This window comes from Coffea arabica, chromosome 3c (genome assembly GCF_036785885.1).
Source record: "Coffea arabica cultivar ET-39 chromosome 3c, Coffea Arabica ET-39 HiFi, whole genome shotgun sequence".
Taxonomy (NCBI): Eukaryota; Viridiplantae; Streptophyta; class Magnoliopsida; order Gentianales; family Rubiaceae; genus Coffea; species Coffea arabica.
This window is the reverse complement of record NC_092314.1, coordinates 43,558,778-43,702,956: the sequence shown is the minus strand read 5'-3', so window position 1 is coordinate 43,702,956 and position 144,179 is coordinate 43,558,778. Positions and strand designations below refer to the sequence as shown.

General features: G+C 36.6%; 10 protein-coding genes and 1 pseudogene across 13 annotated transcripts in view; 7 read left to right on the top strand and 4 right to left on the bottom strand.

Moving 5' to 3' along the window:
• Window positions 1-36,902: 36,902 nt before the first annotated feature.
• Window positions 36,903-37,409, bottom strand: LOC113736038 (chaperone protein dnaJ 20, chloroplastic-like). Its single transcript, XM_027262992.1, has one exon. It carries the CDS (start codon window positions 37,407-37,409, stop codon window positions 36,903-36,905), a length of 507 nt encoding a protein of 168 aa, XP_027118793.1.
• A 19,000-nt stretch (window positions 37,410-56,409) lies between these two features.
• Window positions 56,410-56,916, bottom strand: LOC113736037 (chaperone protein dnaJ 20, chloroplastic-like). Its single transcript, XM_027262991.1, has one exon. The coding sequence runs from the start codon at window positions 56,914-56,916 to the stop codon at window positions 56,410-56,412; it is 507 nt and encodes a 168-aa protein (XP_027118792.1).
• A 1,333-nt stretch (window positions 56,917-58,249) lies between these two features.
• On the top strand, window positions 58,250-60,040 carry LOC113736036 (putative disease resistance protein RGA3). Its single transcript, XM_027262990.1, has one exon. It carries the CDS (start codon window positions 58,250-58,252, stop codon window positions 60,038-60,040), a length of 1,791 nt encoding a protein of 596 aa, XP_027118791.1.
• Window positions 60,041-60,062: 22 nt separating this feature from the next.
• Window positions 60,063-60,938, top strand: LOC113736035 (uncharacterized). The gene has a single exon (XM_027262989.1). The coding sequence runs from the start codon at window positions 60,063-60,065 to the stop codon at window positions 60,936-60,938; it is 876 nt and encodes a 291-aa protein (XP_027118790.1).
• Window positions 60,939-77,916: 16,978 nt separating this feature from the next.
• On the top strand, window positions 77,917-81,053 carry LOC113735177 (disease resistance protein RGA2-like). Of its 2 annotated transcripts, none has more exons than XM_072082819.1 (2): window positions 77,917-80,118; window positions 80,951-81,053. In XM_072082819.1, exon 1 carries the CDS (start codon window positions 78,045-78,047, stop codon window positions 80,061-80,063), a length of 2,019 nt encoding a protein of 672 aa, XP_071938920.1. In that variant the 5' UTR covers window positions 77,917-78,044; the 3' UTR covers window positions 80,064-80,118; window positions 80,951-81,053. The 2 variants fall into 2 exon arrangements, with proteins under 2 accessions (XP_071938920.1, XP_027117955.2); XM_027262154.2 differs by having other exon boundaries at window positions 80,945-80,974.
• Window positions 81,054-87,060: 6,007 nt separating this feature from the next.
• LOC113735179 (2-alkenal reductase (NADP(+)-dependent)-like) lies at window positions 87,061-91,143 on the top strand (annotated as a pseudogene).
• A 1,504-nt stretch (window positions 91,144-92,647) lies between these two features.
• On the bottom strand, window positions 92,648-93,657 carry LOC113736032 (blue-light photoreceptor PHR2-like). Its single transcript, XM_027262987.1, has 2 exons — window positions 93,555-93,657; window positions 92,648-93,333 (listed from the first exon to the last, which is right to left on the bottom strand). The coding sequence occupies exons 1-2, from the start codon at window positions 93,655-93,657 to the stop codon at window positions 92,663-92,665; spliced, it is 774 nt and encodes a 257-aa protein (XP_027118788.1). The 3' UTR covers window positions 92,648-92,662.
• Window positions 93,658-96,764: 3,107 nt separating this feature from the next.
• On the top strand, window positions 96,765-101,464 carry LOC113735175 (putative disease resistance protein RGA4). Of its 2 annotated transcripts, none has more exons than XM_027262152.2 (2): window positions 96,765-100,361; window positions 101,175-101,464. In XM_027262152.2, exon 1 carries the CDS (start codon window positions 96,908-96,910, stop codon window positions 100,304-100,306), a length of 3,399 nt encoding a protein of 1,132 aa, XP_027117953.1. In that variant the 5' UTR covers window positions 96,765-96,907; the 3' UTR covers window positions 100,307-100,361; window positions 101,175-101,464. The 2 variants fall into 2 exon arrangements, with proteins under 2 accessions (XP_027117953.1, XP_071938919.1); XM_072082818.1 differs by having other exon boundaries at window positions 101,181-101,298.
• Window positions 101,465-102,820: 1,356 nt separating this feature from the next.
• Window positions 102,821-106,871, top strand: LOC113735176 (2-alkenal reductase (NADP(+)-dependent)-like). The gene is made up of 5 exons (XM_027262153.2): window positions 102,821-103,164; window positions 104,312-104,489; window positions 105,135-105,301; window positions 105,978-106,060; window positions 106,381-106,871. Exons 1-5 carry the CDS (start codon window positions 102,928-102,930, stop codon window positions 106,757-106,759), a joined length of 1,044 nt encoding a protein of 347 aa, XP_027117954.1. The 5' UTR covers window positions 102,821-102,927; the 3' UTR covers window positions 106,760-106,871.
• A 2,308-nt stretch (window positions 106,872-109,179) lies between these two features.
• LOC113736031 (uncharacterized) lies at window positions 109,180-110,187 on the bottom strand. Its single transcript, XM_027262986.1, has one exon. It carries the CDS (start codon window positions 110,185-110,187, stop codon window positions 109,180-109,182), a length of 1,008 nt encoding a protein of 335 aa, XP_027118787.1.
• A 29,773-nt stretch (window positions 110,188-139,960) lies between these two features.
• Window positions 139,961-144,179, top strand: part of LOC113735173 (2-alkenal reductase (NADP(+)-dependent)-like) — a 5,148-nt gene continuing 929 nt past the window's right edge. The window contains exons 1-4 of one of the 2 annotated variants that reach the window (XM_072082817.1): window positions 139,961-140,415; window positions 142,234-142,411; window positions 143,302-143,519; window positions 144,081-144,163. In XM_072082817.1, coding sequence (XP_071938918.1) covers window positions 140,182-140,415; window positions 142,234-142,411; window positions 143,302-143,519; window positions 144,081-144,163 — 713 coding nt within the window. In that variant the 5' untranslated portion in view covers window positions 139,961-140,181. The remainder of the gene's footprint in view (window positions 140,416-142,233; window positions 142,412-143,301; window positions 143,520-144,080; window positions 144,164-144,179) is intronic. The other variant, XM_027262151.2, reaches the window with a different exon arrangement.

Sequence of the window (144,179 nt, the reverse complement as noted above, 5' to 3'; positions counted from 1 at the left end):
TTACTATCTCAATGGAGGTAAGTGTAATTTTTTAAACCTGAGAGGAGCTGAGTGAAATTGTCAGTTTATCCCTTTTTTTATTCATCCCAAATTATAATTAACCTTTTAATTAAAAAATGTAATTAACCTTTTGCTTCTATTAAATACCTTAGAAACTAGACTAACATCCTTAGGAAAGAAGATCTCTGGTTTTTGGAGAATAAAATAAGTTTAAATTTTTAAAAAATTTCTTGGGACTCTTTAGGTACGTGATTCAACTTTGAAATTTTTTTAATGAATGAAATTTATTAAACTGGTTTAATTTTTTTATTCATCAAAAGAATTTAATTGGCAATAAGTGGCTTTTAGAAGCAAGATTAGAATGCAAAGTTTCTAGCTGTTAATTGTTAAAAACAAAAGATAATCATACTCTATCCAATTATGTTTTACTTAATCAATAATAACTTTAAATTAGCTACTAGCCTCTAATTTCCGTAGAAACTATTGATTGGTGGTACTTAGCTACTTAGATCAGCTTTGACACTGTAATTAGTTACTAGCCTCTAATTTCCATAGAAAATATTAATTTTTGAAATCTGAACCATCTGGGCTGCTTTAGAAATTCTGGAAGCTGCAAAAAAGCTGTGGTTATTTCACAAATTTGCTACAGCACGTGCTACTTATTTTAACTAACCATTAACACTTCAAAACTCATTGTTCACCTTTAAGAGTGCTAAATCTCTCAAATTGCCCTCTGTAGACAAAAAGTCAAACAAGTGGATTTGGTTTTTAATGTACGAGATGTGTGAAAAGATATTCAAGCCCTCGCATACATAATACTTTGATATTTTCATCATTAGGGAATGGTGTTATTATATGTTTTTTAAAAAAAGAATATTTTTGTGAGTAGAAAATTGTGATACAATTGTAGCTGTATATAATAATAGTAATTACATAATTCTTTATTAAGTAAAAATTTATAGTTATGATAATATATACAATTTAAATATATTTTGTAAGAAAATACTAATATATACTTAAACATTAAAAGGACTTTATTAATAGAGAAAAAGAAATAAAAATGAAAGGAAATGTTTTTCATATATATTTAATCTCCATTTTTTTAAAAAGAAATCAATACAAAAATTGGAATGCTTTTTTGTCAAAAATAAAAAAAAATATTTGATCATTGAATTATTCCAGTGATTTAATATATATATATATATATATATATTTCACTTTCATTTTCTTTCTTTTGAAGCAAAATATATATAAGTAGAACATTTTGTCAATAGTTAAATATAGATTGGTATTTTTTTTTGGATAAAATAGATAAATATATGTAGAACATTGGTATTTGATTGACTTTCAAAAAAATGGATGATGCAAAAATACAAGCATCAATTCGAGCCATAATTTGTACTTTTTGATTTAATTTTTTTGTTTTTGGTTCTAGTTAGTTATCGTTTGATTTGTAGTAGGTTTAGTGAATAAAATGACCAACTTTTGTGTTAACTCTTGAGCTTAATGGGCCTTTGATAATTAGCTTAGTTTGTTTAGTAAGAATAAATGATGTAATCCCTATCCTGTTTGGATTTGGGATCGAATAGGGTTTTCTATGTTTTCTATTTAAACCGCGAGTCTCTATATTGTAAAGACTTTTTGGCTATCTAATTAATGGAAATTGAGAATTTTCTCATTTTCGTTCTTGTTACAAGTTGATTGTGTCTTCTTATTAAGAGTTATGGCTTATCAATTCAAAAGATTATGTTTGAATTATGGTGCCGTTCTATCCTTTCTATTTCGAGGTTCACACTATGTGTTAGATATTGGATTGCAATTGTATCAAGGAAGCATCAATAGATTCGCAACTATGGGGATTTGTAAGGTCATGAGATCATATCGCCTCTCAAATTTGATTCCATAGGACGTAGATTTAGGGTTGGATCACATACGGTTTCATCTATTGATGGATTCATATCACTGGACATGGTTAACACCATCGAGAGATGCTTTTTTTTTTTTTTTTTTTTAACTTAACATGGTAATAATTTCTTATCACAAAAAATGAAAAATAATACTTATAAAAAATATTTCACTTTCACTTTTACTTGATTGTCCTTATTAATCACTCCTTTTGATGTTTAAATATGTTGGTATTTTCTTTAAAAAATATATAAATATCACTTGTTATCATAAAATCCTGTCGAATTTATATTGTAAAAATACTTATAATAATTTCTATAATTAACCACCGCTAGACTCAAGAAATACTGGACTGGTGTACAAGTTTTAGAGCCTAATTTTCCACGTTGCTCTTAAAGGTGTTTTGGGCCTTATATTCCTTACTACGTTCTAGAAGAATATCCACCTATCTGTCAGTGATTTACCACAAAAACATTCAATTCAAAAATTCTCTGATTTTAACATCTAAATATCAATTATAATCTCTAAATATCATTTTGTTTCCGTTTGTTTGTTTATTTTCAATGTTCAAATACTATAAGCTGAGTTGAACTTGTTTCGGCTCATCGGAACAGTCGACTGGCTGCGTCATTGAGGCCATTTTGCAATGATCTAAAAGCAAAAGAACCTCCATCGGAAAGGAAGAGGATAAACAAATTTAAACTCAGCCCTCTACCTCTACCTTTACAACAGGAAATCCCGCTTGCTGCCAAATTGAAATTGTGCCTCTGTTGCCATCTTACAAAGTTTATCCATATCCTTGTGGGGGTAAATTTATGGTGGAGTCGCATTGCGAATTAGAGGATTTAAAAAAAATAAAATGAAAAAGGAATCATTCAAAACGTCCCTAACATTTTGCAAATTGACTTTTTTCGTCTCTCACTTTTAAAAGTGTAATTTTATGTCCCTTACAAGTTCACATTGGTCAAATTTGGTCCCTATTTAGGTTTTCGACTAGTTTTTGACCGGAATCCACCACGTGCCTTGCACATGATCATTTTTTAGGAAAAAATTATCAAATCAAATTTCACATAATTCAATTTTTTCATCCCTAACATTTTACAAAATGAATTTTTTCGTCCCTCACATTTCAAAAAATAAATTTTTTCATCCCTCACATTTCACAAAATGAATTTTTTCATCTCTTATTGATCATTTGTATGAATAGTTTCTTTTTTTTTTTTAAACCCATGTATATATCTATTTGATTTCACCTGAACAATACAAATAGCATGTAATATATCTACATTTGATTTTATCTACAACTATATATATATGAGTTTTCGAAAGGAAAAATTGTTCAAAACATCCCTCACGTTTTGTAAAATAACTTTTTTGGTTCCTTATTTTTAAAAGTATAATGTTACATCTTTTACAAATTCATATTGGTTAAATTTGGTCCCTATCTAGATTTTCGACTAGTTTTTTATCGGAATTTATGACATGTCTTGTACATAATCATTTTTGAGGGGTAAAATTGTCAAACACATTTCACATAATCTGATCCATAGTCTGTCACATTTCACAAAATGAATTTTTTTCGTCTCTCATATTTCACAAAATAAATTTTGTCAAACGCATTTTTTCTTTGCTACCAGCAGCGCTTATACTAAAAAAATATTATAACACATGTAAAACAAAAAATAAATATTTATATGGTATGCGCAAATACCAAATATAACCTCTAAAATTAGACAATACACCTCTAAATTGAGATCGAGATAAATATAAAAATATGCAATTCAAACGGATTCTAATAAAAAACCACTGTATACCAGTTCATGCAATTGCATGTGCAACGCTTGTATTTAATACAAGTGTTTCAAATGCATTATGTAACTTATTCGTTTTTCATTTTACATGTATTGTAATTGTTTATATATTTGTTACATTAATACAAGTGTTACACAAGCAATTACAAAAGTTATTTGTTTCTATAATTGCATGTGCAACACTTGTAGGTAATTGTAACATGTGTAAGGGGTGTAGACACCAAATTTTTGGTGTAATTTCTTTTACTTTTTATTCTTATTTGTCGTGGTCGTTTTTTAGTTTTAGTTTTAGTTTCTAGTTTTTATTTTATTTTTAAGTTTTAGCATAGAAAATCATGCAAAAGAAAGAAAAGAGGAATGAAAATAAAAAAAAGGAGGAAAAATTGGGTTTTACACTTTGTTGTTTCTAGTTTATTTGTTTTATCCAAGGTTAATTAAATTATTTTTGCTATTTATTTTTGTTTTTATCGATATTGTTTTGATTAATTTAAAAAAAAAAAAAAGGTCACCCATGCCAAAAGCTGCGTGTTGCCGCAGCTTGCAAGAAGAAATTGCAGGGAGTCCTTGGGGGGTAAATTTGGCTACAAAGGCCAGGTGTCTAGGACACCTGGCAGGGGGGATGAATCTAGAGGGGGAGAGGAGACGGCATAGAGAGGAGAGAGGGAAGATTAACGGCAAAAAAAAAACGGAGAAAAGTTACGGGGGTTTTGAGGGAGAACCGAGAAGGAGTAAGGATCTGGTGGCTGGGTGAAGAAACGGCTAGGGCAGAACAAAAAAAAAAAAAAAAAAAAAAAAAAAAGAAAAACCAGAAAAGATAGAGGAGGTATTGACGGGGCCGCAAAAAAAAGGGAAAGAAAAAAAACAAAGAGAGGAAGTGGCGGCTAGGAGTTTCGACCGAGAGGAGGTCGGTGATGACAGCTAGGGGTTGTGGGAAGAAATATAGAATAGGGGACCGAGAGAGAGGATTTGGGACTAGCAGCGAAAGAAAAAGAAAAGGAAGAAGGAAAGGGTTTTAGCCGTGAGGATCTTGTGAGGAAAAATGAAGCAAGGGAAAGCAAAAGAGGGGAACTTTGGAAGGAGGAAGATCTGAAACTAACAAAAAAAGAGAGATTTTGAGGGAGTAAGCGAGAGAGACGGTGAAGGAAGGAAAGAGCTTCACCAGCCATTGAAGTCGAGAGTCCATTGTCATCATTGCAGCCTTCTATTTGCTTTCAGCAGATCTGCACCAAGCATACAGCAATAAATTGGCCAAGCTACACTTGCCTCCGTTGGTATGTGTTCCGTTTCCTCTTTGACTACCTTCATGTCTATGTCCCTGTCTTTTTATTCTCCTAGCTGGTGTTTGATTGCGTTAAAGCTTATCAGTTGGTGGATGGTGGTTTCATTATGATCAGATTCTAGTTTAAGGACAGAAAAATGTTTGAGCCGCACCTTTGTTTTGATGTTATGAAGACCATCGCTGCATTTCTTTTCTTCTTCATTCTTTTGGATGTTTACTTTTTATCCTTGATGATCGGCTTCATTTCTTTGGTTTTAATCCTGCAATAAAGTAACATACCCAGTCAATGATGGATAAGTGGATTTCTGTTATTTGATAAGCCTGTTTGCATAATGTAACGGATAAAGTCAGCTGGAAAATTGCTGCAGGCTTGGAAAGGAACCATGCAGCAGGCCTGTATTTTCGATTGTTGAAGCTTCGGTTGATTGAAATTTGTGGTTCTATCGATATGCCATGTACATGATCACAATGAGTTTCCTACTCTTGCTGCATTTTTTTTTTCTCCACACATGAATATCTAAAAATGTTTTGCTCAAGCTTAGTCGAAGGCTGCTGAAGTTCCCAAAGTTTCGGTTGGTTTTTGAAGACTTCTTATTGTTGCAGAAATTCCTTGCCAAAAGCTTGCACCTTTAGATGATTGAACCTCTGTGATTTTGTTGTTTAAGATCAAAACTCTGATGTTTGGCTGAGATTTTAGCTATGTTCAGATGAAAAATTGCATTTGAATGAACACCACATTGGCAAACAAGCACAGCTGGAAAAATTGCCGCGAGTTTCGGTTTTGTTTTTTTTTTGCTGCTCTTTCTTTTTCACGCAAGCAGCCCATGAAGCTGGGTGTTCATTACCTTGTTTGCACCTCAATCTTGTTTCAATGGAGGTTATAGAAGAATGGATGCAGTGTGAGCTGTGTTCAAACCTTGGCCATTGGCTGATTTGATAAAGAAGTTTGAAACAGAAGCAACTTCGGTTTTGTCAAAAATTTTTCGCAAAAATGCATGAGTTTCTTCGTTATTTTTGCATCAATTTCTGGCCAAGTTTCACTTGTTTGGATGCTGAAGTTGTATGTTGTTTGTTTAATTCAAGTTTATACATTAGTTTGAGAGAGTTTGTTTGAGGTTTGTGTTGTTTCTTTTGAAATCTATGGTTAAAAATGAAGCTGCAGCGCACATTCATGTTGTTTATATAAGGTTTCGATTGCAGAATCATTCTTTACGTTGCTGTGCATGAATTTTACATGAAAACCTTTCAAAGTATTTGCATTCAACCCCTCAAGTCCTCCTTTATTCTACTATGACCCAACCAATTGAATAATCTCCTCAATTTGGTCCCTGGCAGCTTTAGTTTTTGCAATTTCATTGATTGCTTTGCTTCAATTAACTACCATGCTTTGTCAATTGCACTTAAGCCATGACTTTAGAGGCTTTACGATCAAGTGAGCTTGTGTTTGCCTATTTTTCTTTAATTTCCCTAAATAAATTGGTTGTTTGACCTTTTCTTGGCTCTTGGGACCTTTAGAGTGCTTAAATGTTTCGATTGAATTCGAATGGTTGACTAAGGTTTGCAATTGGGTCTTTAGTTGGTAATTGGGTCCTTGGTGGGTCCTTTTCTTGAAACTTATGCATTATTTGATTTCATTTAAATTGCAATTAGGAGAGATTTGGTGACTTTGTTATACTTTACTATTTGAGGTACCTTGACCTTTTTATTATTTTGAAGCCATTTTTCTTTCATTTGGACACCATTCAAAGGGGCGGTATAATTTCTTTTATCCCTTTTGTGTCTCTGCTATGTGACTCAACGTGCTAAGTGAATTGCATGTCTACTTTGGTTTTCTAGTTTTTCTTTAATTCCTTTTACTTATGTCATTTACTTTTTGTTTTCATTAAGTTATTCTTTTAATGGGGTATGTGTACACCTCTTGGCTTGTAATAGATAGGGCTGTGGCGAGCAATTTGGTCCATTTTCCCTTTACCCTTTTTGTTTTAGTTAGTGAATGTAATAGGTTCATTAGCTTGGTTGCATGCCTACGTGTTAAGTGTTAATTTGCTTTATTAGGATTTTGCATCTAGTCAAGCATGCTAAGTGTTATGTGCTACGTGTTTATAAGTGATTCGCATGTCTACTCGCTTTTTATAGTGTGGATGAATGGAATGAATGAATGTACGTCACCACACTAGTCCAACGCTAGTTGTGGCTTCTTTTATCGTTTCCACTAGTCCAACGCTAGTCGGAATTCATAGGAGGGGCTAGTCCAATGCTAGACCCAATAGGTTTTTTTCCTTTTTCATGAAGTGCATGATCACCACATATCACGCATTTTTCCTTAGTTTATCATTTGGTATGTTCCTCAAACCCCTTTCCCTTCACTTTAGGACTTGCATCTCATGCTAGTTAGGGTTCATTTGCGTGAAAATTCCCTTCCGATAAGGGAAACGAGCGAGTGTGGCTACTCGATAGCCTTAGCACGCTAGTTTCGCCTTCTAATCCGAGAGAAAATCAAAGTCGAAGAATTAGGCGTCATCCCCATACCCAATTTGTTGCATTCCCTTAGGGACATATTTTCATTTTTTCTCACTTCCATGCTCTTTTAATCACCTTTTTTTTTCCACATTTCTCAATCCATATTTTTCACTATGTTTTACTCATCTTACTCCACAAGTAGAATTCAAATTTCACATATATATTTATAATCCTATCTTCATTCATTTGCACACACTAATACTTTGATTTTTCATCCAAATTCACACGTGCACTTTCTTTACACACTCACACACTAATACTTTGATCTTTCATCCAAATTCACACGTGCACTTTCTTTACACACTCACACACTAATACTTTGATTTTTCATCCAAATTCACACGTGAACTTTCTTTACACATGCGCACACAAACACTTTGTTTTTACACCATTTCATACATGAATCTTTTCATACACTTGCACACTTGCACTTGAGTCACCATTTGCATCAATCGACCTCTATGAGGTTTCCCTTTATTGGCCGCCACAATTCATGTGGTCTGGGACCAAAAACCTCACGAGAGACATCGTAGAATTTAGGATTGCATCCTTTCCGTTTTGCATTCATATAGGCATAATCCAACGTGCGATACATACATTGGGTAGAAGATTAGGAAAGGTAAGGTTAAGTCACGCAACTAGCCTTGGCTAGGTCAAAGGGGTGCCTTGGAGTCTATCCTTGCCTTCCCCTTTGTCAAACGTGACTCCCGAACCTTTTTCTTTGTTTTACGTAGACTAGGAGTCGTTTTAAAAAGGGTTTATTACTACTTGACTTTAAAACTCATTTTTAGGTGACTTGGTACACCTTAAATCATTACCAAGTGGCGACTCCAAATTTTTCATTTCAAAACCCTTTTTAAAACTATTTTTTGGGTCAAATCGTCGCTTTCCAAGTCCCATTGAGACCCATATCTTTTTCAAGTCACAAAAACCATTTTTTAATCAAAATTGAATCAAAAACATCTTTCTCAAACCATTTATCTTTCTTATCAAACATCTTTATTTATTTATTCAAAAAAATGGGGCGCGACAGTTGGCGACTCCACTGGGGACTTGCTAAGTGGGTCCAAGCATTTTTGACTTAACCATTTGTTTCCTTTTTCTACCCTTTCTATGCATGGCATGTGGATATTAGGATTGCATTTTTCATTTTTTAGGACCTTTTGTCTTATATACGTAATCAAACCAATCCCTCGACTCACGAATGTATGTTTGAATGAATGTTTATTTGTTATCTCGCGCTTGCATTGCATTTTGGGAGGTATGGGTCACCCTAGAGCCTCGCGTTGGTTCTTGACCCTTCCCCTCCAAACGAGCACTAGCATACGAGCATACGCTTTACTTCTCTTATCCCTTTTATTTTTCTTTAGTGGCTTGTCACGCCACTCCACCCTATTAGGATTAGGTGACTCACTTGGACATGTGATCACGACACGATGTGTGTGTAGCATGTTCCAATGGGTCACTCAATCTTCCGCTTAAAGCTATTGGTTGATAGCCTTTAGCTTTTGGTCGAAGATTGAGGTTTTGATAGATTCACTCAAACACGTAGCCGTGACACGATGTGTGCGTAGCGGTGTTTGGGGAATCGCTCGAGCCACCAACAAAGAACCTTGGGATTGATGACCCTTGGTTTCTAAGTCTGAAGGCTCGGGGGCCTATGACCTATCGAGTCAAGATGCATTAGTAAGCCAAGCCTCATGCATCCATATTAGAATTGCCTAGGGTAAAGTCAGCCTTATCCTGAACTAGGGACACTATTCACGAGGGGAGGGGTCCCAACCCTCTTTCCTTATTTATCTTTATTGCCTTTTATATTATCTAATTGTCCAAATGTGTTATATGTTATGTGTTGAACTTGCGTTTCCTTGTCTCTTGTCTTTTGCATTCACAAACATTAGGAAATAAGAGGTCTGGCATGACTTTCTTTTAGAACCTACCCTTGTAGATAGGCTATTGCACGTTTAAAGATTTTTGTATATTGCATTCATAGATTAATGATTGCATATCATTCTAGGCCTACCCTGGCAGATAAAAGATTCCTTAGGTCACGTTTCATTTCGAATTGCATTTTTTCCTGCTTTAATAACTGGCATCAAGCATAAACCCTAGAAAGGGAATGCCACTTAGGGGATCCCGTGTTAGGAATAAGCCACCTTGTGTCTCGGATACTTAATCCAACGAGACTTGCACGTTTACATTTTGTACCATCCAAAGGGGTAGTGCACAAGGTAAGGTAGGATCCAATCATTTTCGTAGAGTGATCTTTGGAATATGAGCATCTAATAATCACTTTTTGGCCATTTTATCAAAAATTGGTAAAAATCCCTTGCGTAAAGGACATTAATTTGAAGAAATTCACAAATGATTCCTCCTATTGAGACGATAAATAAATTGAGGCCAAATAGTGATTTTAGAAGGCTCATAGACTAATTTTCTGAAACCACTAATGGCCGGCCGATTCAATCGATCCATTTTGTCAATTCATAATCAATTTTGAATAAACCATTCATTTGACCAATTTACCCTTTTTAGGGTCATCCGGTCAATTTGGAATAAATCGTCAATTCATTTGACCAATTTACCCTTTTTAGGGTCATCCGGTCAATTTGGAATAAATCGTCAATTCATTTGACCAATTTACCCTTTTTAGGGTCATTTGACCAATTTACCCTTTTTAGGGTCACCTGGTCGATTTTGAATAAATCGTCAATTCATTTGACCAATTTACCCTTTTTAGGGTCATTCGGCCAATTTTTGAATAAATCACTAATTCAATTTCATTCATTTGATCAATTTACCCTTTTAGAGCGATCTGGTCAATTTTGAATAAATTCTCAATTTCATTCAATTCATTTGACCAAGTTTTTTTTAGGACGATCCGGTCAATTTTGAATAAAATTCTCAATTTCATTTAGTTCATCCGATCAAGTTCCTTTTTTAGGATGATTCGGTCAATTTTGAGTAAGTTTTAAATTTCACTCAATTCATTTGACCCGTTTCCCTTTTTAGGGTAATCCGGTCGATTTTTAATAAATTGTCAATTTCATTTGACCAATTAGGGTTTCAATGTCGGATTTCGAATTGAGAAACCTAATCAATTTTGAGAAAAACATCCATTGCATCCAGCTATTTGATCAGTTGGAATTTTGATCCGCGCTTCATTGAGAAAATTTGTCAGCGAATTCCAATCTCTTCGATAGGAAGTTCGTCAAGGTCAAACACGTGCGTTTTTGCAAAATCTTGTATCGATCAAAAGTGATCAATCCGTTCGAACGTTGACCTCATTTTTAACAAATGACTCTTGCCATTCCAATTGATCGAATTTTTCAAAATTGTTTTTCACTCAAGGAATTGATCAGATCCATCAGGTATTGTATAGTGCCTACTCTAGCGGATTGCATTTTCATGCTAGGCCTACCCTTGGCACAAAAAGGGTTCCCCCATAGGACATGCATCCGAATTTCTTGGATATCTACTAACTCTTGCCTTTTTCTCTTTCTTTTCTTTATTTTTATTGTAATAACTAAGCAAGGGTTAAATCTAAAGGCAATCATTTCAAAAATTCTCAGGTAATATTTAAACATAGCTTCTCGTCGAAGCCCCATCATAACACGATCCCGTAGTCAAGCTCAGAGGAGTCGTGTAAACATGAGTTCACAACCGGAACAAGCAGATAGGTCTACTACTACCGCTCAACCCGAGACTGCGAGTTTGGGGGTTCAGTTGACTGAGATGCTTACTAAGTTTGGTGAAATGGCATCTGAAATGGCCTCGCAAAAGAAGTTAATCGACGAGCTCGTTAGTAGCGGAGTGCAGCCCGAACTTGCGCCCATCAAACAATCGGAATCTGAACCATTTGTCATCCCTCCGACTCAAACCACCGTTACTCCACCTTTCCTTATTCCACCCGAAGGAACTTTCACATATCCCACCATACATTTGCCATACACTTACCCTCCTGATCCTTCATTCTTCCCTACTTACGTGCAAGGCTCACAACCCCAACTCACTTCGAATATACCCCCTAAGTCGCATGCCTTTTATCATGATACAGCTGAGCCTTGCTTACCAGACCATATTGTTCAAACCAAGCCAGAAATGGGGGAATCTTCCGCTCCCGTTGATATAAAGCTGCTCAAACGCCTTGACCGTTTTGATGAGTTTATAAGGAAGAATCAGGGGTTCAACAAGCAAAGAGTCCTGGATTACGATGAACTTTGCCTTTTCCCGAATGTGCAATTACCTGAGGGGTTCAAAACCCCGAAGTTTAACAAATACGATGGCACGGGCAATCCCAAGACGCACCTCCGATTGTTCGCCAACAAGTTGGGTAGGCCAACAGATGATGAAAATCTGCCTTTGAGGCTATTTCCAGAAAGTCTGGAGGGGGATGCACTCGACTGGTATTCCAAGCTGAAACCCGAAGAGGCAAAGACCTGGCTTGACTTGTCCAACGCTTTTGTAAAGCAGTACGAGTATAATTGCGAGTTGGCTCCGACGCGAACCACGTTGGAAGGAACAAAAAGAAAACCCTCTGAGGACCACAAGACATATGCCAAAAGGTGGAGGAAAATAGCTGCAAAAGTCGAGCCACCAATGACTGAGGACGAAATCATACAAACTTTCATTAAGGCACATGATCCGCCATATTTTGAAGAAATTTTCCGCATGACTGGATGCTCATTTGCCGCAATTGTTAATAAGCTTGAGGAATTTGATGATTTCGTGAAGGCTGGAAAGATTGTTAATGTGTCTGCCCTCAAATCGCAGTTGGATGCTTTGCAAAGCCAAGGTAGTAATGGGAAGAAGCAACAATTCCAAAAGAAAGAGGGGAAAACTGCTTTTGTCTGGAATCGAAACCCTGTTCCAATACCCAGATCTCGACAATACCCTACCTACTCAAACCTTTACCCTTACTATTCAAACCCTCATCCTGTTTATCAAATTAATACCCCTCATCCTCGACCTCGACCAAGTTACCCAAACACACCTACAACACCATTTCATATTTCTCCACATAGTTTTCAAACTAGACCTCGCTCTCCTTATCATCCAAGACCCACATTACCCGTCAACCATAATTACAACTATCAACAAATCGCTGGCACCCAAGACCCGGCCCGATATAGAACTTTTACCAATTTAGGTCGGCCCTTGGATCAATTATATGAGCAGCTCAAGGCCGCAGGGAAAATTGGTACAATACCTCCTAAAGCCTATGCTAAAGGATTTCCTCTTGATTATAATCCTCAATCTTTTTGTGCCTATCATTCCGGAGCTCCTGGACATTCTACTGCCAATTGTCGGGTACTTAAACACAAAATCCAAGACATGATTGAGGCCGGAGACATAATTTTGAGGGGGAGAGAAGAACAAGGACCAAGTATAAGTACAAACCCCTTTCCCAGACACAAGGACACCTTTGAGGCATCTACCTCCAATGACGAGATTTGAAAATCCTGAAGGAGCTCTGCACAATTCAGATGGCTGATTATCCTCCCTCTCGAAGGAAATTTTTGATGAATCTAGGGGTTGTCATTTACTAAAATTCACGAAAACTTTTTCTTGCATATGTAAATAGCTTAACGAAATATTTTTTGCAATTGAGTTTTGTCTTGTTTATGCTTTAATTTGGAGTTTCATGAAATGCATGATTTGTTTATTTAATTATTTTTTGAGATGGCCAAAGATGAAATTATTTGACCCTTTGAATATCATTGTTCTGGAATCCGATGATCCCTTCATTGAAAATTCCTTCATTGAAAAATCCCTTCATTTGAAAATCCCTTTACTTGAAAAATCCCTTTACTTGAGAAATTCCTTCATTTAAGAAAATCCCTTTCCGACCAAGTTGAAAACTGATTGGTTAAAGCAGTGTCATCAACGATTGATTCTGATTGATGAAAACAGTTGAATGCTATGTACCATGGCCAATATTGTCAAAACACATGGCCTGAGATTCATAACAAAAGAGTCCACCGCCGATCTTCTGAAGAAGGGAACAAAGTGCTAAAGTAATGAAAGATGAAGTCGAAGGCAAATTTGCTTCAAATTGGCAAAACTCATTGGGTGTTCAAAAGGTATTACCTGGCGGGGCATTCATGGATAGACAGATATTCTCTCAACCTATCAATTCAGACATGTGTAAGAAATTCTTTATTTGATTATGCAAATTCTTTCTAAGAAATCATGCAAGAGACGAGGCAAAAGTCAGGCCATCTCCCTTTCCAATCAAAATATTTCATCCCTAGTCGTCCCTTTTGAGCTATCAGAACAATAATTTTTTCGTTTGGCAGCCCCTGAAGATTGCAAACCCCACACTGGGGCAAATTCATTTTGAAAAGAGATGATTAGAAAGGGAAAGCCCTACACTGGGGCAAATTTATTTTTGAAAAAAAAAAAAAGAAGAAAGAAAAATGGAAAAGAAGGAACCCCACATTGGGGCAAATTTAGTTTTGAAGAAAAATGCAAAAAGTGAGAAATATGCAATGAAAATGCAAATAAAGAAAAATCCAATTAGACTGGGGCAAATTTCCTCGGTTTTGTTCAGAAATTGAAGATAATTGCAAAATGATGCAATCTCAGGTTATTTCACCTCTTATAAGCACAAATTGCTTTCAAGCCTCAACTTTTCTTGAAAAACACCCCACCTAACCTCATTACAGAAGCCCAAAAGTCCTGGCTTTCGTCACTTGCTGCATTTCTATTAGGGATTTTGCTAATCAACTGGCACGTGATGTCCATAATGCCTTCGTTAAGTCTATAAGGGAAGCGCATTTTTACTGATGCCAGCAATCTTCAACTTACATTCCTGAGTCGACTATGGTTGAGCTCTTCCATTATTTCATTAGGTGAAAACCCACAAGGGCACCTCAAGAGAGAAAAAAAAGAGAAGAAGAAAAAAGAAAAAGAAAAAAAAGAAAAACCAACAAAAAGGGTGGGGGGCAACCTTGGTGAAAACCCGAATGGGCGCCAAGGTAGGTTTCTGCAATGAGCAAGCACAAAGAGGAACAACTGGTGGTTTGGTCCATTTAGATTTCTTCTCATTTTTGTCATACCTCTGGCAACATTGAATTCCGGATCTAAGATATCCAGAGATTTGAATATGACATCTGTTGGCCAAAAGCTGTGTCATTTTGTAAAACATTCTTTTGCAAATACATTCTTAGGAAACTCATTTTTTCCAAATTACTTGCATTCATTGCATTTTTGTAGGATTTAAGCACAACTGTTAGGTGTGCATTCTTGTGCATATTCATTTTTACATGACATGTGAATTTTCTTGCATGCCTCATTTTTTTATCATTGAATTGTGGAGAATGACAATCCCCGTGGTTTATTGCAAAAAGCATGCTTGGATTCAGTCATTTTTTGGGAACAGTTAAAATTCAGCCAAGCCAGCTACACAGATTTCACAATATAGCAAAGCACATACCTGGTCAGTTTGAAAATTGGAAAAGCTTAGGGTGAGAAATCCAACTCAATCGGCTGCCGCAGCAAAAGTTGATAAAGGCGTTGAAAGACTCATGTTTACACGATTCTCGAAGGAAAACGGATCAAATGGTGGTGGCAATTTCTTTGTTTTTTCTCTTTCACAGGAAAAATTGCATGCACAGATGAAAGTAATCATACCTCGCACTGGAATTGATGTCGGGAAGAGTCCTCCGGTGAACAAGGGTAGATTTGAAAATGTTGCAAGCGAATTTGATCAAAAGATGCAACAACATAGCGATACAGAATCAACTATGGGCTCAATTTGCAAAAATTCATCACACTCGGGGCAAAATTAATTTTTTGGAAAGATTCTCAAAAGTCAAAAATAAAAGCAAAAAGAAAAAAAATCAAATCAAAAATAAAAAATCATCATCAGAAAAGTCAAAAATCAAATCAAGTTCACCTCGGCAGGCTCGGGTATTATCCCACTGACCGCTTTTATTTTCGTTGGGCATGGGTTTTATCCCTCCGACCTCGGCAGGCTCGGGTTTTATCCCACTGACCGCTTTTATTTCCGTTGGGCATGGGTTTTATCCCTCCGACCTCGGCAGGCTCGGGTTTTATCCCACTGACCGCTTTTATTTTCGTTAGGGCATGGGTTTTATCCCTCCGACCTCGGCAGGCTCGGGTTTTATCCCACTGACCGCTTTTCTTTTCGTTGGGCATGGGTTTTATCCCTCCGACCTCGGCAGGCTTGGGTTTTATCCCACTGACCGCTTTTATTTACGTTGGAACTGGGTTTTATCCCGCCAACCTCGGCAGGCTCGGGTTTTATCCCGCTGACCGCTTTTCTTTTCGTTGGGCATGGGTTTTATCCCTCCGGCCTTGGCAGGCTCGGGTTTGATCCCACTGTCCGATTGACAAGACATTTCATTTTCATTGCTATTGGAGTTGGGTTTGTCCCGCCAGTAAGCATTTCATTTTACATCGCTATTGGAGTTGGGTTTGTCCCGCCAGTAAGCATTTCATTTTCATAGCCACTGGAGCGTGGGGTGAGTCCCGCCAGTGCGCATTTCATTTTGTTCCGCCACTAGCTGTGGGTCAGTCCCACTAGTGCGCATTTCATTTGCATCCGCCACTAGCCGTGGGTCAGTCCCACTAGTGCGCATTTCATTTTGTTCAACCACTAGCCGTGGGTCAGTCCCACTAGTGTGCATTTCATTTTGTACCGCCACTAGCCGTGGGTCAGTCCCACTAGTGTGCCTTTCATTTGCATCCGCCACTAGCCGTGGGTCAGTCCTACTAGTGAGCATTTCATTTTACCCTGCCACTAGCCGTGGGTCAGTCCCACTAGTGAGTATTTCATTTGCATCTCATTTTCATAGCCACTGGAACGTGGGTCAGTCCCGCCAGTGAACATTTCATTTTCACAGCCACTGGAACGTGGATCAGTCCCATTAACACTTCATTTCGCTTCTTTCATTTGCATCACCAATAAACATCGGTCAACCCCACCAACACTCCATCTCATTTCAATTCATCTGATTTTAAATTTCTGTTCGGGTCAGTCCCGTTTTAATTTCTGTTCGGGTCAGTCCCGTTTAAATTTTGGTCAAGTCAGTCCCGTTTAATTTCTGTTCGGGTCAGTCCCGTTTTAAATTTCTTGTTCGGGTCAGTCCCGTTTTAAATTTCTTGTTCAGGTCAGTCCCGTTTTCATTTTCGTGTCTGGGTCAGTCCCATTTTAAAATTTTGTCATCAAAAAGGGTCCGTCCCCATTTCTAAAGCATTCATCGTTCAAGACGTTCACTGCCTAATAACACAGGTAAGTATTTGGTGTCTACTTCTTTGTCTCAAGTTTTTCCAAAACTCAGACAAAGAGGGGCAAACTGTAGACACCAAATTTTTGGTGTAATTTCTTTTATTTTTTATTCTTATTTGTCGTGGTCGGTTTTTAGTTTTAGTTTTAGTTTTAGTTTCTATTTTATTTTTAAGTTTTAGCATAGAAAATCATGCAAAAGAAAGAAAAGAGGAATGAAAATAAAAAAAAGGAGGAAAAATTGGATTTTACACTTTGTTGTTTCTAGTTTATTTGTTTTATCCAAGGTTAATTAAATTATTTTTGCTATTTATTTTTGTTTTTATCGATATTGTTTTGATTAATTTAAAAAAAAAAAAAAGGTCACCCATGCCAAAAGCTGCGTGTTGCCGCAGCTTGCAAGAAGAAATTGCAGGGAGTCCTTGGGGGGTAAATTTGGCTACAAAGGCCAGGTGTCTAGGACACCTGGCAGGGGGGATGAATCTAGAGGGGGAGAGGAGACGGCATAGAGAGGAGAGAGGGAAGATTAACGGCAAAAAAAAAACGGAGAAAAGTTACGGGGGTTTTGAGGGAGAACCGAGAAGGAGTAAGGATCTGGTGGCTGGGTGAAGAAACGGCTAGGGCAGAACAAAAAAAAAAAAAAAAAAGAAGAAAAACCAGAAAAGATAGAGGAGGTATTGACGGGGCCGCAAAGAAAAGGGAAAGAAAAAAAACAAAGAGAGGAAGTGGCGGCTAGGAGTTTCGACCGAGAGGAGGTCGGTGATGACAGCTAGGGGTTGTGGGAAGAAATATAGAATAGGGGGCCGAGAGAGAGGATTTGGGACTAGCAGCGAAAGAAAAAGAAAAGGAAGAAGGAAAGGGTTTTAGCCGTGAGGATCTTGTGAGGAAAAATGAAGCAAGGGAAAGCAAAAGAGGGGAACTTTGGAAGGAGGAAGATCTGAAACTAACAAAAAAAGAGAGATTTTGAGGGAGTAAGCGAGAGAGACGGTGAAGGAAGGAAAGAGCTTCACCAGCCATTGAAGTCGAGAGTCCATTGTCATCATTGCAGCCTTCTATTTGCTTTCAGCAGATCTGCACCAAGCATACAGCAATAAATTGGCCAAGCTACACTTGCCTCCGTTGGTATGTGTTCCGTTTCCTCTTTGACTACCTTCATGTCTATGTCCCTGTCTTTTTATTCTCCTAGCTGGTGTTTGATTGCGTTAAAGCTTATCAGTTGGTGGATGGTGGTTTCATTATGATCAGATTCTAGTTTAAGGACAGAAAAATGTTTGAGCCGCACCTTTGTTTTGATGTTATGAAGACCATCGCTGCATTTCTTTTCTTCTTCATTCTTTTGGATGTTTACTTTTTATCCTTGATGATCGGCTTCATTTCTTTGTTTTAATCCTGCAATAAAGTAACATACCCAGTCAATGATGGATAAGTGGATTTCTGTTATTTGATAAGCCTGTTTGCATAATGTAACGGATAAAGTCAGCTGGAAAATTGCTGCAGGCTTGGAAAGGAACCATGCAGCAGGCCTGTATTTTCGATTGTTGAAGCTTCGGTTGATTGAAATTTGTGGTTCTATCGATATGCCATGTACATGATCACAATGAGTTTCCTACTCTTGCTGCATTTTTTTTTTTCTCCACACATGAATATCTAAAAATGTTTTGCTCAAGCTTAGTCGAAGGCTGCTGAAGTTCCCAAAGTTTCGGTTGGTTTTTGAAGACTTCTTATTGTTGCAGAAATTCCTTGCCAAAAGCTTGCACCTTTAGATGATTGAACCTCTGTGATTTTGTTGTTTAAGATCAAAACTCTGATGTTTGGCTGAGATTTTAGCTATGTTCAGATGAAAAATTGCATTTGAATGAACACCACATTGGCAAACAAGCACAGCTGGAAAAATTGCCGCGAGTTTCGGTTTTGTTTTTTTTTTGCTGCTCTTTCTTTTTCACGCAAGCAGCCCATGAAGCTGGGTGTTCATTACCTTGTTTGCACCTCAATCTTGTTTCAATGGAGGTTATAGAAGAATGGATGCAGTGTGAGCTGTGTTCAAACCTTGGCCATTGGCTGATTTGATAAAGAAGTTTGAAACAGAAGCAACTTCGGTTTTGTCAAAAATTTTTCGCAAAAATGCATGAGTTTCTTCGTTATTTTTGCATCAATTTCTGGCCAAGTTTCACTTGTTTGGATGCTGAAGTTGTATGTTGTTTGTTTAATTCAAGTTTATACATTAGTTTGAGAGAGTTTGTTTGAGGTTTGTGTTGTTTCTTTTGAAATCTATGGTTAAAAATGAAGCTGCAGCGCACATTCATGTTGTTTATATAAGGTTTCGATTGCAGAATCATTCTTTACGTTGCTGTGCATGAATTTTGCATGAAAACCTTTCAAAGTATTTGCATTCAACCCCTCAAGTCCTCCTTTATTCTACTATGACCCAACCAATTGAATAATCTCCTCAATTTGGTCCCTGGCAGCTTTAGTTTTTGCAATTTCATTGATTGCTTTGCTTCAATTAACTACCATGCTTTGTCAATTGCACTTAAGCCATGACTTTAGAGGCTTTACGATCAAGTGAGCTTGTGTTTGCCTATTTTTCTTTAATTTCCCTAAATAAATTGGTTGTTTGACCTTTTCTTGGCTCTTAGGACCTTTAGAGTGCTTAAATGTTTCGATTGAATTCGAATGGTTGACTAAGGTTTGCAATTGGGTCTTTAGTTGGTAATTGGGTCCTTGGTGGGTCCTTTTCTTGAAACTTATGCATTATTTGATTTCATTTAAATTGCAATTAGGAGAGATTTGGTGACTTTGTTATACTTTACTATTTGAGGTACCTTGACCTTTTTATTATTTTGAAGCCATTTTTCTTTCATTTGGACACCATTCAAAGGGGCGGTATAATTTCTTTTATCCCTTTTGTGTCTCTCCTATGTAACTCAACGTGCTAAGTGAATTGCATGTCTACTTTGGTTTCCTAGTTTTTCTTTAATTCCTTTTATTTATGTCATTTACTTTTTGTTTTCATTAAGTTATTCTTTTAATGGGGTATGTGTACACCTCTTGGCTTGTAATAGATAGGGCTGTGGCGAGCAATTTGGTCCATTTTCCCTTTACCCTTTTTGTTTTAGTTAGTGAATGTAATAGGTTCATTAGCTTGGTTGCATGCCTACGTGTTAAGTGTTAATTTGCTTTATTAGGATTTTGCATCTAGTCAAGCATGCTAAGTGTTATGTGCTACGTGTTTATAAGTGATTCGCATGTCTACTCGCTTTTTATAGTGTGGATGAATGGAATGAATGAATGTACGTCACCACACTAGTCCAACGCTAGTTGTGGCTTCTTTTATCGTTTCCACTAGTCCAACACTAGTCGGAATTCATAGGAGGGGCTAGTCCAATGCTAGACCCAATAGGTTTTTTTCCTTTTTCATGAAGTGCATGATCACCACATATCACGCATTTTTCCTTAGTTTATCATTTGGTATGTTCCTCAAACCCCTTCCCCTTCACTTTAGGACTTGCATCTCATGCTAGTTAGGGTTCATTTGCGTGAAAATCCCCTTCCGATAAGGGAAACGAGCGAGTGTGGCTACTCGATAGCCTTAGCACGCTAGTTTCGCCTTCTAATCCGAGAGAAAATCAAAGTCGAAGAATTAGGCGTCATCCCCATACCCAATTTGTTGCATTCCCTTAGGGACATATTTTCATTTTTTCTCACTTCCATGCTCTTTTAATCACCTTTTTTTTCCACATTTCTCAATCCATATTTTTCACTATGTTTTACTCATCTTACTCCACAAGTAGAATTCAAATTTCACATATATATTTATAATCCTATCTTCATTCATTTGCACACACTAATACTTTGATTTTTCATCCAAATTCACACGTGCACTTTCTTTACACACTCACACACTAATACTTTGATCTTTCATCCAAATTCACACGTGCACTTTCTTTACACACTCACACACTAATACTTTGATTTTTCATCCAAATTCACACGTGAACTTTCTTTACACATGCGCACACAAACACTTTATTTTTACACCATTTCATACATGAATCTTTTCATACACTTGCACACTTGCACTTGAGTCACCATTTGCATCAATCGACCTCTATGAGGTTTCCCTTTATTGGCCGCCACAATTCATGTGGTCTGGGACCAAAAACCTCACGAGAGACATCGTAGAATTTAGGATTGCATCCTTTCCGTTTTGCATTCATATAGGCATAATCCAACGTGCGATACATACATTGGGTAGAAGATTAGGAAAGGTAAGGTTAAGTCACGCAACTAGCCTTGGCTAGGTCAAAGGGGTGCCTTGGAGTCTATCCTTGCCTTCCCCTTTGTCAAACGTGACTCCCGAACCTTTTTCTTTGTTTTACGTAGACTAGGAGTCGTTTTAAAAAGAGTTTATTACTACTTGACTTTAAAACTCATTTTTAGGTGACTTGGTACACCTTAAATCATTACCAAGTGGCGACTCCAAACTTTTCATTTCAAAACCCTTTTTAAAACTATTTTTTGGGTCAAATCGTCGCTTTCCAAGTCCCATTGAGACCCATATCTTTTTCAAGTCACAAAAACCATTTTTTAATCAAAATTGAATCAAAAACATCTTTCTCAAACCATTTATCTTTCTTATCAAACATCTTTATTTATTTATTCAAAAAAATGGGGCGCGACAAGGGGAGAGGGATAGGTTGGGTTGTACAAAGAAAGGGGGAAGAGAGTGTAAATAAGTGGTATCGGATTTGAAACTCGAAACCTCCCACTTACACTAAAAAAAATCATAAGACATGTAAAACAAAAAACAAATATTTATATGGTATGTGCAAATATCAATTATAACCTCTAAATTCGGACAATACACCATCCACACCTTAAATACATAGAGTATTCTACTACATTTTTTTTAGCACAATAGACTCTAACAAAAAACTGCACTATATACAAAACAATGAGCTTGTGTAATTGCATATGCAACACTTGTATCAAAGTAACAAATGTATAAACAATTACAATATGTGTAAAAACAAAAGAGAAAATCATTCAAAACGTCCCTCACATTTTATAACTTTTTTCATCCCTCACTTTTAAAAGTATAATTTTACGCCCCTTATAAATTCACGTTGGTTAAATCGGTTCTTATCTACGTTTCCGACTAGTTTTTTTACTGGAATCCACTACTTGTCTTACACGTGATCATTTTTAAGGGCAAAATTGTCAAATCAAATTTTACATAATTCGATCCATAGTCCCTCACATTTCACAAAATAAATTTTTTCATCTCTCACACTTCTAAAAATGAATTTTTTCTTCCCTCACATTTTACAAAATAAAAATTTTCATCCCTCACAGTTTAAAAAATGAAAATTTTCATCCTTCATTGATCATGTGCACGAATAGCTTTTTTTTTTTTTTTTAAACTCATCTATATATTTATTTGATTTCACTTGAACAGTATGAATAGCATGTAATATAGCTCTATTTGATTTCACCAAAACATACTGTTCAGGTGAAATCAAATAGATATATACGTGGGTTAAAAAAATTGTTAGTTTTTCACTAATATTCATTTCCTTTTACTCGAAAATTGAAAACAAAAAAGAAATTTAATCCTAAACATTATTGAGTGTTTATATTGAATAAATTTGGACAAAAAAATAAACAAAGGAAAAGTATGACAAAAAGAAGTAAGTGATTAATACTTTCAAATTTTAAATCAATCATAAGACAAGTAGTTCAACCGTTGGTCTTTAAGGTGGCAAGTAGAAACTTCATATTTAAACTACAATCTGTTAGCATGATTATAAAATTTGAATTAGGATCTATTAATTAGATGACCTTATTATACAACTCAATAAATGAATTATTACTAACAGAGAAAAGGTCACAAATTTTAAATAGACTCACTTGGTAAAATCAAATAGATATATACAAGGGTTTAAAACAAAATTGTTGGTTGTGAACCCACGTATATATCTATTGATAGCATATATACAACTACAATTAGCCTATTCAGGTAAAATCAAATAGAGATATATTACATGCTATTCGTACTGTTTAGGTGAAATCAAATAGATATGTACATAGGTTAAAAAATTATTCATACACATGGTCAATAAAGGATCAAAAAATTCATTTTATGAAATGTGAGGGATGAAAAAATTCATTTTATGAAATGTGAGGGACTATGGATCGGATTATGTAAAATTTGATTTGATAATTTTGCCTCTAAAAAATGATCACATGCAAGGTACTGGTGAATTCCGATTAAAAACTAATTAAAAAGTTAGATAGGGACCAAATTTAACCAATGTGAATTTGTAGGGTATATAAAATTATACTTTTAAAAGTGATTAATGATAAAAGTCATTTTACAAAATGTGAGAGATGTTTTGAACGATTTTCCCAAAACAAAAATAAATATTTACATTTTAAGCATAAATATCAATTATAGCATCTAAATTCAGATAGTACATGCTTTTTACACAATTGTAATATCAATTATAACATCTAAATATCAGTTATAACCTCTAAATATCATTTTATGCATATTTACAATCTTCCCGTGCTTTATTTGTTCTATGTTATGCAGTCCAAAATTTAGTAGAGAACTATCATAAAAGAAGTGTGAAAAGAATATTAACTAGTGGATAAACAAATTTAAACTCTGCCCTCTGCCTCAACCTTTATAACAGGAAATCCTGCTTGCTTCCAAATTGAAATTGTGCCTTTGTTGCCATTTTATAAATTTTACCCATCCTTGTGGGGTAAATTTACGGTGGGATTGCATTGTGGATAAAAGTATTTCTTTTCAAAAGTAAAATGAAAAACCTAATTCTTTTCTTATAATGAAATGCATATTTGCATTACAATCTTCAAGTGCTTTATTTACAATATGTGTAAAAATAAAAATTAATATTTATAGTTTATGCATAAATATTAATTATGACCTCTAAATTTATAACCTCTAAGTATCATTTTATGCTTATTTACAATCTTCAAGTGCTTTATTTGTTTTATGCTGGGCAGTCCATAATTTAGTAGAGAACTGTTATAAAAGAAGTGTGAAAAGAACATTAATTGGTGGATAAACACATTTAAACTCAGCCCCTTGCTTGTACCTTTATAACCAACTACTTGCTGCCAAATTGAAATTGTGCCTGTGTTTCCATTTTACAAAATTAAAATTTACCCATCTCTATAGGGTAAATTTTTGGTAGGATTGCATTACGAATTAAAGGATTTAAAAAAAAAATAAAATGCAATCTAATTATTTTCTGAGAGGTGAAATGTGTATTTGCATTTCCATTAAATGTGATGGGATAATGTATGCTGTGGTTGCTGATGAAGTTCAAAATTGAGATTGAGATAAATATAGAAAAATGCAATTCAAACGGATCATAATAAAAAACCATGGTATACCCAAAATTATGAGTTTCTGCAATTGCATGTGTAACACTTGTATCAAAATAACACTTGTATTTAATACAAGGGTTTCGCATGCAAATACATAACTTATTCATTTTTGGTTTTACATGTATTGTAATGTTTATATATTTCTTACTTTAATACAAGTGTCGTACATGCAATTACAGAGGTTATTTGTTTCTATAATTGCATGTGCAACACTTGTAGGTAATTATAACATATGTAGGGGGAGAGGGATAAGTTGGGTGGTGCCAGGGGAGGGGAGAGTGTAAATAAGTGGTCTCGGGTTAGAGACTTGAGACCTCTCACTTATACTAAAAAAAATTTTAAGACATGTAAAACAAGAAATAAATATTTATTTGGTATGCACAAATACCAATTATATCCTCTAAATTCAGACAATACACCATCCACACCTTAAATATATACAGTATACTACTCCATTTGTTTAGCACAATAGATTCTAACAAAAAATTGTGGTATGTCCAAAACTATGAACTTGTATAATTGAAGATTGATAAGTAAATATTTCACATGTGTTTCATATGGTTACATGCAAGCTTTTGGCATGTTTTTAGGGGTTCATAGTCATTTTTAAGCCTTTTTTTTGATGAAAGTTTCCTCAAGTGTCGCTTAGTGAACTAAATGTGCAAATTGTGTTGATTAATGAATAAATGTGTGGAGCTTGTAGGTTGTTGATGCATGAAACACTCGTTTGAGTTGAAGAAGATGCAATGTATTTCTTGGAGGATAATGCATAAGTGAATCGAGAAGAGAAAGTCATGCAGAAAAGAAAGAAAATTGAAACTGAAAACAACGGAGCTGAATCCGAGTTCAGATCCATCCCACTACTCTTATATCCAAGACCTTATCTGAGATGCCGGAGGAATAGATTCAAGGGCAAGGGATCCGAGCTCGGATCCCTATGAGAGAGGCCCCGGATCCTGCTATGTAGTGAAAATAAAAAATGAAGAAAATGAGATCCGAGGGACCTCTTGACTGATCTGAACTCAAATCGTGTCCGCGAATCCCAATTTCAGCTATGCAACTTGCAGAGCAGCTTGTGGACATTTCATAGTTGCTTTTTGATCAACTTTTCTGCAAGAAATCCAGCTAGAAATGAGCAAGCAATATAGAGAATTCGAGAAACAACTTTTGGTGATTCCAAGATGCATTTCACATCAACTTTAACAACTCACCTTGAATTTGAATTCCTCTATAAATAGAAGTCTTGGAGGACATTTTAGAGAGCTTAAGGAGTACAAGAATACACCACAAAAATGTAGCTCCTACACTTTCTTAGTTTTAGGTTAGTATAGCATAAAATAGTTTTGGTAGTTATGTGTGTTATTTACTCTTGTTTATTGGCTAGATTAGGATGAAGATGGCTGATAAGAATATATTTTACGTATTTTTTAGTGTATTTTATTAGTTAATTTTGGTTTGATTATTTAGTTTTATAATTAAAATAACTAAGGTTTTGGTAAAAAACTACATTTTATGTTAAAATGGCTAAATATTGCATTTTATGGATTTTTATGGTAAAAACTTCATATTTTGTAGGTTTAATGATTCAATCATCAAATGAAGTGCATTGAGAAGATATTTGGATAATTGAAGATGGATTAAAGTGGTGAAAATAAAATATGAAGTGTAAAAAGGAAAAATGCAATTTGAATCAAGAAAAGTCAGGTTTGACAACTCTGACATGTTTTGGTATTTTGACTATATCTGGAGCTACACTGATCGGATCAAGGTTATCTTGGTACCATTTTGAAGCTAAGAGATATATCTACATTTGGTATGAAGACATCAAAGTCCAATTCAGCCGTTTTCATAGTCCAAAAGTTGAAATACCGAAATTCAACTCAGCTGTCCAAAGTGGAAAACAGAGTTCCGACCAGTGTTTAGTATTTTGATGATATCTCAGTCTAAAAAGCTCCGATTTGGATGATTCTTGAAGCATTGGAAAGCTAACTCAAAGGGCTACAACTTTGGTGTTTTGCACAAAAGCCAGTTCAGCCTTTATGATAGAGAAAATCGCAGTTGAAGTAAGGAAAAAGTGAATACGCGAGTACACAAAACGTGACTTGTAACCGCGTTTTGTATAGGCGCGTTTTATGGCCGCGATTCTGCAATTTGCTCAGTCAATTCTCTTATGTTCAAACTACTTTCCAACTACAATCTGCAAGAGAATTCGGTGCACATGCTTCAGAAGACAAAAGGGCAATAAAGGTGGCTTATTTTCAAGTCAAAAACAATGGTTTTTGACTATCTTAACAAAAGGAGATTTGAAGAATCATAGCAGCAAAATTTGACTGGAGAAGAGCTCTTCATCAGTTTATATGCAGAGACATTTGGGTGGTCTGACATTCATTCAGAATCAGATACGGGAGGAGCTTGAAGAGTGCAGAAATGTAGTTCTTTCATTTCCTTAGTGTAGGATAGTGTAGTAAGTGTAGTTCATCCATTCTTGTATAATGGCTAGATTAGGATGAAAATGGAGATGAAGAAAGAGAAGTTGAAGCTCAAGTGACATGGGTTATCTCTTCTCCCACTCTTTATCTTTTGTATTGGATTCTTAAATATAGTTAATATGCAAGTTCTGGAATTTATGTCTATTATGTGTCTCTAAAGTTTATGCCTTGGGTTTGGTTGAACTTTCTATGATTGTTAGTGTTTATCATTTGGCTATTTGACTGCTATGATTTGAGCAAGTTATTTAGCACTTTAGCTCTTTAAATCATGAATAATCTGGTACCATTAATTGTGATTATCTAAGGTGTTATTTCTGCAATGAAAATTGAGATTTAACACTAGTTCAAGAAGTGCTAAACATAGGGAGTACACTCACGAAAGTAGAGGTGCACCTATGTGGTTTTTAGTGATTCATTTCATGTAATTTCACTGAAAAAATGAACTTGTAACTAATTTCATAACCATGAGAATAGGTATGGATTAGTTATAAGTATAATTGATTCACTACGAAAGTAGGATTCAAATGCATAAGGAAATTACACCATAATTAGCCTAGATGTAGTAATTAATGATCCAAATATAGCACTTGCATGAGTAGTTAGGGATACCATAACCTAAGGAGCTTTTATTTGTTATTTTGTATAATTTCAGTAGGTTAAATTTGTTATAATTCATTGATAGTCTAAATAATAGAGAAGCTTTAGTAATACCGGTAATTGTTCACTCTTCCCTGTGGGATCGACCCGATATATACCCTAAACTACTAGTTGATCTGTATACTTGCAGTGAACGGGTGTAATTCGGTATTTTTTAGCTTGCACGTATGTAAAATACCCGTCAATGGCGATAAAGAAGGAGGGGATGAAACTCATGTGAAAAGGGTTCTTTCTTCTCCAACTCTTTATCTTTTGTATTGGAGTCTTAAATATGGTTAATATGCAAGTATTGGATTTTATGTTTATTATATGTTTCTAAAGTTTATACTTTGGGTTTTGGTTGAACTTTTTATGATTATATTGTGTTGATTTCTTAGCGATTTGATGCTATTATCTTGAGCAAGTTATTTAGCACTTTTGCTTCTTTAAATCATGATTAACTTGGTACCATTAATTGTAATCATCTAAAGGTGTTGTTTCTTCAATGAAAATTAGGATTTAACACTAGTTCAAGAAGTGCTAAACCTAGGAAGCACACTTACGAGAGTAGAGGTGTACTTTTGTGACTTTAGTGATTCATTTCATATAATTTCATAGAGGTAATTAACTTGCAGCTAATTTCATAACCATGAGAGTGGGTATAAATTAGTTATAAGTATAGTTGATTCACTACGAGAGTATGTTTCATACGCATGAGGAAATTACTCCATAACTAACCAACATAATGGTACTCAATGATCCAAGAATTGCATTGCATGAATAGTTAGGGATATCATTGCCTAAGAAACTTTCATTTGCTATTTTCTTGCATAGTTTAGCATAAGTCTTATTTCCTTTAATTTGTTGATCATTTAAATAATAGAGAAGATTTAGTAGTGCTGGTAATTGTCCATTTTTCCCTGTGGATTCAACCCTTAATACCTATACTCGCTTTCAACTCGTAACTTGCAAAAAATCGCATGTGGGGTATTTAGAAATTTATAAATATAAAACTTGAATGTGGATGACCTTAATCATTAAATGTATACCTGCGCTCACCAAATATGCAACACTTGTGTTAAAGTAACAAATGTGTAAGCAATTACAATATGTGTAAAAACAAAAATAAATATTTATTATTTATGCATAAATATCAATTATAACCCCTAAATTCAGATAATACACATTTGTTACACATTTGTAATGTCAATTATAACTTCTAAATGTCATTTTATGCATATTTACAATGTTCAAGTGCTTTATTTGTTCTATGTTGGGCAGTCCATAATTTAGTAGAGAACTGTTATAAAAGAAGTGTGAAAAGAATATTAATCTGTGGATAAACATATTTAAACTCAGCCCTCTGCCTCTGCCTATACCTCTATAACAGGGAATCTTACTTGCTGCCAAACTGAAATTGTGCTTGTGTTGCCATTTTACAAAATTTACCCATCTTTGTGGGGTAAATTTTTGATGTGATTGCATAGCAGATTAAAGTATTTTTTTTTAAAAAAAATAAAATGCAAACTAATTCTTTTCTGGGAAGTGAAATGTATATTTGCATTTTCATTAAATGTGATTGGATAATGTATGCAGTGGTTGCTGATGAAGTTCAAAACTGAGATCGGGATAAATATAAAAAATGCAATTCAAATGGATTCTAATAAAAAACCATGGTATATCCCAAATTATGAGCTGCTGCAATTGCACGTGCAACACTTGTATTTAACGCAAAATACAAGTGTTTCACAAACAAGCACATAACTTATTCATTTTTGGTTTTACATGTATTGTAATTTTTTATATATTTGTTCCAAGTGTTCCACATGCAATAACTTCTATATTTGCATGTGCAACACTTGTAGGTAACTATAGCACGTGTAGAGGATGGGATAGGTTGGGTGATGTTGGGAAGGAGGAGAAAGAGTGTAAGTAAGTGGTCTCGGATTAAAGACTCGAGACCTCCTACTTATAATTAAAAAAAATTATAAGACCTGTAAAACAAAAGCAAATATTTATATGGTATACACAAATAACAATTATAACCTCTAAATTCAGACAATATACCATCCATTGCTTAAATATATATAGTATTTTACTCCACTTTTTTAGCACAATAGATTCTAACAAAAAACTGGAGTATATCCAAAATTGTGAGCTTGTGTAATTTCATATGCAATACTTGTGTTTAAGTAAGAAATGTATAAATAATTATACTATGTGTAAAAACAAAAATAAATATGTACATTTTATGCATAAATATCAATTATAGCATCTAAATTCAAATAATACACCATGCACACCTTTTGTGATGCCCTTCCCACCTAAAAGGCCAAAGTTAGGGAGGATAAGGAGCAACATAATATTTAGATAGGTTTGGTCTACAAATCTACTTCTAGACTATGTAAGTATATTCAAAAGTACGTAAAGAATGATTTCATAATTTTTCATTTTAAGAAACTTCTATTTTTTCGATGTGTTAAAAGCTAATCCTACAAGAAATAAATGCAATAAATTATGGAAGCACCATAGAGATTACGGATTAGTCTATCTAAGCAGAAAAACAAAAAAGTTTTAAGTAAGTAATTATGATTAAAAAAGAATAGGATGTTGATGGTTGATTAAGGAAAACTCCCCAGTTCCTCCTCACTATCAACTTGTCATCGAAAACTCCCTAGTCCCTCTTCACTATCAACTTATCATCGAAAACTCCCCTGTCCCTCCTCACTGTCAACTTATCAAATAGTGAAAAAAAGAATCACATAAGAAAGAACAAGACTAAATGAACATGGATGACGTTCCTCGTCCTGTTCTCAAAAAGACTAAAATCAGGAAAACAAGCGGAGCAGGAGAAGAAGAAGAAGAAGACCGAGAGGAAACCACAAGAAAAGAGCAAGAGGAAGCTCTCGTCTATCTGATCGAGCACCGTACTAAAGAAGTAGAATTCCTCCGCCACCGCATCACCTATTATGCAACTTAGGTTTCCATATTTTTTCTCATAATTTCTTCCCTTTTTTGAATCACTTAGCCTTTGAAATTTTATGAATTTCTATGAAATTTGGATTGTTTTGTGCTGTACCAATCAAAAAGAAGGAAAATGGCAGTGGTCGGAAGCTTCAGAAATGGTGGAGTAGGAAGCTTGTTTTGGTCTAACCCTTTTACTTTTTTTTGTTTATTATCAGGTTTTTATATTCAAGTTGTCGTTTGTTCAAGTGAAAAATCTGACTCTGGCGAAGCTATAAGTATGATAAAAGATCCATTTTCATGATTGGAGTGTTGAAATGTAAGGTTGGACCTTCTTTTTGGATGTTTTTCTATTAGGCGTTTGAGTTAGCAATGAGCGTTAATGAAGAGAGTGATTCGGAGGCACTAATTAATGCAGTGATTATTTTTGGGTGATGTAGACGGAAGAAATCGAGGACTCATGATGTGTAGTAACCTTAACTTCATCCTGTGATTTTATGAAAAATTGCATAGATAATGTGTCTTTGCATGAACTTGGCTGTTCATTCAAGTCGAGGGAAAGCTTTCTTGGTAACAGTTGTTGTAAGAGTTGAATTGCATCTTTTCTTGTACGCTGGTCTCATATTTTATTAGACATGATTCAAGATGATGTTCTTGTGTGGACTTCATGTTGGGCAATTTCATACTTTGCTGGAAGTAATGCTTTGCTGTTCCTTTGGGTGACAACTGCAGCTTGATCAAGCGGAGAACAGATTAGAAGAATGAAAGATTCAATTGGCTTGCATTCGTGGTCACGACAGTCCAACGACAACCAAAGCTTTTCTTGGGAATGAGCAGGATGCAGCAAGTCCCTCTGGTCTCTCTAAATACTCTTCAAAAAATCAACCGAAGCTTGTAATTCCTAGCATTCCTGCAAGCAGCCTTAGAGCTTCTCAACTTGTGAAGACAAAAGAATCTGGATCAAAAGTCGCAAGCAGTTCTAGTTCACAGCAGAATGCAATTACCCCAACTAATGGCAATACATGTCTCAAAGTAAGAGAGGACAGACCTTACAAGATATCTCCTGATCCAGAAGTTAGTGCAAGCCAAACTAAAGCGGCAAAGAGTATAATAGGTAAAGAAAATGATTTCCTAGTTGCTTATATTGTCTATTTACATGCTTTATGGTTCCAAATGAATTGGATGACATGCAGTATTTGGTTTCCATACATTTGATGAGTTGATGATAAAAGGGGTAGAGTTGATGCTTGTTTTGCTTTTAATTACAGACTTGAAAGAACATAAACAATTGATTCCGCTTGTACGAAGCAGCTCTTCACCAATCATGATTCGTTACCACACTGCCTCAGTTATATGTAGTCAACACAGAAGAAAGTTGAGAAGTCTTACGTGTGTCCTACAAATGATCAGCTATTTGCGACCAGGTAGTTACAACTCCTCTAGCTATAGCTGTCAAGGTCAGGATAGATGCTAATATGGTTCTTTTAGAAATTTTATGTATGCTGATATTAGCCTATTCAAATCCGTGACGCATGATATCGACCTATATATCGGAGTCAATTCGGAGTCGATTCGGATTTTTTTTTTCAGGTTGTGCCTTTTTTGAAAATTTTTAATTTTAGTAATTTTTTCAGATTTTTCTTTTTGAAAATTTCTATGTGTTATAATGTACGTATCACCCAATATTCAAATAATATGCCGCGATGGAAGTGGAACAATTATAACCACAACACGACCGCGACAGCAAACGATGATAGATGCTGATATGGTTCTTTTAGAAATTTTAACCCCTAAGACTTTAGTTTGATTTTATTTAAAAGTAAGAAAGCTCTGGCATCTCTCAACTGTTCCCTTCGTAGGAAAGACTAAAAAGCATGTGGGTTCTAACTTTTGGAATTTCAGCTATAAATCGTTTAGAAGAAAACTAGCATGTGTTTATGTGATTTTCTCTCTTTCAACAAATGATTGTACAAGTATTATTCAGTTGTAGGCCATACAGATTCAAAATTGAATTCTATCTTTTTCCCCTCTTTCCCTCACACTGACATGCACTTCATTCTTCTGTAACACATGCAAGATTTTAACTACCATGGAAATTACACTTTGTCAAGAGGTGAATGTAAATACCACTGTTTCACATGGGATTCATAGTAAGAAAAGGTCCCTGTGTGATGCTTTTGTTGTTTTTTGCAATCAAACTGGTTCTGGAGTCAAGATACCATGTCATTCCTTTTAAAGAACCTAATAAAACCGCAGATCTATGCTCTTCAAGATGACCTATATTCAGTTTTGTTTGTTTTTGTTTTTTTTTTTTAACAGCTTTTCCAAAAGATACTTTTAATCCTGCTTCCTTTTTTTTTTTACGATTCCTTTCTGTAAACTTTATAGTAATTCTAGAAAATTCTCTCAATGAATACATCTAAATAGACTTCAAATCATTTGATAATTTTTTCCAATTCTGTGGAACTATCAGTGCCACTTGGATCCAGGTTCTTAATTCTTTAGGGCTTCAAAACGCCATATTTCCCTTAACACCATAGTTTTCGAGTGTTATGAGGATTTGGAATCTGAAACTTTTGCTTGATTTATAGCATATACCTGCTTAGATAGTAATAGAGTAATTGTATGATGCAAATGTTGCTAACCACTTTATTTTAGATTTCTGATATGAGGCAAGTATTTCAATTAAATTATTTTAAGATTTCTGATATGGGTTAAAAGTGTAAAATGCTCATGAATAGTTGTTTCTTTTTCTTCAACAATTGTGGTACAAGATTTCAGTTTATTGTCATTAATATTTGTAACTCAATGTTAAAGCTTTCTAGAGATGAAAGAAGAGTGGTGAACTTGCATGGTGGCAATCTAACAATAGATTTATATAGGGTCATGTTTCCCTGTATGATGGAGCTAACAACATATCATAAAGGTTATGATATTTACAGATTTAGAAGTCATAAGATTCATGGAACTTTAATTTGTGTTAAAAGCTTTTGTTTTAGTTTTCCAGTCCTTTAGTACACTTTCACTCTCTCATTGTCCAGTGCTTTGGATATTATGTTCATTAAATTTTGTTAAAAAATAATTATGTTCCATCATTGCTTCTGAAACCTAATGTCCTTGTATGTTAATGTTTTGCAGTGCTTTGGATGGGGTCATCAACTTGTGGCAGGTTCAGGGTAAAGGGTATGTAGTTCATTAAATCTTATATCTTCCCTCAGGATCTTGTTTTAAAAGTTTTGCATGTATGGTTCTCTAGATCAATCATGTTAATTAATATCATTGTCTTTAAATCTTTTGCTTCTTGTTATCGTGATATATGTTCTAAGTTTGGGTTGCTTGCTTTCTTTATGGAAAACGAAGATCGAGCGCCTATCTTTTAAGTACAACTGATTGTGCTTCCGCCAAGCAGAGGAGATGGCCAGAAGATATAGCTTGACATCCTCAGGGAGATAGCCTCTTTTCGGTTTACAGTGCCGATAATGGGGATACTCAAATATCAATCTTGAATTTGAACAAAACAAAAGAGGTGAGTAGGAACCATTTTTGTCTGAACATTGCTTCACATCAGTTCGTATTGGTCCTGTTGGAGATGCAGAGATGCAGAACACATGTTTTTTAAGCTTGCATGTTTTGTATGCGTACCAATGCTATACAATGACCATCCTATTCTAGATTTGTAGTTTTGATATTTAGAACATGAATAAAAAATCACCTGTAGTCTCTCCTTTTTTTTTTTTTTGCCCCCTTATTCTTTTTCTTTCCTTCTTTCTTTTGCCTGTAGACTTAATGGATTTAAGCTTCATAGTTTTGGTACTAAGTTATGGAGTTTCATCAACACTTACCAGAAATTAAGTTGATTGAATCTCATTGACCACTACATTAAATGGTACACTCCATAATGATGGAAATTCAGATGTAATCTCCATAGCGAAGCCTTGTAAAATTTGGGTTTATACATCATTTTGGGTGCACCAGAATACGGCATAATTTGGGCTGGAGATTGGTAAAACCACTTTGGTAAAAGTTGCCTGGGAGATTCTTATTCATGGCACATGACAAACAGCTATGTAAAACTGTGTTCAAGGATCCAATGTAGTCTGAGGTGTTTGTTTTATTCCCTGTGTCAATGTGTATATCATTATTCAGGCCTATGCTCTGGATTTCTATTTCCCATCAAAATCTAGCAGTTAGGGTGGACAATGCTATCCACTAGTTTTAGCAATCTAGTACATTAGAGTCATAATGTGTAATAGAATCTACATGTTTCGGCTTTCTTGATTGCATTGTCCTAATACTTGACTGATGATATATATCTTAAACAGGAAACTCGAGCAAGTTTCTTAGAAAAGAAGCCTCATGTTAAAGGCATCATCAACAGCATAACATTCATGCCATGGAAGGATACCTGTTTTGTTACTGGTGGCAGTGATCATACTGTTTTCCTCTGGACTGAGAAGGATGGGGAGAATCCATGGGAGCCTAAAGTGTTGCACCGAAGTATGCATTCTTCTGCTGTAATGGGGGAGTATCTGGGCTGCAGCAGAAGACAACCGTTTTGTCTGAATTACTATAAAACAAGGCAAAAAAGATACGCATCTATTTTCATGAATGTACTTCTTAGGTTTAACATTTTCTTGAACTAGTGTTAAATCCTAATTCTCATTCCAAACTTAACACTTGAGATTATCACAATTAATGGCTAATTAATCATGATTATAAAAGTAAAAGTACTAAATAGCTTGCTCAAGATAATAGCATCAAATAATCCAAAAAATATATCAAACAATCTATAAATGATCAACTAAAACCCAAGGCATGAAACTTAGAAATACATAAAGTAAATGAAAACAAAATCCAATCTTATATTATAGTCAAACATTAGAATCCAAATATAATAAATGAAGAGTTAAAGAGAACCCTTGTCACATAGACCTCCAAGCTCTCCCTCCTTCATCCTCAAATGATCCACGTTGGCTAAACACAAGATTGGATGAACTAACTAACTCCTCCTATGCTAATCTAGCCTAAACTTAAGATTTAGGAAGTTCTAGTATAAGATCTATATTTTGTTGGTATTTTTCTCCCCTTTTTCCTCTCTAAAAGCTGCCTAGTCCGTCCATGGAGTCCCTTTATATGGGGAAGAAAGAAAAGGCTAAAAAACAAACAAATTGCGCTAGTGGTCAAGTTACATCTGACACAAAATCACTGCATGGATTGTCTTGAAACCCTGGGAGAACTGTCAATCCATGCATGATTTGTTGCCATGGTTTGTGTTGCCCAGTTTTTGCTTCTCAAAGGTAAACTTCTACCAACAAACAGCGAATAGATTCCTTTCATATAATCAGAATCCGTGAGTGGATTCGCCTTACCTTGCTCAGATCCTATTTTAATTCTGCCACTAATTTGATGTGTAAATATCTATATGAAAATTGTTAAATCAACTCTTGTGCAAAACAAGAAAGTTGTAACTAATCGAGTTAACCTTTCAAGATTCAACAATCAAGTCATTTGAAGGTCTAGATGCTGAGTTATGATTTAAAAAAAAAAACTCCACATCGGTATTCGATTAGCTTTCCAAAGGCTGGACAAGGTTAACACGATAAAGAGATGCTTTTTAAATTTAACATGGTAATAATTTCTTATCATAAAAAATGAAAAATAATACTTATAAAACATATTTTACTTTCATTTTTCCTTGTTTGCCCTTATTAATAACTCTTTTTGATGTTTAAATATGTTGGTGTTTTCTTATAAAATATCACAAATCATCATAAAAAATTATCAAATTATTTAGTAAAAATACTTTTGTAATTTCTATAATTACGTGTAACACTATTTCTTAGACACCATAGTGCTTTAACTAAAATTATATAATAATATCATTGTCTCGGATAGAACTGTCATAGCATTATTTATCCAATGAAGGATATGAATATCTTTCCATACTCTCATTCACACAAAATCACCCTACATATTTGACTATTGTTTGCAAGGGGCAATCCATATGCTTTATAATTACGGGGGGCATTTTGCTACTCAACCTGCATTACCGGGGAGCAACTTGCTATTAATCCTTTATTTTATCACAACATATGAACTGTACGAGGAGATAAACACAAGTCAAAAATTAAAGAATTCACATTATCAAGTATAAAAGGCAATTTTCCAAGTTTGCAATCAAATAATACTATTAAGCACTTAATAAGTACTAAATGCTCTTAAATATGTCACCCCAAACCCACTTCAAAACCTTGGGTTTCATATTCACTTTGATTTATTTATGGCTTTGAAAATGACGAATCATGATCAATTAGGAAGTTGGACTGTGGTACTTAAAACTATTTGCATTACAATTACTCATTTCAAATTTCCAATTAGCATAGGTTCACAAACTGCTCAAGTCAAATTAAAACACGCCATAATGTAAAATCCGACTAGATAAGCATAGTATATGAAAATTCATGTGAAACATATTGAACTACAGGGACTTCCCATAACATTTCTGCCTCAAACACAAGAGGAAAAACCATTTCTGGGAAGAATTTAAGCCCTATAATAAAGTTCACTAAACTTTCTTGCTATATTACAGTCAGGATAGCCATATTTAGAAGTTGGTGGCAGTTTTCTTAATTATACATTCCCATTTTCTTTCTCTTCTCCATCTTTTGCCTTGATCGCTCATTCAGTTCAGCGATTTGCCTCTCCCACACCTTATTTCCCATGGAACAACTCATCCCATGTCTTGTTCTTCCATCCGCTTCAGCCAAACTAAGCTCAAGATCGTACAATTCTCGCGAAATTGGATCGGATAATGTCTCGTATGCCATTCTCAGCTCAAGAAATCGCCTCGTGGACTCTTCTTTTTCAGTTGGAGGACAAGCATCAGGATGGAACTTGAGCGCTTTGCATCTATAGGCTTTCTTGATTTCGTCAAGACCTACAGATTTGGAGCAATCAAGAGAAAGTACCTCATAAAAGTTGGCTGCTCTTCCATTTTGCATGGTTCTATCAGCCTGACATCTGATCATAGTTCTGTGCTGAAGAAACTTCTCCTTACAGCTTCCTTTCTGATTGAATTGAACCATTTTTCCAGAGAGAGTACTAATCTTACTAATTTGCAAGGATGCTTCCATGCTATAGATTTGAGTCTGAAAAGTAAATGAAGAAATGTCTTCTTTAATTTTCACTAGAACCGAGAGATAGAGGCAACCTAGCATGCATTATATACACTGCACGGAGGAGGGTAACATACGAGCAACTAAATAACGCTTTAGTGGACTTTTTAAAATGACTTTGGCTTAAAAAAAAAAAAGTCTCCTTCTCGTACCGCCAATCTTTCCTAGGCACAGCTACGTGGTATTCATTTGCTGGGCGTTGGCCACCATCGTTTTCGCAGACTTAGATTTTTAAAGTAAATTGTCTTACGTTAGGGAGTTTGACTTGCTGAAACTAGTATATATATATATATATATATATATATATATATATATATATATATATATATATATATATATATATATATTAAATTTTGAAAACTTTAATCTAAGCGAATCTCAAGTTTTAGAATCTCCTTCCCCAATTATTCCACTTCCATGATTTTGTATTCACCTACATAATTCTCTTATGATTTTATGGAAAGTGATTAGACTTTTATTCAATTTAATGTTTAAATAAGGATATTTTTAATATTCCAGTTGACGATTCTACAAAGATTATCTTCCATCAAATTTTCATATTACATAAAATTACAGGAAATTATGTGAACATTTTCAAATCTTAAGGAGTTATGTCCCATCATGCAAAAGTACAAGAGGTTATATGTACTTTAGCCTTTTAATATGACTTTGGATTAAGGTATTGTCTTTAGCTTCTTGTATTGTCCGCTTTTCCTGCACCCAAGCTGATTTTTCGAAGCAGCTTACATGTCTAGGTATTGGAGATAGGCCATACGTGTACGATGTTTTGCAGAAGTCTTTGGTCCTTATCTCTTATTGTTGTTCCAGCTTAGGGTCCAGAGAGCGCATCCGATCCTCAGCCTCTCTAAGGAGCGCCTTATCGGATCTCACTCTAAAAATTTGACTTTTATAATAAATTAAACATTTGCAAACAAATTTTTTTTTCATAATAGGACTAGTGATTTTTTAGAAATCCAAGTCAAGTAAATCACAATTATTTGAAAGTGATTTTCTGGAATTTCAAATCAATGAAAGATATTCAAATTTAAAAAAAGGTTTAAAGAGTGAAGGAAAACATTAGATGTTGAGAGGATTGAGTATAATTCTGATTATCGATTTAAGGTTTATAGATTTGTTTGATGTGATATTTTGTTGGTTGGATCATTGATGCATTGGCTGGGTATTGTAATATTCAAGTGGAGGGAATAGCCAAATAAGTTTTGGAACAGAATTAGGTTAATGAAATCACATGAATTGTTACATGCGTCAAATTTTTAGAAGAGACCCCATAAAAGGGCTCCTTAAGGGGGCTGAGGATCGGATGCGCCTAGAGAGAGGTTCTTTAGGTTAAAGGTTAGATTAAATCCTATATAAGTTGCCTAAAAAAGAAGAAAAAAATAAAATCCTAACCTAAGTGCATAGAAGTCATTCAAAGATTCAGTTCAATTGGTAGAGACATTTATCAGTTGATAATGAATTCATTAATTTTAACTCTGAATTTCTCCCTTTCTCTTCTGTCCTTTATAAGACTTATAATCTCTCACGAACCAATTAAAGAAGAAAAAAAGCTACAAAAATAAGTGTACGGACAAGTTGGCACAAGATGATGATTGAATAAGAGAGGAGGAAAAAAATGTTAAAGCTGTGGTCCGCATTTAAGGCTACTTTTTGGAATTTTGTCAATAATCACCGCGGCAATAATTGAAGGAAGTCAAAATAAGGCAGTTTTTTGTTTGCATACCAAATCGACGCATTTCGGGTTTAGATTTAACACTTCGTACGCGTTATTCTATTTCGTTTTTATCCAATCAATATGTGTTTTTTTTAAGGATAAATTAATCATAATTCCTGTGATTCTACATAATGTCAGATGATCCTCTAAGATTTCAGAACAGCCACATAATCCGCCTATGAATTTATGTAAAGTAAAAAGGGATATACGGAATGCAAAATCAATTATGATATTTATAGTGATAAAATCTTAAATTTCATGTAATCCCCTTTTGATTTGCATAAATATCCGCTTTATCGTTCTGTGATTTTTGCATTTATCTATATAAATCCTCCTATGTTTTATAGAAGGTAATTAAGCCATCGATTGATTTAGCATTTTAAGGTAAAAATGCTATTCGTATTTCAATTAACGAGTTACATAGGTTATTTTCTATCAAATTTTTACTTTACATTAAACCCTAAAGAGATGATGTGAAAATTTTCAAATATTAGGAGGATCATGTGGCAATAAACGAAATCATAGGGAGGTTATATGTAATTTACCATTTTTAAGGTAAAAAAAAGATAGGAATTATTAAGGTCACCTGTCCCTTCGGGGACATCCGATAAAAAGGTCACCTAATTCTTCGTAGGAGGAATTTAAATAGAAGAATATGAAGTAGGACATGATGCCAAAAAGTACAGCAAGTAGCCTTGGTAACAAAAAATAGAATATCTTAATTAATTAAATAAATCTGAATTGCATAAGCAAAACTTACTCCAAGAAATACTTGATAAGCTATTCATTTATCAGTTAATACAAAATGTAGTCAAATGTTAGAATTTCAATATTTAAAATTCAATGATTATTGAATTCAGATTGCAGATTTCAGTTTTATCAGATGCACCCTAAACTTTCTCCCTATTAATGGATATTTTTTAATTGTGTTACAGTTGTGAAAGTAGTTAGTTGGATGTATTTTCTGGGGAAAATTCTAAAATTGTGATGGAAAAAATAAGTTATTCTACAAGGGGGGCAATTTTTTAGTTTGGTTCTAGCATTAGGGTCTTCGCATTTGTGAAATGCGAGTTCACTGAAATGATGTGCGGAAAAGAAAACAGCCAACACAAAGCTCTCATTTGACAAATGCGAGGTACCTTACCTCGCATTTCACCAATGCGAGGTGAGGTACCTCGCATTCGACAAATGCGAGATACTCAGTCTTGTTCTTCCCAATTCAAATGTCTCGTAGCCGGCAGAAATTGGAGGTCACTTTCTCGTCTCCTTTGCTGAGGTAGTCAGTGCTCCAAGCATCTCAGTTCTCCGCCATTGCCATTGTAGACGAAATCGCTCACATCTCGGCAGACGAAATCCCTCACATCTTTGTCGTCGGAAGCTGTCCGCTGAAACCAAGCTGTCCCATTTCTGCCAAGCTGTCTGGAATCCGTGCATCTCCCCCCCTCCCTCCCAATTTTCCATAAGAGGTATGAATTTATGTTTTTTTTGTTTGTCAGTTTGTTTGTTGTTTCAACAGGATTTTTGGTTTTGCTGAATTGAGCTGGCTGTTCTGTTTTGGCAATTTATTAATCGTTCTTGTTCTTTCGGTTTGGCTCGCATTAGCTTGCCATGCTTAGTCTGACAATTAGTTTGGAAAAGGGACAAAAAGTTTGGAAAATCGCAGTTTCTGCAATTAGTACAGAGGAAGAAAGATCCGAGGTCGGATCGAAATCAATCCAGACGAATCCGACCCCGGATCCATAAGATACGAGCTCGGATTCAAGTAAACCCGGCTAGATCCGAGGGATCGTCTGTGTTCCTGGTGAGATGGATCCGAGGCTTGTCGGATCCGAGGACTATTGGGAACCGATCCGTGCTCGGATCGGTTCGCAATATGTCTGAAACCGAGGGCTCGGTTCCTCAGTTTCCAGATTTCCTCTTCCCTCTTCTCACCGAAACCCTAATTTTCCATTTCATCCATAAAACTTCCAATTTTTCACAATAAAAACCTTCCCTAAGCTCTTGTGAGCATTAAAAAAAGTAATTAGACTTTTAAGGGGAGATTCTATCAAATTTTTTTTAAAAAAAAGTAATGACAATGTGTATTTGTTAATCATAATAAATATATATATTTTTCAAAATATATATAATAAAAAGTAATTTTTTCAAAATATATATATCTATTATGAATAATAAATTACAATAAACAAATAAAATTTGGAAATGATTATTATGCTGGATCTTTATTTTTGCATTTATCGCAAATTATATCTTGTACTCTATAAGAAAAATAATCACGAAATAATTGTTTGATAAAGGGTTAAATGCAAAAAACCCCTATAAACTATTTACCCAGTTACAGTTTATCCCCTAAACTATAATGATAGGCATTTTGCCCTCTTGAATGATATGTTTGGAAAAATTTACCCCTTTTAATGTATCATATTTGTTAATTTTCTTTTTAAATTCTTCCTTTTTTTCTTTAAACAATTGTGTAAATAAGTAGACTAGATTAGTCAAAATTTGTTTATATCTTAATTTCGTAGGTCAATATTTTATACAAAAAAAATGTATGTGAGTAAAAGATTATTTTCCCAAATGTTGAATTCAATGTCATTTAAGAAATTTAACTTTTCAAATATATAATAACAAAATAGAGAAATTGATTAATCAATTATTAGTAGTATCAATAACAAAAAAAAATAAACTACTATTGTTGTTCATTCTTATTTTGTATTTCACTACAAATAATAATTGTTAACTTTTCTTTCTTATGTGGTATATAATATGTTGGTTTTATTATAAGTAGTTGAGTAACTACGAATTCTTAATTAGTTTATAGGTACTTAAATTATTGAATTACTAGATTAATACATTTTACAAAAATTGTTGACTTACTACATTAATACACTTTACATAGTTTTGTACTACTAATGATATTTTATTTTTTCCAACATAGGAATTGTTTTCTTTGATATGTCTATAGAAAGACCTCTGCGAGTATCTCTTTATTGGGGAGGTAAAATACACTATGAAGATGGGTCAATTTGTTATTTGCCTCGTAACTCCAACCGTACATTCTCATTACGGCATAGAATTGGATATGATGAGCTGGTGGATAGAATTTATCAATACATGGGGGTCGATAGGGGGCTGTTCAAGTTGAATTTATTTCTCCGTCAACCTTGTGGCCGTTCTTCTTATAATGTCTCTCCAGTGGTGGATGATGAAACTCTGGAGATAATGTATGATGTCTGGAACGAAATTGTCCCATACATCGCTGAACTTTATATCGAGAAGGAGGAAATAATCCAAAATCCTCGAGTCAGTAGCACATTCATTCCACCAACTACCAATATTGGTTCGATGATGTCGCTTGTCCATGCATGCATGGATCCAACTAGGCATCGATCATACTCTAGTACAGTGGTACCAGAGACAGCATCGGTATCACAACGACCACATGAGGATTGTGTTAGGGACTTGGTAGAGCCACGATTCACGTCAGGCTTAAGGACGGATGTTGAATATGTTCAAGGCCTTGACTCGATTGAAAGTTTTAGAGACTCCGTATCGCCGAATCATGTGCCTTCTTATGGCTTCGATTCGACTGCCGGTCCAAGTCATTGTAACACATTGGTAGATGATGATTTGGAAAATGATGTAGAAGATGTGGAAGAATCTGAGTCGGTAGATGTGTCAGACAGTGACTCAGATAGCGAAAATGAAAGACGTGGAGTTCACCAGGATCTTGGGAACCAACAGGCCTTTGCTGCATCTGCCAACCTTTCGTATGTTCCACGAGGATTCGAATTCTTCTCTAACCTTGGAAACATAGATGATGACGACCAACTCACTGATGAAAGTGAGTTGGAGCGTATTGTGACATTTAGTGAGGATAATAATCACATATGTTTACATATGAGATTTGAGAGCAAACAACAGCTGAGCAGGGCTATTAGAATGTGGTCTATCAATCATAATAGGGAGTTTAGGGTTGTTGAGAGTAAGAGTAATACTTGGGTTGCCAAATGTAAATCTGCATTTGAAAGGAGCACCACCACTGCGGCCGACGTATCGTATCCTCCATGCGACTGGTGTGTCCGAGCAGTGAAAAAAAAACTCATGGATTGTGGCAAATAACCAAATGGGTCAACGACCATAATTGTGTTGGTGATTTGATGAGTAATAGCAATGCTAGTCTTACATCTTCGGTTATTGCTAGACACATAGTTCGTAGCATTGAAGATGATCCTGGGTTTAAAGTAAAGAATATAGTAAGCCATGTTAAGGAAGTTTTGAAGGTGGATGTCTCTTATAAAAAGGCTTGGTACGGTAGACGCAAAGCTATTGAACTTATATTCGGTTCTTGGGATGCCAATTTTGCTGAACTACCGAAATATCTTGATGCACTTATGCAGTCAAATCAGGGATCTGTGATCAGGTGGTTGCACCATTCTGATAGTACGGATCGCGTGAAGACATTTAAGTATGTCTTCTGGGCTTTTGGACCAGCTATTGATGCATTTCACATGTGTCGACCGGTTATATGTGTTGATGGCACTCATTTGCGGGGCGAATATAAAGGCAAACTACTTGTTGCAGTTACGCAAGATGCCAACAACCAGATTATTCCGCTAGCCTATGCCATTGTCGACGAAAAAACTATTTCTAGTTGGTTTTGGTTCATGGAGCAACTAAGATACAATGTGGCCCGTGATCGGTATCCTATTTGTGTCATTTCGGATCGGCATCATGGTATCATCCATGCCATGACACATTATGATTATTAGCAAGAACCTTTGGCTGTTCATAGATTTTGTCTACGACACGTTAGGAGTAACCTAATGACTCACTTCAAAGGCTTGCACCTTAGAAAGTTATGTTGGGCAATGGGAAAAGCCAGACAATTGCGCAAGTGGCAGGCATTCAGACGAGAATTGAAGAACATGTTTCCAGATGCATGGACATAACTGTCTAACATTGGAGCTGAGAAGTGGTGTCTAACACATGACGGTGAGAACCGTTGGGGTATTCTTACAACCAACATTTCCGAAAGTTATAATAATGTACTTAGAGGAGCACGTCATTTGCCTATCCGGGCTTGTATTGATATGACATTTCATCGGGCAGTTGAGTTGTTTAAAACAAGAAGAGAGGATGCTAGACATTGCCGTAATCCATTTCCTCCAAAGATATGGCGGCGGTTTAAGAATTCGGACCTGAAAGCGGGAATTCATAGGGTTGTTGAGTTCGATGGCTCATCGGAGGTGTATAAAGTTGTGACTGGCAGACGTGTGGATGGCAAAGGAGGTAATACACAAACGGTCAAGTATTTTGATAAAACATGCTCTTGTGGTAAGTGACAGTGCTACAGACTTCCCTGTTCACACGTGATGGCCGTGTGCAGGCACCGAGGTGACAATCCTGGAGCACTTGTAGATCCCCAATTTACAAAAAGGCGGTGGACAGTGCAGTATTCAGGAAAGTTTAGCCCTTTGCCACATCCGAATACTTGGCTCCAACCAGATTGGGAGCTACGGGCAGATAGTAGTAAATATGTTGCACGTCGGGCTGGAAGGGTAAGAGTTAGAAGAATTTGGAATGAGATGGATGAGAGAGACCTAGAGGAGCCAAGAAGATGTACAAATTGTCAGCAATCGGGTCATAATAGAAGAAATTGTCCAAATTTTAGAACTTGATGTCATCCGTTTTAGGGATAGGAACCAGTGTACTATGATATCTGTAATTTTGTGATTGTATGTGAATTAATATTATTTATGAGATACATGTTGTTGATCAATGTTTTACTCATTATATTTTTTCAAGTATTTTTAGCAGCTCTGTATTTAAAGTGTTGCATTAGTTTTAGAAACTCATATTCCACTATTCAAATGTGTATAGGCTTATATGTTACATAATGTATTTGCAGCTATTGTTGTCAGTGGTATGGCCGACATTCCTACGGGGGCAGCCCTGCATCCGGGCCCATTTGTGTATGATATTATCTCAGCAGGCACTGCACACCGGGCACGTTCTATATTTGACGGGCACATTCTAGGTGATCAGCTTGATGTCAGACGATGTGATAGGCATTTTTGGGATCATACACCTATCCCTGAGACTGTTCGGCATTATATTCGATTGGCTGGCTTTGAAGGGGTGCTTGACTGTGGATATATGATGCTCGATCATGCTTTGATCACTAGTTTAGTGGAGCGATGGCGGCCCGACACTCATACATTTCATCTTCCCGTTGGAGAGACTACAGTTACCTTACAGGATGTAGAGGTTCTGTGGGGTCTACCCATAGATGGTCCTCCAGTTATTGGAATAGATACATCTCATACTGTTCAGGAGTGGATGAATTTATGTGACGAGTTGCTTGGTTTTTCTCCAACGATGTCAGATTTTGATGGGCAACGGCTCAAATTGGGATGTTTATCTAGAATATTAGATGCAGGGTTGGCACCCGGTGCTTCGGATGTCCAATGTAGACAGCGGGCCCGTGTATACCTGCTCCTGATATTAGGCGGTCATTTATTATCAGATAAATCCGGTAATAAAGTCCCGTTGTTGTATATGCCATTACTACGAGATTTGGAAACTGTTGGGCAATATAGCTGGGGTAGTACGATATTAGCAACTCTGTATCGATCATTGTGTAGCGCCACATCTCCCTCTAGATCGTCCATTGCGGGACCATTAATGTTACTTCAGGTACATTTGTCTCATTCAACGTGTCTACATTTAACTATAGAATTATTACATGGTCAATTAATATATTCAAATACAATTTAATTACAGCTATGGGCGTGGGAACGTATACCAACAATGCGCCCGGATCGAGTGCACCCGTTAGAGCACTATTCTGGTCCATATGGAGCTCGGTATGTATATGAAATATACGTCTACAATACTAATACAAATCAATTGACGCCTTTATGACACAGGCTCAAATTCGTTCCCGCAGGTGGAATGTTCAATTTGATATACACAGAGTGGCAAGACATGTTGTATCTATTTTCCGAGATCAGTTGACGGGCTTACGTGCCCGAGAGGTACACTAACATCCTTTGATGCTTTTGTGATTGGACTTTGCCGTTATATCTGAGTATTTTTCCATTAAAATTAGGGTCATATGTTAGTTGAAGGTTATGTCATTGAATAATTATTGGTCTTGCAGTTCATATGGCAGCCATACTCGGATGATATTCTCGCTTCTCTGCCTGCATATTGTACTGCAGGACGCCGCATTTGGAGATCTGTTACGTATCTCATATGTTGGGAAGTTGTCGAGCCACATCTTCCGAATCGGGTAATGAGACAGTTCGGATATCATCAGCCCGTGCCTGATCTAAGATTGACCGAAAATCAACAGGCACTGCATTCTCTTGATCGTCGTGGCAAGGGGAACCAAGACTGGATAACTTCACATGGAGCATATGTTGAGGTGTGGACTGATCGTCATTCACATGTGGAAGATGGTGTTGTAGCTGACGATCCTACATATCCATCCGATGAGTATCGTCAGTGGTATCGCTAGCGGACAGTGCTATATATTTCAAATCCTACTAGGCAGCTCATTTTTCCGGAGGGCTTTCAGGGTGATAGCGCCAGAACCCAATATCTGGTAAGTTTTCCTTACATCTAGTGAAATAGATTTTCGGACAAGTTGTCGATATAGATTTAACCCTATTAATCAATATTTACCCAATATTTGCACTCCAGATGGATGTTATGACTCAGGTGTATTACATGGCAGAGACCTCTATAACACAGAGTGACGAACAGCACACGAATTATTTTAATGCAATGAAGGATTTTGCATCAATGACATTGGAAACTGTAGGGGAGTCCTCCCGACTCGCATTTCGCCCTCCACGAGTGCCACAGCAAATTCCACAGCCAGCCGACCCCCGTCGCGTTGAAAGAGCTCCTAGGAATGTTCACGGAGGTCAGCATGGCGGTGGACGCCGTCGTAGATTCCGATCACCAGAACCTACCGTCCAAACTGGATTTGATGGAAGGTCACAGGCTACTGAGCACCAGGGCACCTCAACGGGACCTATTGGTCATCCCAGGTCCCCAGTACTTATGGAGGAGTTTACGCCCAATACAGACGAGTATCATGGCAGTGGTGAACAACATGTGGGAGGTACAGATACAGGCCAAAGTACCCAAGCACTTGATCAAAGACTTGAGTCACAAATTACGCAAGTCGATATAGTGATGCCAACCCAGCCACGTCGCACACAAAGAGTACACAAACCCAGAGGATGTGGTACTCATGGAAAACTTGGACATCATTGATGTTCAAAACTCTAATTGTGTGCTCGTGTTATGAATATTATTCTAAGTGTAGGAGAGAAAAATGTGTGGGACTTGTAGTAGTTTTATGTTCTGTATTTGGACATCTGATCGGAAATATTGTTTAGATTAAATGTTGTCTATTTTGGATTTGCTGGCAGGGAGTTTAGTCCACATTTAAGGGGAGATTCTGTCAAATTTTTTCCAAAATATAGTACATGTATATATATAAACATATATATCCATATATATATATATATTTATGGAGGAGCATATACAATGTGCATTTCATGAATGTTCAAGTGAGTTTCAGTGATAACATGTTTATAATTGCTCATGGACTCATTCAATGTGCATACGGGACCTAAAGGTGTCATTTTGGTGTAAATGCGTAAAAATGATCAAAGAACGTCACCCCTTGATTTGCAATGTGGATATGTTTGATGTGTTTTGATAGGTTGGACATTGTGTTTTTGGTATATTACACTTGCGTGGGGGGTTAGATTTGATGAACAGGTTGTCAATTGTGTATTTCGGAATTTGGGGATAATGCATGAAAAAGTTTGCAAAAAATTGCAGTTTCTGCAAATGATGCAGAAACGAAACGATCCGAGCTCGGATCACAAAACCCAAAAAGGATCCGCGCTCGGATCTTTGGAACCCATGGCTGAAAATTGTGAATACGACCTCGGATCAACAAAACTGGGATAGATCCGAGGGCTCGTTTGAACTACCGGAATAGATGATCCGAGCCCCTTCGGATCCGAGGGATGATATTACAGATCCGACCCCGGATCTGTCGAACTCAAAATCTGAACATTGTGAATACGACCTCGGATCCAACAAAACTGGGATAGATCCAAGGGCTCGTCTGAACTACCGGAATACATGATCCGAGCCCCTTCGGATCCGAGGGATGATATAACAGATCCGACCTCGGATCTGTCGAACTCAAAATTTGAACATTGTGAATACGGCCTCGGATCCAAAAAAACTGGGATAGATCCGAGGGCTCGTCTGAACTACCGGAATACATGATCCGAGCCCTTTCGGATCCGAGGGATAATATAACAGATCCGACCTCGGATTGTGCGAACTCATTAGCTGAAAATTGTCAATCCGACCTCGGATCCAACAAAACTCAGTTAGATCCGTCCTCGGATTTGTTCGCGATATGAATCCACCCGCGGGCTCGGTTCCTCATTTTTCCAGTTTTCTCTCATCTCTCTCACCGAAACCCTTCCCCACCATCACCAATCTTCCATTTCGACCAATTATCATCTGCTCTTTCATCATAAAACCATCTATCAACCTCTTTTGAGCTTAAACCCTAAGTTTTCTAGAATCAAAAACATAAATTTGAGGTGTTTTGATCTTCAACAAATACTTAGGGCCTCGGATCCATTTCTTCAATTTGGGGACTAATTTGGGTTGTTTATGTTTCCCTTTTTGCATCTTTATCATCTTCCTCAATCATTGAACACAGTTGAGGTAACAATTTGCAACTTTATTTGCAGTTTAAGAACTACCAGTTTTCATTATTTTTTAATTTTTGTGAATTTTTTGGTAATTGTTTAATTGTTGCAATTTTTATTTAGAATTGTGCTACATTATGCTTAAATAGATTGTTACAACTATTTTAATCCTTGATTTTTTGGATTTGTGGATTTGGTATAATATGTGTAGCTTTTCCTTCTTAATTTTTAGCTTTATGCACATGTACTCTTAAATGCATGAACTTACTTCTCTATGTCAACTACTTGTAAGCTTAAAATTTTCCAAAATTGTTATTATAGTCATCAGTTTGTTTATTTTTCTAAAATTTTAAGCTTAAGCATGTGAAATTTTTTATGAACATTCCTCGTTCTTAGAGATAATTGGCACTCATAAAGAAGAATGCTAGCTCATTAGTTATTAATTTGGTATTAATTAATAGGCCATACTCACTTGGAGATTATACTCTATTGTTGAAATATGCATCAATTCTCATGAGATTGGACTTTTAAATGAGCTTCTAATTGAAAGATGAGGTTCACAAATTCGGAAAGTGGATTGTTCAAACCATGTGTTGACAATGGGGATTCAAATTCATATTATACATGCCCACCACTGTATGTAAAATGATTTAAGCAGGTTCTGTGCTTGTTTTTGGGTTTTGCTGGCAGGAAGTTTAGCCCTTTTTCAAGGGGAAACTCTGCCGAAATTTTCTTAACTCATTAAGACAATTATGTTTGTTATGTTTTGTATTGCTTCTAATTTGTGTTGAGTAAATGTTTGTAATCCAGGCATCATGGCTCGCACACGAAGGGCAGTGATTCGCACTCCTACACCTTCATCGAGTGAGGAACATACACCCTCTTTACAAGAGGGGTCGCCTGAAGAGGAATCTCCTTCTCCTCAGTCCCCACCTCGTTCTAGGCGTAAGACGACATCTACCAGTCGTAACGAGCCACCTCCGGACTACGATACCACACGTTTCACATCAATCGAGAATCAGCAGTGGTACGAAGCCGGTTTAGACAAAGAAATAATAGTTGAGAAGCACTTGGCGCCGGAGGTGGATGACCATTACAAGATCTCCACGGCCTTCAAGCGACTTGGTTGGGAGGACATACTCAATTTGCCCAAGCATTACTATCCTAACCTGATTCGAGAGTTTTATGCCAATGTGGAAGACAAACAGAGCCATAGTGGCAATCTGATCGAATCCTGGGTCCGAGGCAAACGAGTGGCTCTCACTCGAGACAAAGTTGCCAGGTGGGCCAATCTCAAAGACTCAGGAGAAGATATCAAATTGACTAAGGAGTTCACGGCACGTGACCCATGGCAAGTGGGAGAAGCTGTGGCACGTCTTAAGGGTCAATGCCGTGAGCGAGGAAGTTCGAAAAAACTCACCGTATATGCCGATTCCTTCAAGCATAGGTACCACCTGATTTTTTATCTTTTTGCCTTCAATGTGGTACCAAAACGGAGTGGAAAACGGGAGCTCCGCAATAGTGACCTATACTTCCTCGACAAAATGATGCATGGTATAGGTAATCATATGACTGGAATTCCTCTGCCCAGCATCATTATCAATTACATGAGGACCACAGCTCGCATGAGGGCCGGTGATACATGTTTCGGGTTCCCCCGTCTCCTCTCCCTTATTTTTGAGAAACTCAAGGTTCCTCTTGGAACCGAACGAGCAGTGGTGACTCGGTCTGCTGAAGAGGTCAATGCCTCTATACTCAAGGCTTTAGGCATTCCTACGGATTTTGGAGCTGCTCTAGTTCGGCACACAGGACAAGCTTCGACCTCCACTCAGCCTCCACCTCACACTGAACCACAAGAGCAAGCTCAACAGACGGAGGCACAGCAGACCCTTCCTCCTCCCACTCCACGGCCACCGCCTCCGCCGCGATCCAAGTTGCAAGACATCCTCAATGCCATCTGCTGCATGGAGACACGTGTCATGGAGCGCATTGACCAGACCGAACGGATGATGACTGAGCGACTAGACAGGCAGGATCGTCGTGTTCGAGCGATGGAAGATCATTTCCACATTCACCGCTCACCTACTCCTACCCCTCATCAAGAGGAGGGGCCTAGTGGTACATCTCAGGGAGCTGAGGAGGCAGTGGACCCTCGTTCTGCGCAGTCATGAAGACCTTTCGAGGATTCCATCTTTTATTGCTTTATTTTTCTTTTATTGTGTTCGGTTCAAACTTTGTAGTTTTCTTATTGGATTTTCTTGTACTACTTACACTGTTTAGTACCCTTGATGTTTCAAGCATGACAGAATTTGGATGGTCGTGAGGATTAAGGCCTTCAAACTGCATCACCACTTACCAAGTGGGAAGTTTTGTTTACTTGTACCTTCCTCTACAATGAGGACATTGTAGATTTTAAGTGTGGGGGAGGGATTACTTTATTGTGTTCTGATTGTGTCTTGAAATGCATGAATTTGATTGTCTATGGCTTAAACTTTTATTTGGAAATATTGTCTTGAGGTTGTTGGCAAGGAGTTTTGTCCATTTTTATGGGGAACTCTGTCAAAATTTTTCTAAAAATATTTTCCAATATTAATGGCCAAAATGTTCACATTTTAAGTGCTCAAACTCTTCCATTGGATAGAATGCTACATGTATTTTGGAAGGTTTAGTCCTTATTATGTTTGGAAAGAATTATTATGCTTAGAAAGTATATTCGGTTAAATAAGAAAAATTATGCTTACAAATTTGCAAGGTTAATGATATTTCTCATTTTGACTTAATTTTATAAGTAAGTGATTGATATAGTCAAAATAAGGCCAAATTATTCCTTTAATGATGTTAGAGGGAAAAGAAATCATTTAAAAAAAGAGAGAGAGAGAGAGAAAAAATATGCATATTAATCTTCTACTCCAATGATTCACATACCGAGTAACCGGGGGTTGGCATCTACAAATGTCGACATTCGCGTAAAAAGGTATCGGAATTAAGAGTATGCTTAGCAATTTGAATAAGTGAAATGTTGAGTAACCGGAAATCTTCACTTAAAAGTGTCGATTTTCGCGTAAAAAGGCATTTTCACTATTAAAATAAAATGGAGTATGAATAAATCCCTCTCATTAGTTAAGTTTTTATGCTATAAATGCATAAATGTATATAAATATTTAAACAATAAAAATTATAAATTACAAATAATATTAATTATACATTTATACATAATATTAATATATATTTATAAATTATAAATTATAGATTTATATAATATTCATTTATAATTTATACATTTATATTAATTATACATTTATAAATATATTTATATTACGTATTATATATAATATAATACATTTATACATTTACAGATTTTTTTATCAATACATAAATACATTTATTTACAACTATTTATAAATGTATTATAAATGTCATTTAAGAAATTTAACTTTTCCACTACATAATAGCAAATTAGAGAAATTGATTAATCAATTATTAGTAGTATCAATAACAAAAAAATAAAATACTATTCTTGTTCATTCTTATTTTTTATTTCACTATAAATAATAATTGCTAACTTTTCTTTTTTATGTGGTATATAATATGTTACTTTTAATATAAGTAGTTGAGTAACTACGAATTCTCAATTAGTTTATAGATACTTAAATTATTGAATAACTAGATTAATACACTTTGCAAAAATTGTTGACGTACTAGATTAATACACTTTACAACATCAGCTACATATATTTTTTAACAACAAAGAGTTTATGGTAAATTATTAAGAATGAATTTAACAAATAAACAAATTTAAAAGTAATTTGAAAATTATTAGAATTTTTTTATGCAATTTTCTAGGAATTCGTATTTATCGGATGCAAGATAAAGTCCAACCAAAAAGCTTGCTAGATTGGTTAAGATTTATTCCCCCAAATTATTATCAACTATTGATGTCAATATTATGGGATCTTTTTTTTTTCCAGTTGTGATGAATTTAGAGCCTTAAGTAGTAAAATTTGTAGAAATTTGCATTGCAAATTGTAAATCAATGCATTGTAAATGATTTACAATTTGCAATGAATTCATAAAGCAACAGAAAATGGCATTATGGAAATGCAAGGTACATGACCTCGCATTTCAGAAATGCGAGGTACATATAACTCGCATTTGTGAAATGCGAGGTCATCTTTTTTTTTGATTTTTTTTTAATTTCGGTGGTAGAAAAATTAAGGAGAGTTCGCATTCATCAAATGCGAGCTCAAGGAACTCGCATTTGATGAATGCGAAGACCCCAAAAACAGAAACCAGTACACAAAATACCCCATTTGTAGAATTTTTTTAAAAATCATCATAATTTTAGAAATTTCTCGTATTTTCTGCCATCTAACGTTGGAGGCCAAGGTGGACTCCGTTGATGACTTCACATCCTTGATCGACTTCTTCCAACTTTGTAGGAGAAGCAGCCACTGCACCTAAGGTTAAGGGTCAATATATCCATACAGCAACCTTGAGGGCAGATGGCTCCAATAATTATATCCAGAAAGGAAACAAGATTTGAAATAAAAAAATTGTATCATGTTAACAGTTAAAAAGAAGTTTAACTTTGTTGACTGGAGCAGCATCAGATAGAGAGGTTCCAACTGGACAGCAACTCTCTAACAACAAAATCAATTCCATTCGTAATTATTCCACAAAATTATCATCTGGAAAATAAGTTTTATCTTCTGCAAGCAGCATGAGACCTAACTGGAATAGAAATATAGGGAAAATTTTTTGAGTAAATGGTACAATTACAAATTTTCTGATTTTAAATTATTTGCATCCTATACATATGTATATATATATACAAAAAAAAGGGCGCTTTCATCTGCCCCATGGAGGGTAATTCAATAATTGAATTTTTTATTGTCTAATTGGTCAAGCAAATTGTACAAGTTTCTAATGCATGGGGATGTAGATAATGACCATTTCAGCCTTTATTTATTGTTGCAGTGTGCTAGGCACGTGGGGATATAGTAGTAATGGTTAGTTTTTTGTTGAAACGTACTTTATCATCCAACACAGTAAGGACTGACTGCTTTATGTCTCTAAATTCGAATGCTTTCTCAAGCATTATTGAGGATATATATTTGACAGTGATGTTAAGGGTTTCAGTCAGGAGCAGAATTTAATTGCCTTGAATTCCATTATGCAATACAATTACATTTGGAACGAATTACAACTTAGTTCTCCCAAATTGACTATTCTTCAGAGCATATCATCCAAGTGTTTTAGTTAAAGCTTCTCATTCTAGCTATTGCACTCAAAAGTCAAGTGCGTGCACCGGTACCAAGCAGAGATGTGACATTGTAATTAGCTGCTAGCCTCTTATTTCCGTAGAAAAAATAAACTCCCTGGGGACTGTCGAGGCTGCTTTTGAAATTCTAGAAGTTGCAAAAAAGTTGTGGTTTGATGAAATTTAGGCATGAGCAAATGTGCCTGTGAGTTTGTAGGAATTGAGGTCTGATGAAAACCACCACTATCATATTCAACAACAAAGGGGAGAATCATAGTTACATATTGCTTGTGGGAGGCTCTTATATAAGGAAATATGCACTAATGATTTGGCAGTAATATCTTGCTGTTCAATTGATTTTAAGTATTTGATCTAATGGGTGGAAGGTGACATTATTGCTGTTATCTTCCCAAGAAACTATAGATAACCTTTTCATACCTCATAATGTGACAATTACAAGAGAGTGGCCTTTTTCGGGATATAGCATTTATATGTGGTCCATGTGCTGACAATGATTTGGTGGATAATATTTTGGTAACACTTCAGCCGTTGGATATGGTTTCTTCGATTTTATCTATTGAGAATCTAGAACTACAATCGAACCGAATCGAGTCGAATTTTGGTTTAATTGAACCGAGTTTTGACTTAGTTTTACTAAATTCGAACTCGAGCTCGAGTTCGAGTTCGAGCTCGAGCTAGACGAGCTTATAATTCGAGCTCGAGTTCGAATTCAAAAAATAAAAATAATTATTTTATTTTTAGAAAAAAAATAAAATAAAATTTTTTCTTAATAAATAATAAAATATTATGAATATATATGTAATTTAACTATTAAAATAAAATATATATATATACTCGAGCTTGCGAGCCGGATATATGTAATTTTACTATTAAAATAATATATATATATATATATATATATATATATATATACACACTCGAGCTGCTTGCGAGCTAACGAGTTTAATATTTTGAACTCGAGTTCGACTCAAGCCAGCTCGAACTCGAGCTCGAGTCGAGTTTGACTCGAGTTGCTCGTGAGCGGTTCGATTCATTTGCAGTCCTAATTGAGATCATTCTTCAATTGGGCTCGTATTTTGATAGACTTGATTTTTAAAAATTCAATGGTCCAAATTATGCTACACTATCTTATCAAATGATGTGACACAATTCGAACCATCAAATCTTTAAAAATTAGGTCTATTTAAGTTTTGGCCCTTCAACAAAGAAAAGATCTGAAAATATTTGACCGCTTCGTTGCAACTTGGTTATTGGTAATTACACCTCAGCTTCTTTGTGAGTGGTGCTCTTACCCCTTTATATTTTTGTACATTTTTGTATCGGAATCAGTTACCTTTGCCTTAAAAGGAGAAGGTACCCGCTTTCTTGTGTACTTTTTCTCCCTTTGTTGCCTTAGCGGCTCCACGCCAGAAGCCCACCAACTTGAGTCTATTCTTGGAACATTGTAGCTTTCTCCTTCTCCTTGATGCTTAATTGCTAAAATGAAATCCGAGAGGGAGCATGTGTGATTGTATTATCGCCACACAATGCATCAGCGCAAATACTACAATTAATCAGGGCAACTTGATGCGCTGCATCAGGCTTTAGCGCTAGTTCAAAATTAACACTTGTTGGGTAACATTTATATTGCAAAAACTCAAAAAAAAAAAAAATTACTTTGTTTTATCACAAAATATGAACTCTATGTGAAGATAAACACAATTCAGAAATTAAAATTTTCACATTGTTAAGTATAAAAGGCAATTTTGCAAGTTTATAGTCAAATAATACCGTTAAACGCTTAATAAGTACTTTTACAAAAGATTCCACTTTAATACTTTGGGTTTGGTATTCACTTTGATTTATAGCTTTGAAAATGATGAAGCATGATTAGTTAGGGAGTTGAACAGTGCTACTTGAAACTATTTGCATATAATAATTAGTCATTTCAAATTTTCTATTAACATAAGTTTGTAGACTGATTAAGTAAAACCTTACAACATACCATAATATAAAATTTGACCAGATAAGCATAGTATGCGAAAATTCATGTGAACATATTGAACCACAAGGACCTGCCACAATATTTCTACCTCAAACATAAGTAGAAATAACATTTTGGGAAGAGCTTAAGCCTCATGCTAAACTTTCTTGCTATATTACAACCAGGACAGCAATATCTAGAAGTTGGTGGCGGTTTTCTCAATTCCACATTCCCATTTCCTTTCTCTTCTCCATCTTTTGTCTTGATCGCTTGTTCAGTTCAGCGATTTGCCTCTCCCACACCTTACTTCCCATGGAACAACTCATCCCATGTCTTGTTCTTCCATCCACATCGACCAAACTAAGCTCATGATCGTACAATTCTCGCGAAATTGGATCAGACAGTGTCTCGTATGCCATTCTCAGCTCAAGAAATCGCCTTGTGGACTCTTCCTTTTCCGATGGAGGGCAAGAATCAGGATGGAACTTGAGAGCTTTGCATCTGTAGGCTTTCTTGATTTCTTGAAGACCTACAAATTTGGAGCAATCAAGAGAAAGTACCTCATAAAAGTTGGCTGCTCTTCCAGTCTGCACGGTTCTAGCAGCCTGACATGAGATCACAGTTCTGTGCTGAAGAAATTTCTCCTTACAGCTTCCTTTCTGATTGAATTGAACCGTTTTTCCAAACCGAGTACTAATCCCACTAATTTGCAAGGATGCTTCCATACTATAGTTTTGAGACTGAGAAAGAAATGAAGAAATGTCTGCTCTAATTTTCACTAGAACCAAGAGCTAGAAGCTACCTAGTATGCATTATATACACCGAGGAGGGTAACCTATGAGCAATTAAATAAAGTTCTAGTGGACTTTTTAGTATGACTTTGGCTTCCATCGCTTTCGTAGACAAAATTTTGTAAAGCAAATTGTCTTAAGTTAGTGGGAGTGAAACTAATAAAATATACTAACATAAAACTAGATCTTTGTGAGAAGGAAAAATAAGTACACAAAGCTTGAAAAAAAAAAGAGTAATTATATATATATATATATATATATATATATATATATATATATATATATATATATATATATATATATCACTGGTTTTCTCAACATCCACGTACGACTGGTAAATGCCACATATTTACAATATTCTTTTCTTAAATTAATGTAGGTTATATATTAAAATTTTGAAAACTTTTATCTAAGCGAATCTCACGTTTTATTGAGTTTTCTTATTAACACATGGGAACTTTGGCAAAGGAAAATTTCTACGTCCATTACCTTTATTCCCTTACGATTTCCTCATGGCTTCCTTGTACTTTTGTATAAAGATCACATAAGCCTCTTGTAGTTTTATATAAAGCAGAAAAAGAACTGAAAGTATCAACGTTGCAATGATTGATCAAACGTACTCCAAAAGTGCATTTGATCAAATTCTAATATCCATTTAACCCATCTATAGTTTTGGATAAATATTTGCTTAACTCTCTCCTGTGAGTTTGTATAAATATCTACTTGTTCCTCCTATGATTTTAAGCAAAATGATTAGGCTTTTATTCAATTTAATGCTTTTATTCAATAATCCACTTCAGCTAAAGATGCTACAGAGACTATTTTTCATGAAATTTCATGTTAAATAAAATCAAGGGGATTATATGAATATTTTCAAACCTTAGCGGGTTATGTGGTATCATGCAAAAGCACAAGAGGTTATGAGTAATTTACACTTTTTAAGTATGGCACGGGTCTGTTGCTAAATTTTTTTTGTGACCACAAAGGTCATTAAATTGGCAAAAACGAGCCTATGAGGTAACATGTCTAACAATCCCAGAAGTGACCCATCCTTTTGTTGATGATTCCAGTATTGTGGGAAGGAGTAAGGAAGTGAACAAGGTTGTAAGCTTGTTAACTTCATCAGAGAAGGATGGTAATAACTTATCAGTTATTGGTATAGTTGGGATGGCTGGTTTGGGCAAGACAACTATTGCTGAGGCATTTTGATCACAAATTGTGGATCCACGTGTCAGAAGATTTCAATGTTGAAAGACTCTTAAATAAGATGGTAGAGTCTCTTACAGGAACCAACTCTAATCTGACAGTTGTGGAGGCAATTGTAAGAAAGCTTAACGAGGTACTTAAAACTAAAAGATTCTTGCTTGTACTGGATGATGTTTGGAATGAAGATGCAAAGAAATGGGATGGAATGAGGGAGTGTTTGCGAGGTATAGGTGCATCGGACGAAAGTAGGATAATCGTGACAACTCGAAACGAGACAGTTGTTTCAATCATGCAACCATCTTTTCCTTGTCCATTGGGAATACTTTCTGCTGGTGATAGCTGGGAATTGTTTGAGAAAATAGCATTTGGTCACGGTTGCGCAGCAGTAAAGACTCCTGAATTGATAAATATAGGAAGAAAAATTGTTGCTAAGTGCGGTGGTGTGCCATTGGCAGTAGCGGCAATAGGAGGTTTGTTGTGGTACAAAAAGGATGAACGTGAGTGGTCAAAAATAGAAAATAATAAAACAATGGCTGCAATGGAAGAAGCTGGAAGAAGAGTCATATCCGCTATAAAGTTAAGCTACGATCATTTGCCTTCATTGTCGTTGAAACAATGTCTTTTATATTGTACTATAGTGGGAAAGGGTGGCGTTGCAACAGTGGAAAGCATGATACAACTTTGGATGGCACAGGGATTGCTCAATCCTTCCAAGGGAAGTCACCTGGAAATGGAGGATGTTGGCCGTAACTACATGAGTATTTTGCTCCGGACTTCTTTGTTGCAAGTTTCCGAGAAGGATGGGTTTGGAAGAACTATAAAATTCACTATTCACGATCTTGTGTATGACTTTGTTAAGGAAGCAGCTAAAGAGTCCATTTTCTTGGTTCCCTCGGTTGAACTTAGATCCGGTAGGGAAAGTCTCTTAAAGCCACGAACTTTGATTTTGAGCGATGGCCTTGCACATGATTTGCCGAACGTTCGTAAAAGCCTTCGAGTCTTACGTGTTGTTGAAGGTGAACATGTTAAGGAATTGCCAACCACGATTGGAAAGTTGAAGCTTTTAAGATATCTTGACATCTCCAGGACTTCAATAACAGAGCTCCCAAATCCCATCACACTGTTGTACAATTTGCAAACAATGAAACTCAGTAATCTGCAACAGCTTCCCAAAAATTTTGAAAATTTGGCTAACCTGAGGCATTTGTGCATTGAAGAAGATGGAATCATCAACGGCAAGCCATGCTTGCTTCCTGATATAGGGCAATTGAGTTCTCTTCAGACGTTGCCTTTCTTCTATGTAAGTCAAGATAAGGGATGCCAAATTGATCAGTTGGGGCGTTTGCACAATCTCAGGGGCGACCTGAAGATCTTTGATCTCCAGAATGTTAGCAACCAAGAGGAAGCAATCAAAGCAAAAATATCCACAAAGATAAACCTTGATAGTTTGGAACTTCACTGGGATACTAGGACTAGAGACGGATCCACTGATGAGGATGTCTTGAAAGGTCTTGAACCTGACCCAAATTTGAAAGGTTTCGGAATGGAAAACTTTATGGGCCGAAGCCTTCCATCGTGGATGCTGACCAAAAGCCATCCTTTGGTCTTTCGCAATCTTGTGAAGATCCTACTGAGGAACTTCAACAAGTGTCAGCAAATTCCACCACTTGGGCACCTCCCTCACCTCAATATTGTCAACATAATTGGAATGAAAAGTGTAAATTGCATCGGCACTGATTTCTTCGGTTGGAAAAATGTTGATGATGCAAGTTGCAATCCAAGTGGCGTAGCAGGGGATGCTGTGGTTTTATTTCCGGCACTAAAAAGAGCTAATTCTGGAGGATATGCCTGATTTGATAGAGTGGTCGGGTTTGATGCGCCTTGATTCGTCACATTCATTAGTCAAGATATTCCCTTCTTTGGAGATTTTAAGAGTCGAGATCTGTCCCGAATTGGTAAGCCTGCCAGATGGTGTTTGGCACAACCTTAGATGCATTAAAGAACTACGTATTTCGGGATGCCTTCGTTTAAGTCATCTACCAAAGGACGTGGGAGGATTGGCATCTCTTGAGAGTCTAACAGTATTGGGTTGCCCCAGTCTTGTTTCCATTCCAGATATTCATTCCCTACGATCTCTAGTTCGGCTGCATCTTGGGAGATGCGGCAACTTGCGCTCACTACCAAGTGGAATGGAAGTCTGTACATCAATCAGAAGAATTGCATTATTGGGGTGCCCTGCTATTCAACCAGAGGATTTGCATCCTCTGTCGAGGATGACTCAACTACAAGGATTGGCGCTAGGTGGTTTCTCTCAAGATCTTGATTATTTCCCCTGGCCCAGCTGCACCATTAATCCTTGCAGAGTTACCATTACGGACAATGAGAACAAAGAATTCCAACATCCTTTTGCCTCGTTGCTGGTTCTTGGATTATGGGGTTGGCAAGCAGTCACATCTCTGCCGGAGCAGATTCAGCATCTCTCCAACTTGATCTTTTTACAGATACAGCATTTTGACGGGATTGGGGCTCTGCCAGAGTTCTTGGGTAGCTTCCATTCACTCGAAGAACTGGACATTGCAGACTGCCAAAATCTGTCGTATTTGCCTTCTGCTGAGGCAATGCGTCGCCTCACCAAATTAAGGAAATTGACAATTAAAAAATGTCCACGTCTCAAGGACAGATGCAAGGAAGAGATCGGCCAAGAATGGTACAAGATTGCTCATATTCCAGAAATTCAGCTGCTGCCATGATGTGCAAACATGGTTCAAAGTCGTGGTCGCGGTCACGGTCGCGGCCTGGAACGTTCCACATCGGTCTCGACATATCGGTCGCGGTCTCGGTGAGACGCAAATTTTAAAGTATTTAATATTCTAAAAATTATTAATAATATAAAAAAAGTATGCTAAACAAAAATAATAAGAAAATAGCAAAAGAAATGGCCGAGTCAATCCATCACGGTATAACTCGGTAGATTTCTCGTCTTAACTCGGAGTGACTCGGAGTGATTCGGCCGAGTCAATCCGTCGCGGTGACGTCTCGGCCGATTTCTCGGCGAGTCAAGTATCTCAGTATCGTTTCGTCACGGTATCGTATCGGTAGGGGCCGAGACGGTGACGACTCGGCCGAGACTTCGAACCATGTGTGCAATGCTTCGCCTCTTCTTACTTTCCTTAATGCACGTAAGTTTCAGTTCAATGCTGTTTTTGTGGCTACGTTATATGAAATTTTGCTAGATACAAGTCTCCCTTTTGCATTTCTTGCTGAATTATTGAAAGTCTTCGGACGATATCCATGGCTACTCAAAGCTCTTCTGAAAGTGATTTCCTTACTCTCCACTCTGCTATAGATTGCTTTTAACAAGACGAAAGGTAGAATTTACAACCAATGTATAGATAATACATTAAACTGCATATTCTAGTTGGTTCCGATTGAATACCGTCCAACCCTTCATCACAAACTTAGTATCACATCTAATGCTGTATTTTCCATTATGACATACCACATACTGGTTCATTACATGTCGCTGCTCTAGAAAGAAGTAAAGCCATATAATAAGACCAAACATTGAATAAATCCAGGATAGACTATTTCAAAGCAAAGATAAACCAACCTTGAGATTCATATATGTGAGAGCTTCATTTACAATTTCATGCTTTATTTGTTCTCCGTACATACATCTTCTTTTGCGCATCTGTCAATGAACCATATCAACTTTATCTCTTCTTGTTTTCTGCATGATTAGACGATGTGCACAAGTTAATCTAGAAGTTCAAAGTATAGGAATTGACATGTATGGTAGGATTGGCTGCTTCTTTTCCTCATATGGACCCATGTTAATTACTGTATATAATTAGCAATTCCTTGAGCCATTTTTTGCTATTTGCTCTGAACTGAACCTCACAAAGCTTGATTTCTCCAGAAGAACCTGATTCTCGAGTGCATCATGTTTGTAAATTCTTTATTCTTGGATGATTTTGTTACTTTCTAAAAGTTATAACAAACACTGAAACTTTCTTTTCCAGCACCAGCAAGGGCAGAAAGCACATCTCCAAGACGATAAGATTGTTGTATTTTGTCTCTTGGACCTCTCTTGATGCCGATCAGTTGGATGCCTGGTGCGAGTGTTGCTGCTTCTATCTGCCTCTCTTCTCTTCTTGGGATTCTTTGCTTTTCGTTTCTTACTTCTTTAATAGTACTTTCTCATTTCCTTTTCCTTATTTTGTATCCTATATTAGTGCTTCTTGAATTTGTAACCTACATTGGTGCTTCTTGAATGTTACATATTATATCTTGGTCATGTTTCCCTTTCTTTTGATTGTTGTTTTCCCCTATCTTTTCTTATTTTTGTCTACCATGATATGATATACACAGTAGATAAACAAAAACTTAAAGAAGAAAATCACATACAACCAGGGATGGAATTGAAAATTTTGCTTTGAGAAGGGCACCTTAGCTTTCAATTTCATGCACATGAAAACTTTGAAGTTTAAGACAAAAGTTTTGTGAACATTTTTGTGGGGGCAAAGAGTCTAATTTATAGAAGATATCTTTTTTTTTTTTAAAAAAAAAAACTCTTAAAATTTTAAGGACTTGGGAGAGGGGGCAGGTGACTCCACCCTGTTCCACTTTGGTTCTGTCCTTGTGTAAAAAAAAAATCAATGTTGTTAATTTCAGATCGAACAGTGATTCACCTAAACTATTGAATCAAGGGTCAACTGGTCGGATCGATCGAACAATTCTCAAAAACTCGTTAAGCCACGATTATGTTTTATATGATTTTATCCGACCGTTGTACGTGTTCAAATTTTTGACATACAAATATATTTTAATATTATACCAAATATATGTCAAGTATTTCATTCATATACACCACAACCCGAACTGCATTAGATCCATGTACAATAGAGCGATCATAGCAGCCTAATGTCATTCCCTCTATGTCCATTGCTTATGCTTTTTAAGCTAATGGCCCTGTCAATAGATCACTTTAAAACTTCAGAAATAGCCCACAACCCAAGCTTCAGAAAGTCATGCAAAACTTCTTCTTTCCACTCCCATTTGGTAATTCATCTCTTTTGCACCTCTGCATCATGTTGCTGGCCAATAATCCAATTTTACCTGACCTACCAAAGTTTCATAGGGAACCGTCTTTTTAGCTAAAGTACAAGATATCAATATCGACTTTATCATTTATGAAAAAACAAAAACAAAATGCCAAATAATCAAACCTATAAGTTAAACGACAAAACAAAAACAAGAATCCCCTGTTAATTCCGACCCATTGCAGATTTCAGTCTCCATTTCCAAAGAGATAAGAAACCCACCAATATTTTAGCTAGTTTGGGAGTTTAGAATAGAAAAGAAAAGAAGAGAAATGATAAGTTAGAAAAGAAAAGAAAAGATCAAAGTTTCTATCTAAGTTGTTAGGGAGTTTTAAAAGAGAAAAAGAAAGTGAGTAATTTTCTTTTGTTTGGGAGTTGAATGCAAAGGAAAGAAAAAGATACTTAAATAAATTATTTTACAAATATGCCCTTTCTATAAACAAATGTGAGAGGGATTCACCGGGTATTAAAATGTTTTGTATCAGGATTTTAAGGGTAATTTGGTCATATTGAAAAATTACTTAAACTTCTATCCGTTCCTTCCCTTTCCGCCCAACATTGGGCGGAAAATTTTCCAAAAGATGGAGGCCAGTGGAATCTTTCCTATTCTTTTCTTTTCCTTCTCATTTTAACTCCCAAACAATGGAAAAACTTTCTTGTCCCTTCAAAACCTTTCTTTTCTTTTCATTTCCATCCTCCCAAACTAGTTAGTTCAGAGAAGAAAAGGGTTGTTTTCTTTTCGGGGAGAGGATTTCAGAAAATGGCAGAGGAAGAAGTGAGCAGTAAGCAAGTTATACTGAAGAATTATGTGAGTGGTTTCCCAAAAGAGAGTGATATGGAGGAGAAAACAACTGCTTTGAAGTTGAAGCTTCCAGATGGCGGCGATTATTCAGGGGCAATCTTGATGAAGAATCTTATTTGTCTTGTGATCCTTATATGAGATCCCGCATGCGCAAGCTTGAAGGTCATTATGCTGAGGCCTACACTCCTGGCTCTGTAAGTCACTTTCTGTGTACATTTGTACGTTTTGTGTTTCTCTCTTCTTTTCTTTTGTTCTTTTTTTTTTTATTGGTTTAAACTGGAGTGGTTAATGGATGTTTAATCAGTACATGCAATTGTAGTGCTAGAGATAGAGTGACAATTGGATTTCCAGACCTTTTTTTCTTTTTCTTTTTGTTAGGCGTCATGTAGAATTTTTATGTAGAGATAGTCTGCATGAGTGGAAATTCGAATTTTTCATTTGTGAATTTTATGTTTTGTTGCTTAATCAGTGTTAATCTGAACATCTGCGGCTTGCTCGCTTTTATGGTTGACCTTGATTCATCTTTCTGTGAAGAAATGAAACTCAAAAGTAGATTGAAACCAAGATGTTCCGGAATTTCATTCTTTTTTCTTTTCTTTTTTTTTTTTGATAAAATAAATCTGGTGGTCAAGAGCATGTGGGACTTTGTGGTTTTCTGCATCGCATGGAAAATGATGGAGCAAAAATATTCAAAGAACAGTTTGTTCAGTGTTGGAATAAGTTAACTATTTGGGAATCTCCATAGTATTAATTTAAGAGAAGGATGCACTTATTAGTCGGATTTATAACTCTACATGACAGTAGAAAGCTTTATAACTCCGAAGAGTAATGTTGACAATGTATAGTGATTTCACAAAGAACATTCACTGGTTGCCTGATTATGCATTTTTTCTTCAGTACACATGTCAAAGAATTCAATTTTGGAAACATTTTTCTGTGTTTTCCACAATGGCTTTGCTTATTATTTGGCTGGAGAACCAATAGATTGAAGTTGGTTTTTTGGCTGTTCATTGTTACTTATTGCAGTCCCATAAATGGTTGTCTACTTGAGATAAGTCCCATGACTTTGGATATAACATAATAGGTGTAATACATGTAGTTGTTTATGGTGCAATTGAAGGGGCAGAAGTTTTACTTTTTATGAGTAGACTCAACTCAAATTCATAACTTGATACTGATTCACTTTGTAGCCTATAGTGGGTCTTGGAGTGACAGGTTGTCGAAGCCTGTGCAATAATAAATACCTGCTCAAACTAAAAGTAATTTCTGTAGATAGTGGTGAGTAGGGTCGAATCCACAGGGACTGGGAGTAATTATTTCTTTTCAAGTTCACAGTGACAAGGGGAGTGTTTTTATGCAGAAGGTGACAATCAAAGAAATTCAACTAAAATATAAAAAGCTACTAAAAATTAAATAACAAATTACTAAAATCAAATGAGTGATAATTAAGGATCTAGCCAAGGAATAACTTCAGCAAAGGTGCACCTAATTGATCATCGAAGCAAAGGCAATCCCAATTATTTATCAATAAATAGGTTATAACTACCAAACAAACGATGGCAGTCAACCCCTCCTTACTGTGTCGGTGATCAAGGTACGCCCGTTAATCACTGCTCTAATTGAGAAATAATCCTAGATACGCCCATAGAATTTAATTCCCCAATTGCCTTACGTATTAGTGGAGCCCTATTCTAACCAAATAACGCACTACCAGGGTTATTTTAGATTAGCCCGCGTATTCCCCTGACACAAACCCAATCGTGCCAGTTGTCACTATTTTAGAGCAATTAAACAATTACGGATTTAATGCCCTAATTGACAATAGATTACCCAATCAACTAATTATCTGGATCCTAGACAATCAATGAATTAAATAACCATAAGCATAGCAATCAAGGAATATGCGAATACCAATAAATAAAAGAAAAAGATTAAATTAAATCGATCTCACAATTTTAGGCGACCCAAAGCATCCGTTGCTCCTTGACTAGAAAAAGGAATTTAGTTCATAGTTAATGAACAAAATCCACAGGAAATAAAAACAAGAGTCGCGGCCATGGTCTGCGTCTTGGAAAAGTCCAATTCGCTTCAGGAAAGGAAAAACGAGGCTACAAAAGGTGATTGCTTGTTACTAATTCTTCCTGACATACGCAGGGGAAAGGAACTACTGCCAACCAAAAGAAAAGTCAAAGCTCCAAGCTATACTACAAGACGAAAAAACTAAAGAAGACCAGAGGATAGTGCTCTTCTCCTTCAATCTTAATTCCTATTCTAATTGCTACTCCTCCTGTGCGGCGGACGCCGCACGAGAGAAAAAGAAGACCAGAGGATAGTGCTCTCCTCCTGCAATCTTAATTCCTATTCTAATTGCTACTCCTCCTGTGCGGCGGACGCCGCACGAGAGAAAAAGAAGACCCTGAGGTTTGCTTTTTTTTTTTTTCCTTTTTCTAGTTGCTGTCTTCGGTCAAAATTATCAAAAAGGTCATGCATCTCCTTGTTCCAAGAATGTCCTTGATTGCCTGCTATTTGAACTCTTTCCCGATGACCGTCAAATTGGCCTTGATTGTAACATTTTTATTCTACTCCCTAAAATAAATGCAAATTACGAAAAGTGAGTAGAATCTAATAATTAATTCACATTGGGTTAAGTAATAGGGGAAATTAATTATAAAATAAATGATAAAATTACAACCTATCATGGAGTGGCTAGAGTTTTGGAGTCAGACGATCCAAAATTCAACAACAGTGTAATTGCTGATCCAGAGACTCGCTTTAAAATTCACAACAGTGTAGAAGTTACTTCCTTTTCGTTATCTTTAAAGGCTTTAGCAGTCTGATTGAAGCATTTTACAGTTGTTTGCTATGGTAGGAATGGGGTGTACTTCCTTTATGTATAGTGAGCTTTATTAATTTCGAGTCGAATAGCGACCCGTCTAAACTATTGGATCAGATATCAACTGATCGGAATTAGGTCCATGAGTTAATTGCTCGAATCGTTTATTATAAACATGCATTACAAAATAATGGCGGGATAACATATAGAAGAAAACATCATTTAAAAATATAATAGATCTAAAAATATCAAAGTCATATTTATTAAAGTAGCAGCTCCTCTTTTTCCAACCATCATGTCTAAGCTTAAGAAAAGTAGCGCTAGTATTCAATTCGTAACATATATACTATTCAAGATCAATGCTAGTTTTGTGGATGCGATTTACCAAGTTAATATGTAATTAGTTGCAGTATAAATATGGACTCCATGGAAAAAATAAAAATATCAAAATCTAAGCTAATTAAATTACTACTTGAATAGCCCACGTAAAAAGGAACTATGATATGGTAAATGAATGATTGATTGTGCAGACAATAAGTAGATATCATTCTTTTGTACATTCAATTGAAATTTTACATAGTAAATGAAGAAACAGTTAAGAGGTTGAGAGTTAAATGTGACTTTTCCGTTGATGTTTGACACGCTAAGCAATACTTATCACTTGCAATGGAAGTAAAGGAAATGAATCTGTAAATTAATATTCTCATACACTATACTAACTATTTTTTAGCTCGTATAAATTGAAAATTTTAATTTATCTTACATTGAAGTTATGTATACAGAGATTAACAAAATATACCTCACATATTCAAGATCCAAAATGAGGAATTTATACTTTAGTGATGCACTTTATAACAATTCTTAATATTAGATTTTAAAGATTGAATTGCTCATTGAGAGGGTTAACTGGATCTAAACTGGATATTACTGCTTGACAAAAATCTTCAAATGCATTTTGCTAATTTCGTGTTATGGGAAAAAAAATGAACCTTTGAATGATTATTTTAGGAATACTTTTATAGGGATGGTATTGTTACAGAAGGTTTGGTCTAAAAGCATGTCATTGATATTTTTGAAACTCTAAAGTGCTAGGTGACATTAATAAAAACTTCAAGGGAGTTTTTTGAAATTATTCCTTCAAAATTTGGAAAGAAGGAACTATCCACTCTGCTCCTAAATTATTTCCATTGCACTCTTTTGATCCCTCAATAATACATTGTTGCAAACAAGCCATTCAACAAGAAAAAAAAATCACATTTAAAAACATTCGTCAAATTTAATTGGTAGTGCTGACAGAATAATACTTTTAGCTCTTCCGGCCATTCTAGCCGACAGAATAATATCACGTTTAAAATTGTATAAAAAATTCTTAAACTATTTCAGTTGTTAAGTTTCAGCCCCTAATATAAATTTTGTCTTATAATAGCCTTCGAACAATTATAAGTGCATACATTCAACTCTTCCGGTCATTTTAGATGTAACTGTAGTGTAACTAGAGTGTATTTTTGTAGAAGCACTTAATATAACCATCACGACCAGAATCAGGAGGGTTAAGAAGAAGAGTACACTTCATTGTTTCTGAATCTAGTCCCATGGTCATATTAAGTGATTGGATACAAATGTTCTTTGGTTCCGACTGCACTTAGGGTTAAAATGGTCGAAAGGGATAAAACTATACACTTTTAATTATTTAAGAGCTACTATGAAACAAAATTTAAATTAGGGGCCAAAACTTGCGCAATGTAACTAATTTAAAGGCTCCCTAAATACTTTACTATTAAGAAATTCTTGTGTTAGGTCAATTTTACCTCTCATTCACTCAGCATTAATGACTAAATTTGACAAAAGTGCTCAAACATGATACTTTTTTTTTTTTTAGTTGCGGGACTTATTTACCTTAATATAAGGGATCAAAAGAGTGCAATGAGAATAGTTTAGGAGCCAAACGAATAGTTTCCTCTTCTACAGAAAGGCACTCGTATGAATAACTCACACGAGGTACATCAAAATGTGTAGGAGTTACATAAAAGTGTCGTAAATTTACATGTGCGAAATGTGTCAAAATGTTTCTTTTCGTTGGTAAGTATACAATTTACAATCTGTTAAACATGTTGTACATCATTCGAAATGGTTGCGAGCCTTGCGACTGATAATTGTCCATTCCCCTTATCTGCTGGAAGCCCACACAATTAGTCTATTATACTCCCTCCGTCCCACTTTAATAGTCCTGTTTTCCTTTTTCATCTGTTCCAAATTGTAGTCCACTTTCCAATTGAATAATGTAGTTATCTTTTAATTTCTCTAAAATACCATTAATCAATGTAGGTTATTATTAGTAGTATAAATTATCTTATTTAATATAGATTGTTAACCCACCACATTTAATACATTTAAATTTAATGTGAAATAATGTAAAATGAAGATTGATTCTTTTTTGACCATCAATTCAAGTTACCATAAATCATCAATTCAAGTTTCTATGAATAATTAATATATAGTTGTACGTACTCTATTTAATGTAAGGGTATTTCAGGAAAATAGGAACCTAAATTTATTTTTTCAATAAAATTAACTAGTTTAAGGGTGAAAAAAATTAGAACTATCAAAATGGGACAGAGGGAATAGTTAATTACAAAGATAATCAAAAATTAAAAAGGAGACTAGTAAAAGCAAGAAAAAATTTCAGTCAAGGCCTTAAAAGTTGCACGTGCCATGTTACATTGCACTGATGGTCAGCGCATTCAGTTTACGTATTATTACAAATATGAAATTCTAACTTTTGGATTGATCAAGAAAAATTCTAACTAAAATTCTAATTTTTAGTTGCCTGTTTTTTTGACTCATATATGTTTCATTATGTTAGCTTGTTTTTTAATTATATGCTAAATGCTAAAACTATAATTAAAAAAATTCAATTTCTTATAGACCAAACAGTTGGGAAGACCTCCTTCTAGAGTAAAAATGTTCAATAAGTTTTATACCCATGCCGATGGAACTCCATCAAGTACTATAGTTGCTGAGAATTTGGTAAGGATCCGAGGACACAAGCCTATAAATTCTACCATTGTTTTCAGATAGGCTTTTGGAATAACAAGTGTTTTCCTTTATTATGTAGGAAAAAATGAATGAGCTGAAAAATCAGCTTCCATCGGATTCGGAAGATCTAGTTGGTCGCAATGATATATTTGCCCAGGTGGTTAGGCAAAACAAACATGGTCATGTTTGCTTGTTTAGTGATGGTGTGAATCCAACGGACTTATGAGAAGACATTCCTAGTCGTAACACATGTTACCGTATAAGTATTCAACAACAGTCAACATTGATCCGTTTGGAGGAAAGGCTTCAGCGACAAGATGATGAAATTGCCAGCTTGAAGAAAATGGTTTTAGTTCAACATGGAAGGGCTCTCCAATTGACAGCCCAAGACATCCTTCATCATCATCTAACAATGTGTCAAGCCATACTCCATCGCGAGCCATGCGACCTATTCGATTAAGTATTTACAACTTCTAAACTTTTACATTTGTAATCTAGAATTTGGCATGAGTTTGATTCTTGTACTTGTTGGATCTTTACTAGGTAGGAAATATGGTTTCACTAAAAAGTTTGTTTGACCCAACAAAAATCGTGGTAAAGGGATATTTACGGAGTCTAAATCCATTGGATGAGGTCGGGGGACAAGCTATTGGGCCAAACTGGTGTGAAATACAGATACAAGTTGCAATGAGTCCTCGTGAGCAATTGATTAGACTGTATGATTTGCAACAAACAATTCAAGATGCACTTGGTGCACCAGTTGTTTGGCCTTGTCATTTGGTGAGATATGCACTTAAATACATTGCGGATTTTCTGAAATTTTAGTTCTAGCTATGATGATCTAATGATCCCCTTGGTCTTTGTGCACAGGTGGAACCAGCTGAAGAATGATGGGGACTTCGTGGTTATGACTGAGGGCTCTCAACAAAATGTAAAGTTTGGAAGCTACTTTTACTTCTTTCAACTTGTTAGGGATGAGAGTCTTTTAGTTTGTGCACAAGAAAGTCTTTCAAGTTATTGTAAATGAGAATCTTTCGGTACTTGTTTGGGATTTTAGTACTTGCTTTTAGCACTTGTTTGCGATTTTAGTACTTACTATGTTTGTACTTGTTATCAACTTCTAATTCAATGAATTATATTTGAGTATCGACTTCTTCTTTTAAATTACTATATGCATTCTGCTCTTTGGGATAATTTTACAAGTCCCTTGGGATTCTGGTTGATGGAATATCCAGCAAGGAGGACTAATTGCAGATTGCTTCCATATAAAAAAAAACAGGGAAAAAACTCCTAATAATTAAAAGTGTCAGTATAGCTCAGCTTCGAAACAACACTAATGACAAATGGGCATGTTGTCCAAAGCAATGTAAATTCACATGGCTATGTGTCCTTAAAGCCATATATTAAGACAACTCAAGATGCCTTCATAAATTGGATATCCTACTGATCGCTACTGATGTCCTAATGTTATACGGACACTTTCGATTGTTGCAAAAAAAAAAAGTTTTTGTTGGCAGAGGAAATGCTATAACAGCATGGTTTGCCTGACACACTTGAATGCTGCTAAAGATTTGAGGCTATTCCCACATTGGAAGGGACGACACTCGCCCGAGGTGTGAGAAAAGATAAAGTGTCATGTTAGAGTTTTTATACTGACACCTTTAAATGCCGCTAAAGGCCATTTTTATTGTAGTGTAATTATGTTTGTTTAAAATAATTAACCTCAAGAGGGGTTAGTGTAATTGGTGAAACCTAGAGACCAATGAAATTGTCAGAAACCTCAAAGAAGGTTTTTGAAGTTATCCCTAAATTAATCTGTAACATTTAATACTATAAAAAAAATTCTTCTCCCAATATTTCCTTCTATATTCTTATATTTACAATTTTAATTCCAATAAGGTTCCACCATCCTGATTAACTACGTACTTTGTAAATCCCATACCAATGAAAGTTACTCCAAATATATTCTACTTGTGCGAAAACCTATGCTGTGCACAATCAAAAAATAATAATAGAAAAATACTTGTAGGAATATAAAACATGGAGAAAATGGCCTTAATTTAATCCAATGAGTGGTTGCTAAAAACATATATTAGCAAAGGATTTAGTTGTCTTAAATCATTATAAACATGCATTACAAAATAATAGCGGGATAACATATTGAAGAAAACATCATTTAAAAATATAATAGATCTAAAAATATCAAAGTTATATTTAATAAAGTGGCGCTCCTCTTTTTCCAACCATCATGTCTAAGCTTAAGAAAAGTAACGCTAGTATTCAATTCGTAACATATATGCTTTTCAAGATCAATGCTAGTTTTGTGGATGTAATTTACCAAGTTAATGTGTAATTAGTTGCAGTATAAATATGGACTCCATGAAAAAAAAACGGCATGTAGCAAAATCTAAGCTAATTAAATTACTACTTGAATAGCCCACGTAAAAAGTAGATATCACTAACTTGATGCGTATTTTTGAGAAACTATGATATGGTATATGAATAATTGATTGTGCAGACAATAAGTAGATATCATTCTTTTATACATTCAATTGAAATTTTACATAGTAAATGAAGAAACAGTTAAGAGGTTGAGAGTTAAATGTGACTTTTCCGTTGATGTTTGACACGCTAAGCAATACTTATCACTTTCAATGGAAGTAAAGGAAATGCATCTGTAAATTAATATTCTCATACACTATATTAACTATTTTTTAGCTCGTATAAATTGAAGTTTTTAATTTATCTTACATTGAAGTTATGTATATAAAGATTAACAAAATATACCTCACATATTCAAGATCCAAAATCAGGAATTTATACTTTAGTGATGCACTTTATATTAGCAAAAACAATTCTTAATATTAGATTTTAAAGATTGAATTGCTCATTGAGAGGGTTAACTGGATCTACACTGGATATTAGTTGCTTGACGAAAATCTTCAAATGCATTTGCTAATTTAGCGTTATGGAAAAAAATGAACCTTTGAATGATTATTTTAGGAATAATTTTATAGGGATGGTATTGTTACAGAAGGTTTGGTCTAAAAGGATCTCATTGATATTTTTAAAACTCTAAAGTGCTAGGTGATATTAATAAAAAATTTAAGGGAGTTTTTTGAAATTATTCCTTCAAATTTTGGAAAGAAGGAACCATCCACTTTGCTTCTAAATTATTTCCATTGCACTCTTTTGATCCCTCAACAATATATTGTTGCAAACAACCCATTCAAAAAAAAAAAATCACATTTAAAAACTTTCGTCAAATTTAATTGGTAGTGCCGATAGAATAATACTTTTAGCCCTTCCGACCATTCTAGCCCACAGACTAATATCACGTTTAAAATTTTATAAAAAGTTCTTAAACTATTTCTGTTATTAAGTTTTAGCCCCTAATCTAAATTTTGTCTTAAAATAGCCCTTGAACAATTATAAGTGTATACGTTCAACTCTTCCGACCATTTTAGCTGTAACTGTAGTGTAACCAAAGTGTATTTTTGTATAAGCACTTAATATAACCATCAAGACCAGAATCAGGAGGGTTATAAAGAAGAATACACTTCATTGCAAAATAATGAAGTGTATTCTTCTTCTTAACCTTTCTGATTCTAGTCCCGATGGTCGTATTAAGTGATTGGATACAAATGTTCTTTGGTTCCGACTGCACTTAGGGTTAAAATGGTGAAAGGATTGAAACTATACACTTTTAATTATTTAAGAGCTACTATGAAACAAAATTTAAATTAGGGATCAAAACTTGCGCAACGTAACTAATTTAAAGGCTCCATAAATACTTTACTATTAAGAAATTCTTGTGTTAGGTCAATTTTACCTCTCATTCAGTCAGCATTAATGACTAAATTTGACAAAAGTGCTCAAACATGATTTTTTTTTTTTTTTTAGTTGCGGGACTTATTTACCTTAATATAAGGGATCAAAAGAGTGCAATGAGAATAGTTTAGGAGCCGAACGAATAGTTTCCTCTTCTACAAAAGGCTCTCGTATGAATAACTCACACGAGGTACATCAAAATGTGTAGGAATTACATAAAAGCGTAGTAAATTTACATGTGCGAAATAATGTTTCTTTTCGTTGGTAAGTATCTGTTAAACATGTTGTACATCATTCGAAACGGTTGCAAGCCTTGCGACTGATAATTGTCCATTCCTCTTATCTGCAGGAAGCCCACACAATTAGTCGATTGTACTCTCTCCGTCCCATTTTGATAGTCCTGTTATTCTTTTTCATCTGTTTCAAATTGTAGTCAACTTTTCAATTGAAAAATATAGTTATTTTTAATTTCTCTAAAATACCCTTAATCAATGTAGGTTGTTATTAGTATAAATTATCTTATTTAATATAGATTGTTAACCTACCACATTTAATACATTTAGATTTAATGTGAAATAATGTAAAATGAAGATTGATCCTTTCTTGACCATCAATTCAAGTTCCCATAAATCATCAATTCAAGTTTCTATGAATAATTAATATAAAGTTGTACTCTATTTAATGTAAGGGTATTTTAAAAAAATAGGAACCTAAATTTGTTTTTCCAATAAAATTAACTACTTTTTTTTAAATTGTGTGAAAAAAACTAGAACTATCAAAATGGGACAAAGGAAGTAGCTAATTGCAAAGATAATCAAAAATTAAAAAGGAGAATAGTAAAAGCAAGTAAAAATTTCAGCCGAGGCCTTAAAAGGTTGCGCGTGCCACGTTACATTGCACTGATGGTCAGCGCATTCAGTTTACGTATTATTACAAATATGAAATTCTAACTTTTGGATTGATAAAAAAAAGTAAGAATAAATTTTATATACACTATCACGATTAGATGGATGACATATAAATAATTTTGAATTTTAAATTCAAATTTTGCACATGTGTTATATTTCTATTGATGATAGTATATATGCTGACAGTGTATATAAGATTAATCCAAAAAGTAAAGGAATAAGTCCAAGATTCATGCCAAAAAGATACTCGGTTGTTTACCACTCTCTGTCTCACTTTTTATTTTATTATTATAATATTATTTCTCCTTTTATAGACATCATGTTTTAATTCTTTTTTGTTTCCTTAAAATCTAATAACTATTAGTTGAATAATATAAAAAATTTAACAAACTCAAAAAATCAAAATACACACAAAAAAAAGGATTTTTATGAATTTTCTGCTCTATTTTTTGATTTTCTATTATACATTTCTTTTTTAACTCACAAATTCAGAATACACCAAAAAAAAAAAAGATTTTTATGAATTTTTTGTTGTATTTTTTGATTTTTTATTTTATAGAATACATTTCTTCTTTAACTCACAAAATCAGAATACATTTCTGCAGTAGGGTACTTGTCCCAACTAGAAGCGAAAAAGTTGTTTCAATCATGCAAGCATCTTTCACTTACCAATTAGGAATACTTTCTGATGAAGGTAGCTGGAAATTGTTTCAGAAAATAGCATTTGGTCATGGTGGAGCAGTAAAGACTCATGAATTAGGGGACGACATAGGAAGAAGAATTGTAGCAGAGTTGTGGTGGTGCACCATTCACAGTAAAGGCAATAGGAAGTTTGATGTACTCAAAAAAAAGATGAACATGAGTTGTCAGAAATTACAAAGAGTCGAACTTTTCCTGATGCTGGAAATAGAATCAAATCTGCTATAAAGTTAGCTACGATAATTTGCCTTCATTGACACTCAAACAATGTCTTGCTTGCTGTACTTTTCTTGAAAAGGTTTCTAAAAGTGTTAGGATTGGAAAATTTGACACAACTTTGGATGGCGCAGGGTTTATCTAATCCTTCCAAGGATGTAGGGGGTGACTACATTAATATTTTGCTCCGGAGTTCTTTGCTGCAAGTTGCTAGGAAGGATACTCGAGTATCGAAAACTACGCATTCAAAGTTGCACGACATTGTGTGCAATTTTTATTTTCAGGAGTAGCCATGGACGGTTTCTTGGTTTCCTTGGATGAACTATAAGTGGCAGGAAAATTCTTTCAAAGCAGCGAAATTTGGTTTTAGTTCTTGCATACTCTTGCATTACTTCTTGTAACTGTTCCCAGAAAAAGAAAAGAAGAAGAAGTAAAAAAAAGGGATAGGAATAGGATTTTCTTCTTGTAACAAATCTTTCGTGTTATATTCTGTATGACAGATTATACACATGTAATTGAAATTTAACCAAATAAAGTTGATTGAGTTGTTTATGAATAAAAAAAAAACGCTGTTGTTTATCTCTCACAACCGAAGTAATCCTCACACTTTTGAGGTCTCAAGATAGCTCTTGATTCTCTACTAGGATCATGAATGTGATTCAAGTTGTGACATTGAGATCATCTTTATGGCTGAATATAGCCCATAAGGGGCTGCAAGCATAATACCTTGCGTGTGATTGGCTTCAACTTCATCCTTTGCTTGGATGCTACCGTGTTCCATTCTATTCTTTAACTTTCTTTCATTCCTTACTTCTTCCTTTTGCAAGTCTTTTCGTTCATCTCTTCCCCTTCTTTACTTCCTATTTTTCACATGGTTCAGCTACAAATGTTGGAGGAACTTATAATAACACTCTGTCCCCATTTCACTTACTTCTTTCAGTCCCCCTCCTCAAAAGGCTATTGACTTCTATGTTCTTTGCTAATATCACACAGATTAGCGAGCAATTCTTCCTCTTGTAGGAATACAAAAGTGAGATGGCTGATGTTTTGCTTAATCTTGTTATAGAGGGAGTTCTGAATAAGTTAATTTCACTTGTGGCTGAAGAGATCAACATAGTGTGGGGTGTCAAGGAAGATCTTGAAAGTTTAGCTCGAAATCTGGAGATGATTCAAGCTTTGCTGGTTGATGCGGAATGCCAACATACCAGTAAAGAAGCCGTTGATCTTTGGCTTAAATGGCTCCGGGATGTGTCGTCCAAGGCTGAGTACTTGCTGGACGAGCTTGCATATGAAGTTCTTCGCAACAAGTTGAAGAAGCGCAAGCAAGACCAGGTTTGTAGCTTCTTTTCTTGTCCATATCCGCTCGCATTCCGTTTCAAATTTGCTCACAAGATTAAGAACATGAACTTGAGTATAGAGAGAGTTTATCAGGAAGCAAAAAGGATTGGACTTAGTCCTGTCGAGATAGGTAACATGTCTAACAATCCCAGAAGTGACCCATCTAGTACTACTCATCCTTTTGTTGATGATTCCAGTATTGTGGGAAGGAGTGAGGAAGTGAACGAGATTGTAAAATTGTTAACTTCTTCAGAGAAGGATGGTAATAAATTATCAGTTATTGGTATAGTTGGCATGGCTGGTTTGGGCAAGACAACTACTGCTCAGCTAGTCTACAAAAATGAAAAGGTGCTGAGGCATTTTGATCACAAATTGTGGATCCACGTGTCAGAAGATTTCAATGTTGAAAGACTCTTAAATAAGATGGTAGAGTCTCTTACAGGAACCAACCCTAATCTGACAGTTGCAGAGGCAATTGTAAGAAAGCTTAACGAGGTACTTAAAACCAAAAGATTCTTGCTTGTACTGGATGATGTTTGGAATGAAGATGCAGAGAAATGGGATAGAATGAGGAAGTGTCTGCGAGGGATAGGTGGATCGGACGAAAGCAGGATAATCGTGACAACTCGAAACGAGACAGTTGTTTCAATCATGCAAGCATCTTTTACCTGTCAATTGGGAACACTTTCTGATGATGATAGCTGGGAATTGTTTGAGAAAATAGCATTTGATCACGGTTGTGCAGCAGTAAAGACTCCTGAATTGATAAATATAGGAAGAAAAATTGTTGCTAAGTGCGGTGGTGTGCCATTGGCAGTAACGGCAATAGGAGGTTTGTTGTACTCCAAAGAGGATGAACGTGAGTGGTCAAGAATAGAAAATAGTGAAACCTGGGCTACAATGGAAGAAGCTGGAAGAAGAGTCAGATCCGCTATAAAGTTAAGCTACGATCATTTGCCTTTATTGTCGTTGAAACAATGTCTTTCATATTGTACTATAATGAGAAAGGGTGAGGTTGCAACAGTGGAAAACATGATACAACTTTGGATGGCACAGGGATTGCTTAATCCTTCAAGGGAAGTCACCTGGAAATGGAGGATGTTGGAAGTAACTACATGAGTATTTTGTTCCGGACTTCTTTGTTGCAAGTTTCCAAGAAGGATAGGTTTGGAAGAACTATAAAATTCACTATTCACGATCTTGTGTATGACTTTGTTAAAGAAGCAGCTAAAGAGTCCATTTTCTTTGTTCCCTCGGCTGAACTTAGAGCCGGTAAGGAAAGTCTTTTAAAGCCGCGAACTTTGATTTTGAGCGATGACCTTGCACATGATTTGCCGATCGTTTGTAAAAGCCTTCGAGTCTTAGTTCTTGAAGATGAAGATGTTAAGGAATTGCCAGCCACGATTGGAAAGTTGAAGCTTTTAAGATATCTTGACATCTCCAGGACTTCAATAACAGAGCTCCCAAATCCCATCACACGGTTGTACAATTTGCAAACAATGAAACTCAGTAATCTGCAACAGCTTCCCAAAAATTTTGGAAATTTGGCTAACCTGAGGCATTTGTGCATTGAAGAAGATGGAATCATCAACGGCAAGCCATGTTTGCTTCCTGATATAGGGCAATTGAGCTCTCTTCAGACGTTGCCTTTCTTCTTTGTAAGTCGAGATAAGGGATGTCAAATTGATCAGTTGGGGCATTTGCACAATCTCAGGGGCGACCTCAAGATCTTTGATCTCCAGAATGTTAGCAACCAAGAGGAAGGAATCAAGGCAAAAATATCCACAAAGATAAACCTTGATAGTTTGGAACTTCACTGGGATACTAGGACCAGAGACGAATCCACTGATGAGGATGTCTTGAAAGGTCTTGAACCTCACCCAAATTTGAAAGGTTTCACAATGGAAAACTTTATGGGCCGAAGCCTTCCATCGTGGATGCTGACCCCAAGCCATCCTTTGGCCTTTCGCAATCTTGTGAAGATCGTGCTGAGGAACTTCAACAAGTGTCAGCAAATTCCACCACTTGGGCACCTCCCTCACCTCAATATTGTCAACATAATTGGAATGAAAAGTGTAAATTGCATCGGCACTGATTTCTTCGGTTGGAAAAATGTTGATGATGCAAGTAGTAGCAATCCAAGTGGCCTAGCAGGGGATGCTGTGGTTTCATTTCCGGCACTAAAAGAACTAATTCTGGAGGATATGCCTGATTTGATAGAGTGGTCGGGTTTAATGTGCCACGATTCATCACATTCATTGGTCAAGATATTCCCTTCTTTGGAGATTTTAAAAGTCCAAAACTGTCCAGAAATGATAAGCCTGCCAGATGGTGTTTGGCACAACCTTAGATGCATTAAAGAACTGTGTATTTCGGGATGCGATAGTTTAAGTCATCTACCAAAGGACGTTGGAGGATTGGTATCTCTTGAGATTCTAACAGTAGTGAATTGCCCCAATCTTGTTTCCATTCCAGATATTCATTCCCTACGATCTCTAGTTGTGCTGAATCTTGCGGGATGCGACAACTTGCGCTCTCTACCAAGTGGAATGGAAGTCTGTACATCAATCAGGCTTTTTACATTAGTGAAGTGCCCTGCTATTCAACCTGAGGATTTGCATCCTCTGTCGAGGATGACTCAACTACAAGCATTGGCGCTAGGTGATTTCTCTCATGATCTTGATTATTTCCCCTGGCCCAGCTACACCATTAATCCTTGCAGAGTTACTATTACCGATAATGAGAACAAAGAATTCCAACATCCTTTTGCCTCGTTGCAGTCTCTTGGATTATATGGTTGGCAAGCAGTCACATCTTTGCCGGAGCAGATTCAGCATCTCTCCAACTTGGCCTTTTTAACGATACATAATTTTGACGGGATTGTGGCTCTGCCAGAGTTCTTGGGTAGCATCCATTCACTCGAAGAACTGGACATTGAAGACTGCAAAAATCTGTTGCATTTGCCTTCTGCTGAGGCAATGCGTCGCCTCACCAAATTAAGGAAATTGACAATTGAACATTGTCCACTTCTCAAGGACAGATGCAAGGAAGAGATCGGCCAAGAATGGGACAAGATTGCTCATATTCCAGAATTTCAGCTGCTGCCATGAACATGTGCAATGCATCGCCTCATCTTACTTTGCTTAATACAGCAACTACATGCACGTAAGTTTCAGTTCAATGCTGTTTTTGTGCCTACGTTATATGAAAGTTTCCTAGATATAAGTCTCCCTTTTGTATTTCTTGCTGAATTATTGAAAGTCTTCTGACGATATCCATGGCTACTCCAAGCTCTTCTAAAAGTGATTTCCTTACTCTCCACTCTGTTATAGATTGCTTTTAATAAGACTAAAGGTAGAATTTACAACTAATGTATAGATAATACATTAAACCGCATATATGAATACTATCCACCCCTTCATCACGAACTTAGTATCACATCTAATGCTGTATTTTCCATTATGATATACCACATACTGGTTCATTACATGTCCCTGCACCCTGCTCTAGAAAGAAGTAAAGCCATATAATAAGATATAATATTGAATAAATCCATGACAGACTATTTCAAAGCAAAGATGTGCCAACCTTGAGATTCATATATGTGAGAGCTTCATTTTGCTTTATTATTTCTCTGCACATACCTCTTCTTTTGTGCATGTGTCAATGAACCATATCAACTTTATCTCTTCCTGTTTTCAGATGATTAGACGATGTGCACAAGTTAATCTAGAAGTTCACAGTAAAGGAATTGACATGTATGGTAGGATTGGCTGCTGCTTTTCCTCATATGGATCCATGTTAATTACCATATATAATTAGCAATTCCCTGAGCAATTTTTTGCTTTGTGCTCTGAAACTGAACCTTACAAAGCTTGATTTCTCCAGAAGAACCTGATTCTCGAGTGCATTATGTTTGTAAATTCTTTATTCTTGGATGATTTTGCTACTTGCTAAAAGCTATAACAAACACTGAAACTTTCTTTTCCAGCACCAGCAAGGGCAGAAAGCACATCTCCAAGACGATAAGATTGTTGTATTTTGTCTCTTGGACCTCTCTTGATGCCGGTCAGTTGGATTCCTGGTGCAAGTGTTGCTGCTTCTATCTGCCTCTCTTCTCTTCTTGGGATTCTTTGTTTTTCGTTTCTTACTTCTTTAATAGTACTTTCTCATTTCCTTATGTTGGAAACTTTTCAAAATTTGTATGATGTACATACATGTAATTAATGTATATTCATTAATTTTTGGTACATGTATAGTATTGTGAATGATTCTAAAATGTACATTCATTTATGAATGTATTCATGTATATGTGAATTATTGAATGAAAGGATAGATTCATGTTTTGATCTAATGATCATGAGATGCATGAATTAAAGTGCATGAATGTGTACACAATACTTTGAATCTATTCATACACAATACTTTGAATCTATTCATACAAGTGTTTAATGAGGTCTTTTGTTTTCCAAACAAATCTTCCTATATAAAGAGGTCAAGTAGAGAGTGATTTGCTGCAGAAAATCACTTTCCTACTATCATTACTCTCTCAAAAGCACTCCTTAGTTCACAAAGGGTTTGTCTTGCTTTGTGCAAGAGTTTAAGACAAACAAAACTTCATCTTATCCTAAAGGATATTTGTCCAAGGTTATTGCACTTTATATCGGACAAATAAAGCCTAAAGGAAAGTGATTTCTATCACGATTTGAAGCCAATTCTAGTCACAATATTTGCCAATTCTTTGCTTTTTACCCAACAATCTTTAGGCTTTATTTATACTCTACAATGGCTGGTACCTTGAAAGATTTGGCATCCAATATTGTCAAGCTCGAGAGGTTTGATGGAGGGAATTTCATTCGTTGGCAAAAACGTGTTCGTTTCCTTCTCACTGCACTCAAAGTGGTCTATGTTTTGACCACACCAAAACCATTGATCAATCCCGATGAAGAAACTCTTGAAGACATCCGAAACCGTCAGAAATGGGAGAACGACGATGAAATATGCCGTGGTCACATCCTCAATACCATGAGTGACAACCTGTTCGATGTCTACCATTCAATTGCTACCGCCAAGGAACTTTGGGATCGATTGGAGTCCAAGTACATGCAAGAAGATGCTACAAGTAAGAAGTTTCTTGTCTCGTCTTTTAATAATTATAAAATGGTAGATAATAAGTCTGTTATGGAGCAATTTAGTGAGATTGAAAGGCTTCTTAATCACTTCACACAACACAATCTACACATGGATGAAGCCATTATTGTTTGCTCTATAATAGATAAGTTACCACCTTCTTGGAAAGATTTCAAAAGAGATCTCAAACATAAGAAAGAGGATATCTCTCTTGAGATTCTTGCTAAATCTCTTCGAGTAGAAGAGGAAATTCGCATGCAAGAAAAGAAGGATAGTCAAATCCTTGAAGAGAACAAAGATTCTACTTCAAAAGTGCATGTGATTGAAGAGAGGCAAACTGAAAAGTCTCAAGGAAGCAAGAAGGGCCAACAACCCAAGAATCAATCCAAGAAAAGAAAGAAGGGACAGTGCTTCTATTGCAAGAAAGAGGGACACTACAAGTCCGAGTGCAAGATTCTTCAAAACAAGAAGAAGAAGCAAGAGTCTTCCCAAAACACAAGCAAAAATCTTGTAGCAATGATATCTGAAATCAATATGATTGAAGATGATTTTGCTTGGTGGGTTGATTCTGGAGCTACGCGACACGTGTGCAACAATAGAACGTTCTTCAAGTCCATGAAACCGGTGGATGAAAGCACCGTTGTTTACATGGGAAATTCTGCTACAATTCCGGTTCAAGGCATTGGAGAAGTAGAATTAAAATTTACTTCCGGAAATGTTGTAATCTTGACAAATGTGTTTTATGTACCGGAAGTTAGGAAGAACTTGGTGTCAGCTGGGCTGTTAAATAAATTTGGCTTTAGACTTGTGTTTGAGTCTGACAAATTTATTTTGTCTAAAGGTGGTATGTTTGTAGGCAAGGGTTATCTTTGCAATGGGATGTTTAAGTTGAATGTACTTGCTATTAGAAATAATAAGAGTGATATTATTTCTGCGTACTTGGTTGAGTCTTCTTTTGAATTGTGGCATAATAGGATTGGTCATGTTAATTACAAAAGAATGCATGAAATGATGAGACTTGATTTGCTGCCATATTGTGATAAGATTGAAGGAAAATGCAATACATGCATGCTAACGAAAATCACAAGAAATTCGTTTCCTAAAGTTGAAAGATCATCTAAAATCTTGGATCTCATTCATAGTGATGTATGTGATTTGCATGGAACTCCTACTTTGGGTGGTAAAAAGTACTTTGTGACTTTTATTGATGATTATAGTAGATACTGTCATGTTTTCTTGTTACACTCAAAAGGTGAAGCTTTGCAAAAATTTAAGGCATACAAATCAGAAGTTGAACTTCATTGTGAATCCTTTATCAAATGTCTAAGGACAGATAGAGGTGGGGAATATTATGATATTACCTATTTTGAGTCTGTTGGGATAAAACATGAGGTGACTGCTCCTTACACACCACAACAAAATGGTGTAGCCGAAAGGAAAAATCGTGTATTGACAGAAATGGTTAATGCACTTTTGTCAAAATCTGGTTTAAGTCAAGGATTTTGGGGTGAAGCCTTGTTAACGGCTTGTCATATCCTAAATAGAGTTCCTAATAAAAGGAGTTCTATAACCCCTTATGAATTTTGGAATAAAAGGAAGCCCAACCTAAACTATTTGAAAGTTTGGGGTTGTAGAGCTGTTGTAAAACTCCCAGAATCTCAAAAAAGGAAATTGGGAGAAAGAGGTGTGGAGTGTATATTCTTAGGATATGCACAAAATAGCAAAGCATATAGATTCATGGTAATTGAACCTAATGATTCAATTTCGGTTAATACCATAATTGAGTCTAGAGATGCTATTTTTGAAGAGAATAGGTTCACCTCTATAAAAGATGTTATTCCAAAATCAAGTGAATTGACAAAAGATGGTGTATATGAAACCATTGAATTGAGAAGGAGCAAAAGAGTTAGAAAGTCAAAAGACTTCGGTTCGGACTTTTATATGTATCTAGTTGAAGGAACTAGAGATACAGTGAGCAACCAAATCTCATATTGCTTCAATATTGGGGCTGATCCCAAGACCTATGAAGAAGCAATGAACTCACAAGATGCTCCCTTTTGGAAGGAAGCTATTAATGATGAGATGGACTCAATCATGGGTAATAAAACCTGGAAATTAGTAGACTTACCACCTGGTTCAAAACCAATTGGTTGTAAGTGGATCTTCAAGAAGAAAATGAAGATCGACGAAACTATTGATAAGTTCAAGGCCAGGTTGGTTGCCAAAGGGTTCACACAAAAGTATGGTGTGGACTATTTTGACACATATTCACCAGTAGCTAGAATTGCTACAATTAGAGTGCTACTTGCTATAGCTTCTATCCAAAATCTAGTCATTCACCAAATGGATGTTAAAACAGCATTCTTGAATGGTGATTTGGATGAAGAAGTATATATGGAGCAACCCGAAGGGTTTGTGATACCTGGTCAAGAGCATAAGGTGTGTAAACTTGTCAAGTCTTTATATGGACTAAAACAAGCACCGAAACAATGGCATCAGAAATTTGACCAAGTTATTCTTGCTAGTGGGTTCAAAATAAATGAATCTGATAAATGTATTTATAGCAAGTTTGATGATGGCAAAGGTGTCATAATTTGTTTATATGTTGATGACATGTTGATTTTTGGGACTGACTTGGAACAAGTTGAAGTCACAAAAACTTTGCTTTCAAGCAAATTTGACATGAAAGACATGGGTGAGACAGATGTCATTCTTGGTATGAGAATCTTCAAACATGATAACAATATAATGTTGTCTCAAACACATTATATTGAAAAGATTCTTAACAAATTCAATCAAAGTGATTGTATTCCAGCCTCAACACCATTGGATCCCAAAATAAATTTTGTGAAAAATGAGGGGGATCCAAAATCTCAAATGGAATATGCCAAGATTATAGGGTGTTTAATGTATGCAATGACTTGTACTAGACCTGATATTGCATATGTAGTTGGTATATTGAGCAGATATACAAGCAACCCTAGTAGGTTACATTGGCAAGGTGTAACCAGAATTTTAAAGTATTTAAAGGCCACTAAGGACTATGGTATATGTTATACCGGTTATCCTTCAGTTCTAGAAGGATTTTCAGATGCTAGTTGGATCACCAATAAAGATGATCACTCGTCGACAAGTGGTTGGATCTTTATGCTTGGTGGAGGTGCAATTTCTTGGGGTTCTAAGAAACAGACTTGTATCACCGATTCAACAATGGCAGCAGAGTTTGTAGCACTTGCTTCGGCCTGTAAAGAAGCTGAATGGCTACGTAATTTACTTTGTGATATACCATTGTGGCCAACACCTTTGTCGCCTATTTCAATTCATTGTGATAGTGCAGCTACACTTGCTAAAGCTTATAGTCAAGTGTATAATGGTAAATCAAGACATATCGGTTTGAGACATAGTTATGTCAAAGATTTGATTACAAATGGAGTCATATCAATTGACTTTGTGAGATCAAATGAAAATTTGAGTGATCCTTTGACAAAAGGGTTATCAAGAAATTTGGTGTCAAATACATCAAAGGGGATGGGTTTAAAGTCCAAAATTCTTGATCACTAATGGTGGAACCTCAATTCAACGCTAGATACAACGTCTAGTCTTGAATTCAATGAGTGAAAGTACACCATTCTAGTGGTTGGTGCACTATGTGAAGTTTAGACATCCCAATGTTGAATAGTGCATGTTATTCTCGCCAGTGCAAATGTAAGGATGAGTCATTGGACTCTTAACGAATCTTAAAAGTGCTATCTATGGTGGGGGCACTAAGATGTCGCCTATATGAATGTTGGTTTTCGGCAAACCACAAAGTTAAGGACTTTACTTTGTAAACATTCATGAAAGGATAGTGATACAAGGCCGTAAAATGTATCATTGAAGAACTTATGGTTGTGCGTTGCTCAGTGTGTGATGTGTTTATGAGGTTGGTCCAATGTCCAAGTGGTTCAAAGCTTGTCTACCATCTTGAAGGATTGATTTCAAAGAACCTTCACTAAGATAGTGGTTCAATCGAAAGACACCATTATTTATGCATATGAGTGTCAGATTACTTGGTGACCTTTTAGAAATCCATTTTCTAATTTTGAAAATGGCGGGGGATTGTTGGAAACTTTTCAAAATTTGTATGATGTACATACATGTAATTAATGTATATTCATTAATTTTTGGTACATGTATAGTATTGTGAATGATTCTAAAATGTACATTCATTTATGAATGTATTCATGTATATGTGAATTATTGAATGAAAGGATAGATTCATGTTTTGATCTAATGATCATGAGATGCATGAATTAAAGTGCATGAATGTGTACACAATACTTTGAATCTATTCATACACAATACTTTGAATCTATTCATACAAGTGTTTAATGAGGTCTTTTGTTTCCCAAACAAATCTTCCTATATAAAGAGGTCAAGTAGAGAGTGATTTGCTGCAGAAAATCACTTTCCTACTATCCTTACTCTCTCAAAAGCACTCCTTAGTTCACAAAGGGTTTGTCTTGCTTTGTGCAAGAGTTTAAGACAAACAAAACTTCATCTTATCCTAAAGGATATTTGTCCAAGGTTATTGCACTTTATATCGGACAAATAAAGCCTAAAGAAAAGTGATTTCTATCACGATTTGAAGCCAATTCTAGTCACAATATTTACCAATTCTTTGCTTTTTACCCAACAAAATATCCCACAATCCAAGCTTCAGAAAGTCATGCAAAACTTCTTCTTTCCACTCCTATTTGGTAATTCATCTCTTTTGCACCTCTGCCTCATATTGCAAAATCAGCTGGCCAATAATCCAATTTTACCTGACCTACCAAAGTTTCATAGGGAAGCGTAATTTTAGCTAAAGTACAAGATATCAATGCTGGCTTTATCATTTATGATAAAACAAACAAAATGCCAAATAATCAAACCTATAAGTTAAACAACAAAACAAAAGCAAGAATCCGCTTTTAACTCCGACCCATTGCACATTTCAGTCTCCATTTCCAAAGAGATAAAAAAAACCCACCAATATTTAGTTCAGAGAAGAAAAGGGTTGTTCTCTTCTTGGGGAGAGAATTTCAGAAAATGGCAGAGGAAGAAGTGAGCAATAAGCAAGTTATACTGAAGAATTATGTGAGTGGCTTCCCAAAAGAGAGTGATATGGAGGTGAAAACGACTGCTTTGAAGTTGAAGCTTCCAGATGGCGGCGATTATTCAGGGGCAATCTTGGTGAAGAATCTGTATTTGCCTTGTGATCCTTATATATGAGATCCCGCATGCGCAAGCTTGAAGGTCATTATGCTGAGGCCTACACTCCTGGCTCTGTAAGTCACTTTCTGTGAATGTTTGTACGTTTTGTGTTTCTCTCTTCTTTTCTTTTGTTCTTTTTTTTTTATTGCTTTAAACTGGAGTGGTTAATGGGTGTTTAATCAGTACATGCAATTGTAGTGCTAAAGATAGAGTGACAATTGGATTTCCAGACCTTTTTTTCTTTTTTTTTTTTTTTAGGCGTTATGTAGAATTTTTATGTAGAGTTAGTCTGCATGAGTGGAAATTCGAATTTTTCATTTGTGAATTTTATGTTATGTTGCTTAATTGGTGTTAATCTGAACATCTGCGGCTTGCTCGCTTTTATGGTTGATTTTGAAGTATTCACTTGACTCTGAAGTCATGAAACAGTCAAAAGTTTTTATTTTTGTACAGTTAAATAAGATCATATATATGAGAATTCTGACTTGCATGTGTATATCTAGAGTATGTAATTATGTTTGACCTGGTTAGCAGTTGACCTTGATTCATCTTTCTGTGAAGAAATGAAACTCAAAAGTAGATTGAAACCAAGATGTTCCGGAATTTCATTCTTTTTTCTTTTCTTTTTTTTTTTGATAAAATAAATCTGGTGGTCAAGAGCATGTGGGACTTTATCGTTTTCTGCATCACATGGAAAATGATGGAGCAAAAGTATTCAAAGAACAGTTTGTTCAGTGTTGGAGTAAGTTAACTATTTGGGAATCTCCAGAGTATTAATTTAAGAGAAGGATGCACTTATTAGTCGGATTTATAACTCTACATGACAGTAGAAAGCATTATAACTCCAAAGAGTAATGTTGACAATGTGTAGTGATTTCACAAAGAACATTCACTGGTTGCCTGATTATGCTTATTTTCTTCAGTACACATGTCAAAGAATTCAAATTTGGAAACATTTTTCTATGTTTTCCACAATGGCTTTGCTTACTATTTGGCTGGAGAACAAATAAATTGAAGTTGGTTTTTTGGCTGTTCATTGTTACTTATTGCAGTCCCTTAAATGGTTGTCTATTTGAGATAACTCCCATGACTTTGGATATAACTTAATAGGTGTAATACATGTAGTTGTTTATGGTGCAGTTGAAGGGGCAGAAGTTTTACTTTTCATGAGTAGACTCAAGTCAAATTCATAACTTGATACTGATTCACTTTGTAGCCCATAGTGGGTCTTGGAGTGGCTAGAGTTTTGGAGTCAAACAATCCAAAATTCAACAAGGGTGATCTGCTGTGGGGATTGACTCGCTGGGAAGAATACAGTGTAATTGCTGATCCAGAGACTCGCTTTAAAATTCACAACACTGATATGCCTCTGTCCTACTATACAGGAATCCTCGGTCAGTGCCTCTGTCTGATTAGGTTCCCATTACAGTACACCAGTATAGAAGTTACTTCCTTTTCTTCTTGGAGATTTCCAGCATTTGATGTTCGTTATCTTTAAAGGCTTTGTGTGGAACTTTAGTAAGCTTTGGCAGTCTGATTGAAGCACTTTACAGTTGTTTGCTATGGTAGGAATGGGATATACCTCCTTTATGTATAGTGAGCTTTACATGATGTAAGATCTGCTATTAAGCGAACTGCCATCAGAGAGTGATGAGGAATTAGTCCATGAGTTAATTGCTTGAGTCTTTTATTTATGAATAGTTTGACTTCTTCCTTTGAACCTCTTCATCTGATTTAGATCCTACTACAATGCCATATGCTTGCATCTCTTGCCACCACCTGATGCTAATTTTTCTGGAGCTGATCTTCTATGTTTTACCATTACTGGTGTTTCTAACGTTACCTTATTTGGAATTTCTGGGACATTCTTCAAGGATGGGACGGAGAAACATGTTTTATTTACCTCAAGCAACTGAATGTGGCTGCAGAACCTTTTACTATGATGCTTCCAGTGTCATATCCTTGCCAGTTTGCCATCATGGCTCCTAATATTTTAAGACCCCCCCCCTTTCAATTGTTCTGCTTTGCTAACAGGTATGCCTGGCATGACTGCTTATGCTGGCTTTGTTGAGATTTGTTCTCCAAAGAAGGGAGAGCGTGTATTCATTTCAGCGGCTTCTGGAGCTGTTGGTCAGCTTGTTGGACAATTTGCAAAGGCTTTTGGTTGTTATGTCGTTGGAAGTGCTGGAACCAAAGAAAAGGTAATCTCTTAAGACATCTGCATGTTCAATTTTCCTCTTTTTTGGGTTCAAGAAAGCAAGCCCGCACTTCGTTTGCTGCCATTTAGATCACTGGAAACCTTGTATCAGTTTCAGTGAGAACTTTATTCATGTTTCTGTTGAAATGGATTCATATAAGATTGTGTGGGTATCTTCTAGATAAACTGAATGTCAAGTCCTTTTTCTTTTCTACCATAGACTTTCTTTGCGTACAAATTGCAACCTTTTAATTCTATAAAGAATGTTGACGGTCATAATGGGCCAGTCTTGGTGAAAGCTACTCTGAACTGATTGCTTGGATCTTCTGTTATCTGATTCCAGTGGTAGTTGTACCTATGCTTCATGAAGCAGCATATATCATAGCATCTATTGAGCATCTAATGATCTGTTGTACCAAAAGCAAGAAAGGAAAAATTAATAAATTCACCCTTCTTACTCCAGGCATCTTGCACGATTAGCCTGAATAATGTTTGCAAGAGGAACTTTTACTTCATATTTGTTTGTTAGAACAAACACTGACGGTACTTAAAGCTACCCACATGATATCACTGTATGCCTATTGTTTCTTCTCTCATCCTGCTTTATCTTGTTTCTTTAAAGGTTGACTTGTTGAAGAACAAGTTTGGTTTTGATGAAGCTTTCAACTACAAAGACGAGCAAGATCTAAATGCGGCTTTAAAAAGGTCAGTCCTACTATACTGGCTGAAAAGTTTAGATTTTAAAATCTACTTTCTGACTCCCCAGGGCAGTTTGTTCTGAGTGGCAGGGCATTCACTTAAATGAACTGTATATATGTGTCACCTGGTACATGTGTACCTCAAGCACGAAACACACTTCTCCAAGTTGTCAATATTCAATGCAGATCTTAATTTGCCAGCATTCATTCTGTTCTTGCATGTCATGTTGGCGCATTAGAGGAGGATGATTCTGTCACTGGCAGTTTCTTACTTTGGACTGCTCAAAGTAAATCAGCATTCCTGACTTTCTATCTTTTTTCGCTTAGGTACTTTCCAGATGGCATTGACATTTACTTTGAGAATGTCGGAGGAAAGATGCTTGATGCCGTGCTTCTCAACATGAGAGTCCACGGTCGCATTGCTGTTTGCGGATTGATCTCACAATATAACCTTGAGCAGCATGAAGGCATTCACAATCTCTTCTGCCTGATCACTAAGCGAATTAAAATGGAAGGATTTTTGGTGTTCGATTACTATCATCTCTATCCGAAATTTCTGGATATGGTTCTACCCCAGATAAAAGAAGGGAAGATAGCATATGTGGAAGACATAGCTGAAGGCCTTGAGAATGCCCCAAGTGCCCTGATAGGACTCTTCTCAGGTCGCAACATTGGGAAGCAGGTTGTGGTGGTTGCCCGTGAATAATGTGAAACCTATTCTAGTCTCTGTCAACTTTACTTTCCTTGGTCTTCTCTAATAATGGACAAGAATCTTTGATGATTTTGTTGTTCAAAATAACATCATTTCAGTTGTCTAATTACATCTACCTTTGATTTGCTAAATGCTCATGTGCTTCATCAGACTTATCCCTTGTAACACCTAAACACAGTTTTGCAGCATTGGAGAAAAGGATGGTTACATTAACAAAACTAAGTTGCTAGTACAATTCCCCTTCAACAAGACAAAGGTGGATGACTATTGCACAGCCAAGAAATTGCAATGCCAACTATCTCAAAAGTCAAATGCTGGTCCATTCATTATTTGATTCAGTGAGTTTAATGTGATCTATTCTGGCACAATATGTACTGATAATTAAGCTGCTGTTAACCAAGATGACATATTTTTTGCCCAACACATTTTTATAGCTAGATAATGACTTGGAAGTTTGGTGCTAAATGTGTGCCTGCTAGGCAATCTTGGAGATAAATTGGGAGCTGAAAGTGGGATACCAGAAAACCCCCCAGGAAATCTGAACCATTCAAGTATGTGGGGATCTATGGGGCTTAGTTTGGCTCATTGAAATGTTTTGAAGTGTAATTTTCTTGATAATAAAAAAGTGTTGCCTACTAATTTTTGTGTCAAAATCTTATTAAGAAAAGGCATGGTATTGATGTATTCCAGGTGTGTCACATCTTTAAAGTGGAGGCAAGAGGACTTTCGTTAGTGTACAGGTACCAGAGCACGCCTTTATCAGTAGGAGACGCAAAAAGGTTTGAAAGCGTGATCGTTCGAGAAGTTTTTAGCTTCACGCTTTAAAAGAGATGCATGAAACACCTCCAATTTTGCACCTTTATGTGAAATAAACTGGAGAAAATAAACAATTTTGACAGCCATAGGACAAAAATAGTAACATATAGTAGTCTTCATTGCTTGAGGATCGATCCATCTCCCGTTTTACTAGCAACTGTATTTAAGAGAGCTCAATTGCTCAAACTAGCTGCAGTGTTCAAAGGGTGCCGTTGTTGGTAAAAGATGGCCAAATTTCTTCACTTTCATTGTTTGAAATTTTCAGGTACATATATAACAGGTTGCTTCTCTATATTCTTTCTGATTAATAAAACAAATCTTGGAAAACCATTTTAAGAGTTGTAGTTAAAACTTGGGAATTTCGCCAATTTGATCCCTAAACATTTTCACTTAAACCAATTTCGTCCTTAATAAAATATTTTAACCAATTTAGTCCTTGAACTAGTTTTTTACTTCCAATGTAGGACTTTTGACAACATTTTACTCACTTCGCGTGGACCAACAGGGGTATAATTGTCACACTTGCTTAATCTGCTGCAATTATTCGAAAGACATTCCCGCCAATGCGATTCAGTTGCAAATCTTCCAAGCCTCTGCAACGCTTCTGTCTCCCCTCCGACAAGAGAGGCACTTGCTGCTGGCTTTCCATTCTGCCAGGAGGTAAGTTTGCAATAAAAAAATGAGTAAAACAACATGCATTCCATCTGCCCCCAGTATCCCCAACCCGTACAAATTTTTCTTTTTTTTTTTTTTTATACAGAAACAATTCCGTATTACTAAATGCTCAATAGCCAGTTTTAGACAAGTTCGGAGTTCATCATTATTGAGGTTTGATTTACACCATGGATCCAAGTAAATAAATTTGCTCCGCAGCCCCACTCTATTCCCAAAATCCAAGCACAGTCAAGAATAAGCCCCCGTTCAAATAGACATTAGAAAGAAGCATAGACTGTCTAAACTCTTGAGACCCAAATCAACCAAGGACGGAATCTCCCCAGGCTCCCCATCTCCCTTAGCAGGCAATCCTTTCACCTGATCCAGGGCCTCTATTGTCTTCCTAACCTCCAGTCCCTGCACTTTCTCCTTAAACCCGCCGTAGTTAGTCGGCATTTCCGTCAATTTAAAGGGCAAATCGTCAATATGATACAATGTGCTTCCCCAAAAGTACTTAACCTCCACTCCTTCCTCTTTCAACACCGCCTCGATATTATCCTCTGCCTTCACCTCGTCATGCGATACCTCCCTGTGGGCATACACAGCTTCCGCCCCAACGGCCTGCGCCAGCTCCACCAGTACAATCTCTGGCTTCCCAATTCTCACCACAAGATCAGACCCCTTAGCCTGCAGAGTTTTTCTCAAGTCGGCGACGGATTCAAGCAAGAAAGTGGCCCTAAACGGGCCAGTCTTATCGAACCCAGAAGAGGATTTCCCGTAGTCCCTCGGGTCGAAACAGTAGACGGGCAAGACTGACATGGACTCGTTGTTGGCAGAGTTGAGGCACTCATTGTCGTGTACCCGAAGGTCGTTGCGGAACCAAACGATTGAAGCACTGCGGAGGGTGGCGGCGTCAGAGGGGTCAGAAGGGTGGCGATCTTTTCCATGTGGAATCTATAAGTACTTTAACAAAAATTTCAACATCCCCTAACCTGTTCATGCCCCATCCCTGCTATACAATGCTGCCAAATTAAACCCTCCCTCCCTCAACCCCTTCCATTATCAATGCTTTTATCACCATTCCAACACACTAATGGCAGTCAACTCAAGCCCCTCATGCATACGGTTGATGAGGTTTATGTTTGAAGTGCAGACTTACTTGATCTTGTTGATGACTCCACTTGATCGTTGCCATCCTTGTCAGAATCGCCATTGTCCATTGCCTCTGATGGTCGCATTCCGTGTTCAATTCTGGCCTCCATCATCCGTTCACCTCAGCCCTAGTTCTAATCCCAATTTCGCCCAATTTTGTTCTGTTTTTCAAGGTTAATCGCATTGGCGGAGAATGTCTTTCGAATAATTGCAGCAGATTAAGTAAGTGTGACAATTATACCCCTGTTGGTCCACGCGAAGTGAGTAAAATGTTGTCAAAAGTCCTACGTTGGAAGCAAAAAACTAGTTCAAGGACTAAATTGGTTAAAATATTTCATTAAGGACGAAATTGGTTTAAGTGAAAATGTTTAGGGACCAAATTGGCGAAATTCCCTTAAAACTTCAACTCCAGAGGGTTTCTAGTGGTCGTTAGCTCTATTTGGGCTTTCTTTTAATCTAACAAATATAGCAATTTGCTCATTTGAAAACTGGAGAACATAATTATTCTAAAATCATCTTCATAATTAATCAAATACAAAAAAGACTCTTTAGAGGCTGAGCAAATGCAATTGATCCTTAAGTGCAATTTCTAGAAAATAAACATGTGTTGCGCAATTAATTTTGAGTTAAATACCTTAAGCACTTCAAATGTCTGGTTTGATCTGAACTTACGGATTTTTGATGTGATTTCTTAGATCATTGTATCTAAAAGAAGCATGCAATGTAAGATATATGGTTCATTTTGCTAATTTTATTTCTTTGTACTTATCTTTCAAATCATCACAAACGTTTTGAAGACACCAAAAAAAATGAGGAGCAATAAGAAGAATAAAAAGATTTGGGTTTGTTTGTATAGAAGATTATTTGTGAAAAAAATCAGAAAAACTATAATGTTCTTTGTGATGTAATGTATGTGAAATAAAAAAAAAAAAAAAACCTAACAGAAAGATGATTAAAAAAAAGTGTTTATGATTCATTTTTTTTGCCAAAAAAAAGAACCAAATTATTGATTGACAAATTAACAAGGAAATAAATTTGGCAAAAATTTTTCTTGAATACCTCCAAACACCTAGCATCATTGGTTTCTTTTTTCCCCACTAAATACATGACAAATATCTAGATTTTGGTCAAAATTTTTTTCAAAAAAAAAAAGCCACAAAGTCCCCCCCCTTCTTCCCCTCTTCCAATTAATTCTTTCCTTTTCCAATGTTAGGTTTACTCTTTTTTTTTTTATCCAATGTTAGGTTTATAGTTCATATAATGTTCTACTCTTAGTTTTTCTAAGCTGCCTAATGTACCTAATGCAGCCGGAGAGAGGTTCTTTGGGTTAAAGCTTAGATTAAATCCTATTTAAGTTGCCTTAAAAAGAAGAAAAAAATAAAATCCTAACCTAAGTGCATAGAAGTCATTCAAAGATTCAGTTCAATTGACAGGTGCCGAACCTGTGCAATAATAATTACTAAAAAGTCCTAATGATATTTTGGCAACATTTCAGCCGTTGGATAAGGTTTCTTTGAGTTTATCTATTGAGATCATTCTTCAATCATTCTCGATTTTCAATAGACTCGATAGACTCGATTTTCAAAACGATGTGACACAATTTGAACCATCAAATCTTTAAAAATTATGTCTATTTAAGTCTTGGCTCTTCAACAAAGAAAAGAACTGAAAATAGTTGACCGCTTCGTTGCAACTTGGTTATTGGTAATTACGCCTCAGCTTCTTTGTGAGTGGTCCTCTTATCCCATTATATTTTTGTACATTTTTGTATCGAAATTAGTTACCTTTGCCTAAAAAGGAGAAGGTACCCGCTTTCTTGTGTACTTTTTCTCCCTTTGTTGCCTTAGCGGCCCACTTTCTTCTTCTCCTTTAGGAGCATGTGTGTGATTGCATTATCGCCAATTGCACAATGCATCAGCACAAATACTACAATTAATCAGGGCAACTTGATGCGCAGCATCAGGCTTTAGCGCTGTTTCAAAATTAACACTTGTAGGGTAACATTTATATTGCAAAAACTCAAAAAAAAAATTTAATTTGTTTTATCACAAAATATGAGCTCTATGTGAAGTTAAACACAATTCAGAAATCAAAATTTTCACATTATTAAGTATAAAAGGCAATTTTGCAAGTTTGAAGTCAAATAATACTGTTAAGCGCTTAATAAGTACTTTTACGAAAGATTCTACTTTAGAACTTTGGATTCGATATTCACTTTGATGTACTTATAGCATGATTAGTTAGGGACTTGAACAGTGCTACTTGAAACTATTTGCATATAATCAGTCATTTCAAATTTTCTATTAACATAAGTTTGTAGACTGATTAAGTAAAACCTTACAACATACCATAATATAAAATTTGACCAGATAAGCGAAAATTCATGCGAACATATTGAACCACAAGGACCTCCCACAATATTTCTACCTCAAACATAAGTAGAAATAACATTTTGGGAAGAACTTAAGCCTTATGCTAAACTTTCTTGCTATATTACAACCAGGACAGCAATATTACTGTATCACTTTTTGAATTTTACATACAAATATTGATGTTTTTATCATAAATTAAATGTTTGAAAGTAAAATGCTTATAAAGAGCTGATTCTTTAAATAGGTAATGCATACTGCATATAGTTTAACATGCAAATAGTTTGTTAATTTGTTAGTTAGTTAATTAGTTAATTAGTTAAGCAGTTAATTAGTTTAACATGCAAATAGTTTGTTAGTTTCGGACAGACAACAGCTTTAGTTAATTGGTTAATTAGATAATTAGTTAATTAGTTAATTAAATAATTAGTTAATAGTTAATTAGTTTAACTATTAACTAATTAGATAATTAGTTAAGCAATTGTCAAGCAAATAATAATTGTCAAGCAAGTAAGGGCAAAATTGGAAGAAAATTCTTATCTCACCTCTACAAAAGCTGTCAAGGAGGTTTCTGCAACGAATTATTACTGTTTATGGGAGGTGAATGCAATTTCTAAACCTAGAGGGGAGGTCAGTGCAAATATCAGAAATCTCAAGAGAGGTTTCTGCAATTATCCCCAAAAAAAAAAAAAAAGATAACCTTTTCATACCTCATAGTGTGACAATTACAAGGGACCACCGACAATTACAAGGGACAATAATTTCGTGGACGTTAGTTTGGCAACACGTCAGCCGATGGATAAGGTTTCTTTGAGTTTATCTCTTCCCCTTCTTTACTTCACTATTTTTCACATGGTTCAACGACACTCTGTCGCCATTTCATTTACTTCTTTCAGTCCCCCTCCTCAAAGGGCCGTTGACTTCTTTGTTCTTTGCTAATATCACACAGATTAGCGAGCAATTCTTCCTCTCGTAGGAATACAAAAGTGAGATGGCTGATGTTTTGCTTAATATTGTTATAGAGGGAGTTCGGAGTAAGTTAATTTCACTTGTGGCTGAAGAGATCGACATAGTGTGGGGTGTCAAGGAAGATCTTGAAAGTTTAGCTCGAGATCTGGAGATGATTCAAGCTTTGCTTCTTGATGCTGAATGCAAAAATAACAGAAGCAACGCCGTTGATCTTTGGCTTGGAAGGCTCCAGGATGTGTCGTCCGAGGCTGAGTACTTGCTGGACGAGTTTGCATATGAAGTTCTTCGCAAAAAGTTGAAGAAGCGCATGCAAGACCAGGTTCGTAGCTTCTTTTCTGGTTCATATCCGCTCGCATTCCGTTTCAAATTTGCTCACAAGATTAAGAACATGAACTTGAGTATAAAGAAAGTTTATCAGGAAGCGGAAAGGATTGGACTTAGGCCTGTTGAGTTAGTTAACATGTCTAACGATCCCAGAAGTGATCGATCTAGTACTATTGATCCTTTTGTTGATGATTCCAGTATTGTGGGAAGGAGTGAGGAATTGAACAAGGTTGTAAACTTGTTAACTTCTTCAGAGAAGGATGGTAATAACTTATCAGTTATTGGTGTAGTTGGGATGGCTGGTTTGGGCAAGACAACTACTGCTCAGCTAGTCTACAAAAATGAAAAGGTGCTGAGGCATTTTGATCACAAATTGTGGATCCACGTGTCAGAAGATTTCAATGTTGAAAGACTCTTAAATAAGATGGTAGAGTCTCTTACAGGAACCAACCCTAATCTGACAGTTGCAGAGGCAATTGTAGGAAAGCTTAGCGAGGTACTTAAAACCAAAAGATTCTTGCTTGTACTGGATGATGTTTGGAATGAAGATGCAGAGAAATGGGATAGAATGAGGAAGTGTCTGCGAGGGATAGGTGGATCGGACGAAAGTAGGATAATCGTGACAACTCGAAACGAGACAGTTGTTTCAATCATGCAAGCATCTTTTCCTTGTCAATTGGGAACACTTTCTGATGGTGATAGCTGGGAATTGTTTGAGAAAATAGCATTTGGTCAAGGTTGTGCAGCAATAAAGACTCCTGAATTGATAAATATAGGAAGAAAAATTGTTGCTAAGTGCGGTGGTGTGCCATTGGCAGTAAAGGCAATAGGAGGTTTGTTGTACTCCAAAAAGGATGAACGTGAGTGGTCAAAAATAGAACATAGTGAAACCTGGACTGCAATGGAAGAAGCTGGAAGTAGAGTCAGATCCGCTATAAAGTTAAGCTACGATCATTTGCCTTCATTGTCGTTGAAACAATGTCTTTTATGTTGTATTATAATGGGAAACGGTGGCTTTATATCAGTGGAAATCATGATACAACTTTGGATGGCACAGGGATTGCTTAATCCTTCCAAGGGAAGTCACCTGGAAATGGAGGATGTTGGAAGTAACTACATGAGTATTTTGTTCCGGACTTCTTTGTTGCAAGTTTACGAGAAGGATGGGTTTGGAAGAACTATAAAATTCACTATTCACGATCTTGTGTATGACTTTGTTCAAGAAGTAGCCAAAGAGTCCATTTTCTTGTTTCCCTCGGCTGAACTTATAACCGGTAGGGAAAGTCTTTTAAAGCTGCGAACTTTGATTTTGAACCTTGCACATGGTTTGCCGATCGTTTGTAAAAGCCTTCGAGTCTTATTTCTTGTTGATGAAGAAGTTAAGGAATTGCCAGCCACGATTGGAAAGTTAAAGCTTTTAAGATATCTTGACATCTCCAGGACTTCAATAACAGAACTCCCAAATCCCATCACACAGTTGTACAATTTGCAAACAATGAGGCTTAGTAATCTGCAACAGCTTCCCAAAAATTTTGGAAATTTGGTTAACCTGAGGCATTTGTGCATTGAAAAAGATGGAATCATCAACGGCAAGCCATGTTTGCTTCCTGATATAGGACAGTTGAGCTCTCTTCAGACGTTGCCTTTCTTCTATGTAAGTCAAGATAAGGGATGTCAAATTGATCAGTTGGGGCATTTGCACAATCTCAGGGGCGACCTCAAGATCTTTGATCTCCAGAATGTTAGCAACCAAGAGGAAGCAATCAAAGCAAAAATATCCACAAAGATAAACCTTGATAGTTTGGAACTTCACTGGGATACTAGGACCAGAGACGAATCCACTGATGAGGATGTCTTGAAAGGTCTTGAACCTCACCCAAATTTGAAAGGTTTCACAATGGAAAACTTTATGGGCCGAAGCCTTCCATCGTGGATGCTGACCACAAGCCATCCTTTGGTCTTTCGCAATCTTGTGAAGATCGTGCTGAGGAACTTCAACAAGTGTCAGCAAATTCCACCACTTGGGCACCTCCCTCACCTCAATATTGTCAACATAATTGGAATGAAAAGTGTAAATTGCATCGGCACTGATTTCTTCGGTTGGAAAAATGTTGATGATGCAAGTAGTAGCAATCCAAGTCGCTTAGCAGGGGATGCTGTGGTTTCATTTCCAGCACTGAAAGAACTAATTCTGGAGGATATGCCTGATTTGAAAGAGTGGTCGGGTTTGATGTGCCACGATTCATCACATTCATTAGTCAAGATATTCCCTTCTTTGGAGATTTTAAAAGTCGAGCTCTGTCCCAAATTGGTAAGCCTGCCAGATGGTGTTTGGCACAACCTTAGATGCATTAAAGAACTATGTATTTCGGGATGCATTAGTTTAAGTCATCTACCAAAGGACGTGGGAGGATTGGCATCTCTTGAGATTCTAAGAGTAATGGATTGCCCCAATCTTGTTTCCATCCCGGATATTCATTCCCTACGATCTCTAGTTGAGCTGAGCCTTGCGGGATGCAACAACTTGCGCTCACTACCAAGTGGAATGGAAGTCTGTACATCAATCAGGTTTTTTGTATTATTGGGGTGCCCTGCTATTCAACCAGAGGATTTGCATCCTTTGTCGAGGAAGATTCAACTAGAAGGATTGGTGCTAGGTGATTTCTCTCATGATCTTGATTATTTCCCCTGGCCCAGCTACACCATTAATCCTTGCAGAGTTACTATTACCGATAATGAGAACAAAGAATTCCAACAACCTTTTGCCTCGTTGCTGTCTCTTATATTAAGTGGTTGGCAAGCAGTCACATCTTTGCCGGAGCAGATTCAGCATCTCTCCAACTTGGCCTTTTTAACGATACATAATTTTGACGGGATTGTGGCTCTGCCAGAGTTCTTGGGTAGCATCCATTCACTCGAAGGACTGGACATTGAAGACTGCAAAAATCTGTTGCATTTGCCTTCTGCTGAGGCAATGCGTCACCTAAGGAAATTGACAATTAAAGAATGTCCACTTCTCAAGGACAGATGCAAGGAAAAGATCGGCCAAGAATGGTACAAGATTGCTCATATTCCAGAAATTCAGCTGCTGCCATGAACATGTGCAATGCATCGCCTCATCTTACTTTGCTTAATACAGCAACTACATGCACGTAAGTTTCAGTTCAATGCTGTTTTTGTGGCTACGTTATATGAAATTTTCCTAGATATAAGTCTCGCTTTTGCATTTCTTGCTGAATTATTGAAAGTCTTCCGACAATATCCATGGCTACTCAAAGCTCTGCTAAAAGTGATTTCCTTACTCTCCACTTTGCTATAGATTGCTTTTAACAAGACGAAAGGTAGAATTTACAACTAATGTATAGATAATGCATTAAACCGCATATTCTAGTTGGTTCAGATTGAATACCGTCCAACCCTTCATCACAAACTTAGTATCCCATCTAATGCTGGTTCATTACATGTCCCTGCTCTAGAAAGAAGTAAAGCCATATAGAAGAAAAATATTGAATAAATCCATGACAGACTATCTCAAAGCAAAGATGTGCCAACCTTGAGATTCATATATGTGAGAGCTTCATTTACAATTTCTTGCTTTATTATTTCTCTGTACATACCTCTTCTTTTGTGCATCTGTCAATGAACCATATCAACTTTATCTCTTCTTGTTTTCTGCATGATTAGACGATGGGCACAAGTTAATCTAGAAGTTCAAAGTATAGGAATTGACATGTATGGTAGGATTGGCTGCTGCTTTTCCTCATATGGATCCATGTTAATTATCATATATAATTAGCAATTCCCTGAGCAAATTTTTGCTTTGTGCTCTGTAACTGAACCTTACAAAGCTTGATTTCTCCAGAAGAACCTGAATCTCGAGTGCATTATGTTTGTAAATTCTTTATTCTTGGATGATTTTTTTACTTGCTAAAAGCTATAACAAACACTGAAACTTTCTTTTCCAGCACCAGCAAGGGCAGAAAGCACATCTCCAAGACGATAAGATTGTTGTATTTTGTCTTTTGGACCTCTCTTGATGCCGGTCAGTTGGATGCCTGGTGCAAGTGTTGCTGCTCCTATCTGCCTCGGTTCTCTTCTTGGGATTCTTTGCTTTTCGTTTCTTACTTCTTTAATTGTACTTTCTCATTTCCTTTTCCTTATTTTGTATCCTATATTACTGCTTCTTGAATTTGTATCCTACATTGGTGCTTCTTGAATGTTGTGACATATTATATGCTGGTCATGTTTCCCTTTCTTTTGATTATTGTTTTCCCCTATCTTTTTCTTATTTTTGTCTACCATGATATGATATACGCAGTAGATAAACAAAAACTTAAAGAAGAAAATCACATACAACCAGGGATGGAATTGAAAATTTTGCTTTGAGAGGGGCACCTTTCAATCTCACGCACATGAAAAATTTGAAGTTTAAGACAAAAGTTTTGTGAACATTTTTGTGGGGGCAAAGAGTTTAATTTATAGAAGAAATCTTTTTAAAAAAAAAACTCTTAAAATTTTAAGGACTTGGGAGAGAGGGCAGGTGACTCTACCCTGTTTCACTTTGGTTTCATCCTTGTGTAAAAAAAAAAAAAAAAAAAAATCAACGTTGTTGCTTTTTGACTAAATAGCGATTCGATTAAATTATTAGATCAGAGATCAACTAGTCGAATCGATCGAATCGTTCTTAAAAACTCGCTGACTCACGAGTGTGTTTTATATGATTTTGTCTGACTATTATACGTATTCAATTTTTTTTATAGAGTGATTCCATCCTGTTCCACTTTGGTTTTGTCCTTGTGTAAAAAAAAAACAATATTGTTAATTTCGGACCGAACAGCGATTCAGCTAAATTATTGGATCAGAGATCAACTGACCGGATGAATCGAACCGTTCTCAAAAATTCGCTGACCCACAATTGTGTTTTATATTCGACTGTTGTACGTATTCAAATTTTTGACATACAAATACGTTTTAATGTTATACTAAATATATGTCAAGTATTGCATTCATATACACGACTATTGAATATATGTCAACTATTTAATTCATATGCATCACTTTTAATCTGAGTATAATAATATAATATAATTATATATCAAATAATGTAAAAAAATACTATAATCGGATCGGACCACCCACAACCGGAACTGCATTAGATCCATATACGATAGAGTAATCATAGCAGCCTAATGTCATTCCCTCTTATGTCCATTGCTTTTGCTATTAAGCTAATGGTCGTGTTTTTTTTTTTTTTTTTGGTATCCGAACTTTCAATCCGACTAATGATCCTGTCAATACATCACTTTAAAACTTCAGAAATAACCCACAAATAGCCCACAATCCAAGCTTCAGAAAGTCATGCAAAACTTCTTCTTTCCACTCCTATTTGGTAATTCATCTCTTTTGCACCTCTGCATCATATTGCAAAATCAGCTGGCCAATAATCCAATTTTACCTGACTTACCAAAGTTTCATAGGGAACCGTCTTTTTAGCTAAAGTACAAGATATCAATGCTGGCTTTATCATTTATGATAAAACAAACAAAATGCCAAATAATCAAACCTATAAGTTAAACAACAAAACAAAAGCAAGAATCCGCTTTTAATCGACCCATTGCACATTTCAGTCTCCATTTCCAAAGAGATAAAAAAAACCCACCAATATTTAGTTCAGAGAAGAAAAGGGTTGTTCTCTTCTTGGGGAGAGAATTTCAGAAAATGGCAGAGGAAGAAGTGAGCAATAAGCACGTTATACTGAAGAATTATGTGAGTGGCTTCCCAAAAGAGAGTGATATGGAGGTGAAAACGACTGCTTTGAAGTTGAAGCTTCCAGATGGCGGCGATTATTCAGGGGCAATCTTGGTGAAGAATCTGTATTTGTCTTGTGATCCTTATATGAGATCCCGCATGCGCAAGCTTGAAGGTCATTATGCTGAGGCCTACACTCCTGGCTCTGTAAGTCAGTTTCTGTGAACATTTGTACGTTTTGTGTTTCTCTCTTCTTTTCTTTTGTTCTTTTTTTTATTGGTTTAAACTGGAGTGGTTAATGGATGTTTAATCAGTACATGCAATTGTAGTGCTGAAGATAGAGTGACAATTGGATTTCCAGACCTTTTTTTTTTTTTTTTTTTTTTTTAGGCGTCATGTAGAATTTTTATGTAGAGATAGTCTGCATGAGTGGAAATTCGAATTTTTTATTTGTGAATTTTATTGTATGTTGCTTAATTGGTGTTAATCTTAACATCTGCGGTTTGCTCGCTTTTATGGTTGATTTTGAAGTATTCACTTGACTCTGAAGTCATGAAACAGTCAAAAGTTTTTATTTTTGTACAGTTAAATAAGATCATATGAGAATTCTGACTTGCATGTGTATATCTAGAGTATGTAATTATGTTTGACCTGGTTAGCGGTTGACCTTGATTCATCTTTCTGTGAAGAAATGAAACTCAAAAGTAGATTGAAACCAAGATGTTCAGGAATTTCATTCTTTTTTCTGTTCTTTTATTTTTTTGATAAAATAAATCTGGTGGTCCAGAGCATGTGGGACTTTATGGTTTTCTGCATCTCATGGAAAATGATGGGCAAAAATATTCAGAGAACAGTTTGTTCAGTGTTGGAGTAAGTTAACTATTTGAGAATCTCCAGAGTATTAATTTAAGAGAAGGATGCACTTTGATTTATAACTCTACATGACAGTAGAAAGCATTATAACTCCAAAGAGTAATGTTGACAATGTGTAGTGATACTATCTCTTCTTTCTTGTTTCACAAAGAACATTCACTGGTTGCCTGATTATGCATTTTTTTTCAGTACACATGTCAAAGAATTCAATTTGGAAACATTTCTCTATGTTTTCCACAATGGCTTTGCCTATTATTTGGCTGGAGAACCAATGGATTGAAGTTGGTTTTTTCGCTGTTCATTGTTACTTATTGCAGTCCCATAAATGGTTGTCTACTTGAGATAAGTCCCATGACTTTGGATATAACATAATAGGTGTAATACATGTAGTTGTTTATGGTGCAATTGAAGGGGCAGAAGTTTTACTTTTCATGAGTAGACTCAAGTCAAATTCATAACTTGATACTGATTCACTTTGTAGCCCATAGTGGGTCTTGGAGTGGCTAGAGTTTTGGAGTCAAACAATCCAAAATTCAACAAGGGTGATCTGCTGTGGGGATTGACTCGCTGGGAAGAATACAGTGTAATTGCTGATCCAGAGACTCGCTTTAAAATTCACAACACTGATGTGCCTCTGTCCTACTATACAGGAATCCTCGGTCAGTGCCTCTGTCTGATTAGGTTTCCATTACAGTACACCAGTATCAAAGTTACTTCCTTTTCTTATTGGAGATTTCCAGCATTGGATGTTCGTTATCTTTAAAGGCTTTGTGTGGAACTTTAGTAAGCTTTAGCAGTCTGATTGAAGCACTTTACAGTTGTTTACTATGGTAGGAATGGGATATACCTCCTTTATGTATAGTGAGCTGTACATGATGTAAGATCTGCTCTTAAGGGAACTGTCATCAGAGAGTGATCAGGAATTAGGTCCATGTGTTAATTGCTCGAGTCTTTTATTTATGAATAGTTTCACTTCTTCCTTGAACCTCTTCATCCGATTTAGATGCTACTACAATGCCATATGCTTGTATCTCTTGCCACCACCTGATGCTAATTTTTCTGGAGCTGATCTTCTATGTTTTTACCATTACTGGTGTTTCTAACGTTACCTTATTTGGAATTTCTGGGACATTCTTCAAGGATGGGACAGAGAAACATGTTTTATTTACCTCAAGCAACTGAATGTGGCTGCAGAACCTTTTACTTTGATGCTTCCAGTGTTATATCCCTACCAGTTTGCCATCGTGGCTCCTAATTTTTTTAAGACCTCCCCCCCCTCTTCAATTGTTCTGCTTTGCTAACAGGTATGCCTGGCATGACTGCTTATGCTGGTTTTTTTGAGATTTGTTCTCCGAAGAAGGGAGAGCGTGTATTCATTTCAGCGGCTTCTGGAGCTGTTGGTCAGCTTGTTGGACAATTTGCAAAGGCTTTTGGTTGTTATGTTGTTGGAAGTGCTGGAACCAAAGAAAAGGTAATCTCTTAAGACATCTGCATGGTCAATTTTCCTCCTTTTTGGGTTCAAGAAAGCAAGCCCGCACTTTGTTTGCTGCCATTTAGATCATTGGAAACCTTGTATCAGTTTCAGTGAGAACCTTATTCATGTTTCTGTTGAAATGGATTAATATAAGATTGTGTGAGTATCTTCTAGATAAACTGAATGTTGAGTCCTTTTTCTTTTCTACCATAGACTTTCTTTGCGTACAAATTGCGAACCTTCAATTCTATAAAGAATGCTGATGGTCATTACAGGGCAGTCTTGGTGAAAGCTACTCTGAACTGATTACTAGTAGCTTATTCTAACCATTCCATATCTGAAGGCAGTCAAGCATTTCATATTGTTTGGATCTTCTATTGTCTGATTCCAGTGCTAGTTGTACCTATGCTTCATGAAGCAGCATATATTCAGATAGCATCCATTGAGCATCTAATGATCTGCTGTACCAAAAACAAGAAAGGAAAAATAAATAAATTCACCCTTCTTACTCCAGGCATCTTGCATGATTAGCCTGAATAATGTTTGCAAGGGGAACTTTTACTTCATATTTGTCTGTTAGAACAAACACTGAGGATTCTTAAAGCTAGCCACATGATATCACTGTATGCCTATTGTTTCTTCTCTCATCCTGCTTTATCTTGTTTCTTTAAAGGTTGACTTGTTGAAGAACAAGTTTGGTTTTGATGAAGCTTTCAACTACAAAGAAGAGCAAGATCTAAATGCGGCTTTAAAAAGGTCAGTCCTAATATACTGGCTGAAAAGTTTAGATTTTAAAATCTACTTTCTGACTCCCCAAGGCAGTTTGTTCTGAGTGGCAGGGCATTCACTTAAATGAACTGTGTATATGTGTCACCTGGTACATGTGTACCTTGAGCTCGAAGCACACTTCTCCAAGTTATCAACATTCAATGCAGATCTTAATTTGCCAGCATTCATTCTTTTCTTGCATGTCATGTTGGCGCATTAGAGGAGGATGATTCTGTCACAGTCAGTTTCTTACTTTGGACTGCTCAAAGTAAATCAGCATTCCTGACTTTCTATCTTTTTTCCCTTAGGTACTTTCCAGATGGCATTGACATTTACTTTGAGAATGTCGGAGGAAAGATGCTTGATGCCGTGCTTCTCAACATGAGAGTCCACGGTCGCATTGCTGTTTGCGGATTGATCTCACAATATAACCTTGAGCAGCATGAAGGCATTCACAATCTCTTCTGCCTGATCACTAAGCGAATTAAAATGGAAGGATTTTTGGTGTTCGATTACTATCATCTCTATCCAAAATTTCTGGATATGGTTCTACCCCAGATAAAAGAAGGGAAGATAGCATATGTGGAAGACATAGCTGAAGGCCTTGAGAATGCCCCAAGTGCCCTGATAGGACTCTTCTCAGGTCGCAACGTTGGGAAGCAGGTTGTGGTGGTTGCTCGTGAATAATGTGAAACCTATTCAAGTCTCTGTCAAGTTTACTTTCTTTGGTCTTCTCTAATAATAGACAAGAATCTTTGATGATTTTGTTGTTCAAAATAACATCATTTCAGTTGTCTAATTACGTCTACCTTTGATTTGCTAAATGCTCATGTAACACCTAAACACAGTTTTGCAACAATGGAGAAAAGGATGGTTACATTAACAAAACTAAGTTGCTAGTAAAATTCCCCTTCAACAAGACGAAGTTGGATGACTATTGCACAGCCAAGAAATTGCAATATCAACTATCTCAAAAGTCAAATGCTGGTCCATTCATTATTTGATTCAGTGAGTTTAATGTGATCTATTCTGGCACAATCTGTACTGATAATTAAGCTGCTGTTGACCAAGCTGACATATTTTTTGTGCAACACATTTTTATAGCTACATAATGACTTGGAAGTTTGGTGCTAAATGTGTGCTTACTACGTAATCTTGGAGATAAATTGGGAGCTGAAAGTGGGATACCAGAAAACTCAGGAAATCTGAACCATTCAAGTATGTGGGGATCTATGGGGCTTAGCCTGGCTCATTGAAATGTTTTTAAGTGTAATTTTCTTGATAATAAAAAGGTGTCGCCCACTAATTTTTGTGTCAAAATCTTATCAAGAAAAGGCAAGGTATTGATGTAATTCTAGGTGTGTCACGCCTTTAAAGAAGAGGCAAGTGGATTTTCATTAGTATATAGGTACCAGAGCGCGCCTTTATCAGCAAGAGAAGGAAAAAGGTTTGAAAGCATGATCGTTCAAGAATTATTTAGCTTCACACTTTAGAAGAGGTGCATGAAACACCTCCAATTTTCCACCTTTATGTGAAATGAAATGTAGAAAATAAACAATTCTGACAGCCATAGTACAAAAAAAGTAACATATAGTAGTCTTCATTGCTTGAGGATCCATCTCCTGTTTTACTAGCAACTGTGGGCCTGTTTGACACTCTAGTTTTTTATCAAGTTTTTTAACTACTAATTTTTTAACAACTTTTGCTACAGGAACCCCAAAAAAACTTTTCAAAGATTTTTACTTATACACTTCAAAAATACACAAAAAATTTTCCAAAAACTTTTCTTCCTCCCTCACCCAACCACCACACCAGCCACCACCCCCACCACCTCTCCCGGGGCACTGTCATTGTTACTACCCCCTCGCCCCACGCCCCTGCCCCCGCCCCCAAAAAAAAAAAAAACCTTGCTCTTTCTTTGTCAATGCCTGCACAGATGCTAGCTAGCCACAAATCCCCAGTTCCCTTCTGATCAATTCGTGATTTTTGGGTATTCAGGTTGGGTTGGGTTTCTTGGGGGAAGAATGGGGGGTTTGTCCGGCGGCTCTCCCCTTTTGCTCCTGATCCCCTGCCATAAACACTCATTTGTTGTCTTTTTTTAAAAAAAAAAAAAACACAAATTTCAATTATTACACTAGCTACTTGCTGATAATATTGCACGAAACCGGTAAGGAAGGGAAAAAGGAGATGCAGGCTTGGCGAAGGGTGGCGGAGGAGGGAGAAGGGAAGAGGAGAGGGGAGGGAGGGAGAGAAAAAGCTAAAAAAAAAAAATGTACAACTGCCGACCAGATTGTGTGAAAGGGAAGGGGAAGGGGAACGTGAGAGGGAAGGTCCCAACCAGATCGCGTTGGGGGAGAGGGAGGGTGGCTGGGGAGGGGAAGAAAAGGGAGGGGAGGGGCGGCGGGGAAAGGAAGGGGAAGGGGAGGGTCCGGACCAGATGGCATCGGGGAAGAGGGAAGGAGAGGGGAGGGGAGGGAAGGGGAGGGGCGGCGGGGGAGGGAGAGGGCTGGGGAGGGGACGAGAGGGGGAGAGGGAGGAGTGGCGGGGAAGGGAGAATGGAACAGAAAGAAAAAAAAAAAAAGAAATCACCTGGAAGTCTCTGCCATGGAAGTCTCGGGAGAGGAAACAGGGAAGGGAAGGGGGTGGGAGAAGGAGAAGAAAGGGAGGAAGGAAAAGAAAAAAGAAAGAAAGAAAAAAAAGAAAAAAGAAAAAGAAAAGGAAAAAATGAAAAGGAAAAAAAAATTTCATCTTACAAACACCCAAAAAATTTTCTTACAAAAGTTTTTCTACAACTTCTACAGTAATCTACAGTAAAGTTTTATACATACACCCAAAAAACTCACCTTCCAAACAGGTCTTGTATTTAAGAGAGCTCAATTGCTCAAACTAGCTGCAGTGTTCAAAGGGTGCTATTGTTGGTAAAAGATGGCCAAATTTCTTTACTTTCATTGTTTGAAATTTTGAGGTACATATATTACAGTTTGCTTCTCTATATTCTTCCTGATTTTTTTTTTTTGGTCGCAACGATAAGTGATTTTATATCATGAAGTAAACTATACAATTCAAGCAAAGGCTTGATAACTAAATACAACTAGTGCACAATGGCACTAAGGAATCACAAATTCCTCATCTTGAATGATATTCAACGCATAAGCGCTAATCCTATTAGTTAAATGATTATTATCTCCATCAACTAGACAAAAAGAGCACATTCGAAACAAGGCCTTCAAAGTGAGAATATCCTCTAGCAGTGATGTGACGCGCATGTCCAGCGTTTTAGCATTCTGAATTAGATGAAAGACTCGCTTGTTGTCCAACTGCACCTGAATATTCTCAAACTGGTATACAGTAGCTTTACTAAGCAGTAATTTGACAGCTTGTAATTCATCAATGAGATGATTCCCGGAACTTCTCTCATGTAGCGCCCACCCTTGAGCCTGATGTTGAAAATTCCCAGTGCATATGATCCCAATTCCGAGTTGAGAAGTGACCTTTCGCTCCTGTATTGCTAATCTCAGTGTCACTGTATTATGGCCTTGCTCTTGTAGCTGCACTTGTGACTGCCGAGTTCTTGTTTCTTCTGTACTCCGTGTTGATGGTATTTCATTAGCTTCCTTAAATTCAAACCACTCTTCCTGAGCTTTCTGAACCGTTTTCCATGGCTGCCTTTGCTTATCATCGAATTCTCTTGCATTTCTGCTTTTCCATATGTGCCAGAGGATGTTGGCTGTTAAAGATAGGTGATCATTTCCTTCTGTTCTAGCTTTGGCTTCTGTCACAGTGGTCCACCACTTCTTGAAGCAACTTTGATGGTCCAGAGTTAGATCCCATTGGATGGGAGCTAACTTCCAGACCTGTGTGGCATAGCTGCAATGGAATAAAACATGTTCAATTGTTTCACTATCTTCACCGCACCCTCTGCAGATTGGATCCCCCTGCTTTGTCCTGCTCGCTATTAATTGTCTCACTGGCAGGGCTTGGCTAAGGCATTTCCATAGGAAGATCTTGACTTTATGTTTAACTTTGAGCTTCCACAGATACTTCCAGATTCCTTGGCTGTGGTTGCTCCAGCTTGTACTAGCTTCCTCCCTTCCCCCTTGGTTATTGTGGTGCATTTTTTCCTGAGTTAGCTTCCTATATGCAGATCCCACTGTATAGATGCCATTAGTTCCGTGGATCCAGTAGTGACAATCCTCTCTGTCCCTAAACTGATGGGGATATTCAAAATGTTTTCTGCATCCTGCTTGCTGAAAGTCGCAAATATTAGGGGCCGAATCCATTTTCGCTGATGTATCAAGTCATGAACCTTGTGAAGCACGGTTTCCTCTGGTTTAGGTGAAGACACCTTGCCCAAATGAACACTTGGAATCCAGGAATCATCCCATATATTGGTACTTTTCCCATTCCCAATCCTCCTCCGAATTCCTCCCTCCATAAACTTCCTTGCCCCCATCAATCCTTTCCAGATCCACGAAGCATTTGCAGGAACCTTGCAGTTGAAAATGGACTCCTTAGGAAAATATCGAGCCTTAAGAACTTTACTAACCAACAAGTTTGGTTGAGTGAGTAATCTCCACACTTGCTTCCCTAGTAAAGCTATGTTAAAGGCCTCTAAATCTTTGAATCCTAGTCCTCCAGAAATCCTATCTCGCGAGATGTTACTCCAAGAGCTCCAATGCATTTTGTTTCTTCCATTAGCCTCTCCCCACCAATAATTTGCCACGATGGAGTTGATATCCTTACACATCCTTTTTGGAATCTTGAAGCATGACATAGTGTAAGTTGGTAGTGCATAAGCAACTGCCTTAAGCATTACCTCTTTCCCAGCCGCACTCAACAACTTATTTTTCCACCTTTGTAGCCTGTGTTGGATATTATCCTTAATGTACCCAAATAACTGATGTTTAGATCGAGTAACTACCATTGGAAGCCCCAGATATCTCCCTTTATTAACAATCTGAATGTTCCCTAGAGCTTGAGAAGTAGCCAGTTGTAGTTGCTGATCCACATTTTTACTAAATAAAACTGAAGACTTCTCCAAGTTAACCATCTGTTCAGTGCTCTTCTCATACACCTGGAGAATCCTTCTCAATTCAGTTGCATTCTTTGGGTCGGCTTTGCAAAATATCAGCGAGTCATCAGCAAAAAATAAATGGGACACAGTAGGACCAAGTCTACTGATTTTTAAACCCATTATCCTTTTTTTCCTCCGTAGCTGTGTGGAGTAAGCTAGAGAGTCCTTCTGAACATAAGAGAAACAGGTATGGTGACAACGGATCTCCCTGCCTAATTCCTCTCTGGGGAGTCACATATTCTCTGATTTGACCATTGATCGTGAAAGAGTAATTGACTGTTGACATGCACTCCATGATCCACCTCCTCCAACGGTCATTGAATCCCATTTTGTTCATCACAGCATCCAAAAACCTCCATTCAACTCTGTCATAAGCCTTAGACATATCTAATTTCACAGCCATAAACCCATCTTTGCCTAGCCTTTTGTTATTAAGATAATGAATGAACTCATGAGAGAGCATGATATTATCAAGAATTTGTCGTCGAGGAATGAAAGCTGACTGATTTTTACTAATGCAGTGGTGGAGACCTGCTTGAGTCTATTAGCAAGAATTTTGGCTATGATTTTATACACCGTAGAGCAGAGGCTGATTGGTCTGTACTGCTTAAGAGATGTAGGATTTTTGACTTTGGGAATGAGGGATATGATTGTGTGATTGACTGACTTAATGAGATGCCCTGTATGAAAAAAAGTTTGAATAGCCTTGACCAGATCCTCTTTAATAATTTTCCAAAACTTTTGAAAAAAAATAGGAGGCATCCCGTCTATCCCAGGAGCTTTATCAGGACACATGGAGAAAAGTGCAGCTTTGATTTCTACCTCACCTACAGATTTCGTAAGTTTGTCATTCATAGTCCCTGTGATAGTGTGTGGTATACCATTTAACATTTCCTGCATATCACCTTCTTCTGAAGCTTCAAAGAGCTTAGTGTAATAAGCTGCAATTTCCGTGCCTAGGTCCTCTTCATTTGTAGTCCAGCTCCCATTCTCCCTCTGGATATGTTTCATCCTGTTCAACCTCCTTCTATCTTTGACACACGCATGGAAGAACTTGGTATTTTTATCCCCTTCCTTCAGCCATTGCAGCCTAGCTTTTTGGCTCCAATATATTTCTTCCTGTCTGTAAGCCTCTCTTAAGTTGCTTTTGAGAATTTTCCCCCGCTCCTTCTTGTCACTTATATCACACTCTTTGAGCTCCTGCAACTGACCCTTGATCCTATCAATCTTAAGCTTTGAATTTCCTTGAACCTTACTTCTCCACTTTAATAAAGCTGATCTACACGATTTAATTTTCTGGGTTACTTTATACATCCTGGAACCATCATTTCCTTGCCTCCAAGCCTGTTCCACAACCTCATAAATCTCTTGGTGTTGCAACCATCTTTTATCAAAGTAGAATCTTTTCTTCCTCCTAGCTTGGATAGGTTTAGTGTCAAAGAGCAGTATGCTATGGTCTGAAGCATGAATCACAATGTTGGCAGCTAGCTTGCTGAAAGAGTTGATACCACGGAAAGCTACACAAACCTCTATCCAGCCGCTGTTTGATCTCACCTTCCCCTTCCCAATTGTTGCACCAAGTCCATGGGTGTCCCTCGAATCCAATCTCCAGGAGCTGATTATCGTTGATGAAGTCCTTAAAGGGCTTGAAACTACCTTCTTCCCTCCTGTTGCCTCCCCACTTTTCAGCATTTGAAACAATGTCATTAAAGTCCCCTGCTATTAGCCATTTATCACCCCAAAGATGCTTCCTGGATTGGATTACTTTCCATTGTTGTTTCCGAATTTGATCATCACAGCTTGCGTATATCCCTATAAACCACCATTCACTCCTATTCTCATCATCCGCAATGTGAGCTTCAATGGTAAAAGCTGTACACAAAACTTGCTTGATCCTTACCTCCGCCTTCCACATTAGCGCCATACCTCCAGCCTTATTCATAAACTCGACAACTTGCATCTCATCAAACTTCAAAATGTTTTTAACTTTTCCCCTATAATTACTCCTATTCTTAGTTTCAGACAAAAACACCATACTTGGAGAGGAAAGGTTGTTCACCTCTCTCAACTGGGGAATTGTCAAGGGGCTCCCCACTCCTTGACAATTCCACACCAGCACTCTCATCTAAACTTTGGGGTCCCAAATGGGTTGGAACCCTCCCCCTCAGAATCCGATCTTATTGCTAGTCCACTTAACTCAGTTTTGTTCCTCTTGCCACATTGAATACTAATTTCATCAGTTTTTATCTCCATCTCATCCACTCCACCTTTTCTTTTTCCTGTTTTTCTCCCCCTAAGATAAGCTGATGTGGGCTCTTGAAAAGACTGTTTTGGTTTCTTGGGGGATTTCAAGGCTCTTAGAATCCTTCTGTTTTGTTTACCTATAGCCTCGGACCTCTTTTGTTCCAGCAGAGGTGATAAACTCACTGTCTCCAAACCTTGATTGCTACCTTCTGCATGACCAAGTTTGGGAAGCTGAACTGTCATAGTACCACATCCTACTTCCATCATCAAGACATCTGAACTCTCTACTTCCTTATCTTCATTCCCGGGCTGCATCTTTTCCCCTGGCCTCCCATCTTGTGCATTTGATAACCTACATCTTTCACTGAGATTATGCTGAATCTGACTTCCTAAACCTTCACCACTACCACTCGGTTCCAGATCAGTCTTTTGAATAGCAGGGAAACTAGTCTGTTCACTTAATTGTTCCCTCTGGATCTGGCCATCCGTCCCATCACTTCTAGCATTCTCAGCGTTAATAGTTGGTTTACAAACTAGATTACTAAGATGCTCAGTTAAACCTCTCCTCTGTTCTCCCTGACGTTGACCTTCTTGGTCGTTAATGGTACTAGGTTCTCCTTGCTGTCTGGAGCAATTACTGGTCTGAGTGGTCCTTCTTTTCACCCTTCTGACCCTCATTACTTTCTTTCTCCTTCCACAGTCCATCTTGGAGCCTCCATTGCTGTTTCTGTGGGTTATACACTATATTTGTCTGTTTCTCTTGTGAAGATACCCTCGAATTTCCACTTCGGAGCCAAGGACCGTACTGGTTGTCCTTTTTTCCTCCACTCAAAGAGCCTGACTTCGAGCAGGTCCTTTCACTATGGCCTATGATTCCACAATTATAGCAAAAGTCTAGGCATCGCTCATACTTGAAACTAGCCCACTTAGTAACCTCCCCCACCTTTACAATTGTTCCTCTCAGCAGAGGGAGGTGTGTGTTCACCATAGCTAAAAGCTTCAAATGTCTACCTTCCTTTCCCCCAGTCTGGGGAATTATAACCTCTCTAACCTGATGAAAGAATGAGCCAATCTTCTTACCTGCCTCTTTGGACATCCAGTGAACCGGTAAATTCCAAACTTGGATCCAAAGTGGTGCCAAACAAAAAGCCTTTTCATCATCCTCTATCCCTTCATACCAACTATTCAGAACAAGCAATTGATTATCCATTATCCAAGGTCCTCCCTGCAGGATCCTCTCTCTGTCACTTTCGGAAGGCACAACAAACTGGAACATGTTCAGTCCTAATTCCACCACTCTCAAATGTTTTGGGTACCCCCATGCAGTGGTCACAAAATTCTTCACACCCGTGTAGTTTGAGGCTTTCTCACCCAGCACCTTTCCAATCAAGCTGATTTTACACTCTTGGACTCCTCCCCCTATTCTTCCTGATTAATAAAGCAAATCTTGGAAAACCATTTTAAGAGTAGGGGCTTCACACCATGGTTGCATGATGTGCTTGGTAGTTAAAACTTTAACTCTAGAGGGTTTCTAGTGGTAGTTAGCTCTATTTGGGCTTACTTTTAATCTAACAAATATAACAATTTGCCCATTTGAAAACTGGAAAACATAATTATTCTAAAATCATCTTCATAATTAATCAAATACAAAAAAGACTCTTTAGATGCTGAGCAAATGCAATTGATCCTTAAGGGTGCGTTTGGTTCTACCGAATTAGAATCAAAATTCTATAGAACTGAAATTCTATGAATTGGAATTCCAAGTCATTCCAATTCTTTCATTTGGGAAATTCATAGAATTGATATAGAATTTATTTGGAATTCCAAATTCTTTGTTTGCATGAGAGAAGAATTCATTAGGAATTAGAATTGTTTTCAAGAAAATTTGCTTACATAAAATTTTTCTTTTTTTTTCTTTTTTCTACATAATAATTTCTTTTTTTCTTACATTGAGCTGATTTTTACTAAAGATTTAAAAGAAAAAACCAAGTTGTGCCTTTAATAATTTATTTTTTCTCACTCTCATATCAATTTCTTTGGTGAGCATTTCCTTTAGCATGTTTTGATCCATTACCCCTTTTTGTGAAGAAATATTTCCCCATCTCAGTCGTGGAATTTTCAACTGTGTTTTGATATATTATAATAAAGCAAAATTCCTTCTTATTTCTAATACTTATGCAAAATTCAAAAAAGATTTCATCAATCATAATAGCTATGCACAACTAAAACTCAAACTCCTCCATTAAGTACCAATGGCATGATAAAACTATGAGAGAGGAAAACTTTGAAGCAATTTTTCACTCATGTGACAAAAACTACAAAATCAAGAAGCAATATTTCATGAAAAAAAATTTAAGGAAACAATCAGTTACAAATAAATCCTACATATGTAACAAAAACACTTGATCAAATGCTTCAACTGTATACACCAAAAAGCTAAAAACTATCAGTTACAAATAAATCCTAACTCAAGAGGCCAACTGTATAAACCAATTTCTGTTTCCCCCTTTTCCACCCCTACTCCAACTGCCTCACCCTGTTTCTGTCTCTGTTTTATGTTCCTTCAGTAAATAAATAAAAACTTAAAAATAAAAAAAAATCCAGCCAAAAACGCATATCTCCAAATACCCCTTTGTCTATTCATATCAATTCTTCACTTAGGTAGCTGCGCATTGAGCCGTAAGGAGAGTTGATAGCCACAAATTGTATATGTTCAGGCATACCTCTGCGGATCAGAGGTTAAGAGAAAGTACTTCAATGAAGCAGTAGACACAACATTTCAACGCCCAATTTTGGGACGTTTCATTCCACTAGTATTGAATGGTGACACGCTGCCACTTGGTCCTGGACTCTCTTCTCTAAAATTTGAGTTCAGCATGGCTAGTTCATGAAGCTGCTACCTCTTTATATGGTCCTGAGACTCATCTTGCACGAAAAGAAAATAAGGAACATCAGTTGAAACCAGGTTAACTTGATTTCCATCAAGGGTTCACACCAAAACTTGTGATGACATTTACTGAGGCTATACACAAATTTTCAGCTGGATTTGAATATATGGTTCAGCGACTGAACTTCATGGTCAAATTCATCTTCTCATTCTATAGTTAATTGGACTTCAACATCAAAAAAGAGGGGTGAAAAGAAAAGAGTAACATCAATTATCTCAAGTAGTTAACTTATGCAATTTGAAGAAAATTATATAGCATACCACAGGCTTTTGATTTAAATAAGGGTTAAAAACAAAAAAGCCCCCTGTGCTAAACCTAATACACAACTAAGCCCCCTATGGTTTCAAAATATGCAACGCGACACCTCGTGCTTTGAACTAAGTTGTAACACTGACGGAAATCGGTAAAATTAACGGGACTGATGTACTGGAAGCTAAAAACAAATTCTTTATACTTAATTTTTAGCAAATATTCCTATTGTACCCCTTAGCCCCCAATAAAACTCCCTCCCAGCGATGCTTGTGTATAGAATCGATTTCTACTTGATGGAGAGAAATTGAACTAGCCTTTGGGAGAAATCAAATTACCACACAGGAGGTTTGAAAGGTAAAGCCATCCTCTATATACGAAGTCAACCTGCGAGGAACTTCTACACAATCTTGGCTAACAAATTGCAGCCCATAAGGTAAAAGCATTTGATTTTGGGTTTTGGCTAACAAATTGTTGTTATTAGGGTTTAAAGTAAGAATGTTGTTAACTAAATTGGGATTTATCTACTGATGAAGGGAAATGACTGGCTAAAAAATTTGCTCATGTCTTCCTCAAGCTCTCGAGGGGATAGTGGAGTTAGGAATCTACGGTACCAATATAAGCTGTGCGACTGTCGAAGAAAGGCAAATGTGAAGATTGTTGAGTCCGAAAGGCCATCCAAAGGGATGCTGTACTTTGTTTGTGAAAGGGATGAATGCAGATTTTTCTCATGGTGTAATCCCATCTATAGAGATGAAACCGGCAGAGCAAACTTTTTTGAGAGGCCAATGGTTGAAGAACATTTGTCGGGCTTGAACTCGAATTCTGAAGTGAAGAACTTGAATGATGAAGTGAAGAACTTGAAAGTACTAGTTAGCTATTGTCTAATGGTATCTATTTTTTCACTTTTGCTTCTGTTGATGAAAATGTCTGTAAAATAAGACAATGAAGAAGCTTATGAATGGAAATGAAGAAAATCAGGTAGTTTGTTTTGTTCATGGAAATGTGCACTTTATTCTTCTGTTTTTCCGAAAGATGTCCTACCTAAAACAATGAAACAAACATCTAACTATTATATACACTTGTAAGCATATTTGTGCATTAAAAACAGTTTTGAACAATAAGCACACACAATAACGTCTTCTGCATTCCAATTTTGAGTAATAAGTACACCAAAGTACATTAAAATTTTCAGTCCATAAACTATTCCAGAAATATATCCCACCCAACATTCCAGAAATATATCTCACTATACATTCCAGAAACGATAACAATTTCAAATAGAGTAGACAAAATACATCCCACCAAACAAAAACTGCCCAGACAAACAGGACATGAAATATTCCAGCCCATAAAAACTGCCCAGAAATAGCTTCTTCTGCAATTGAGATATACCATTGCAGCCCATAATCATAATGCTCCATTAAAACAGTCAATAAGTACATTAAAGTGTCCAACATCAGCAAAGAATCCTCCAAATTGCTGAAGCCAACAGCATCCAATCAAAATACATCAAAGTTTCCAGTTTGCAATAATTGATAACAATTCCAATCAGAGTAGACAAAATACATCAGAAACATACATTCCAGCTGTTTGCTACCAACTCTAACAGCAACCACTAATTCCTTAAAACTACACAAAAAGGCAATCAACAACATCTAGTCCACTTCAAAATTCAACTTTAACATCTTCTTGCTTTCTTGGATCTTAGGTTGTATAGAACATCAGCAACAGTAGGACGAAGGGGTCCTTTTGCTAGTGAAGTTGTTCCACTCACAGGCTGCAATTGAAGTAGAAAATATGAATGTTTGAAGGAAAAATGCTTCATTAAATCACTTTTGCGTTACATGAAATCCAACCTGAGAACATGATTGTCTAGCAGGCACATTTTTTGCTACACTCGCAATTGTTGGCTGCGTATACTGCTTCCCGGGCCTGCAATTTTTTTTTTCAACAGGTGCAGCTTGTTCTTGATTTGGGACTGGTTGCGGGGGTACTATTGGTGAAGGAGCTGATGAATGAAGTTCTGAACTTGATTCAGCAACATTGGTGTCAGGAGCCTATAAAAAACAACTTCATTTTAATTGAAGATTAAAATGATTTGGGACAGCAATTAGTCTTAGCCTATGAAATCTGTAAGCTGTGTTACCTTGTAAAATTTAGAATTGGGATGAATGGCATTCTTGCAGGTCCTTGAATTGTGTCTTGGCTGAAAACATCTCTTGCAAGTTACCACAAGACCCTTTCTGGTTGAGACTTGACCCTTTTTAGGCTCGTCGGCTGCCCTTTGCCGGATCTTTTTGGGTCTGCCAGGCATTCTTCGAACTGCAGGAGGTTTTGGGGGTTATTCTTCACATCTCACCCAGTACTTATTACTTGGGACAGGTGTGATAGTGTGCTCATATGTTTTCAAGTAATTTTCTCTACTGTAGCAGGCATGCACATAATCAAGCAAAGGCAATCTACGTGCTCCTATTGCAGCACATGCATGAGCACAAGGATAACCTGTAAGCTGGAAATAGCCACATGTGCAAGTCTTTTCCTTCAGATCCACCACAACAGATTTTCGGGGCCCACAATCAATTTCATATTTGTTCTTGCCATCCCATGTGGGAATACACAGCCTACTGAATTTCAGATTTCTATCAATCTTCTCTGCAATGTTAGGACATATTTTTCCTTGAAATTTCTGCATACCAGTCCTCTTCACTTGAATCCTTTGCATGAGCCTTCTTCGAATCCACTCAAGCATCCCTATGACAGGTAGCTCTCTAGCTTCTAAGATATAGTTATTAAATGACTCACAAAGATTGTTCACAAGAATATCACATTTGCTACTTTGTCTAAAATGTGACCTGCTCCATAAAACACTTGGCACTTTTTGCAGCCATTCAGCTGCATCCTTTGAAGCTTTTTCAAGGGAATTCATTGCTAATTTCCAGTCCACTTCATTCCCAACACTTGCTGCTGCCCAGAACAAGTCCTTCAACTCTTTTCCTTTGAACTTCTGTTTGAAATTTTGGTACATATGCCTCAAGCAAAACCTGTGTTCAGAATTTGGAAATAACTCATTCACTGCATGGACCAGTCCTTTTTGTCGATCTGAGATGAATGTCCAGGGTATGTTTTCCACACCAAGTCCCAGATCAGCCATTAGTAGTTCCAGAAACCACTTCCATGAGTCATACCTCTCTACCTCTACCACTGCTACAGCTATTGGAACCATATTGTCATTGCCATCTCTACCGATTGCTGACAACAACTGACCACCAAATGCAGATTTCAAAAAATACCCATCAAGACCAATTATTGGTCGACAGCCATCGAGGAACCCCTGTTTGCAAGCATAAAGACAGTAATACAGTCTTTGAAATGTCCCTTGTGAACCTTCTTCTGCTGTATCAAGCTTAATCTTGACAGTGCTACCAGGATTTGTCTCTCTAATTGTAGCTGCATAACTCCAAAGGTGGTGATATTGCTCCATATCCGTGCCAAGCATCTCATCTTTTGCACATCTCTTTGCTCTGCGTATCTTGGCAACGGACACGTTAATCATTAGATCTCTTCTAATATCATTCTGAAATCCTATTGCAGCACACTGCGGGTCACCTCTTATCTTGTCTTGGTACTTCACGCTCAAATACTTGGCTGTTGCATGCTTGTTGTTGTAATCTCTAGCACAAACATGCTGGCCCTTCAATGATTTAATTTGAAAAGTAGTTTCACCTTGGACTGGTGTTGCACGAATCCTCCAAGAACAGCCCTTTGCACACTTCGCAATAATTTTTTTCGAGTAATTTTTTACCCAATCAACCTCATATCCCTCTCTTACCAACCATTCGATCAACACATATCTAAAAACTCTGAAATTGGAAAACTTTTGCCCAACCTTCAACTCAAAATGTGGCTTGAGAAACTCCACTTCAGGGTTAAAGTCATGACATTCTTCATGGCCTTCATCATTAGATCCGCACTTGTCCAGCAACTCTTCATCAGAAATTACTGGTTCTTGCCAATCCTCTTTGGGTGTATGTGGTGCTCCTTCTTCTATTGAACTTTCCTCAGCCTTTTTACTGTTCCCTGCTTCAGCTTGTGATGGAATCTGAGATGGGTGTTGGTCAGCAGCTTCAGATGCAGCTTGAGATGAATTCTGAAATGAGATATGAGGTGGAATTTCTCCAATGCTATCTGGCCCTGCAGACTGCTTCTTATTTTTACTAGACTTTTTTTCCTTACTAGTTTCACTTTTGGCAAGGCTCTTGATAGCCACTTTCTCAGGGAAAGAGAACACGTGATAAGGCTTAAAATGAGTGGAATGTAGTATGGACCCACCTTCTGGTTTACTACTTCTGTCCACATCTTTTTTACTTGCGAAAATGTCTTCATCTTCTTTTTTTTCCAACCCCTCCTTCAACCATTCAGGCTCATCATCATCATCATCATCAGTGTTAAATGGCTTATTTAGATTGCAATTACTAACCCCATCATCTTTTTTTTGTACCCCACCATCTCTGCTGTCTATTTTGGTGTTATGTACCCCATCTGCATTTTTAATTGTTGTTGATGCATCCATTGTCGAATTTGGCTCCAACACATTGTCCCCACCATGTTCTAGTAAACAGTCAAAAGGATCATCCCCACTACAGGCATATATTATCCTTGTTGCCAAACCCCAATGTGCTTTATTCATTAATTTAACATCATCATGGTCCCTAATTGAATGTAGACCACCATCTAAGTCTACTCCTGGAGCACAAAACCAGAAAGTCACTCTAGTTGCATCCTCATCCACTTTTTTAAACATTCTGCAAAGGCTAACTATGCAGATGTGGTCCTCAAGTCTATTTTTAAAGATAGCCATACGGGTTCCTGTGTAGTGGAGGGCAGGATATTCTCTAAATTTTCCATCAAAATACATATGTATATCTACTGTCTCCTCTGACTTGTCTTCTTCTGTTGAATGTTTCAAGAAATATAATAAATATGCTTTAGTCTCCCAACTACTATGTCTCCATCATTGATATACAGAAAACCAAATAAACATAAAAGCACAAACAGAAAACCAATTTTAATAGCATTCTGGACCACTAAACCAGAGAAGACAGTAACAATTATAGAAATTTGACTTACAATTCTTTGTTAAATATCTTGTTGTAATAGCAAGTGACTGAGTTGTACTCAAACACACAAACACACACAAACAGAAATAGATCCTACTCAACACCCCTAATCAGCAAAAATTTCCCATCACAAATGGAAATTTCAGAAATTATTTGCGTCACCTAGTCAACACCCAAATATCAACAAAAATCTCAACTTTAAATCCAAACTTGCAGTCCCAAATCAGCAAAAATCTCCCATCAAAAATGGACATTTCAGAAATTATTTGCATGACTCCTAGTTCCAACACCCAAAATTTTTTAAAAAAATCTCGGCTTCAAAACTAAAGTCGTAGTCCCAAAACAGCAAAAATCTTCATTTTAAATCCAAAGTACCAGTTTCAAAACTCACAAAATCAGGAATTTTCTAAGGTAAACACCCAAATACGGGTGTAAATAACATCATCAGCCCTCAAAATCTGAGATGGGTAACCCTAAATTGTAAACTAATTATAACATGCATGAACTGATTTTAATTAATTATAACATGAACGAAGTATAGCATACATACCCATTTGCCTTCGATTTTCTGGAATAAATCTTCGTCTCCTTCGATTTTCTTACTTGATTCCGTCTCCTTCGTCTCCTTCGATTTACTTCCTCTCTCTCTCTCTCTCTCTCTCTCTCTCTCTCTCTCTCTTCGTAGGGTTTGAAGGGAAGAAATGAGTCCGCTCAATTGCCTTTTGGGTATTATACAAGGGCATTTTGGTCCTTTCATCAGTTCCCGTTAATTTTACCGATTTCCGTCAGTGTTACAACTTAGTTCAAAGCACGAGGTGTCGCGTTGCATATTTTGAAACCATAGGGGGCTTAGTTGTGTATTAGGTTTAGCACAGGGGGCTTTTTTGTTTTTAACCCTTTAAATAATTGAACTCAAACCCACTCCAGTCACAGCACCACAAATTAGTGAGAGAAAGCAGAAACAAAAGTAGACCTTCAATCATTAAGAAATGCACAACTTGACCAAAGAGGTTAAAATATCAATTATCAAGATAACTAACAGCAATATGCAGAGATAAGCAAAACATAAGCCCATGGTCAAAAATTTTTAGAAAGTTTTTACCTCAAGCGAATTTCCTCCTTTACAGAATCTTTGGCATCATCTGTAGTAGTAACTACGAAAGGCAGCCTGGATCTCACAGTATTCAGAACAAGGACACGCTTAACAGCCACCTGCAAACTTAAGCAATTGTACTAAAATCACCAAAAAGAATAATCATCCAGGAGCAAATCCAAGTTAAGGAAGTAATAAAACAGCGGTCATCAGTTAATAGAATTCATCTTCCACAATCAACTACACATCATAATTCCACAACCAACTTTCTAGAAACTAAGTAAATTGCGGAGCACTGAGATAAAGAACTCATCCATAAACATATGATTCTAACATCAAAAACTATTCATTACCTTGATTGCAGAAAAGATTTATCATGAGCTCATTGATCAAATCAAAGAGAAATCAAGAAATAGAGATACAAGGAACCGAAATCAAGTAAATTAACCCCATTAACCAAGTAACAAGGAATCAGTCAAATTAAAATAATACAAAAAATGAACTAATGGAGAAAAAGAAGAAATTCTTACCAGAGCTAAAAGGATATGATCAATCCTCTCTTTAATTCCGAAATCAGGAATCCAGTATCTAGACAAAGTAAAACACGAAATATAGACACAAAGATAGTAAAAATAACAAGTGGGGAAAAAAGAAAAAAGAAGAAGAGAAAAGGAAACTGAAACCAACTTTATCCACGCATGACAATAAAGTCTCCGTCTTTGAACAAATTTGGTGGCCAATTTACCAGTATCATAGTCAAGTTCGACCATAATTCCATCACAAATTTCGAGCTCAAGCGGAGAAAAGCGGTTGAATTCGCTTTCACCTCCCCGGAATATACGAATCTCCAAAGAAGAGAGCACTCGAAGGGGTGGCAGGAGTGGTGAAGGGTAGAGGGATGGTCAGAGGAGCGAAGGGCAATGGGGGTGATGGTGGTGCGAGAGGCAAAATGTTGAAGTTGAGATGGAAGTGGCAGTGGAGAGCAAAAGCCATTGAGCCGAGCAAAAGCGATGAATTAGATAGAAAGAGGGACGCGAATAAACTTGACCCGATTTTTATTTTTTATCCACATTGGATCCGCGTGTAGACCCGTTTTTTTAGGGTTTAAACGTGGAATTGGAATCAGAATTCTTTTGGTCTAATAAAGAATTCAACTCATGAAATTGGAACCTCTTGAAATTAGAATTCAATGCTAATTCTATGGAAAAGGCAGCATCCAACATAAGAATTAGAATTAGGGTTCTAATTCTAATTCTAAACCCCAATTCTATGGGGTACCAAACGCACCTTAAGTGCAATTTTCTAGAAAATAAACATGCGTCACGCAATAAATTTTGAGTTAAATACCTTAAGCTCTTCAAATGTTTGGTTTGATTTGCACTTTCGGATTTTTGATGTGACATTGTTTTTCTTAATATGATTTATTTCTTAGATCATTGTATCTAAAAATAGTATGCAATGTAAGATATATGGTTCATTTTGCTAATTTTATTTCTTTGTACTTATCTTTCAAATGATCACAGACATTTTCAAGACACCAAAAAAAAATAGGAGCAATTAAAAGAATAAAAAGATTTGGGTGTGTTCGTGTTGAAGATTATTTGTGAAAAAATTTAGAAAAACTATAATATTTTCTGTGATGTAATATATCTGAGACAAAAAAAATGAACCTAATAGAAAGATGATTAAAAAAATGTGTTTATGATTCTATTTTTTTCAAAAAAAATCACCAAATTATTGATTGACAAATTAACAAGGAAAAGAAATTTGGCAAAAATTTTCCTTGAATACCTCCAAATGCCTAGCGTTATTGGTTTCTTTTTTCCCCACTAAAAACATGACAAATATCTAGATTTTGGTCAAAATTTTTTCAAAAAAAAAGCCACAAAGGCCCCCCTTCCCTTCTTCCACTTAATTCTTTCCTTTTCCAATTCTAGGTTTACAGTTCATATAATGTTGTACCCTCAATTTTTCTAAGCTGCCTAATGTACCTAATGACCTAAGTCGGGGATTTGGCATGATTAATATATATATATATACACATATATATATATATTGGCTTCTACTGACTCTTGTTTTTGTTTTGAAGGTTGATTTGCTGAAGACCAAGTTCGGATTTGATGAAGCTTTCAATTATAAAGAAGAGGCAGATGTAAACGCGGCCCTGAAAGGGTCAGCTTCAGCTTTGCATGGTAGTTGGAAAAAATAAAGATTCAGGACAAAGCCCTTAAAATTTACTTCTTCTATGGAACCATTGCCTGTTGAAACAGCATTTTTCATGATGATCAGGACTTCTACTCAAATAGATCATGTCGATGCATCACTGAGCAGTATCTTTCAGCTCAAATCAACTTTGAAGATCATCAAGATTGAATTCATCCTTTGAAACTTTGTAGGCTTTTATTTAATTAGTTTCTTGTTTAAATATGACGTAGGTTTCACTCTGCAAGGGCATCTTCTTTTCTTGCATGTCATGTATTTCATTCTCCTATATCACATTCCCATTGGCACTGCTCAAAGCAGATCCACACTCCTGACTTTCTGTCTTCTTTTCTTTAGGTACTTTCCGGTTGGCATTGACATTTGCTTCGAGTATGTCAGACGATAGATGCTTGATTTGATGTTGTGCTTTTCAACATGAGATTCCAAGGCCGCACTGTTGTGTATGGATTGATCTCACAATATAACCTTGATCAGCATGAAGGTGTCCACAACCTCTTCTGCCTACATATGGAAGGATTTGTTGTCTTGGATTGCTATCATCTCTATCCTAGGTTCCTGAAAATGATACTTTCACTGATGAAAGAAAGGAAGATGGCATACGTTGAAGACATAGATGAAGGCCTTGAGAATGCCCCAAAGGCCTTGATAGGACTCTTCTTAGATGAGGTTGTAATCGAATCGAATCGAACTCGAGTAGTGCACTACTCAAACTTGATTCGAGTTAAAAAACTTGGACTCGAACTTTTTTATTTTTTTGTTCACATGGGAGAGGACGACCCTCTTAAGTAGGGACAAAACGCGAGGTCGCGGCCCCCAAAATATCTGCTCCAATCAAATCCCTCAATTCCTGTTGAGGTTCAGTTAGAATCTGCATCCCTTATTCTCTGTTAACACTCCTTTTATGTAGCCAGTCTGCGCACCTGTTCCCTTCTCTCCAAACATGTTGTAGTCTACATTCCCAATCCCTACGTGTGTAGCTCCTGATGAGAAGTATCAGATTGGATAATGGTGATTCCAAACCTGCTCCTTGTATTATATCCAAAGCTGCCTTTGAATCAGTTTCCAAAATCAGTCTTTGTTCCCCAGAGTTCCAAGGCATTTCTAACCCTTTAAGTATTGCCCATAGTTCTACTGTCATATTATCAGTTAGCCCGAGACTCATTGTAAAACCAGCTTTCCATCTCCCCTAACTATCTCTGAGAATACCTCCAGCTCCTGCCCTTCTAGAGGTGTGGTTTGCAGCTCCATCCACATTCATCATGCACCAATCATCTGGAGGCTTTTCCCATCTGAAAAACTTTACTGCTTTCTCCCTAGATCATCCCTCCTACGTATCGCTTCTTTGGCTTGACCTATGCGTCAACAAATCTCTTCATTCTTAATATCCAATTTCTGCTCATCTCCTGTGGCACAAAAGGAATTTCTGGCTGACCATGCAAGATACATAATCTGTTGGAATGTCAGCTGCCATTCCTCTTTCCCTTCCCTTCCAATCCTTCCATCATTTAGATTCCAGTCCACCCAACCCAGCACTGGTTTGTTCAAAAACTCCTCCCATCTATTTTGCCTGACAAACTATTTCCATATGCTCTTTATCCATCCACAGTCGCGGACAGCATGAATGGTTGATTCAACCGCAGTTGCACATGTTGGACAGTAAGTCGGGCTCAGTTTCCTTTTAGTCTTTTGCTCTGGCTTTAATAGTTTACCATGCCTCACTAACCAGAGTAGAAACTACCATCGTCCTGGACCTTGTGTTTTCCATATCTTCTCCCAGCTTGCCGACTCCTCCTGCAATTCCCTCTCTAACCAATCCAATTCATATGCCGACCTGGTGATGAATACCCCCTTTGGCTCGAGTTTCCAACAATGCCGGTCTGGGTTGTCTGCACCAGGGAGGATATAAATGCCTATAAGCTTCTATCTGCTCTGGTTTTAGCCAAGATCCAAGTTTATCAAGATTCCAGCCATTACTGTTTCAGTAGTCCTCTACCTTTTTCTCCACTTCTTCCTCTGGTATTTCCCCCTCTATCTCATCCAATAGTGGTTCATCCTCTAACCACTTATCCCTCCAAAACCGTATTGTCTCTCCATTCCTAATCTTCCACTGTGCTCCCTTCTTAAGTAATTCGCTGCCCTTTGCAATGCTCTTCCATACATGGGAATCCCCAACCCTAGATGAACACTTGATTCCTGTTATACCTTACCATACTTTCCCTTAACCACTTTCTCCCACAAAGCCTGCTCATCCTTAAACAGCCTCCAGCTCTGTGTAGCAAGCATTGCCACATTCATTTTCCTCATTCTTCTAATCCCTAAACCTCCCCTCTTTTTTAATTGAGTCACTGTCTCCCAGTTGATATGGTGAATCCTTTTGCTCTTCTTATTATCCTCCCAAAGGAAGCCTCTAGCATACTTCTCCAACTCATCCAGTACCGTCACCAGGATTAATGCTATCTGCATGTGGTACATTGGTATAGCAGACAGGACTGACTTAACTAAGGCGGCTTTCCCCGCAAATGATAGGGTTTTTCCAACCGGCTAGCTTCATTCTGACACGGTCCAACAAAGGTTGAAACATGCCTTTAGTAACTCTCGAGTGAAAAAGTGGAACTCCTAGGTACTTTCCAAGATTCTTTGTCTCATTTATCCCTATAATCTTACTTATCTCCTTGACTACTGTGCTTTTTACATTCTGCGAGTAGAAGAACTTGGATTTATCCATGTTGATTTTCTGCCCTGAGATACCACAAAATTCTGCCATGATGCTACGAACTATTTGACCTTGTAAAGGCGTGGCTTATGCACACAACAATAAATCATCCGCAAACATTAGGTGAGTTATCCTCGGTCCAACTCTTGATGTCTTCACTTCTCTCCACTGTTTTCCTTTCGTCGCCTACAATATTAAATGACTTAGACACTCCATACACAATACAAAAAGATACGGTGAAAAGGGGCCCCCTTGCCTCAAGCCCTTAGACGGAACAAAACTCTCTGATTTTTCCCCATTCCATAGAATTGCAGTTGCCTCCACTTGTACACAATTCATAATCAGCTTGATTAGCTCGTGAGGTATACTAGCCCATTCCAGGGTCTGATGTAAAAAATCCCACATTACTCTATCGTAAGCTTTTTCCAAATCTATCTTAATTATCATAGCACCGTTTTTACCTTTCATCTTCCTCATTATATGTAATAGTTCTTGGATAATTATCACATTATCACACGATTGCCTCCAAGAAATAAAGCTTGCCTGTTCTGGACCTACCAACTCATTTAGCAAAGGCCTCAATCTGTTGACAATTACTTTGGTCACTACCTTGTAATTCATATTACATAAAGAAATCGGTCTCAAATGTACCACAACTTCCAGACTCTTCATTTTTGGTATAAGGGATATCAGCGTGCTATTCACTCCAGGCAGTAGCTCCTTCCTCCTGAAGACGTCCTACACCCATTTGACTAGTAAGCGTCCTATTTTTGACCAACATCTCCGATAGAAGCTCGCACACACTCCATCCAGTCCAAGTATTTTATTGCTTCCCATATCAAACAGTGCCTTCTTGACTTCCATTTCACTAACCCCATGTGTTAAAAAGTTTTTCTGCCTCTTAGTTAGACCCTTGAAACTATTAGCACCTCCTCTATTCAAAGGCTAAACATTCTCACTACTATATAGATTTTTGAAAAAATCTACCGCAATGTCTCTTACCAATTCCCTATCTGTTTGCCACCGGCCCTCCTTATCCTTGAGACTCAGTATTTCATTGCGTTTTTGTTTTATGATTGTAGAGAGGTAGAAGAATCTGGTATTCCTGTCTCCACACCTTAACCATTGCACCTTTGATTTCTGATACTAGAACACCTCCTCCTATTCTAAAATTTCATTATACTTTGAAATTAATTTTTCCTCTAACTTTTCCAAAGACTTCGATTCTTTCTGGGAAAGCGCCTTCTGTATGCCATTTAACCTTGCTAAGCATCTTCTCTTCCTATGGAAAATGTTCCCAAAGACCTCGGTGTTCCATATTTGAAATCTCTCTGAGAGTTTCACCAAATTCTGTAGTAAATCGTCCTCCGTCCCGCAGCATCTCTCCATTTCTTCCATAAACCCTGGATGGGTCGTCCAAGCCAACTCAAATCTAAAAGGCTTAAGGCCTGCTGACTTCCTACCTCCGACAGCATCCTCCAGCAATAAGGGGTGATGATCCGATTGTGCTCGGGCCATATATGTAACTGCCGCTTCTGGAAAATGAAGTCTCTACTCCTCATTACATAGTGCCCTATCTAGACGTTTCCTAACTCATGCTTCTCCTTTCCGAAGGTTGTTCCATGTCAAGGCTAGACCATTAAACCCCAAATCAATTAACTCACAGCTATGAATGCAATCCCAGAGGTTGTTTTCACTGACTCTCCTAAAAACTTGTCCGCCCTTTTCATCAGCTTCTACTATCTCATTGAGATCCCCAATAATCAACCAGGGATAGTTTATATGGGATCCTACCAATTTAAGATATTGTCATAACTCTCAACGCAAACCCCTGTCGGGTGATGCATAAATTGCAGATAGTAGCCACTCCCGTTGCGAGTTATCCCGGACTATCGCATGAATGAATTGCTAATTTGTACCTATTACTTCAATCCCCAGCTCTAAGCTGTTCCAGAACATCCAAATGCCTCCAGAGAATCCGGCTGCCTCTACACACATCTTGCTATCATAGTGGAAACAACTCATAATTCTCGTCGCATTATCACTCGCTACTTTCGTTTCCATTAATATCAGGATGTCTGGTCTATGCTGATTCTGTATTTCCCTAATATTTCGCCAAAATCTCTGGTTAGCTGCCCCACGGCAGTTCCAACTAATAATCTTCATCTTGACTATAGATTCAAGTATGGTATGGCTCAGGGCATCTCCCTTCCTTGGTTTCAGTAGCTGCTCCCATTCCTATCCCCCTCCCCAGGAAAATTAGATTGTCGTCCCTTAGGTTGATTCCCTTAATCTGTGGCTGGTTCGGAATGCTAATTGTTTCTCTCAGATCCAACATCCCTTTCTCTTGGTGGCCATTGGTGGGTCACCGGGATCCATATCAGTTGCTTCTCCACTCCCTTTTGCCCTATCTAATGACTGATCTATTGTAGCTTCTGCACCCACTGCATCTCACAAAATAATGTCTCGGTATGGCTTCTCCACTTGTCTTGAACACTCCCCCATTTTCGCTTCTCCTTCTCTTATTTTCACACCCTTTTACAGAATTGAAACTCTTTGCCCACCTAAAGATTGGCTCTGCCTTGGCAAATTAACTATTACTGTCTTAAGGCTCCTTTTTTGCTCTAGCTTCCTGCAACTAGAACTCTGATTCTCCTTTCCCTTAGTTTGTCCAAATGCCCTCTCAGGACTCTTGAACACCAAACCATGGGATGGACTGGGTATTGCATTGATTTTGTCCATGAGAGCTTCCTTAGAGTCCCTCTCTCTCAGGACTGGTCCATCATCTCCAGTCTCACTTAAAATTTCGAATCTCGAGCCATTACATTCCTTCACCTTGCCCCATGCAGGTCCATTCGAGTCTATGCCCTCGACCTGGCTTCCCCTTTTTTCATTTGGCTCTGTGATACTGCCCCTCGGTAAATTTATGTCTTGCTGGCGCTTGTCCTTAAGCTCCTACTGAGTGACTCCCATCTTGGCCTTACTTGTCGCCCTTGATCTCCTTTTGCTTATCACCATCCAAGGCCCAAAGAGGTTGCTCTCAGCTTTCTCCTGTTTTCTGTATTTAACCTGTCTCTCATCCCCTGCAGCTGCTGCTGGCACTTCGGACCCATTCCAGCTATTTAAAGCAATATGCCCACACTAGGGATGTATGCGAGCCGAGCTACTCACGAGTAACTTGCGAGTAGCTCGGTCAATGGCTTGGCTTGAACTCGATTTAACCGAGTTCGAGTCGAGTCTCGAGCTACTCGATTGGTATTCGAGTCGAGTTTCGAGCCAATAATTTGAGACTTGAAACTCGTCGAGTCGGGGCGTATTTAAATAATATATATAATTTAAATAATATATATGTATTATAATTATAAAATGACCATTTTGGGTATAATTTATACTGAATTTACAACAGAAACTTTTTCGAGTCGAGCCAAAAAGCTTGATTAGACTCGACTTGATAAGGCTTGATTAAAAGTCGAGTCTTATCGAGTCGAGTCTCGAGTTTAAATTAAATTCCTCGAATCAAGCCTCGAGTTACGATTTTTTGAACTCGGTCGAGCTCGACCCAAGTTCGAGGCTAGGCACATATGAGTCGAGTCGAGCTCGAATATAACAATACTCGAGCTCGACTTGGCTCAATTACATCCCTAGCCCATACTACCCACACTCAAAACATATCGCCTCTAGGCCCTCATATTCTACTACTTGCAGCTCTCTGTCCACCCAAACGAATGGCACCAAAGGCTTCTTCAAATCCACCTCCACACATAAGCGTGCATATTTACCTTTGGTAGCAGATAGGGTCTGGTAGTCAACCTTCAGAGCTTTACCAAGTGCATTGCCAATCCTCATCAAGAACCCCTCATCGTAATATTCTACTGGTAGACCCGGCAACCTAGCCCATACTGATGTAGTTTTAATGTCTGCGCTCGCAGGCTTCCATTTACTGATGGTAATATAGTGCCCTTGAATTGTCCATGGCCCCTCTTTTAGTACATTTTGATAATCCTCTTTAGTCCGGAATCACGAGAGGAAAAATCTGTTTTCTAAATCCAATAGTTCGAAATTCGCTCGCAGCGCCCAGGAGTCTCTTAAACGATTTTTCAGAGCTTTGTACACCACCTTCTTTCCCAATACTTTAATCACGAGGCTTCTCCTCCAAGGACGCCAGAATTTCTTGATTTCATCTTGCTCTGAGTCCACCCTTGGCAATTTTGACTCACGAATCTCGGCCTCCTTGGTCAAATCTGACTCTGAAAAGAGAGGATCTTCATCCAAATCCATTTCCTTCCCTACCCCATCGTAGAACTTCCCTGGCTGCTTCACTTCTTTAAGCGGGTCGAGAAAGGATCTCTTCCCCCAGGCTCCTGCTCCCGATTGTGGGTTTCGCAAATTTCGTCCATTGAGCCTTGCATCCTTGTTGACGCCAAGATGAATATTCTCCACTATTTCTCCAGTTGATCTTCGTTTGAACTTTTTCTTGCCTTTTCTCAGGATATCTTCATCTTGCTTTGCTCCCGAATCGTCATTAGGATTTTGGCTATTTTGAACTTCCATGGTTTCAAAAAACTGAGTCCCGAGGAACAATGCTAATCACAGTGGACTTCAATGGTGGTGGGCTCCAGTGACGGCAGAGCGCATGTCACTACAACAAAAATGGTCTATCGTAACATGCCTATAAGGGTATTTGCTGGTTTGTATCATTATAGCACTCCTATCATGACACTTATTAGCAATTCAATAATATATACTCTAATATTTTTTATTTTTTCAGATATAAAAAAATAATGTGCCTTTAGACTACCTAACATGACACTTGAGAAAATGTGAGATGTACCAAAAAAAAAAAGAAAGACACAAAACGACACCGTTTGATTTTGGCGGAAGATTCTTTTGCTCTAAAACACTCAAAATTTTCATTCTACCGGCCAAAACACTTAGTCAAAACACTTACCCAAAATTTTCATTTTCCAACTCCACCATTTCCAGCCCTCCCTCCCCCTCTCTCTGTGGAGGTGTCGGGCGTACTGCTTAGGCCAAGAATAGGCATTCAAATGGACAGGGTTGCTGGCCTGTTAAATCTGCTAGCTTCATTTTGAATTTGCTCAAGAATGCTGAAAGCAATGCAGAGGTTTGTCTATGTAGGTGAAAGGCTTGGATGTGGATTCACTTTTCATTTCTCACATTCAAGTGAATCAAGCACATAAACAAAGACGTCGCACATATCGTGCCTATGGAAGAATAAACCGTATGTCCGACAGATGACTTTTTTTTGAGTTTTCTATTCTGTCCATTATGTCTATTAACTTCAATATATGATCTTTTTGGCTAGCCTACATGTCTTTCCCCTGCCATATTAAGTTGATTTTATCCGAGAAGGAAGAGTCTGTCAAAAAGGAGGTAATACATACTTGTAGAATGTGACTATTTTGTTATGGATTTGTTGTCCATAACTTGTTCGATAAAATGTCAAGTAGAATGCAAACCTTTGGTGAGGTGCAGATCTAGGTGGCATTTGGGTCGTCTGTTTATGTTTCTTTGGTTACTTATGAATTTCAACCTTTTTTGCAGAGTGAAATTCTGATAAAATGGTGCACAGACTATTGAGAGACGTTGAAGCAGACGGATGGGAAACGATCCGACTTCCCTATCATATGCGAGTCTTGCCTCGGCGACAACCCTTATGTTCGAATGGTAATGTTTCTGTTGTTACCCGCCCTCTCAGCTTTATAACTTTTCTGGGTTAATTAGGGTTTTTTTTCCTTTTTTCCAATTTGGTGTTTTGTGAAGTAAATTGATAGTCTTCAGACGTTTTAGTTTAATTAAAGCAATGTGAAGTTCAAATCTTGCTTGACAGCGTTTTAACTTTCTTTATGAATTTGATTACTGGATTTATATAAGTATTTTGTAGTATATGCATTGGAAGTTTGGCAAAATTCGTTAGCCCAATGTCTGTTATAAATTTGGGATCTGGGGGTGGGCGGTGTGGGAGATGAGGAATTAAACATAACATTTATCTTGGATATGTCAGGTTTCCATTTAGCTGCAAAGTTAGTATCCTGGGAAATTTGTTCTCAATTACGTTTATTCTTGGTATATGCTACGGTCTAATTATGAATCGAATGCTCGGCTTATAATTAGTCATAGCATAGTTGTATGTCATATAAACATCAAACAAACTATGGATTGCTAGTTTACATTTTTTATTGTGAAGGGAAAATTAACTCTAGATGGGTAGCGGAAATACATTGTAGTTAGAATTTTGCAAGTGTGCAAGAAAGAAACAGAGACTTTGGCTGGGATAAAGGTGGGTGCTAGATGAGTAGATGTTCGAAATATATACTGTGACTCATGACCTCGAAACAAGGATTTTTTATTGACCTCTCTGAATGATGTTATTGGCTGCGGCTGGCTTAATTTCGTCCATCTCTTCACCACTCCCCTCTTTTTTCTCTGTATGTATCTTTCCTTTAGCTGCTCTAATGACCTTAATTGTAGAGGTGGTTCACGTAGTTCGGATTCAGCTATCTAATTGATTGTACTATGAGGAATAATTCTATACCACATTTCTTAAACCTTTTATGCAGCCATCTCAGTTATATAATGATCGTATGTCTGATTTTTAGAATATCTGGACTGACTATTGTCAATGTTGTCAATTTGCATTCTAAATGAGGTGATCTCTTGAAGGGAAGTACTAGATTTTAGGCCACCAGAATGAAGCTTGAAAAAATGTAGAATCATAGCAGGCATCACGATTCATAAAATAAAAAGCTTGCATTGCTTGGAATAGCTGTTGTTGATAGAATCTCAGAAGTTTATCTAAGCTCTGAGCCGAAAAAAGAAAAGTTAGTCTTAGCTCAGAATTTTCTATCTTAGAACCAAGTGTTACATGTTATAATTCATATCTAGATCCCAAAAGTACCAATTACTAATTACTACCTCATTAATCTGAAACTTATTAGTGAAAAGACGTTTTAGGTTTGATGTGGAACTAAGGGTGATATTATTTTTCCTTTCTTTTTTGTAAAATGATCGACCTGAACATGTATTAGGTTTGATAAATTTTATAGCCATGCTGACGGGACTCCATCGAGTAGTGTGGTGGTTGAGAATTTGATAAGTGAACTAAGAGTGTTTGTATGTTACTTAAGTCATGCTGAGACTAATAATAACTATATTTGCTTTTCTTTTAGAGTAAAATGAAAGAATAGAAAATGAAAGAAAAACAAGCTAAACTTTCACCAGAAACTGAGGACTCAGTTGGCCGAAATGACATATTTGCTCAAGTCATTGGACAAAACAAACTTGGCCACATCCGGCTGTTTAGTGAAGGTGTCAATCCAACTGACTTGTAGAGGGATATCCCAAGTCGTAGTATGTGCCATCATAAAAATATTGAGCAGCAGGCAGTATTATCAATAATGGAAGATAAATTGAAGTAACAAGATGTAGACATTGCTGATCTGAAGAAATTAGCGCAATAATTGAGTCAAACTTCAGCAGACAGCCTAAGGTATCCATCATCGTCATCTACCAGTGTTTCAGGCCCGAATCCATCTGATGATATTGGCGGACAAGTGTTAGGATCAAATTGGTATGAGATAAATGTACAAGTAACGCTGGAACCTAATGAGCAGGTTGATTAGACCGTATGACTTGTGGCAAACAATCCAAGATGCATTTGGAGCATCAATCACTTGGCTTTCTCTTTATTCACTGCAATTTCTTATAGACTTAGTGCTGATTCTCTTTTGTTTATTAGATAGCAATGCTATTTTCATGTTAGCTTGCAGTTCTTTTGAACCCTTTCACTTGGTTACTTTTGTTGTTGAAGGATATTTGAGCATTGATTTGCTTTTAAATTACTACATGATTTGCTCAATGTTTTAAAACCCGGACCGTCAATTGAACCGGTGAGGTGAAAGGGTCGAGGTTCAACCGGTCGGACCGGTTCAACCTCGGTTCAATGATTTAAAAAAAAATAATTTATATAAATATATATATGCGCAAAATAAGATATGCAATAGACTAATTTAAAACTTTATATGATGAAAAGTTCACTATTTTTGAATATTTTGGATTTTCAAAAATAAAATTTTTAAATTATAAGTTAAAACAAATAAATTTCATCTCAATTTTAATTATATCTACCAAAAAAATCTCAAATCCAACCCAAAAATATCATAATATTTTGAAATTATACAAAATTCACGTCTATGAGAATTTGACATTGTGAATTTAAATTTTAATTTACATATTTGAGATTTAAATATTGTAATTTAAAAAAGAAAGTTTGGAGTTCGAAAGAAGTCAAGAGAATTGAAAATAAAAATGCAAACTTGATAAGAAACAAAAAATGAGATAAAAGTGAGTGGTTGTGGCATTAAATAATTTGGGTTAAAGAAAAATAATTCTTTTTTAACTTTTTCAATTTAATGGACAAAAACAAAATTAAAAGATAGAAGAAAACATCAATAAATTAAAACTATAGAGGTTTGACTAAAAAATGGAGTGACAAAAAAAAAGATGAGAGAGAAAGAGAGAATTGAAAATTAAAAAGAAAGAGTCATGAGAGAATGAGATTTTGTAAAAAAAATGGAAAAATAAAATATAGATGTTTGTTTTATATAAATAAATTATCGAAAAAAGCAAATAAGATGTGATGGCGCAATGGTTATTACACTGGTCTTCTATTGCAAAGGTTTTGAGTTCGAAACTTGATAGAAGCATTTTGCAAAAAAAAAAAAAAGAGGGAAAACTCGAAAACCGGTTCAATACGGTTCAACGGGTTTAACGGTTTTTACCGGGTTTGACCGGTTTTCTAGCAAAGTCAACCTAAGCATGGAACCGGACCGGTGCCATGCCCGGTTCGCGGTTCGACCGATCGAACCGGCCGGTCCGGTCCGATTTTCAAAACACTGGATTTGCTTTTAAATAATTTTACAAATCCTTTGGGTATCTGATTAACGGAATGTATAGCAGGGGGCACAATCAGGTTGCTTCTTTATTTAAAAACAAAAAAAAAAAAACTTCGTACAGTTAAAAGTGTCAACATAGCTCAACAACTTCAACAATATCCTGACACTTTCAATGATTAAGAAAATGAATTTTTGTTGGCAGATGGAATGCTATAATAGCATAGTTTTCCTGACACCGTTGAATAGTACGAACCTATCCCCACATTGAAAGGAACAACACTTGTCCGAGGTGTGAAGAAAGGTAAAGTGTTAGTTTAGATTATATATACTGACACTTTTAAATGCCGTTAAAGGTCATTTTTGTTGTAGTTGTGATGGCAAAGTTTCTCTCCGAAAAAACATTTTCATCATCAAATTCCAAATCTAACTTGGACTCGAATTTGAGCTCAAACTCATTAAACTCTTAAAAGTCGAGCTTGAGTTCGAACTCGATTTTATTTTGCATTACTCGAGCTCGTACTTATCAAGTCTAATCGAGTTTATTTCGAACTCAATCAAGTTTAATCGAGTATAATCAAACTTAAGAAATATAAATTTATATTTCATATAATTTTAAATAAGGAACAAAATAGACATTTCATATTAATAAATAAAAAAATTAAAACAAAAACATAAATATGTGAAACTCAATTGAGCCTAACGAGCTCGAGTTTCATATATTAAACTCAAGTTGGACCCGTCAAATAGTTTGAACTACTCAAACTCGAACTCGAATTCGATCAGCATGAGTTCAAACTCGAGTTTCATTCGAGCAAACTCGCAAACTAATCGATTAAACTCGATTCGTTTACTCCTTTATTCTCATGTTGCAATAGTGGGGGGCCGCTGGCAGTTGTTGCCCGTGATGATGGGAATGCTGTTCAAATCTCTGTCAATTTTGCTTTCTTTGCCCTTGTCTAATAGTGGACGAAAATCTTTATTGAAGATTTGGTTGAAGAAGAGCTGCTTATCGAGAAAAATGTTCCTTTGTCATACTGCATACTCTTTTGAGTTTTGTTTTGCTAGATGTTTTTTTTGACCACCTTGCTAGACATTGATGAAATGGAGAGAATAACAAACCTTACACGCATGGGATCAAAATATCAACATATTTTCTAAACGGTTTTTCTTTCTTTTTTTGGGTTATTATCACTTTACCCCCTTAACGTTTGGTACTACTATCAATTTTCTCCTTAATGTTATCTTTTAGTCATTTTACCCCCAAGACTAACGATCAAACTTAACAGAGTTTGTTAATTAAAGTGAAAAGACATGTTTAACCCTTAAAATTATTATCACTTTACTCCCATAAACTATAATCTTATTATCAATTTACCCGCTAAAGTTATTTTTTAGCCAATTTATCCTACCATTAAACCAACTTAGCAAGTTAAAAAACTTTAGAAGAAAACACCCTCCTCTTTGCATAATAAAAATAATAAAAAATTTAGAGTGGTTCTTCTCCTTTTTAGTATCAAGAAAAAAAAGTCAAAGTATTAATTTATTTCTTCTTGACAATTTATTAAAATAAAAAATAGAAAGATGGAGAGGGGGAGTGGGAGAGAGAGAGCTCAATTCTTTTTCTAAAAATTACAAATAAGAAAGAATTAAATACTTTATTATTTTAAAATTATTTCACTTTTCTATTTACTACCAAATTCCAATCCTAATCCCGATAACCTTACAGTAATATAATAATATTAGACTTTTCTTTATTTTTTTCTTTGTAAAATCTAATTTTGTTGTCTCCTTCTTTCCTATCTCTTTTTCTTTTCCTACTATTGATAAGTGTGAAAAAAGAAATTTGAAAAACCCTTTTATTTTTATATTTTTCGATCTCTTAAAGTGAAAAAAAAGGAAGAATAACCATTCCAACTTTTTTACTTTTAATTATATATAAAAAGGGTAAATATATTTAAAATTTTTTGACCATACTAGTTAGATTAACGATGAGATAAAATGCATAGGAAATAATGTTAGGAATTAAAGTGATTGTATCACTATAATCTAAACGAATAAAGTGACAATAACAATGTAGTAATGCTATAAAATAAAAGGGTATTTTTGTCCAAAATTTCTTAACATGTTGAGTTGAATTATTTAAGGGGGTAAAATGACTAAAAGATAACGTTAAGGGGTAAACTGATAGTAGTGATATAGTTTAAAGGGGTAAAATGATAATAACCCTTTTTTTTGGGTGTACATAAGTAACATTTTGGATGTGTCCCCAATGTATCCTTTCAGTTATTTAATTTTGAGATAGTGGAGCTCCTTGAAATCGCTATATATATATATATATATATATTTATAGACACACACCTTCCACCCCTTTCCACATCCTTTCCACTCTTAATTGTTAGGTTCAGTATTCGAACCTTGAATTTAGCAGTGAAAAAAAACACTAAAGACTCTTCGTAAACACTAATCCAATCCCAATGATTTTCTTGAAATGGCTTAACACTAAAGAAAGAAAATAAAATTAATCTGAATATCCAAATCATTGACAAAGTCTTGAATATCCAAATCATTGACGAACAAATTAATATTTCCTTAGAAAAATGTTTTCCTAAACATTTCCAAATGCCTAGAATTTTAAAAGATTTCCTTCCAAACACCAAGAACTTTTTTTTTCGGAAATAGTTTGTTCAGAACTTTTTTTTTTTTCAGAAATAGTTTGTTCAGAGCTGAGATTTGATAGCGTAAAAAGAGAAAATGAGAGTGAGGAGTCAGTTTCTGTTGTTTGGGACTATGTAAGGGACAAAAAAGAACAACAACTGACAGATTAGGTGAGAATCTATTTTGCAACTATAGTGTAAAAAAAAAAAAAAAAAAAGAGTCATTCCTTCCAAGTTCCAAATATGGGCGGAAAACAAAGGAAAAGTGAACAAAGTTTTGTGAGATTTTTTAAAATACAACTTTCTATCCTTAGATGTATCTTGAATAAAATTTTAATAATGTATGCATCCAAAATCCTTCCATTTATTTTCTCAAAATTCCCAACAACATCAAACTTTTTATTCTCTTCTTTTCTTTTCTTTTTCATAACTTAACATTTTCGACGTTTTCTTTTCCATTCCAATCTCGCAAACTAGCCATAAAAGACGTTTTTTTTTGTGTGTTTGTTTGGATTGTGATTCCTTCTTTAAAAAGAAAAAAAATTTCATAAACATATTTTTAATACTCCTACTATTTTATTTTTGTAATTCCCTTCTTATCTTGCATACATTAAATCACAAAGAAAAAGTGCTAGAATATTTCCATTTTTTTCGTATATCCAAGCAACAAAAAAGCCTCTCGTCAATCATTTGGTCATCATTCAGTCATCATCTTCACAATCACTCTCCCTTATCCACGCAATCTGTACAATACGGATCCGCCGCCGCTACTAGCACTTCCCACACAGGCAACACACACCATATATACTCCTTCACGGCACGACTTCTCCAGCATTATTATCAGTGTCGGTTGAGAGCAGCTTTTCGAGAGGAAAAATGGCGGAAGGGGAGGAAGTGGAGAACAAGCAGGTGATACTGAAGCACTACGTCCGGGGTTCTCCGAAGGAGAGTGATATGGAAATCAGAACCGGCAAGACGAAGCTGAAGCTTCCGGAAGGTTCTTCGGGGGCGATTGTGGTGAAAAATCTCTACTTGTCTTGTGACCCTTACATGAGAAACCGCATGAGCAAGGTGGAAGGCAGCTATGTTGAGTCCTTCACTCCCGGCTCCGTAAGTACAAAATGTACAGATTTGGATAATTTTTTAATATTAAATGTCAATTCTGTCATTTTTTTTGTTTTTTTTACTGTTGCTATGGGTACTGTTGGGTGATTATTTTATTGTTCTTTTGTTTGAATGGCGGTTTTTTTTTTTTCTGTTTTTTTGGTACATCACCTGGGATTGGTCTATTGTGAAATATATTAGAACAATTTAAAGTTCATTAATTAATTATCATAATTTATGATAATCAGTGATGGAACACCTCCAATACTGGGAGTTTTGGTCAAAGTTAGAAATTCTGAGTCTTCCTTGAAGTTTCTTATTCGAGAGTTTGCCGGATTTCGAACTTTTGTGTTGTCTCAGCAGATGAGGTAGTTGATGGGACATGGTGATTAGGTAGAAAGAACAATTAGCCTTTTTGGGCCAATGAGCTTCCATCCCCCTAAACTTTGATAGTACAAAAGACAAAGTGAAAGTGTTTGAAAAGGTCTTGAAAAGCAAGAATAATATGGATACCAATGGAATAGAAATAAAAGCAATTTACAAGGTCAGAAAAGTGAATTGTTGGCTTAAAGTTACTCCGTGTTGCAGGAATCTTATGTCGTGGATACCCTATTCAAAACTTTTGTTGCTTTGCACCACTGTCCTAGAAGGAGATTATGGAATAAAAGGAGTTGTTTTGGGTAGGTAATCACATAGAAGTGAAAATAAGCGGAAGTCGAGAGCTTGGTTAGACTGAAAGCTAGAGAAGGGCATTGTTAGCTGATAGTTAGAGAGTTTCTTGAAAATGGTAGAGGCAGAGGAAGTGAGTAACACTCAGGTGATAATGAAAAACAATGTAAATGGTCTTCCCGAAGAGACCAACATGATTTTAGCAGCTAGTTCCATAAGGCTGAAGCTCCCAGAAGATTCAGATATCTATGTGTCCTGTGATCCTTACATGAGAAATCGTATGCAAAAACTCGAGGGAAGCTATGTTGGGTCCTTTATTCCAGGCTCTGTAGGTCTGTTTCATCTTTCAAGACCATCATTGGGAGTTTGTTGTTATTCGTTGAACTTGGGCAATGTTGAATTTAAGGAATTAACAATTGTAGCAATGCGAAATTAAGAGGCACTGGTTTGCACATTCTTTTGTTGTAAGAACTATGAAAAATAAATGGATTCAGTCTTTGAGGTCATCATGTGTGAAATGATGTGGCAAAATACTTAAAGATTCAACTTACAATTTGGAGATTCTTAACTTGCTTATAATCAGCTTCACATTATGTAAATATTTCAGAAAAGGATAACACATGTTTTCTAGAGCTTCTGAAGTTATTGGATATGATATAACATCATAACACTGGATTGGTAGTGCATGATCGCATCTAGGTTACAGGTGACTCTAATGGCAGTTTATGGTTGGTGACCCAGGTTGCATTTTAGTAATTGAGATTCTTTCAGGGGTTCTTTCGATTAATGGCTTTCCATTTTGTGATCTTTCAAGTACATAATGCCTGTGCATATATTATTTATTTTAGCATTTTTAGTGGTCCACATTAACTGGATCTCTGTGTTAAGATAGGCAAGTCGGTAATATGGGTACTCGAAAGTTACCTTTTTTTCTTTTCATGGTATGCCTAACTGATTATAGTTGAAGTTGATTGTAATATGTCATATCCAGTAGAATTGTTATCTTGTAAGACTTATTTAACCAGTTACCAGAATAGATTATCAGCATGACAGGTACCATCAATGGTGGTTAATCATTCAATTGAAAAAGGAAAAAGTTTTGACCGTTTGTCAGTAAGTCAAGACCATAACTTGATGTCATTGCTTTCATTGCAGCCTATTGTGGGATATGGCGTGGCTGAAGTTCTGGATTCTAGTCATCAAAATTACAAGAAAGGTGATCTGGTTTGGGGAATGACTACATGGGAAGAGTACAGTGTTATCACTTCTACAGAGGGTCTCTTTAAGATTCAGCACACAGATGTGCCTTTGTCCTACTATACAGGCATCCTGGGTAAGTTTCTTACAAACATTTCATTTTTCAATGGTGAAAGTGTGTTTCTTTAATTGGTGAATAATGATGGAATAAGCTAATATTATGATTTCCTGTGTTGAATTTAGTGTGTCTTAATTATGATGCAATTTCATAGAATCAACTTCCTGCACCAGATATTCGAGTATTGACATAAATAGTAGCTTTCCAATGGAAGTTTGTGTTCATGTGCAATTGGTATTTTTAAATAATGTTTTGCTGTAAACCGTAACAAGCTTTACCTGTCGTGTAGAGAGAGTGAGGGAGGGAGAGCGCGTGAGACAGAGAGAGAGAGAGTATAATTGAAACATTATGCAGTGGGTTAAAATGTTTAAAAGAGGAGCACTTTTCCTTTTTCGTGTCGTAGTTTATCATGAAGAATAATGAACAACATTAGAAGTTAGGTAGACTTGCATTCCCTTTCTATCCCCACTGTCCCTTCCATTTTCAACTCTTTATAGTGAAAATCTTATGGTCTCTAAAAAGACCTGTAATTTATTAGCTCAGCCTTCAGCAGATGTTTAGGCATAAACACGATGAGCTAGTGATCCACCAAGTTTTTTAGTCATTTTTCATTTAGTCCCTTGCTCTCATCACTAATTCCTTTTCTCTAAATGATGTTCCTCTAACTGATCATTTAAGCCTATGGTAATCGCAGCTTTTTCTACTACGTTATTTGTAACGTCTGAATCTGCTATCTTGCAGAAAATTGATCATACTGGAAGAAACATTTACATCAATTATAGTGCAAAATCTTGTCATTTTATTACTTGCAAAGTGATAGTTTCAGTGGCGCCCCCCCCCCCCCCCCCCCAAAAAAAGGCCCACTTATTCTCCATAGGGTTTTCTAATTGGCTTTGAGTTGCTAACAGGTATGCCTGGCATGACTGCTTATGTTGGTTTTTTTGAGGTGTGCTCTCCAAAGAAGGGAGAACGGGTCTTTATTTCAGCAGCATCTGGAGCAGTTGGCCAACTTGTTGGGCAAATTGCAAAGCTATTTGGCTGCTATGTTGTTGGAAGTGCTGGAAGCAAAGAAAAGGTCAGTACATTGAGAAGTTCACTCCATCAGTTTCTCCTAATTCCAGGTGGGGTGAGAAACTATTTGAGCTCACAATACCCTGCTTATCATAACTCTACATCCAAATGATAGTCAAGGCTTATAGTAGTCCTGCTAAAAAGTCTATCCTTCCAGACATTCAAAATTCTTTCATGTTCAGCATTCTGTGTGTTGATATGAGCTGAAGTTGGAATACGATAACCAAGTGACGAGTTTTTGAGTATCTATTTGGACGAATTGCATTTTTTCTTGGCTAAGAATTTTCAAACATCATGCAGGCCTGTTGAAGTGGAAGCTATATAAACCTATGTATGACCTGGAACTACTTGTTATCCTGAAGATGCTTCTAGAAACTGAATTGGAATGTGAACTATGTTTAGGATGTTCCTTAGCTTTACAGTTCACAATATGTTTCAGCATCAAAATTTTTACTGCCCCTGTACCCAGTGGCCCTCTTCAGGCATTTGGCATAATTACTGTTTCTTAAAGAAAAGTGTTCTGATGATTCTGATATGTGGATCTAAAAGCTAAAAGACCAATTAACTCACTTTGCTTGTTTTTGCTGCTATTGACTTCTGTTTTTTTGTTGTTAAGGTTGATTTATTGAAGAATAAGTTCGGGTTTGATGAAGCTTTCAACTATAAAGAAGAGGCAGATTTAAATGTGGCTCTGAAAAGGTCAGCTTTCCACAAT

Coding starts and splice junctions, on each gene's coding strand:
- LOC113736038 (XM_027262992.1), bottom strand. CDS start 37,409: ATGGAAGCATCCTTGCAAATTAGTAAGATTAGTACTCTCTCTGGAAAA.
- LOC113736037 (XM_027262991.1), bottom strand. CDS start 56,916: ATGGAAGCATCCTTGCAAATTAGTGGGATTAGTACTCGGTTTGGAAAA.
- LOC113736036 (XM_027262990.1), top strand. CDS start 58,250: ATGGTAGAGTCTCTTACAGGAACCAACTCTAATCTGACAGTTGTGGAG.
- LOC113736035 (XM_027262989.1), top strand. CDS start 60,063: ATGCGCCTTGATTCGTCACATTCATTAGTCAAGATATTCCCTTCTTTG.
- LOC113735177 (XM_072082819.1), top strand. CDS start 78,045: ATGGAGGATGTTGGAAGTAACTACATGAGTATTTTGTTCCGGACTTCT.
- LOC113736032 (XM_027262987.1), bottom strand. CDS start 93,657: ATGGAGGCCAGAATTGAACACGGAATGCGACCATCAGAGGCAATGGAC. Junction 93,334..93,554: donor GGAGTCATCAACAAGATCAA/GTAAGTCTGCAC, acceptor CACATGGAAAAG/ATCGCCACCCTTCTGACCCC.
- LOC113735175 (XM_027262152.2), top strand. CDS start 96,908: ATGGCTGATGTTTTGCTTAATATTGTTATAGAGGGAGTTCGGAGTAAG.
- LOC113735176 (XM_027262153.2), top strand. CDS start 102,928: ATGGCAGAGGAAGAAGTGAGCAATAAGCACGTTATACTGAAGAATTAT. Junction 104,490..105,134: donor CTACTATACAGGAATCCTCG/GTCAGTGCCTCT, acceptor CTTTGCTAACAG/GTATGCCTGGCATGACTGCT. Junction 105,302..105,977: donor GTGCTGGAACCAAAGAAAAG/GTAATCTCTTAA, acceptor GTTTCTTTAAAG/GTTGACTTGTTGAAGAACAA.
- LOC113736031 (XM_027262986.1), bottom strand. CDS start 110,187: ATGCACCACAATAACCAAGGGGGAAGGGAGGAAGCTAGTACAAGCTGG.